The 142,332-nt window shown below is 36.0% G+C and overlaps 1 long non-coding RNA gene across 1 annotated transcript; it reads left to right on the plus strand.

Moving 5' to 3' along the window:
* The first annotated feature begins 33,930 nt into the window (after nucleotides 1-33,930).
* Nucleotides 33,931-120,399, plus strand: LOC308554412. The gene is made up of 6 exons (XR_013998407.1): nucleotides 33,931-34,065; nucleotides 50,395-50,570; nucleotides 76,711-76,799; nucleotides 79,152-79,260; nucleotides 93,276-93,390; nucleotides 116,362-120,399. It is a non-coding gene; the product is annotated as an uncharacterized lncRNA (long non-coding RNA).
* The last annotated feature ends 21,933 nt before the right edge of the window (nucleotides 120,400-142,332 follow it).

The following is a 142,332-nucleotide window of genomic DNA, read 5'->3' on the forward strand; positions in this document are numbered from 1 at the left end:
AGAAAATAGGTGATGGAAACATAGCTACAGATTAAACACTTTATTTAATTACTTCTGACTGATTAATGAGGGATTATCTTTTCAAAATTAGGTAAGGAAATTTCTGACTTCTGCAAAAATTCTGTCACACATGTCACTATACAAGTACTTGTTCAGAATCATAAAAAATTTAACTAAAACTCTAGAAGAGCACCTAATCTATAAAGACCAGAAAACTATTTATCTAACTGATGAATAGAATATAATAAGTACATTTCTTCATAGTCAAATAGCTACATTTTCTACGCAACCACTACTCTGAAAACCATAATTATAAGTAATTTCTCAGCTCCTTTGAAGTCCTATAACATTGCTCACATAGCATTTGTGATTTTTTCTTTGTGTTATAGTTATTTCACATGTTAGTTTTAGACTATGAGCTTCCTGGGAACAGAAGTAACACATAATAGTTGCTCAATAAAAATAATCTTTCACCAAACATTTACTGAGTATTTGATATGCTTAAAAATACAGTATTATCACCACCTTTGACAAAATGGCATGTTAGTGAGTAAATAAGTTTAGACTGTGACTTTTTTTAATAATCATGATCCTCTTTGGAAGGAGATCACACTAAGTAAAGATTAAATCAGATTCTCATTCTCTAAAATTAAGAAAGGAAATTATCATATGATTATGATTCATCAGAGAAAGCAGACATTTTTGCTTTAACAATAATGACATATTTTTTTGACAAAACTCAAATAGAAGCATATAATAGGTCACTAAAAATATATAGAACAATTTTTTAAAAACTTGAGTGTCTTGCTATTGGAGCACACAAAATCTAGTCAAAAGAGAAGTCTCAGAAATCTTCAGAATCATATACTAACATATATACATTTTTTGTTAGGAATATACTTACCCTTAAAGTTCTAGTTTTTTTTGGTACCGTAATAAGAACTTATAAATCTAATATTACTTCATATTCATCAAAGAGAATGAACTCCTTTTTACATTAAGCTATACGCCTCTTTACACATTGGCTCTTTAAGGTTTCACTGATATTCATTCTCAATTATGCATCAGCAGGTTCACCTCTGCTCTGTGCAATTCACAGACTGAATGGAAACCATAAACTAAGCATATACTGTATCAGTTAAAGGTTTACCAAATGAGTTCCCATGGTTTCCTTTTCTCACTAAATGCATTCCCTCACGCTGGAAAAGATCTCTAAAGTGGAATGCACCCCAGTCTTTAGGCCTGAGGGTACATTATTTCAAGCATATCAGGCTGCCCGGTCTAGTGCCGTTTACATGGGAAACATTTAAAGAGCCTGTTCCCTAACAAAGATTTCAGTAAAAATCCAAATGAAATTGATTCTCCTCTGGCTTTGTTTTGATTTGGAGATAGAAGCTCTAGCATGTTCATTCACTTACATTGTTTTAGCTCCCACAGCCAAACATAAGGGAGAGGAAGGGACCACAAATAGTTTGTTTACACAAATTGACACTGGCTTTTAAAAATCATGTACTGTATTTCATTTTTATTAAAATAAATTTTATTATGAATCCATTAGTAGGAGCTATTTGTAAGACCTTTTAATTACTAAAAATAAAACAAAAAATAATGCTCTTTGGTAAACACTTAAAGTATCATAACTTCACAAGACTAACTTAAGTGAGTCTAAATGGAGAGTGCTCCATAAATCAGATTAATGCCATATGCCAATTTCTAATGAGAATTTTTTTAATCCCCATTTTCTTACTATCCTCCCTTAATTTGTGAATAAAGCTGTGTATCATACCTTAAACTTTAAAGGTGGATTTGTTGGTTTATTAATTCAAGTGTGATATCAGATCATAGAGGTGATTTGCCTCATTTAGGAATGTCATGTGGCGATGTTCTGATTAATGCATTGCCATGAACAAAGGCAACAGATTAACCATAGAATGCACAGGACCATGCTAAATTCTTCATCAGAACTCTCAACTGTTGAGTCACATGCAGTTTCCATTATTTTGCATGTTTGGCAACCTTTCTTTCCCAATGGAATAATAAACATTAACTCACTATTTTGAAAGAAGCTTAGGAAAACATGGTTGACATAAATTACTCTATATTAAATTTTTTTTTACTATATGCCAGTTTTCCCTTTTGAAACATGATAAAGTTGTATTTTATTTTTAAAAGAACATGGTCAAACTTCTCCACAAATATTTCAGTTTGTCACGCACCACTAAAATGTCAGATCTCTGATAGTTCTGTTCATTCATTCATTTTCAAGATGATAATATGAAACACATTGGAGAGGAGGTACATTATAATCTGGCATTTAGTAATTGAACAGAGACTTTTTAAGGGTACTAAGATGACTTTTAAACAATCACAATGCTATTTTGTTCCAAATTTGTTTCCAATATCAAACATTCCTAGAAACACAAATTATAAACTGGGTGCCCTTGTATTTACAACCAGAATAGTTTTAATATGGGAAGTTTGTGGTACATTTTTCCCTTCTTACTGAAAACACAGATGAGATCAGTGGACTCTGCAGGCTTTAAGAGGCAAAGCTGACGTCTGGGAAGGCTTTGGTGGGCGGCCTCCACCTTCCAGGCTCCCTTGTGAAGGAACCTTCTGTCCTGCAGTGGGATTGCAGCTTCTTGGAAAGGAGAGCCATTTATCACAGTCCTAAATGAAAGCATTCTTTAAACACAAATGTCTTTTTCTCTCTTTGTCTAATTACTGAGAGGAAAAGTGAGAAGGAAATGTCAAAACAGAGAAACAGTGGTGTATAGAGAGAGCAGCCACTCTGGAGCTCAACTGGCTTTTGTGAAGGTCTGGGCGATTTGTCAAATGGTTGTGGCATAAGTCAAGCTCTGAGGTTGAAAGGTCTTGACCTAAGGAGTCCTGGAATCAGACAGTGTAAGCAAGGGGTCTGCTAGAATTTTCAGCTATAGTGGAGATGAACAATGATGGGAGCTGGACATAACAAAACCTCATTTGCATAATTCAGGTAAGTAATTTTATTGAAACTGACAAGGATGTGACAGGCTAAGAAAGAGAAGAGAACACATTCTTACTGGGAACCACTAAAGCTCCTCAGTTAGGTATGTGAAAATAAATGACAGCTAATCTCTTCACTAAAAAATCTGTAAACAATGCTATTTTACCCAGGACTCACCCGTGACCTTTTGCAGAACTGGCTATAGATTCTTTAGTCTAGTTTTCCAGAATATAGCAAACAGAATGGGCTAAATTCAAATTATGTCTTAGGCTTTAACTGATAATAGTTACTACCATGAATAAGCACTCCTTCCAAGGCAGGTCTACATTAAAAAAGAAAGAGTGGAAACTTTTTAAAGTGTATGGTGATCAAAGATTTGAGATTGATGTGACATAAAACCTTATTTTTACTTAAGAGTGGATTTTTGTGGGGGGAATTTTAACTTTAGCAGCTTGTGCTAAGAATCTAAAAAGTGAAATGGCTTGAGCACTTGAGCTTGCTAGTGTACAGGGTGGAGCAAGAAGTAAGTTTACAGTTGTTTATATGGAAAATAATATAATAGTTAATAAATAATAGTATAAGAATAAACTCTGTTTTTCATACTCACTACTATAGCCTACTCTTGCCCCACCCTGTATGTTTAAGAGATTATATTAATCATCATCAGTTGATCTTTGCAGTTTTTTCTTTAATTTCAGAAGGTATGGATTTAAACAAGGCATGAATTTAATATTGATGCACACATTTAAAAAATTAAAACACTTAATGCCTAACTAATAAAGACTGTTTTTGAATTTTGATAAAATCTTATAACATCAGCAAAATCTACAAATTACATTGTCTGTGGCCTGGATATACCTATCCATAAAAAAAAGCAACAAAAATGATAAGATTATCAGTAAAAGGATTTCCTTATTTTAGATAAGAGAAGCTACGTTTTTAAAAGCACTCTCCTTGTCCTTTGTACGTGGCTTTGTTTTTATGTGTGGATCACCATAAGATAGCTACGTATCCTTGGTAATCCATGCTGCTCACCAGTCAAGGGTGACTTTTATAGGCAAAAGCAGTAATAGATGGAAATGGTAGTAATCAGGCTAGAGAAGAGTGCTGCCCAAACGTAGTTTGCCAGAGGAAAACCATGTCTGCTGTGCCCTTCAAACATAAAAAAATACAAAACCCGCTTAGACATGAGTTGCATTTCTGGGTAGCAAATACACAAGTACTCCTTCTGCAGTGTATGGAACACATATATACTTTGACCAAAATGTGGATCATTCCATTGAATGGGAAGCAGTTGAGAGTTCTGGCTAGATCAAATGTGGATCTCAGTATTATAAGCAGCCTAATGCATAATTCATGAGACTTAATGAATATTCCAATTCATGACAGCCAACTGGCTCCATAGGTCACACCTCCTAGTCTCATATAAATAAAGAATGAGATACTGGAAAGCATACCAGCTGAACCAAACTGAGTGCCAAAAACATGCATATTAATGAGCCACTATAATAGATACTTGACTCTTTGGAAGTGCGTATATTGGTTTCCAGCTACAGAGGGAAACAAAGTTCACAATGTACCTTTAAACGCACCATACTGTGTACCATAAAATACGGCTCTTTCTATGAAATATGAAATCAAATTATACTGATGTGATTTCAGATTCAGTCATTAACTCCATAACAGCCTCTGACACTTCCATCAACATTGAAACATTCTGGAAAGGACCCCACCCCCTGCTCCCATGTTCCTTTGCAAGTTTCAACTTGGTAACTAGGGAGAGGAAGTCCTTCAACAGTGCTGTTCTTTTATGTGTTCTGTTTAGACCTTGGATCAGGATGAATGGTAGCTCAGATGAATGCATTTGTGCCATTTTTCTTGGCCCCAGACTATGTTTCCTCACTACCATGACATCTGAACAGAAGGAGAAAACATCTCCCTTTTGTAGCAGGCTAATTTAATTTGTACCTTCCACCTAGGGGTAAATATGTTTGTCTGTCTGTCTGAGCTTTTTGCCTACTTTCTTTTCTCATGGGAAACCCTACTGAGTCAAAAGCAGGAAATTGCTTAGTGTTCTAACTTTATTTTAAAGTAATTTAATTTCCAGCCTTCTCACACCCACCCTAAAGTGAAGCAACTGTTGGAACCCCCTCGGGATACCCTTAATGACTTCTGCATGTCTCCCATGTCACAGATGTCAAAGGCTTGTTGTTTCAGAGATATTTTATCTTTTGGAATAGATGGTTTAAAAGACACTGCTTTGGGCTGTTTTACCCACAGAAGATGTGCATTTATTTTAAAATAATGAGGAATAAATCTTGCAGCTTTTATAATGACCTACAATCTTTCAAATCCATATTATAACTCATTGATCTTTACTTGATCTTAAGTTGATCTTGGGCATTATTTGTGGCTTAACCTTGTTTGATGTAGAGTTTGTCAAAGATTTAAAGTAGACTACCAACAAATACATTTTTTTCCCCCCTAAGTAAAGTCTCAGTAATTTATTACTAAAAGAACTTAGAAATATCTAGGTATTTGATCTAGATATTGTTAGTGAGTCTTGGGGCATCCCAGATATCAGAGTGAACAACTTAAATTAAAATTATAGCAAATAGCCCACTTAAAAAAAAAAGACTTACATAGGGGGGGAATTTCTTACATGTATGACATAGACTTATCAAAATGAAATTTAGTTTCTTTTAATTGTTGTAATAGTTTCCAAAGGCGCCTTATGCAAAAAATACTTTTTTCTTATGTTTGTAAGAACACATTCTAATTAAATTCTTTCATAGTACTTATATTTCTCTATACCATTTTTCATAATTAGGGACATAACCACAATGAATAATTCCTCATTACAAGAATTATGACATCTTTTACATTGTATTATAAGTATGAGTTGTTTAAAATAGAAAGATAATTTTGTTAAAATTATTTTATTAATTCCTATTTGGTGTAAAAGACCATTCTTTAATATATTTTTAGCTTGTAATATAAGAATTGTTAACTACTCATGACCAGACCAATCTAATTTTTAGTGCATTATGATAATATTTAGATTTCCATGATTCTAATTTAAAAAGAATATCAGTTATAGTAATTTAATGATAAAGTTATATTAATTGAGCTTGCATTCTGAATCCTCAAGAAAATTAAACATACTTAAAAGGTTTTATGCTATTGGATAAATACACTTGAAAACTTCTTAGATTAGAATGCCTAAGTATTTTTATGTGAAACTGCATATTCAAAAACAACTGAGAGATTTGGCTTTTTCTGAAGAAGAATTCATAGGAAATAATATTACAGTTGGGTATAAGAATTTTTCAGTGTTTTCAAAAAGTCTGTGTTTTGGATCTCAGATCTATTTTTCTTCAAAATGTCTTAAAAAATTGCTCAATTTAAAAAGTATTATTGGACAACTTTATTCCTAAAGCATTATGTTTGATAAGGAAGCCAATTCTAGTTAGTGTGATTTAAATTAACAAGACATTTGATTTGTTGCTAGGGAAATTTTTCATCTCTTCAGGTTCTAAAATGGCACAAATTAACTGCTGCAGAAAAGTGTCTTTGATGTAGTAATGTGGTATTTCCAACTGAATCCAAAATTGTACATTAAGGCTGGTCACTAGTACATTAAAATCTAAAGTATTTCTGACAAAATATTTCTATAAATGGCCAGATAATAAATATTTTAGGCTGTGGGAGCTACATATGGTCTTCGTCATATATTTCTCTTTGTTTTGTTTTGCTTTACAACTGCTTAAAATTTTAAAACCATCTTTAGCTTGAGGACAAAAAAAAAGCCACAGACTGGATTTGAATCACCAACCCTGGTTTATTAACCCCTAATCCAAGCTTTTAAGGCCTTGTTTAATGTAGCAAAACATCTGCTTATTCTCAGACATGTTGTTATACAGATATCATTTCAAGCTCAGGATTTCTTTCTTTTTTATTTTATATTGTGCTATGATTCATGAAGGATTATCTGATATATAAGGCAATATACATATCTGTATTCTAAATGGTGGACTTAAAAAGCTTAATTTCCAGTACTTATCCCCAACAGCCCAAGAACTGCTATCATATATCCTACTATATATGATAATTTTTTATTGGAAAGTTGAATTGTTGTGGTGGTGGGGGCTGGACACCTTTCCACAATCATTAGCTTTTCCACATTGCTGCAAAGTGAATGACACTATGTAAATATTTCTCCAATTAACTTTAAAGTAAAATACTGCAACATGTAATAGTGTATGTATTGAATTGTTGGCATTTTTCTTTAACGCACATTTAAAACCAAAGTTTTTTAATTCTAAATAATTAAGATTTCAAAGACTTCAGGGTGTTTTTTCAGTAATTACTTCAAATATATTAGTAAAATATAGTTTCTCTCATCTGTAGACTAATAATTATGTAGATTCCCTGTGACATACTCAAAATAATATGTCTGAAAAGGCAAAAGATTCTTCTTGGTAAGAATGACTGTCTTGAAGTAAAAACATTTGGCTAAAGAGAAGATTAACTTTAATATATGAAAATGTATTATTCAGTCCACCTTTCCTACCTTTATCATCAACAGTGTATATTTAATGGTTGTGCTTTTGGGCCAAATTTTCTTTAAACCAAAACATACACTCTGTCCCTGCGCTGTCTGTCTTTCCTAGCTTCTGCACTCATTACCTTCTTATAGTTCTCTCTCACAGTGTCTGGGGATGGGACTGCTCACAGAACAAGTGCAGACTGTGAAATAGAAATTACATTGTGATGGGGGAAGAGAATTTTGCCTTTAGGCAGGTTGTTATTTTAAATGCAGTGCCAAAGATATTATTTCATTTTACAGCAATACTTAAGCTCTAACATTTTGTCTTAAAACAAAGGAGATCATGGTCTAATGGCCACAAGGTTGATCCCTAACCACAGTAGAAATGCAAAGGCTACTCAGACCCTGCTAGAGGCAATGGGGATGCAAGGGGGTGAATCTAATGGGGAGTCTTTACCTTAGAAGTATTATAAGAACAATTTGGTATCAGGCAAAAAACTGTAAGAATGAATATTTTGTTGTTGGCTTATCCATGACCTTTGCTTTTCTCAACAAAGGTAATTTTGCACCTACCATATATATGCCAGAGATTGCTTTTGGCTCCAGGGATATTACATGAAAAAGACTGTCTTTGCCCTTCAGTATCTCAAAATCTTTCCTTCCTTCTTGATTGGCTTTTTTAAAAGAAACACATTTTCAAATTATAGCTCTACAGTCATCACAAAGTGGTCCCAGATAATAAAATATGCACAATTTACTTCAAGTCCTGTAAATATCATGGTCTTGAAAGTAATGGCATTTATTATAATAATTTGTGAACATGATTGTTTCCTCCACTAACTAGAATAGGAGTTTTTAAAAATCCCCTAATCTATATAAAAATATTTTGCTTTGCCGGCATGGCTCAGTGGTTGTGTTGATCCATGGACCAGGAGGTCGCCAGTTCGATTCCTGGTCAGGGTACATGCCCAGGTTTCAGGCTCGATCCCCAGTGTTTCAGGGGGAGTGGTATACAGGAGGCAGCAGATCGATGGTCCTCTTTCATCAATGTTTCTATCTCTCCCTCTCCCTTTCTCTCTCTCTAACACTCAATAAAAATACATATTTTGTGTGTAGATCCATATGTGCACTATTCTGTAGAAGGGCCCATAATTTTTTTCTGTGTCTCAGAAATCCATAATCCAAAAGGGCATAAGAAACACTGAATTAGACTCTACATTTCTTTTTTTTTTTTTTTTTAAATATATCTTTATTGATTTCAGAGAGAGGAAAGGAGAGGGAAAGAGAGAGACAGAAACATCAATGATGAGAGAGTCATCAATCGAGCCCACAACCCAGGCATATGCCCTGACCGGGAATCGAACCCCGATCGCCTGGGTCCCAGGTCCACGCCCAACCGCTGAGCCACGCCCGGCCGGGCTAGACTCTACATTTCTTAAAGGCAAGGATCCCTTTAAAAAATTGGAATGCCAATTTACTTATTTACCATGAGAAATATAATTATAAGAAAGATTAGGTTCTTGAGTACATAGTTTACTGCATTGTATATCAACCTTTAACTGTACGTATATCAACCAAAAAAGTCTAATTAAAATCATCCTCTCTATAAACTTTTATGTCCTCAACAATTTTATTTTTAAGCCTTTTCTTAATGATTTAGATGAGGATTCTGATGTCTTGCAGGTTCATCTCAAATTGTATTTTACTAACAGAAGGAAAAAAATAGTGTAAAATTCAAATTATCTTTGAAAGGTAATAATTTTTTAAGGCCCAAGAAATATTTGTCAGTAATGATGAGAATGGAATTAAATAAAAACCTTTATTATCTACCATAAACTTTTAACATAAGGCAGAAGATAGTTTTAGACATTAATGCTTTTTAGGAAGTGCTGTTTATGAGCTCAATATACATTAGAAAGCAAGACAAGCCCTCTCACTGAAGCATAAGCTCTCTGAGGGGAAGGGCAGTATTTTACTCATTTTTGTGAGCTCAGTGTCTGTCTAGCACTGTATTTGGAAGTTCTTTTGAGTTAATGAGTGAAAGAATAAATGAAGATATTTTGAATAAAATAAAGTAGGGCTGGAGAGTTGAGTGAACTTTTAAGTTTCTACACTGAAATTTGGATATTCATTTGAAGGGGAATAACTTCTCTGGTGTGTTTTTATTTTCTTTAAACTCTACTCATACATTAATATAAAACAAGCAAAATGAGATAAATCAAACCAAAATTTAGAAAGCTCAAATCACCCTCTTAGATGAAAACCTGATTATCTCCAACAGGAAGTGATATTCTCTTTTAATATCATATAATATTATAATCCCTCTGACAGTATTTTTGTTACTAACCATGTGTTATATTTAACTGTGCTTGTAGCTGGGCCAGCTGAAGCCTCCCGGTCTATCGGTCACCTTGGCAAATTTGACCAAAGTCCGAAATTTCAGAGCCTTTGATTGGTCAAATCAATCCAACTTGTATGGATTTCTTAGGGTTTTCTTCCACATCTTCTGTCATAAAATAAGAAATATTCCCTCTTCTGAATTCCCTATGTAGTGTCATTCACCTTGAGCCAAACTGGGCCTGAAATTTAGTGCTTTCACTGGTTTCCACAAAAATCCACATGCATGAGGCTTTTGGTGACTTGAAAAGATTTTGCAGAAAAATTGAAAATTACAGAAAGGTGGCCTTATGCCATTATTTTATTTTTAAAATCTGAACTTTACCTTGAATCTCAGCTCTTCCTTCCCTTACTCAAGGATTTTCTCCACCCAGAGTTTTAGATTCTTTTTTATCTATTATACAGGACAGCTTCCTCTTCCTCCCAGGCCTTTTTCCTGCTACCCCTCAAACCTAGAACACAGTGCATTTTCCCAGAAAAATGCCGCTTTATCCTTCAAAAGTATTGCAGTGTCAGTTGTTCAAGTTATTATACTTTGTGCACCTTGACCGTAAACTTACCCCTTATTTGCATTTCTTATCTGCAACATCCTCAGAGTTATAGGAATCTCTCAACAATACCTCACAAGGATGTAGCATGGTTCATCTAGAATTTTTTCATTTATTGATTCATTTGATCCTTTTAAAAAACCTAGGTAATTGACAAGAAAGATTAAAGCAACAATAAGTGCTTTAAACAAGTTAAATGTTGTTGTTTTTTTAAAATAAGTTCATATGGTTTAACAGCAGAGAGAAGATTGGAAACCAGGTCTTTGAAAGTCAAGTGCTTTCTCTTACATCAGCCAAAATAAATAGCTGGATAAATAGATATCAAAATACAGTGACCAAAATATATCTACAGTTAAGTGAATGTGGAATTGAAAGCAAGGATTTGATGACACTTCTATGAAATGGAGTGGAGTGGTAGTGGGGGAGAGGCAAGACCAAATATTACACAGACAATATAACATCCCCCTCTAAAAGTCAAAAGTATCTTCTTACATTGTCAAAATAGCATTATCACATCTAACAAACGTAATAATTATTATTGAGTATTAGCTCATGCCGGATCCATTTTCAATTCCAAAATATACCCAAACTATGCTTTGCAACATCTAAGCTGTCCCCAAGTACCTTTTTGGTGATGCTCTGAATTGCTGGTCTTATATGAGTAGGGGTTTCCCACATTGGTGGGGACTATTCTGCTCCCCTGAGTCCTTGTGTTAAAGTTTGTTTGGAGCTAATGAAATGATCTTTTTTTTTTCTTCTAAATATATGTTTTATTGATTTCAGAGAGAGAGAGGAAGAGAGAGGGAGAGAGAGATAGAAACATCAATGAGAGAGTCATTGATTGGCTGCCTCCTGCGCATCCCACACTGGAGATCAAGCTCATAACCAGGGCATGTGCCCTGACTGGGAATCGATCCTCAATCTGTTGGATCCTTGGTCGATGCTCAACCACTGAGCCACTCCAGCTGGCCTGAAATGACCTTTTAATAGCAGGGTCAACCAACCTTTCTGTCAGATAAGGCTGCAAATTCACCTGTGACAGAAGTGGGGCACTGGACGAAACAGAACTTGGAATTACAATGCCACCCATCCTGAATTCTTACATTTTCTTCCTGCAGGAGGCAGAGGGTGGAGTTTGGAGACTTCCTTGAGATTATAAAAACAGGGAGTAGGACTGTGTTTTCGTTCTTCTTTTCTAATACTTATTTCATATTTTACAGATATTTGCTTATACTTGCTGTCACTACAGTATTCACTTGGTAGAGAGGCTATGAAGAAAGAAAAAGATGTGATTCATTCATTCTCTTTCTATCTTCTTTTAGTGTAGATAATAAATAATTGACTATATCAATACCCAAATACACGCACACGCACACACAAACCCTGCAAATAAATGAATAAAAAATTACTTTCAAATTTGTTTATTTTCACTGCCAATCAGTACCAGAATATTTTTGGTACAGTTAAACTAATCAAGCCTCTACAAACAGTGTGTAGAGATTGATAGACTTTTAGATATTGGCACATGTACATTTATAGCTATTGACAAAGCTTAACTCTCTTCAAGAACATTCCAACTAATATTGGCATTCTGTTTTATCCATTGACACTCAACATGATGTACTGTGGAAGACTTTAAGACTTTCAGTGTTTGACTAAGCTTTACAGTCATTAATGTTTAATCACTTACACTTCAGTAAGCATTGTGCTTTCATTTTTTATATTGCATGTTTATCTATGTAAAGTAAATCAACAGTGCCTTTCTGATAATCTCCCAGTATTTATATAATCAGTCTCATTTGGTGATCAGCGATAAATATGAATACAACTGCTATTTGGAATTACTTTACCACTTTATACAGATTCTGACTTCAATTTTGCTTCACAACAATTATATTAAAAGCAAGTACCAGCCAGATTCTCTAAAGCTGTGAGCATATTGGAAGGTAGGGGGGTGGAAGCAAAGATAATATTATCTTTGTTTTCTAATGTGGCATTTAAAACATGTTGTATGTCCATGAACTAGTTCTATACTATAAATAAGGAAAATGGTTACATTAAAAATTTTTTTGGATGAAAGAGGTTTTTAGCCACTGAGTCAAAATTCTGTAGTGGCCATCCTTAAAGACAAGTAGAGCTCACTCATAGAATGGTTGCCCGAGGAAACAATAAAGGGACCTTGAACCATAGTTTTGCACATGCCACTGCAATGAATGCATGTCATTGTATCAACATCATCAGGGCACTAGTGAGAGACAAAACACACTTGGCTGAGACTGGGAGACATGGGGACACAAAGAACCCAATTCAAGCAAAGCATAGTGGGTAAGGATACATTTGTCGAATTTTAACAGAATCCTGGCATTTGTATTTACTTTTTGTTTACATTTGGGATTTTACAGAAATACTAAAATGATTTTGCAAAGTCCTCTTTATACACTGACAAACTGAAAATGTAGATAAAAGCACAATTTTTTTTTACTTAAGAACATTTATGAACGTTCCCAGAAATATTTTTAAAAACTGGTTTCAAGGAAACTTAGAAACAATTGAAAACTATTCATATAACAAATAAAAATGTCATTTCCTTTTTATAGCTCTACAAATGGAAAAATACACTTCTATATTTCCCTCTCATGAAACTGGCCCGAAGTGTGAACAAATAAGCCACAGGCCGGCTGGCCGATACTCAGTTATACTTTATTGCCATCAGAGTCCCACCATTGTGTCAGGTATCATATTTTCCATTCACCTGTCTCTATTTGCAAGAAAAAGGATTCTGGTATGTAACTTTTTAAAAAAAGTCTGAATTCATTCTTTATTCTGTACTGTAGAGTTTGAATGCATACTTATCTTTTATTGACATGCAATTCATAGTCAGAGGGTGATAGGAAGATGTGGCAATAAACAGAGGTTCAGAAAATTGGATCCATTGTAGCATCAAGAGAGTAAGGCAAAAGTCTAAAGCCGAAGTATCTGTGCTCTGACCTAAAGGGTGCCCGTAACTGAAATGCGTATAGGGGAAATGTATACAGTTGGTCTCCTGCTGTCCTTTCCAGGTGCGGCTGGTGGCTAGTTCTACCCCTGGGGTTACCCTATTGCATCCACTTCAGCCTCCGTGCATAGGAGTGCATGGGAAGTCAGCTGCCAAGGTCGCTCCTAAGATCCATGTATGGAAGCCATTCTCTGTGCCGGTATGGATTAATTTTTCTGATTGTTTGCTCTGTGTCAGTTAGTTTCAAACTTCTTTGCATCAGCAACTTCTGGGAGTCTGTCACAAATTCAGATTCCTAGGCTCATATATGTCTGGATGGGATCCAAGCCATCACTGGGCCTCATTTTGAGAAATGTTTAGCAAGTGTGTTAAAGAAAGATTCCTTTTAGAGTTCTCTTTTCAAATGAGTTTACAAAAAGTAGCATCAGTTGTTTGAAGTATTGGAAAATAACCCAAATAATAATTAAAACTTTACCCACAGTAGACTAAAACACTGATAGAGGACACAATAAATTAACTTTGCTCTGTGTAATGATAAAGGTGGGGAGCACTTCTCTTTATTATGCAGGGAACCCTGATTTCCTGAGAGTCATATGTTTATGAGAGATCTGAAGCTCTCTAAGGAAATACTTTATATGTTACCAATTCATGGCTATTTCATTAACCATTCACTAGCAATGATGATGAGTGATATTTTTTCCTATTTGTTTCTTTACCTGCTGGCTAATATAGGATTTCATGGTTGATTTAATTTTTAATTTATTTTATTACTAAAGAAATTCAATATTTCTTGTGCTAATTGGCCATTTATATTCCTGCTTCTTTCGATTTTATTGTATATCATTTGCCCATTTCTTTCTTTCTCATGAAAGTATTAAGAGTTTTGATTATTCGTTTGGAAGTGGTCTCAATATATTAAGGATATTATCCCTTTATTGTGCTCGTTAAAAAATTTGTTACTCTTAGATTTTCAAATGGCATAGCAGAAATTGCTAACTAAACCAGGATGAAATTTTGGAATAATTTTCAGCACATCGACCAGGCTGCAACTATCAAGAGATCAACTTTTTGCACAAACTGAAACAACCTTTTAATATTCCTGTCATATCATTTTAATTTTTGTGTGATATTTGATTTGCACTTGTAATTAAGTAGCATTTAAAAATGTGTTTTAGCCCTAGCTGGTTTTGCTCAGTGGTTAGAGCTGCAGACTGAAGGGTTGCAAGTTTGATTCTAGTCAAGGGCATGCACCATGGGTTGTAGGCTCGATTTCCCCTGGTCGGGGCTCATGCGGGAGGCAACCAATCGATGTTTCTCTCTCCTTCCTTCTCTCTCTCTCTCTCTCTCTGTCCCTCCCTCCTTCCCACTCTCTCTCGAAAAAATATCCTCGGGGGAGGATTAAAAAGAAAAGGTGTTTTAATAATTTTTTCTAGTATGGGAATTATCTCTTTCTAAGTTTAAAGAACTCTCTGGGAAATCATTCTGGCCCTGGAGTCTTTTGTGGAATATATATATTCTGTATCCAATCATTCCAAGTAGCTTAAGACATTGCAGGTTTACTTCTGTAGTTTGCTATGTCTGTTGACTGTTTACTTTTGCTCTTAACAGAGCCAGAATCCTTGGCCTACCATGATGGAACTGATTTAAATTAATTTTGACCTTTTTTCTTCTGTGTTCTAACATAACACAAGTAGTGGCGGTGTTTGGATACATAAAAATCTAGTTAACAATTCTTATATAATATGTAATTGATAATTTATTATATGCATTGACTTATATTTTATATATTATATGCACAGTGGTGTCCCCAGCTCTGAAAACATTTGGTGAAATAATAAATGTGTAAATAAATCTAAAGTAATAAAATTAATTTTTCTCTATATATGTTTTTAAATAGTTTTTGCTTTTAAGTCTCACCAATATGAGATAATAACAGCAAAATAGAGGACTGGGCAATAAGTATGAACATTCTGAGTATAAATTTATCTTGCTACCCTGAAACTCAACCAAATCATATATAATAATCATAAATAATAATTAATATATTCTTAATAATTCATTAAAGCCTATTTGATATGATCACCAAGATGATTATTAGCCAATGACTCTTTCATTCATTGTATACATAAAACCTTCAGTCCAATGCTCTGGGCACTTGTCCAGACACCAGCTAACAGAGGCTATTGATTATATAATTATAGACCAATTGTTACTTTTGTTTAGAAAGAGCTCCATTTCCCTCATTTCTTATTGATATCTGGCCCAATTAATTTCTCAGAAGCAACCTGAAATGTAATACTTGACATTGGGCTTCTGAGGTACTCAAATTCTTGCTTGTACTAACTCTTTTTTTATGATTGGTTTTTTTCAGATCATAAAAATAGAAAGATTTCCCAGAATTAATTAATATTTACATAATGGTGAAATGGCTTTTATTTTCACCAATTTACTATTTATTTTAAGTGTGGGTTGAGAAGTTGTGGATAGAAATATTGAAGAAATCTCTCTTTTTAAATGTATGTATATATACATATGTATATCCTAGTTCTGCATCTTTACCAAATAATGAATGCTATTACTGTTCCATTCTATGAACTCTATCTTCTCTAAACTCCCTATTTGATTGTCTTTATTATTCATTTGATATTTAATTGTCTTACATTAAATATATTTTCCATATACCATTTAACTAGGTAGTTTTTAGGACAGACATCCTATCATATTTTTCTTAATTGGGTCCCCCAATGCCTAGTACAGTGCCCAAGACAGTGCTTAACGTGCTGGGCAATAAACATTTTTCTTAAGAGTTTTGATTTGCTTGAGATTGATCTATAGTCTTATGTCCCCATGACTCTACCATTAACGCTACTGATATGTTCCTGTTCGTAATATTAATGCTTATTTTTGAGTGCTTACTATGTTCCATAGTTGTGCTAAATGCCTTCAAAACATTTGTTTTTCAACCTCACTCTTACACTGACTTTAAGATGTGGTTTCATTTTTTTTTTTAATTTTTTCTTTTTTTATATATCTTTAATGATTTCAGACAGAGGAAGGGAGAAGGAGAGAGATAGAAACATCAATGATGAGAGAGTCATTGATTGGCTGCCTCCTGCATGCCCCTGACTGGGGATCGAGCCCGCAACCCGGGCATGTGTCCTGACCGGGAATTGAACCCCCATCACCTGGATCCTAGGTTGACACTCAACTGCTGAGCCATACCCGGCCTGGCATGGTTTCGTTTTACAGGTTAAGAAACTGAGTCGTAGACCAGCCTCATCACTTAGCCTGCAAGCCTTGGTTGAACTCTGATTTGTATTCGAAGGCTAACTGGCTTTGCTGGACTAAACATCCAGGTCGTCTTCCTGAACACTTGAACCCTGTGTCATTTTATTTTATTTTATTATTTTATTTTATTTTATTTTATTTTATTTATTTTATTTTATTTTATTTTATTTATTTTATATTTTATTTTATTTTATTATTTTATTTTATTGTTTTGTTTTATTTTATATTTTATTTTATTATTTTATTTTTGAACCCTGTGTCTTTAAAGGATAGTAGACTAATAAATATGGATCTTGACATTCCTTCTTTTTTATGGTGACCACCAACTGTTTCTCTATCTTCTTTCTTCTTGTCTTTCAGTTGAAACAGAAAAATACTGTTTCACATCTTGAGAATGCTATGATACATAAAAAAAGAAGTAAAAAGTCAAGATACAAATAATAGTATGATAATGAACATTAATTAAAGATCATTTGAAAATTAAGCATTTTCCCCAAACCCTGAGGGGGCGAAAAAAAGAGTAAGGTTAGCTTATGATGAGCAGGTTAAAATTGCTTTAAAGGGGTTTTGATTAAAGTTATACTATTTTGGCCTTTTTGTGAAAATACCCACAAAATAAAACAAAACCAACATCAAACATGAACAAAACAAGTAGGCTTGTATCAGCAAACTTATTTAAAATGTTCCTTTTATTGTTGAATGCAGTGAAGTATCTTTGTATCATTCCGACTGTGTTTTTCCTCCCCCAAGGGAAAGTCACTTTGAAGAATGCAGCAAATTATTTTGTATACTATATCCAAGGCTACTGAACCACAAAAATAAGGACAGACTGCTTGGGAGTTCAGCTGGATCAATAGCTTAGTCCTGGGATTTGCTCGTCTGCTGGATACTGAATGAAAAGCACTAAGCTGCCATTTTGTACCATTGATATTTAAGACCCTAGTACAGCCAAGAGACATTTTTCATAAGACAGAAGGCAAGTTACCTGTAAAAATGTTTAGGTATATGGGCACACAACACACAGAGACTATGAAATGTACTTGGCAAGTCATGTAGGAAATTCTCCCTTTCTGTCCTATTACCCAAGAGAAATCACACACACACACACACACACACACACACACACACAGAGTACATAGAAATATATATTTGTAGAATGCCTCTATTCCAAAGGTCTCAAAGCACTCAATAGGCATGATCAAAACTATTCTTTTATCTCTGTGAATAAAAAGTGAGTAGTTGTGATTACCTACTTTTTTCTGCTGGAGAGCATTCCTCAGCTACCCAAGCAGGCCCAGGAGCCAGTTCTCTCCATCTCTCACTGTCTCAATTGCACGCTTCACCGTGTAGGCTGCCTGTTTGCATAATGTATGTGCAGTTTGATCAGTCACCAATTCAGAGTTCTGGCCAGGATTTCTCCTATCTGCTTTCCTGCCACTCCTAGCTTTTTCTCAGTAAGCACCCTCTAGGCCTGGCTATCATAGCAGCAAGACATGCAAGAGGTCTGTTAGACAGGAGGAAAGCAGCAAGAAGGCGCTAGATCCAGGCGCTCATGCTTAGCGTGAGAGCTCTGTGATACTGTCAGTGTTCTGAACACAAAAGATTCTCCAAAGTGGTATTTAGAAACTTTCCTGAGAAAAGCGACCATATAAACAAAGCAATTAAAAATGGAAAAATAAGTCATCAAGCTGAAAAACAGGTATGCACTGAGGTGACAAAAAGTTTCTGACAGTTGGCTGTACTTGCTATTCTTTCCCTCTTGTCCATACTCAGAGTAGAAACGTGCAGTCCAGGGTGATAGGATACGTGAAAGCTCTCAACAGCTCAGTCAAGCTCAGTGCACTCCTGGGGATCTAGGAGTGCTTTCCTGGCATGGGGCCCAGCCAGGATCTGCAAGAGGAGTTACCACTTGAATCTCTTTGTCCTTGAAAAGTGGCCCTTGCCTTTGGCATGTCCCCTGACTTCACCTTCTGCTTCAAGCGTGGTGTAATCACGAAGCTGATGAAAATAATGAACAAGAGAAGTGTGAAAATGTTTGGTAAGACAACTTTCACTGCAGTAAAAAGGAAAATTCTGCTTTGATTTCACAATTTACCTGCTCATTTGACTCAGGACTTTGAATCTGATCTTCATGCAAGGAAGTGAGAAGGGGCTTCCTTTCTGGTCCTTTCACTTTCCCTTCTCTTCCTTTCTTTCTCCCTTCCATCCTTTCTTCCCAGAATATTGTAAGTGTGGTGGGCTAAGGCTCAGGTGAAGAAACTGAGTAGGTTCTAGGAAACCAGATAAAGAGGTACGTCCTCTGCCTTTGAAGAGCTGACAGTTTACTGAACAGACAAGACCTGATTTCAGATGAAGCCCTAGGGTAGGGAGCAGTGGCAGGAGGAGCTTTTCAAGAATATGGTTTGAAATGAGTTTATTAGTGTATGTCTGGAACTTAAAGCATGAAGGGGAAAGGATCAGAAATGAATCTGGATGTTGAGCAAGGCCCTTTGGTGATTGTTAGTTGTCCTAGAACCTGTTGTTATTGGAAGCCACTGATGCCTTTGAGGCAGATCAGATTTGCATAATGGGAAGATCACCCTAACAATAGAGTGAAAGATAATTAAATGTGGAGGTTGGAGTTGGGTGGGAGAATTAGATTTAGGGAGATCAGGAAAGGAAACTACTGTGTAGTTCAGTTGGATGCTGATGGTTGTCAAACGCAGAGTAGATGTGAATATTTTGGGAAGTGGAATCAATATACTTGGGGGTTGATTAAATGTAGAGGCTAGTCAGGTGTGAGGACTGAGGCTGACTTTTGGATTTCTGGTGCAGACAACTGAGTAAATGGTTTGTTTTACCACAAAGATTCAGAATAAGAGGAGCTTTAAGGGCGGTTTCGGTGGGAGAATGAGAGCCAATGAGTTTCGCTTTGGATCTGCAGAAGTTGAAGTCTCTGTGGAAGGACCTGGTGGAAGTGTCTTAAGTAGTCAGTTAAATATGTAAAGCTGAAACTTTATGCACTAAACATGCTTAAAAGTTGTGTACAGTGGCCTATAGAGGATGAACTGTGGGAGCAGTCCACCCTGGATAGAGGCAATAAAAGAGGTATCGTTTGTATAATTAAAAGTGAAAACACAACTAATTAAAAGTCAATCTGCATTGACAATTCAGAAAAATGCCAATGAAAAAGTGTTCCTCCCGAAAACATCTTTTGTTTGTCTAAACTCTACGCAATTGTTGTGTTTACTCTCCCCCTTATAAAATCATGGTGCACATGCACCAATAAGTCTACAATATTGCCTTCAGTTTTGGTTGTGGAAATCCAAAACAGAAAAAAAAATTTCTCATATTGGCAATTAAAATCATTAAAGGTGTTAGGACAATTTAACAGCATTAGGACAGGAATTTGGGAAGATGAATGCTGAATTGAGATATAATGAAAATAATTTATCTTCATGGTTAAAAGTATTACAGATGTCCCTCTTTTTTCCCCCCATTGACCCCCTTCACCCTGATCCTCGCTCCCCACCCCCAAGGCCTTCACTTCACTATTGTCTGTGTACATGGGTTATGCATATATGCATATAAGTTCTTTGGGGAAAAAATAAGAGAACTAGTGAAAATATACAAAAATCTTATTTCTATAGATAAGGTAAATTTGATCTTATTCAGTAAATTTCAGTATGACATAAAGGTTTACAGGCCTAATATTGGGTTATCCCTCCAACTTCACTTTTCCCCTTGATTACTTCACTCACATGGGCTTTTTAAATGTTTCTTATACACTGCTGCCTTGGGGTTTCCGCACTTGGTCTTCCCTTTGCCTGGAATGATTTTCCCTCTATACTCAAGGCTTGATCTTCACTTTCTTCAGGTCTCTTATAAAATATCCTTTTCTAAGGGAACTTTCTTGCTTATCTTGTCTAAAATTCTCCCCCACCATTCATTTGCTATACTCTTGTATGCCTTTTTCTTTTCTTTACCACTTACCACTGTATAGACTTTACTTGTTTTTCATTTGTTTCCTTTTTTACCAGTTTCTCTTAAGTTTAGAAACAAGGATACTCTTTAAAAAAAGAGTATATTCATTGTTATATCCCAGTTTTTATAGGCTCACAGGCACAGAGTGGTTACATAGTAAATATCTGTTGATTAAACAAATGAAGTATATTATATGGGTTATGAAAGTAGTTTAATAATAAAGAAAATATAGACTAATATAATAATAATAGAATCTCTCTTTTTGGAAGGACTCAGGTCTTAATTACTTTCACAGTGCCTACCTCATTTTGTGCACAAAAAAAATTCTAAATAAATAAGGTGACTATATGTCCTAGTTTACTTCTGTGGTCTCAGTATTAATTATGAATGATACATCCTCTAATGTTATTAGGGTCTTAGGACAATAAAATAATCCTCTGATGAATAAATGTTTGATGAATGAAATATTAAAAACTACCATGAAAGAGTAGAGCTATTTGAGATACATCCTACTTTCAATCTCCTTTCCTCAGCTAATTAAGCATTTAATTGAATAAAATTTCCAAAGACAGTAGCTTCCCCCCCCCCCGATTTTACCTCCTGTAGCTGTCTTAGTTCTGTATTTTCACTGAATTTCATAATAAACATATCTTTTGGATTGAATGATTCAATTCATTCACAAATTATTTACTGAGTCCCTGTAAAGGGAGTCCCTTTAAGGGGCTCCCTATCGGGTGTGGGTACTAATGGAATTTTAGAGCCAATGTCACAAGTATAAATCATTATTAATTATTTTTAGAAACATTTTGAGAAAAGGTAAAAATGCTTTTAATACAAATAAGAAAAATAAGATTAACAAAAACTAGAGTCTTCTAAAATGATAATGCTCTTAGAAGTTTTTCCAACTCTGCCCTTCCATAAACCTCCCATAATCCTATCACCCTAAAAACATCACTCACTCTCAGATTTTGGCATTCAGTCAGCTTTATTGTTATGAATATTTTTAAATTTTACATTTTATATAAAAATGTATCCTATTTTTACTCATTATTATATCAAAAGTACTTTCAGACCACTGTAAGTCACATTATATCATAAGCACATATTATAATTATAAATATGGCTATAATTTATGTAAAGTGCTTAATCAATCCTTTATTGTATACATTTGATTTATTATTACTTTGTTAATTATAGAAATAGTCTGTAATAAACTTTTCTATGCCTCTGGGTTACTTTATATTTTGATTTTCTTTGAGTAAAAAAGTAGAATGACTCAGTCTCAGGATTTGACCTAAACTTTTAATAGCTCCTAATATGATCTTCTAAAAAATTTGTACAAATTTATAGAATTGACAATGATTTTAGATACTATACTTTATTTTCTAAGTTTAACCTTCATCTTTTCTAAATTGGGTATTATTATTGTTTTCTCTTCTGTTATAAGAAAGGAAATTAAAAAAATGTGCTGAGCAGATAGAAGGTCAATAGTTACCATGATACATATACTTATTTTTAGTATCAATTGGCCTGGTAATGTAATTTAGTGGCTTGGTAGTATAATTTAGATTTCAGATAAAATTAGAGCCAAATCTCACTTCTGTTTAGTATCTGCTAGAATTTTAATTTTATATAAATAATATAACTTTTCTGAGCCTTAGTTTGCTAAAACGGATATAATTCCTACTTCATAAGATTGCCACAGGCTAATTATTGTAAAATTCTTAGCAGAGTGCCTGTACTTAGTAGACATACAAAATATTATAGTTATTATTAAGAAAAAGGAAATTAGGGTAGGAGGGGGAAAAGGAATATCTTTGTTGTTTTTACCTGATGCTTTAAATATTTAAAAGTTAAAATTTTTTTTCTATATGTTGATTCACTATAATTACACATTCCTATGATATCATTCAGGACTCTTCAATTATATGTAACAGAAAGCATTGCAAAGTAATTTTAGGAAAATTATAACCATTGGCTTATGTAATGAGTTAACTCATGGATGGATTTGGTTTTGGTTTTCATGTAGATTCGAAGATTCACATGATGTTGTCAGATCTCTCTCACCCTCTGGCTCTAGCTCTTGCTCATGCTGGTTCTGCTCCCCTCCTTGTAAAAGTGGTCTCACTCTCCCCTATGCAGGCTGAGGAACACACTCACTAGTGCTTCCTGGGCTCCTCATTCCAACCCAAAACAGTGGAAAGAGCCTCTGTCTCCCAACATCCATGGTCGGATCTTCTGGGATCTGCCCTCTAACCCCAGTTACAATCCAGCCAACTATTTTCAGGAGGAGCACTAAACCCTAAAGCATTTATGGTGTGTAATGAATAAACCTCTCTTTTGCTTCTAGAAAGGTGTTAATTTTATAGCTTGAATTATTTTCTGAGTTTTGTGGCTCTGATGGGGAACTTTGGTTGAGAAAGTCTGAAGGCAAATGTGAATGCCCTGGCCAAGGTCAGAGAGGTAGCAGAAATAAGGGTTTGTTGGATCTTGGATATCCCAAAACTATTGCTACCATCTAGGCTTAGCTGATGACAATGCAGGGAATATTGTTTGCATGTCTCCAAGATTATTCATGTGCTGTTTTCTCTGGTGAAGATTCATTTCCCAAGGTGTTCTCCTCAGGTGCTGAAGTGAAGCCGTCATCGTTGCCACCTTCTGAGGCCCAGAAGATGCAGTGATGTGCCGAGTGTATTCTTCTGGCTGGTTTCCCATATCCTCTTCTTGAGATCTTTATTGAAGTGCCTCAAAAAGTTGGAGAACTTTCTGAGGTGATAAAGAAGTAATATTCTTTCGGTTGCTAGAGTAACATTCATGCTCTGCCACAAAATGTCCCTTGATGCTACTGTCAGAGTCATAATAAAGCTTGTTTGTCAGCTCCAATGTGACATTTCCTGTTTCTATATAGTGCTTCTTAGATTACAATCCTTAGACAATAATCATTGTCAGTGGGATCTTCTTGGAAATCAAAGGAAAATATGAGCATCCAATGCCCCAAATCTGAACTGTTCCATTGCTGTAAGCACCTTGTACCTGCTGAGGTGTGAGCCCTCTGCCATCAGTGTCATTTCAATGAGTAACCTGACTGACTTTCCTTCTGCCATGAACAAGACCCACATTTTCATTCCACTTCTAGGGCTGTTTGACTGGCTTATGTTTTCTTTCATGTGTGTGCACATGTGTGTGGCAAGTTCTTGCTTAGAAAGCTAGTACCCCTTTGATTTTGTTTGGAAGGTTACAAGTTGCGTTAGGCCAGAGCTGTGAATATTTTGCTGAAACCTTCATAAAAAGCAATAATTGCTCCTAAATTTCCTTCATTGATACTTATATACATTTTGACAAATAGTATACTTTAGCCCAAATTAGGTTGTTTTGTTTACACCTTCATCTTACTCCAAAAGTCTCTACTTTAAGGGTATGGAAATTCAAGTGCAAGATGAGGTCCTCGGTGTCAGTTAGCAGGTGGTAGTTCTTTTTAGCCTGTTTTAATTCTAAATAACCTACTAAAGATTAAAGAGGGTAAATCACTGGTAACCTGTCTGTGTAGAATGAGAAAAGAAAAAAAAGAATCTAATAATGGATTATTTCATTTATAATAGAGCCTCTTCTTGTGTAAAATTTCCAGCTAATTTGGACCAAAGCTATTGTGTGGATATTTAATTATTCAGATAATTAGCTTAATTTGCCAATGGAAATGCAGCTACACCTAAATGGAGTTAAAATTGGGAATGTAGCCCAGTGCTTTTGATTTTGTTTTATTACTTTACTCAGAATATTGGTTTCTTCAGTCTTCTATTGTTCTCTGTACAAGCTACTTTTATTACAAGCTAATTTATTTTTACAGCCTCAAATTGCACCTCTGTGTGAATAAAGTGTAAACTATGAATAACTTCAATTCTGTCTCCTCAGACTATCTACCCCTCTCTTTCTAGATGCCTGCTGGACATTTCCATTTGACTCATCGCAATCTCAAACTCCATGTACCTAAAATCAGGCTGTTATCTAAAATCACATTTTGGATTAATCATCTAGCTTTCCTGCCTCTCTCTATGGTATCAACCTCTACTTTCTTTTCCAGCTACATTCTCTTTCATTTCTTAGAGCTAAATTCTCCTAAGAGTTGTTTATGCTTGTAGTTTCTAAGCCCTCTCCTTTCTTTCTCTCTTGAATCCAATCAAATCAGGCTTTTATCCCCACCTCTCTCCATGGAAACAGCTCTTATATCACTAATAACCTCCATGTTGTTAAATTCAATGCTCAAATCCAAACACTTGATTTACTTGATTTATCATTAGCATTTTCGTGACATGTTTTCTTTCTTTGATTTCTAGTACAATGAAGTCTTCTGAATATCCTGTTGTGTTTCTGGCTGATCCTGCTCAGTCACCTTTGCTGGTGCCTCAGTACCTGTCATCTGCAGGTTGGACTGCCTTGTGGCTCAGTGCTTAGGCTTCTCTTTTATATTTATATTCTTATGCAGATGTTCTCTTTCAGTTTTATGGCTTTAAATACCACCCAAATGTTGACTCCAGACTTATATATCCACCCTTAAAAAATACTGTGAACTTCAGACATCTCTACTTGGTGCTTAATAAAAATCCCAAATTTTATGTGTCCAAAACTGAGCTTGTGATCCCTTCTTTATAATTCTATGCCTTCCGGTCATTTTTATTTCACTAAATTCATTCTTTCAAATATTGAGGCCTAACACCTCAGAGTATGTGGGGCTATTTATTGAGAAAATTATTAAGAATTTTAAGACTGTAACAGCAGAATGTTAAACCAAGGGCAGAGTCTTGTGTGACTGCCTAAGACACCTGCCTAAGAAGCCTGTTCACAATATTGATTCTAACTACTTCTCACCTCTTCTTCAGTCACAAGATTCAAGCCACCATCATTTTTTCCAGAACTATTTAAATGGGGTCCTACCAGGTCTACCTGTTCTTCCTCTTGACCCTCTCAATGTATTCTCAACTGAGCAGAGAGACCTATTAAAAAATAAGTCAGACAATATCACTCTCTGCTCAAAACCCTCCAGTGACTGCCATTTCACTCAGAATAAAACCTCCGTTTCTCTTTCTTCAACCTAAGTTAGGACATCATCATGTCACACCTACATAACTGCAATATCCTCCAAACCTTATACTACCCTTTCCTGATTTTGATCTGCCCGCATACCTTAACAAGGCCAGTCTTTATGAAACACTGCTTTTATCACCTCACTTTATAACACACAATCCTTATCTCATAATATTTCAAGTGAAAACTCCTCAGGCTCCACAGTCTACTCAAACTCTACAAAACAATCCCATTTCCAATTTTTTCTCCTAAAAGCTCCATTTGCTTTAGACAAGCAAGTCTCAGAGATACTCCATATTCATCCATAATCCTGCTAACATCATTTCCTTTAGTAGAAAGCACATTTTTTTCCTCTATTTCTCTTAATTATACACACCTTCCAAGGCATTATTTTCTACTTCCTTCAAAGCCTTCTCCAACTACCTCAGTTTTTACTGATTTACCCTGCATTTTAACATCTGTTGAACTTAGATCTTTAACCCACTTTAAGACAAAAGATCTGAACCCACTTTAAGACAAAGATATACTCTCTGGAACTGGTCACAGATTGTTTCACTGAATAAGCACATTTTGGGCAGGGTCCATATCTTTTCCATTCAATTTTTTCATTGCAATGCTGAGTCTAGAAAAAATACCTAATACAGGTTACCTAATAACTACTTTTTTACTAAAAATATTACATGTGTTAACAACAGGCACTAAAGATGAAAGAAACCAAAGCAGACCATTTTGGAATATATCATAGAGGGCATGCATGATACACAGAATGGTGAGAGAGATTTACTGAGCACTTGGCAAGCACTCTACTAAGGGTTTTATATAGGTTAGCTCATTTAATCTTCACCCTAACCCTGTTAGTTAGGCTCCATTATTATTCTCATTTTAGTTATGAGGAACCTGAAGTTCAGAGGAGTTAAGGAACTTCACCAAGGACACAAAACTAGGAAGCAGCAGAATGGGCTTCAAATATAGGTAGTCTGCTAGCTGAGCCCATTCCCTGAGCTGAACTGCCTCTCATAGTCTACATTTGTTTACTGTAAAATGTTAAGGCCCTGGGCCACTACCATAATTTTAACATAAAGTTTCTTATATACTTTGCTAAGATATAAATTATATTTTTCTTTTTGCTGTATCAGAGGACTATGGAGGTTTTATACATTGTTTCAGTCAGAAATCAGAGAAAAATAGGCAGTTATTCACCCATTTTCTCAGTTATGCCTACTTTATAAATAGCCCTTAGCAACCATGGGGCCCACCTGGTGAGTGAATAGTACTATCTTTCAGTCATTCTACCACGAGACAAGAACATCAAGGATCTGCGAGTGTTACAAAGTGGTTTCGGAAAGACTTGTTTTCAATAGTTGAGTTTAAAAACATTCTAAATTTCATTTATTACAGTTTGTTTAAAGCTTTTTTTCTGGCCTTTCTGAGTTGCAGCTTAATTTTTCACTGTCTTATTTTAATTTATCGCTCTCTTTCTAGATCTCATCCTCCTATTTATTATTCTTTGTCTTCTCTCTGTTTCTGGCTTTTCTTCCTGCAGCTGGGCTTCGGTTAGAAGGGATGGACGCAGCTGCCCAACCGTTTTCACATTCTTTACTGATGTGATTTTCTTGAGGTAAAACATCATTTAAGAGTATTACTCAACAATTAAGTGTTTCTGCCTCCTCAGATTTGGTGTCTGAAAGCCTGCCAATAAGACCCTTTGCTGTTGTTTGTATTGGTTTGGATCCCTTCCTGTTATGCATTATTTTATTTGTTCTGTGCTGGTTTGCCTTTCATGTAATATTTTGTTATAGTTTTAATTTCCTCTTTCTATCTAATCTCAACCACTGACTTGGTTCTACTGTTATCTTTCTTTCTTTTTTTTTTTTTTTTTTTTTAAGGGCTCATTGACTACTTTTCACTACGAATTTGACTGCTTTTTAAAAATTATTTTATTTTTCTAAATTTATCTTTATTGTTGAGAGTATTACAGGTGTCCCATTTTCCCCCCTGAAATGACCCCCTCCACTTTACTCCCACCCCCTCCCCAGGCCTTCACCCCATTATTAACTATGTCCATGGTTTATGCAAATATGCACATAATTTCTTTGGTTAATCTCTTCCCACCCTCCACCCCCCTTCCCTCTTTTCTCTGAAATATGATCATCTGTTGCATGAGTCAATGTCTCTGGATCTATTTAGTTCATCAGATTCATTTGTTCATTAACTTCTTCTTCAAGAAGACCCTTCAGCTTTTCCTATAGTGCCGGTCTGGTGGTGATGAACTCCTTTAGCTTTTTCTTATCTGTGCAGCTCTTTATTTGACCTTCAGTTCTAAATGATAGCTTTGCTGGGTAGAGCAATCTTGGTTGTAGTTCCATGTTTTTCATCACTTTGAATATTTCTTGCCACTCTCTTTTGGCCTGCAAGGTTTCTGTTGAGAAATCAGCTGACAGTCATATGGGTGCTTCCTTGGAGGTAACGAACTGCTTTTCTCTTGCTGTTTTTAAGATTCTCTCTTTGTCTTTAAACTTTGGCATTTTAATTATGATGTGTCTTGCTGTGGGCCTCTTTGGGTTCCTCTTGTTTGGGACCCTCTGTGCTTCCTGGACTTGTAAGTCTATTTCTTTCCCCAGGTAGGGGAAGTTTCTGTAATTATTTTTTCAAATAGGTTTTCAATTTCTTGGTCTCTTTCTTCTCCTTCTGGCACCCCAATAACATAATGTTGGGCCTCTTGAAGTTGTCCCAGAGGCTCCTTATACTATCTTCATATTTCTGGATTCTTTTTCTTTTTGCTCTTCTGGTTGGGTGTTTTTTGTTTCCTCACGTTCCAAATTGCTGATTTGATTCTCAGAGTCCTCTACCTACTGTTGATTTCATGTAAATTATTCTTCATTTCATTTCGTGTATCCTTCATTTCAAATTTGTTCTTTATTATGTTATCGATTTTCTCAGTTATTTCCCTAATAGTCTGCTTAAACATCCTTATAAACAAAATTCTGAACTCTGTATCTGTTAGCTTGCTTGGATCTATTTTATTTAGTTCCTCTTCTAGAGATTTCTTCTGTTCTTTCCTTTGTGACATGTTTCTTTGCCTTCACATTATGGATTAGGTAGAGCTACTATGTCTCCTGGAGTTTGTACAGTGGCTTTGTGTAGTAGGTGTCCTGTAGGGTCCAGTGGCTCAGCCTCCCCAGCCACCTGAGCTGGGCCTTCTAGGTGCTCCCCTGTGTGGGCTGTGTGCACTGTCCTGTTGTAGTTGAGCCTTGGTTGCTGTTGGCGTCCCTGGGAGGAATTGACCCCCTGGTCAATCAGCTGTGAGGACCAGCTGCAACTACAGCCAAAGAGCGGCTGTGCTGGAGACACCCCTATGGAGCAGGATTTACTTCAGTGGAGCTTTGGTGTTCACCAAGTGCGCCCCTGGAGTGTCACTGGTGGATGTGGTAGGGTTGTAATCCAGCGTGGTTGAGTCTGACCACCAGGTGCACTGTCTCTGGGGCCTCCCGGGAGGTGCAAAGTCAGCCTGTGCCAGTGCCTTGCCCAGGGCCCCCCAGCATGAGCTACTCAGCAAACAGTAGTTGGCTGCTACTTGTGCTGGGCTTGGAGGTGCCCAGGAGAAGCCAAGCTATGAGCCAATGCAGCTGCCGCTAGTGCCAGGCCTGGGGCCACTTATCAAGCCTTATGGGGCCCGCTGCTGCTTGTTTGAGAGACTTTAGGAAAGTGCTAAGCGTGAGGCTCAAGAGGCCACTTGCACAGAAAAGCCCCTGGCAATGGCCTGGATGGGCTGCAGGTGGGGAGGGGCGGGGCCTCCGGGAATCACGGGGCGGGGCCAAAGGTGTGAGTCAGGTGCTGGCGATTCAAACATGGCGCCTGCCTGCCGGCTGTGTGCGGGGAGGACTTGCCACAGGAGCCATGGCCTCCGCCAGCCCTTCCGCCTGGGAGGAAGCCACCCCTCCAGCTCTCGCCTGGATCTCAGGCAGGTTAGTTCCTCCCCGAGTGTCCCGGGTCCTTTCAGGCTGCTCCCGGCGCTGGGCTCAGAGGGAGCGTCCGAGTGAGTCCGTGCCGGGCCCTTTAGAGGAGCTGCTGGGGCTCCCGCAGCCTCCGCGACCCTCAGGGACAGTCCCCGCTGGTTTCACAGCCTGAAGGTGTAGGGACGTCTCTTCCCGGCCGTGGAGCCCTGGGCTGGGGGCCTGCTGTGGGGCTGGGACCCCTCCCTCCTCTGGGAAACCTCCTTGGCTGAGATTCCCTCCCGGGTTTAAACTGTGGCACCAGGTGTGGGCCCGCGGCCGCGTCTCCGGGATTCAGCCCCGATCCGCCCGCGTCTCCGCCCCTCCTCCGGTCTCGGTGCTTCTTCAGGTCCCTGGCTGTGGGGCTTCTGTGCAGCTGGATCTCAGGAGGCTCTGAGTGACGGTGGTTCTGTATTTTAGTTGTGATTTTGATGTGGTTGTGGGAGGCGGTGGCTGCAGCTGTTACCTGAGCTGCCATCTTATTTCTCTCCCATTACTATTCTTGACTGCTTTTTAAACTAAATGTTTCATCTATTTGATGGGCCAGATTTTCACAGGATTACGGGGCAATTTTGCAGGTAGGAGTAGGGCTCTTGTTCAGCCTTTGAAGATTCTTACTTGTTTGGATTAGAGCAGGGACAATTTATATTGATATCACTACTTAAGGGCACACAGTTGTACCAGATTGGTGGTTGAAACCTTAAACTATCTGGTTTGAGTGTTATTTCTGAATGAAAGTGTCTTTTAGTATTTCCACAGTTATTCTAGACTTTCTCAGAGTAGTACTTCAGCTGACTTTTTAGTGGAACCATTATATACTTAGATAGACATTTAGTTCTTATTAATTCATTGAATAACTCATTCATTATGCTTACCTTATATTTAGACAAATAGGGATATATTAGGGTACCTGAAGCAAATGCTGCTATTTAGCATTTATAGGAGAGAAACGAAGGAGGTGGATCCAGGGATAATATGAAGATATTTAACAACCACATATAACAATGCTCATAGTGGAAGTCAGCCTTAGACTTTGGTCTTGGACTCCCATTATACTTACTTGACACTTTGGTTGATCAATTATTGGGAGGTTGGGGTTCTGGGGGGGGGGGGTAGGCACATGGGAAACTTGCATTAGTATAGAATAATATTTTAATAAGTGGATAGATGTTAGTCTTAAGTGAGAGTGTGCTCACAGTTCCTTTATTTTATTCAGATGCAGTCATCCTTTCCAATTAATACAATGTGACCCACAGATAGTATTGGAAGGGCATATGATTTCCTATGTTGGATCCTAGCGAAGTATGTCCAGGAAAAGTTTAGATCTTTCAAAATTGAGGTTCTCAACTTTTTGGAAATCAAAGTTTACTTTTGTCCAGAGAAGGAAGTTTTTTAGTGTTTCAAAAGGAACTGAATTTCCGATTGAGTTTTGGTTGTAGTACCAGTTATTAACTGTAATTTTTGGGGAAATCACTTAATAACTTTAATTTTCACAATCCTTCCTTATCAGTAAAAAGGAAGAAATTAAATCAGATGATCTCTAAGTTCCCTTTTAGATCTAATATTCTTTAATTCTATTTAAATACCAACTGGAAACTTCTTTTGCCAGATACTTAATAAAATCAACTCATGTTTTAGGACATATAAACCACCCCTGATAATTAGTTATACATTTCTTTCCACAGGGTTCCAACACTCCACTTAAAGATTATCTGATTAAAATATTTTTCTTTTGATTTCAATACAAAAGCAAACAATGACTATATAAAATAAATAGTCTTTTCTCTATATATTTAGCATTCATTATCACTATAGCCTAACTGTAATGAGAGTGCAGTCACATCGTATTCTTCTGTCTTCTATAGAAGACATAATTTTTAGTGTATATTTCTTTTGTAAATGGGTTGAATGATGTAAAAGTTCATTGCTGAGTTAACATTTGTCACTTTCGGGAGCATGTAGAATGAGCTGTTTTTCACATTAATGACATCTATGTAGTAAGTCTGAACTATTAATATATGAAATAAATAGTCTTTACCTTGATTAAAAGGAGGAAACAGGAAATGATAATTTCTTGTTAACCTTAAAAACTGTTCCACAATTAATTTGGATCACAAACCAGAATTCTCTGTCTTTGGCATTTTCACAGTCTCTGAAGCACAACAGCTCACTTGTTTAGGTTACTTGGTTCTCCAACTTCACACTGATAACCTGTTTTACAGACAGCAGCTTTAGACTCTAATGATCACATTTTGATAATGCTCTTATTTTATAAGCTAAATCATGATCTTTCACACGAAACTAAATATATTCCCCTTAAGGTGAAGACCAGTATTTTACATGTTCTATTTGTAGTGTCTGTTGTCATGTTATAGGTCCTCTGTGATAAACATACCATTAATGAGGGAAATAGCCCTATGACAATCATTGCCTTGTTTATGGTTGGCACAATATATTTTCATTGACTTTAGGTATTAACCTTGTAGATTTCAACTTAACGGGAGTGTGTATGTTTATTGAAGACTGTACAACTAATTAAAGAGTGAGACTTGGAACTAGAATTAGAAACCAGAAAGAGTAACTATAACAGAAAAGATTCAACCTAATGATTTGGTCAAAAATACATTCATTTGTCCTTCCATCTCCTTACCTGTCCACCAGTTAGGAAATATTTTTTTAGGGTCTAATATTTTCTAGGCAATCATTAATTTTTATGATACAGAAATGAAGGAAAATAGACCTAGATCCCAAGGAATTCATCTTTAGGGGATGCATCAAAGATATAAATTATTATAATATATTTTGGTTTGTGAAACTAGGGAAGAATATTGCAAAGTACAGTGGTGACAACAGTAACCTGGCCCTTCTTGTGCAAATTTGAGCTCTAAGTTGTCTGCACCATTTACCTATTTTTTTGGCTAATGTCTTCCCTAAGGTCTTTAATAAGGATTGTTATAGTTTTTGTTTTTTTACTTGACTTAACTAGTCTACACTATTATCATTTTTACATAGGAGAAAGGAGCTCAAAATAGTAAAGGACAGTGCTTTGGCATTGGCATTAGTTTCCTTTCAGTATATTTTAGATCAAAAGTCATTATATGGCAGTATGCAGGCTGAGGCTGGGCCATGGTGTTGGAATTAGCTCCCATAGTATCCTCTAACATTTAAAAAGCATAAGGTTTTTTTCACATAAAAATCCAGATATGGGGATTCTTTGGAAAAACATAATTCTCACAATGCAGAGTTTGAGTTTCGCATGAAAGTGACTACCTGGAGACACGTAGCCAATGCCCTTTATAAACGAGCATACTTTATTTGATGCTTGGTTCAAAAACATTGTGTAAGTTTATAGTCATTAATTTTCTAGTCTTTTTTTGGATCATTCTGGATTTTATTATATTTAAGGATAAGAAAGAACTGAGTATATATGAAAGAATTGAGTATTCCCTTTACTGTCTTAAGTAACATCATCTAAATGTCAACTGAGACTGTAATTTCAGGGTATGTTTTCTTATTTATCCAAAAAGATAAGGGGGGGGGGGGGAGAGAGAGAGGGAGAGACAGGGAAAGAAACTATTTTACAATTACAAAGGCACTTACCAGAGGTACACTTATAATGTCCATAAAACTGGTATTCTGCTTTTTCTCTTTTACAATTCTATCAGTGCCCGTGCAAATGTACTTTATTTGTATTTGAACAGTTCAATATGTATTTAGTTCGTGCTTTAAAGTACATAATTGAGCCTTTTTTTCAACTGCCTCAGGATATAGGAGCAGAAAAATAATAAAATATTAAAAAGAAACTAGTTTTGCAAATTTATTGAAGTTAAAAACAGAGAAACAGACTCGCTGGTAGTGCTACAAGGGGCAGTGATGCTCTGGCCAGTTAGGACTTTGAAGCATTAACCAGTATGCAATTAAAAAATAAAACCTGTGAGGAGGCCATGTAGAAGAATAAAAGCCTATTAAAGCGCTTCTAAGAGTTAAGGCTCTTGCCAGCAGAGCCATCTGTCAAGAGACTGTGGAGAAGGAAATTTCTGCAGGCATTTTCCCTTGGGACCAAATGAAGTGCCAAGAAAAGGTGTGTGGCATCAGGAGTGAGGACAAACTCTGTGTCTTCTGCTGTGTTCATCACAGACAGAGAGGGAACCATCAACCCACTGGGTCTCAGAGAAGAGGAAGAGAAGAGAGCGAAGTCTCTGTATTGCTTTTGACCAGAGAACTAAGATCATAATATGAAGAATTTATGAAAACTAATCTCTTTTAAGGTAAGTTAAACTTTGTTGCATCGAATTCTTAAAATGTTCCACAATTCAAAGACAATAATTTATTAAACTTTGCATACTAAGGGTAGTAATACAAAATGAATCTTAAGTTTCTGAGTCAAATTACAGAAGGTGATCAAAAATACTTGAGCAAAAGTGAGACTGTCATCTTTTTTGAAAACTTGAATCTTTGGAGTTTTTGAAAATACCCAAGACATCTATTTATATGAAGTGTTATATTAATATGCTATTTTCACTGATTTCTTCTGAGTAAATGCTGGGTAAAAAGTAATCAAGATGGACTCATGAGTATTTGCCTCTAGAGAATTAGGTTCATGCCATGCTGTGAAATAATTAAAAATCATACAACCATGAAAGCTACAAGGGTTTATAATAAGGACAAATATTTCATGAGGTTTCTAGAATTATGTCAGGAATTGATACTTGAACTTTTAAGACTATAAATAGATCTTAGTTCATTTCCTGACCTATGTGCCTGGATAGCACTATTTTGTGCTTTTAAACAGTATTTATTCCCCATTTCCTTTGTGACTGGTTTTATTTTTGTTTCTTTAGATACAAAAAAGTGTTGATTATAAAGCCAGGGTAAAAATATCACAGATTTATTATCTATGCTACAAGATAAACATTATGCATTGCTTTCAAATTTTTTAAATGAGGAGAGAGAGTTGTCTCTTTAAAGTCAAGAAAATAAAAATATAAGTTAGCAAATTTTTAAAAACCTATAATACTGACAAGAAATTGTTAATCACAAATCAGGACTAAACAATTTCATTCAATTTTATTTTGTTCTGATCAAAATAGAGGCATTTTGTTTAATACATTGGTTATTTAGAGAAATGGAGATGAGCAGACATAAATACAAACAGAGGTAAGAAATAATCTTATCTGCTGGGAAAGAATACAAAGTCGAATAAAACTAAGCTAATTCTGAGTGATCACAGTGATCCAGTGTTCAATGCTGGCACTGTGCCCATATCAGATTATTGTGTCTGTAACTGGAGAAAAATTATCTAGTGAATTTAAGTCAAGTTATTTTATGAATTCAATTATAGTGGACAATTAATTTTAATAACCCAGTCTTTTGAATTTTCCTTTCTATCTTACAAAAGGACAGTTGTGCCTGGATTATCAGGATGTTTAAATTCTTGTTATTTTATTTTTTCATTCATTCTTCCACTCACTTGTTCATTTAACCAATATTTGGTGACCAGTGTTCGTATAAAGGGTATTATTGGGCTAGGCATGAGAAAATGAATGGACATGGTCCCTGCTCTCAAAGAGCTTACGGTTCATTACATGGCACATAAATTTTCCCTTCAGCTCCAAAATAATTTGAAAAACAAAACTTGAATATTATTTCACCAGTATGAATTTAAGGCTAACAGAAGTTAAGTGATAAACATAGGAAGTATGTGCATTACTAATATAATTAAAGATTTTGCAGTATGTTGATTTTATTGGTACTTTAGCATTTAAAAAGTTTGTTTAAAATATCAATGACTAAAATGAGCATTATTTCTTTGCCCTTGGTTTTTCATTAAGTATGGTTTGTGGTTCAAAAAATGTGGAACAGATTAATTTTGTATGTAGAAAAGGGCAAAAGAAGTCCTGCTCCATAAGAAGTAGACAAATTCTACTGAAGGTTTACCAATACTGCATCTCGTTTGTGGTCAAACCCTGATTTGTGAATATATGGATGAATATCTGAATATTAAGTCTATTTGAAATTGGAAATTAGATACTTACCTGCTATAACCATTGTTGCTAAGATTGATTTGGGGATATGTGCATTGCTAGCATTTTTGGCAGTGTCACAATGGTTGGTTCTGAACCAAAGTAATATGTAAGTTTTTGAGTTATGGAGATCCTCTCTGGGATCCTTGCCAGAAATAATGAAGTTCTTGCTTGGATGAAGGGGTCTGGAAACTGTCACCTCAAATTAAATGCATTTATAATAGCATACTATCATCATATCTTTTTAAAATAATGAAATGCATATTTTGAATAAGCAAATGGAGAAGACTATACAATCCCTGTCTCTTTCCCACCAATAGTGGGCTGCTTCTAGAAGCTGCAATCTTTCATATTCTGCACTTTGAAAAACACTGTTTTCAAATTATAGCAAGAGACTATATCCCTAGGTTATTTCCTGCCTTTTGCCCTAGCACTTAGGGGGTTTTGCTCTTGCTGTTATAACTAGAACAGCAGAAGAGGGAAAACATCTCAGTACAGGCCTGTACTCACTGCTGCATTGCTTTCTGCTGCTGGCTTCAGCTCACTGGCCCCTGCTTTCTCTTCTAGCCATATGGGCATGACCCTGCTTGGGGCCTCACTGTTGTGGTTTTATATCCTCAGCACACTGCAGTGAAACAAGACTGATCACTAGTTAGTTGCATAGGTCTTGTTCTAGTACTAAACTTGTCAGTCAGCTGTGCTATCTCCAGGGAAATTTTTTGTTGGTCCTTTACTTAATATGAAAAACAATTAAGGCACAAGTTGATTTAGGATGAAAATATCACAACCTCATGCTATGCCAGTGAGTTATACCAGAGTAATAATGAGTTAGAATAAAGCTATACTACCTTCTGATATATGGATATTTAGTTTTCCTTCCATTCTTTATTCTTTATGATCTCAGACATGTGTCAAGGACTATTTTTAATTGTTTTTCTTTCAACAATATTGACTAATGGTCTACTATGTATCAGTATTTAAAATTCAAATTATATTTATTGGATAAAAGAATCTACATGTTGAATTCTCTAATTGCTTCTTTGTGGTTCTGGGACCTGGCATAATGCTTGGCACAGAGCAGATACTTAATCGTCATGAATACTGAATGTACTAAACAGAGTTGGACTACCTGGTATGTGGAGGCAACTGGGAGAAACTGGGTAGATACTACTTTGTTTTTAGGAAGAAAAATGAGCTAACATCAGAAAATAACTGAGAGCCCAGCCGTAGACAGTTGGGTTCTCTGAGACATTTTCACAGGACAGTCACAGGAAGGAACCTTTAAGCTCCACTCTGGGACCTCCCAAACTGGCACTTTTAGAGCCTGCCTCTAAGGTTATACAGAACAAAACTGTAAGAGATGAACATAACATTCCATTTAAGTCCATGGAATGCAAGTCAACAATGTCTAGGGAAAATATCTCAATATTTAATAAAATAAAGCACCGATTTTGAAACTGTTTTATGAAGTTGAGAATTGAGGTGAAGAGAATAACAATTAATTAAAGTGGGAAACTGAGTCTTTTGACAAATTTCCTCTATGTATATAATTAAATCTCTATTTCCATTTTTGTTTCAATAGCAGTTTCCTTGCTGTCCTTTTCACAAAATTGCTGAGATAAGCACTTTATCATTATCTGAGCTACACAAATTTAGATACAACATAATTTTTGGTGCATGTATGCATGGAATTACTTTATTATTAGTATTACTAACAATGAGAACAATAGAAGTTTACATTCATATACCAGCTTACATTATATTAGTCACAAATGTGAGCAAGGTAAGGGGCCTTAGAAGCACTCTAAATAAATCCCCTCATTTCGCAGATGACAGAACTGAGTAGTATTGAGGTTAACTTTTTTTCTTTAGGGAAAAGTTAACCAAAATTGCCATTCAAAGTTATGTTTTCTATTATATGAAAAGTGGTTGTCCATGAGACACTCAAGGTCAGGGTTGATATCTGGCTTTATCTTTTTTTAAAAAAGAATTTAATGACTTCATTAAAATCTAGGGATATATAAAAGGCAGCAATACTATCACACAGTTAACAGAGATTTACTTATCAGAATTTCAAACAAGGAATTCATTAGGCTACAAATTCTTTTCAAGGAACAGAAATGCCCTATAGTCAAAGAGCATGAGGGCCATATCTCTCGTCATGCCCTTGATGAAAATTCTGATGATGTATTCTAGTATGTGGCTGAAAGAGGGCTGCTTTCTGTCTCAGCTAGCTCGGGGTATGGAAGTCGACCAAGAGAAAAACAGAGTTAAGGATTTCTTCTTTAGAGAGACAATATGCTCTGAGCAGCCTGACATGTCTATTCTCAATCATGTTTCCATATTCCCAAGTTAACCTATCTAGATGTCCTTAAGGCTGTTTATCCTTCTAGGTGTCCTTAAGGCTGAGAAGTGGCCTTTAGAGTAGAGTCAGCTCCCACAGTGGCTCAAGACCCAAGGCAATTCAAGAAAAAGAGCAGAAACAAGAACATGACAGTGACTAAGACATTGACAGATAGCCACTGAAGGAAAACACACACACACACACACACATACACACACACACACACATATTATGGAGACACAGATACATATCATGGCAGTGATTTCTTTATCTATAATAAAGAACTAAGTTCTTTAAAGAATAACAGCATAATTATAGTAAAACTATCTTGACTCAGAGAATAACAGTGTTTGAAAATATTTTCTTCTCTGAAAACAGTTTAAGAAAGCATTTCTGAATATGTGTTGTGTTCTGTGGGAGCACCAGCTCCATGGAATGTTCTCCCACCATGTTCCCCAAACCCCATTCTAAGGATCTAGTGATTGTTTAACTTTGGGAAATATTGGATTGAACAAAGTCAAATATCCATCTTTATCACAGAGCTTTCGAAAGCATTGTAAATCTCTAAAGGATGTATTAAGATGCAGTTTTCATAAATTTATCTTACTACTAAAACTTTTTTGGTTGGGAGCTTCTCATATCACTATTCTGTTCAACACACATGGGAAGTGGTGACTTCCATCATTCAACACTGCATTGGGCCTTGTGGGTAACCAAGACATTTTTTTTTTCCATCTTGTGTGGAGCTCACAGTTAAGTTCCATGAAAGGGAGTCCTAATTTGATAAATTTTTTGACTGGGTAAGTGGTATGATGGCAGAATTGACCATCATTTTTTCAGAATGCACTACCAGAGGTCTGATGAGTTTTTCAGAACTGAGATGACTCAGATTACTAGTTTTCCAACTATTTAAAGATTCAGCAGACCTTTGTTTAAGCACATTCTTCCATAGACATCCACTATATATAACAGGTAAAAGTCAGGCTGTCTTGGTTGACTTTGGGTAGGGTTATAAAATCTTTTCTCTTTGGCCGCCTGACTTCTATAGTAGGCTGTGATTTCTTGGCAGCAATTAGAAGAAAAATTACATAAAGTCATCCTTAAGTATCAGCTCCTGGTGCTGCAATATTCTGGGTATTGTTTATTTTGTTCAATAAAGCACCAGAAAACAAGGATTTATCTTCATAAAACATTTTATTTTGAAAAACTAAGCCTCTTACGTTATAGCAAGAATTCAAGGATTATAAAGTCATTATTCTTGTCAAGTTTCTTGAATTTTTGAAGATCTCAACTAAAAGGAGATTTTAAAAATATTTCCTTGGTTTTTTTTTTAGTTTTTTTTTTTAAGGAAGAATATTTAAAGTGCATAGACAAAAGGAGAAAGACCTTAATACCATCAATTTTGTACTTGTATTTGTTTTCTATTGCTATTGCAGTTTAAAACAACACAAATTTATTGTTGTGTAGTTCTATATACCAGAAATCTGACATGAATCTCACTGTCCTAATTTTAAGGTTTTTCAAGGCTGCTTTCCTTTTGGAGGCTCTGGGAAATAATTTATTTCCCTGTTTTCTCCAGCTTTTTGAGGTTACCTGTGCTACTTCACTTGTGTACGCCTTCCTCCATGTTCAAAGCCAACAATTTAGCATCTCTTTGACCTTGCTTCCATCATTACATCTCTCTCTCTGACCACAACCATGAAAGGATCTCCAATTTTAAAAACTCATGTAATTACGTTGGGTCTACAAGTATAATCCAGAGTAATCTCATTCCAAGGTCCATATTCTTAATTATACCTGCAAAGTTCCCTTTACATGTTTAAAGACTCTTGGGATCCATTATGCTGCCTATCGGAGTATTTTAAGGCCCTCCCTCAAATGCTAAATCACTAAATATATTAGTTTCATTAAACTAAATAAATTACTAGTAACTTTTCCTCTTTGCATGTGGGTCCCTTTCCAAATTATCAGGAGAATACTACTCATCCTTCAGGGTCTTGGGCTAATGACCCCTATGATGTGATGCCTTCCTCTGCTGCCTCTGATTGCTGCTTTCTCTTCTCTGTTTACAAGTAGTGGCTTCTGTGTCCATTTCCATCCGTGTCCTCTTGGGCTCCTGCCAATAATGTGAGCTCCTAAAAGCAAGGACTCAATCCAATTTTTTTTTTTTTTTAAATCAGCCTATTCTTTCTAGGTGATATTTCTGTGGACACTTCCTAGGCGACACTCCCACATTTTAGTCTGTCATCCATGTGCCAGTGACTCATATCATTATTGCCAGTTTTGATTCCTACTATAATTTTCAACTTACTTAGCCAACAGCCTATAAGACATCTTCTTGATGCCCAGTCAATATACATCTGAATCAGAGTCCCCAAGACTACTCTCAGCTTCAATGATTTGCTAGGACTGTCAGAACTCAGAAAGCTCTTATACTCATGGTGACACTTTAATACAGTGAAAGGACACAGATTAAAATCAGCAAGTTAAAGAAGGAGCACAGGCTTAAGTAGGAGAAATCAGGCACTAGCCTCCATTTGTCCTCTGCCAATGGAGTTCTAAGGACAACACTTAATTCCCCCGGCAACAATGTGAGATAAAATATATGATGTACTGCCAACCAGGGAAGCTCATCTGAGCCTCGGTGTTCAGGGTTTTGATTGGGGTTTAGTCACATAAACATGGAGTGCCTATGTGACTATATTTAGCTTCTCAGTCCACAGCTCCACCAGAAGTCAAAGCGATACATTGCGGCCCAGGGCTCCAGTGAGCAAAAACAGGTGTTCACCATAAATCACATTGTTAGCATAAACTAGCTTTGCCCAAGGCTACAGGTACACAAAGACACTCTTAACAGACAGGATGTTCCAAGAGCTTACAGGTTATCTCCCAAGAGGTGCTCAAGAGTCCTTTCTAAGGGTTGTACAGAATTTGACCTTTCCAAGTTTTTTAGGTAATCCTTTACTGCACAGCATCTCAAGTTTAACATGGTTAAATCAAAACACTTTGTTTTCCCCAAAACTTACTCTTCCTATCAACCCAGTGGCTCAAAGAAACAAAGAAACAACTAAATCTATGAATAATTCTTCATTTCTTCTCCTTACCCATGAGTTTTATGGGCAAGTGCTAGCAACCCTGCTTTCTGAACATTTCTAAAATTATCCTGAGTTTTCCCACTGCTCAGTATCTCTGCTACTGTGACCATAGCCCAAGCCACCTGGATTTGGGCAATAGTCTCCTAAATAATTTTCCTCCTGCCTCCCTTCAATCTGTTCCAGAATGAGTTTTTAAAAATAATTCAGGTTATGTTATAACCCTGCTGAAATCCTCCAGTGGCTTTTCATCATCAGATTCAACTCTTTCCTGAATTAAAAAGTTTTAGATACTCTAACCCCTGCCTATCTCTATAACCACATCTCAGTCATGCTTTCTCTCCCCATGTGATCTGTCAAAGTGCCCTTTTTTATGTTCCTTAAATTTGCCAAACTTGTCGTTGCCTCAAGACCTTTGTACCAATGATTCTGGTACTTGAAATGCTCTTCCTCTATTTTCATATGACTGCCTTGTCATCATTTGTAATTTCAAACTTAAATATCAGCCTCCTCAGAGAGACTCTTTCTGACCATTCTGCAAAAAGGCAGCTTATTCCTCACTTGACATTCCTCTATTTTAATGCTTTGTATTGCACTCTACTCATCAGTACCTAGTATTTTTTATTGTTTACCTTTAAAAAATGTATGTTCTTTTCCCCCTTAGCTTGGCATAATATAAGACCCTATGAGTACAGGATCTTATTTGTTCCCTTTATAGAACTTGGCTGACAATAGAAAATATCCAAATAATATTTACTCAGTGGATAACTTTTTAATCACCAGAGTTTAAAAAGTTGCTTGGATTATAATTGATGGTTAAGAAAAAGCTGTTTAACTAAATTTGAGGACAAATTTTCATCGGGGAATTCCAGTGAAGTTATCACTTTTTATCTCTCAGTTTTCTTTAACATTTTCTTTCTATTTACTAATTTGCTGTAAAGTGGCCTTGATTTTTTAAATCTTAGCTATGTAAAAAAATTAAAATGATTCATATAAGTTTGGTGAGTTTTAACATTATGTTAAAATTTTATTTTAAAGCTGATGTGGTTTCTATGTAATTCACAATTGATTAATCAACCAACAAGAAATATATTGGAAGGTCAGGCTTATGGAATTCCTCTACTTTTTATTTACTATGCCTAGGCTTTTAGATGAGGGCTATCATGTTTAGACTAAAACTGTCATGTTGTCTTTCTAATTTTGTTGTGTTGCATATTTCCCTTGCTTTTCTTGTTAGTTTTGTTACTTTTGTTATTTACCTCTATTGAATAACAGAGACAGAGGAATGCCACTAAAGCTTAATACAGAGTTTGGCTATCATGGTTTTGTGATGATAAGCACAATCAATCTAACTTATTTTCCTGATAAAGTGAATTATAAACTGCATTTATAATTATAAACTGAATTATATTTTGGCAAATCTAGTAATTTTCTAAGACAACTTCAGTTTGACAATCTTCTATTAGCATCAAGAACACATTGTAACAACTGGATTCCAAAACGTATTGAGTAGTTTACTTTAATATGTGACATCAATTTATGAAACATTGGATGCAGATGAAAGCCCAAGAAACAAAAGCAGCATATTTGGGTAACAATAACACCGTCATTATCAAACCTGAAATTGAGATCGGCACATACTAACCCGTGCTGCTAAATCTTAATCTACCACACATCAGCATGTTTGAAAAAATTCCATAACTAACCACCAGCTCCTGAAAAATATATTTCTAGGCCCTCTCCTTTTCTGTTATAGCCTCTCTGTAACTTGCTTCTGATGCTATGGCTCTTGCTTGAGCATAACAAAAATCCACGTGAGTTGTTCCTGTCCCCCACTGCATTCTGGACCCTGCTGTTGTGCTGGATTTTGCTGACATTAAACAAAGTCTTTAGGGTTCAGGAAGCCTGGGCAGGTGCACTAGACACATCAGAGGGAAATGTGTAGCAGTGTGGAGCATTTTGCTTGGGCTATTGGGTTTGACATGCCAAAATAGCCCAGAAGGAATAGCAGTGTCTTTTGAAGTAGCCGAGATGCTTTCCTAATGTCACTTCTCTGAGTTTTAGATCAATGCCTGGGAGATGAATCGAAACATGTGAGGAGAGTCACCAAGGGGAAATGTGTTGGAAAGGTTGCAGGAGTGAAGCACCCAAACCCAGGGAAAAGGTGGGGTGAGATGTGCAAGCAGGAAAAAACAAAGGGCTGAGTCATTGGAGGCCTAATTGACAATGGCACAGCTGTGACAACAATTTGCTGGCGGTCTGACCTATTTGATGAAAGGACCTCTGCTTTCTTTGGAACCTCAGAGTTGCAGTGGTTCATAGGAACGCACCACTCTTGTTTCCAGCTGGCTCAGCCTCATAAATACCTAAACTCACAAGCTGACATTTTTAATGCTCTGCAATTGCTATTCTGCATTTATATTTATTGCAATTCAACATATCCATTAGTGCATCTATCATTGATGTTTGTCACTGCTTCAGGAATACAGTCCATCATGCTGCATCAATTTCACTTTACAAGCTATTAATGTACTGTAATGGGCTTACAATATCATGTGAATATATTTGATTAGAGAGGTGTCAGAGTCAGTCAGATTGAACTGAGAATTGCAAGAGGACCCAAAAATCTTAATTTATTTGTTGTAAAGATGAGCAGCTTTGATGTACAGTGAATGTATTAATAACACAGGTATATCCTTTTTACTTTCTCAAACAGGCACTGAAAAAGAACAAATTTAAGCAATCTATTTTGACTCAGTTTGAAACAGAGCAGACTTACAATATTTTGTTGACACTTGACATGTTTATTCTCTTAACAGCATCATAATCATGTTTTAATATTTTCTGCATGAAATTAGCAGCTTTATTCAAGAGAGAGTGATGGCATTTGAGTCCAGGAGATAGACTCAACTATGGCTTTTTGAAATAGGGTAAATAAAAATATTAAAACTTCATAAATAAAACAGATTTTTAGTACATGATATGAGACATTTCTGGTTGCTGTAATAATTTCAGTTAAAAATAAACAAAAACCAAAGGCTCCTATACAGCAAAAATTTGAAATTGCATAGAAGTTAACAGTGTTCATGAACATGGATTATTTTATTTCATTCTGCAATTAGAATCTTGGAAATTACTGTTGATGTGTATGGACTCCAGAGGCTGAACTAGGTCACAAGAATCTGAGCTATTTTATCATTTCTGGTCATAATAAAATGCTAGAACCACATTTAAAATTTTATTGTACCAACTGCAAAATATAAAGGGAGACCCATTATGCACTTTAAAAAATCTGTTTGTGAAGTGTTATAAAATCCACCCCCAAAAATTGTTTTTCTAGAGGGCTTAGTAATAGTTTGCGTGGATAAGCACTAGAGTTAGGAAGGTATGCACTTGAACCATTTCAGAGCTACTGTTCAAATGTATGGCACTGGGCAAGGTAATGATTTCTTTAAACCTCACTTTTCTGTATGTTTAATAAAGACAATAAGACCTGATGCATAGGATTGCCATTAGAATTAAAGGAGATGTAATTTGTGGCACATTCACACAATAAAACACATGTAGCTGTTAGAAAGATTCAAATCGCTCTGTGTGTGATGTTACAAAATGATTTTCAAGAACCAGTTAGATTAAAAATATCTAAGATCAGAGTGTTATACATGTTATGTAAAAGCATGATATATAATATATATGCACAGAAAAAATTTGGTGGGATATACAAACCACAAAAATATGTGATAAGTTTAAGGTAAGGGTAAGATTTACTTTTCATATTATGTCCTTTTATACTATTTGATGTCTTGTTATTTGTTCATATTATTTTTACAATAAAACTCAGTTTAATTTTTAAAAGGATGTCATTCATGAAAAAGATGAACATTATCCAGCATCTACAAGAGCTCAGTAGATGCTGACAATTTTTATAATGCCAATAATAAATGCTCCTTTTCCCCATGAAATGTGATAAACATCTTTGCTCCTGTTCTAATCAGTAACATAATTGGACTCTGAAGTTAAATAAGAAGGAGTTGCACAGGAATAGATGGAGTTACAAAGCCTATGTGGTAACTGTCTGCAAGTGTGGGTGCACTGTAAACTCAGGAGGAACCTGTAGTAAGAGAGGCTGTTTATAAAGACTGCTGTCTTCACAAGCGGAATGCAGGGTGAGGAAGCAGCAGTTCCTGCCTATTCTTACCAGTCACGGTGCTCTGACAACCTGTGTCCTGGGCATGTTCCCTATCTTAGGAAAGATGTGACAAATTAGAGTATGTGCAGAGGAAGATGACCAGGACGACATAGGGGGCAGAGTCCATGTCCACGTGGATAGCTCAAGTTGCTGAGGACCTGAGGTCCTGAAGGAAGGGGGGCCCTCATAATGACAGTTCAAGGGCTGCTGCACAGAAGAGGGATGCAACTTAATCTGTGTTAGTTCCTGAGGGCAGAACTGGGACCACTGAGTAGAAGTTAAAAGGAGACATATTTCAGTTTACAGCCACAGCTAAAACCCAGCATGTCATGATTTATAGCAACAAATGCCACCCTAGGCAAGGATAGACTTTTCTGTTAAATTCAGAAGACAGAATGTACCAAAGCATCTGGATTCTCATAAGGATAATGTCCCAAACCTAAACTAAATAAATAATCCCTGCACATACAGCTTTACAAAGGTTAGATGCATCTAGTGGGTGAACTGTGCGGCTGCTAAAGCCCATGCCATCTCTGGCTCCATCTCTTCGCTGCCCCCACCTCTACTCAGCAGAGCACTTCATCTTCTGGATTCTGCTGCTTTCATGCTTTTCGCCTTAATCACTTCATTCTGTTATCAAAGCTGGCAGAGTTCAGATACTGGCCCCAGTGTCCAATGATCTGATGCTGGACTTGTCTCTCTGCCTCCAAGTTGCCCCCTCCCCCCTTTTTATCCTTCGTGCTCTCATGACTATGCATTTTTATACTTTTGCTTTTGTATTTAGCTTCTGCCTTGAATCATGTTACTAGAATAATATTTGTTTTTTTCTCATTGAAATGTAAACTCCTTGAGGGTTTAAGAGAAATATATTTCTAGCATCCCAGAAAAGGGTAAACCTCAGTGGATTGACTCATACCCTTTTATGAGGAGTAAATAGTGGCAATTACAGATTTAAATGTTTATTAGCAAACCTTCTGCCACCTTTTTCTGACCCTTAGTTTTGTCAGAGATCATCTATCTCTGATGGTCATAAGCAATAAGGAAAGACAAAGCACAGAGTTGGAAGACAATTTTTAGATAATGATGCATGAGTAAACCTGTGCCCTTTATTAAGGAAACCTCTAATAAGGATGTATATTATTCTTCAACTTTTCTAGGATTGGGTTTATAGATACTTTTAGATTTGTCCATGGGTGATACTCCAAATAATTTGCAATCATTTTTGCGTAAGACTGAGGCATACTGTCTTTAGGACTGGGGCAGAGTTTGGGGTCCCCTGCTGTGCTAGGCATTAACTCTGACTATAGGAATTCATTATCAACCCTGGAAGTACCAAGGAACAGAAGCAAACATCAAGAAGGCATAGGGATACAATATTCAGCTTACATTTGGTTGTCCAGCTATTTCCCAAGAGTAGCAGAGTCTTATATGCATCACTCACTCTTTCAGGATAACTGGATCTATGGATATCAGGGCTTGTCAACAGGCAGCTCATTTTTCTCTTTGCCCTCCTATACTCTGTTCAAAAATATGTTTGAGAGTTTTAAATAACTGATGCAAGTTTGATAAGCACCTCACCCAAAATAAGTAAAGGATTTTAGCCTATGCATCAAAAAGAGTCGGACCTCTGAGTCAAGGTCAAATGTTACAGTGAACTACAGCAAAAGTTTGCCCTAGATTTCCAAAAATATAGCTCATATCTGAAAATCTAGCACATTAAAAATAGTCTGTGTCTCTTAGAAATATATATATTTGAAAACATTGAAATACTACTTAAGGAATGTAAAGCAAATATAATGATGGGAAGGAGAAGACATTACTTCTAAAATTTCACAAATCAAATTTTCTTACCATCTTACAAGAAATTTTTCTTATACTCATTAGCTCAATTTAATAAACTCTTTTTAAAATTAAGCATATGCTCTGTGCCGGGCATCATTTGCTACTGGACATAGACTTGATAAGTCAGTCTAGACAAGGGGACTACAGTCTAGGCAACTGGCCTTTCTTCATATCTATTACTTACCTAAATTGTAATTTTTACAATAATTTGTTTAATGTTTTGAATGTCTATCATCCTGAGCTGTGACTCATGAAAGCAGCAACCTTTGTCTTGTTCATTGACAAGACAATACCTAGCACAGTGATTAGCACATGATAGGTGTTCAAAATGTTTGCTGAATGGATGAATTAGTAGATCAAATTACTATATTTCAAAGTAAAGTAATATAAGCATTATGAGAGAAGTGCCCACAAAGCACTGAGATTCAGAAATAGGCATCTTATGTATTAGGGTAGGAATTAATGAATGTATCATTGGAGATATCCACTAAATATTTGTTACATGTATAAAGACTTGATCAGATTGAGATACCACTTTCATTTGCCTCATCTCAATACCTTCTAAAATGAAAGTTTCACATTTCGGTCCCAAAAATGTCTCATGGAGTGAAGGAAGGATATGTAAAAGATGATGCTGAATTACTGCCCCAACTCTTACCTACCTATGCAATGAATGCAGAGCCTATGCATTCATTGTCACCATCGTTCCTAGCAACAAGGAGAGGGAGCAATCTTTGCTTACATTTACCGATGACAGAGCTGCAGGTATTTCAAGCCACATGCATGAGTGCAGACCACAGGATCAGTGGAGCCCTGCAGAGAGTTCCACAGACACAGTTGGAATGGCTTAGTCCTTCCCCTAGCCTAGGAGCTGCTGGTGGGGAGCCCTTTTGCTCTTAGCAGTCCCACTTGTGTGTTCACTCTCGGGCAGTGCGATATTATTTCTCCAGCATGAGCCACCCCGTTCTGATTGCTGCCTGCCAGCATGTACTCCTGTTGCTACCCAGAAAATGACAGCTTTTCCACATTGCCTCTGGTGGTGCCTCACAGCATTCCCATCACTTATTATCACCAGCTTTAGCTTCCCTTTCCACTGTTTCTTTAGCATCTGTCTCTGTTGGTCTTCTTCGCACTCCTAGCTCAAAGTCCTTGGTGGCAGTAGACTTGGCTTTGATGCCAGTTGGATTGTAGAGGAGGAACTCAGTACTGATGACAACTTTCATTTGAAGTTGTACACAGTTGTTACTGAGAAAATGAACACAAGGGATCCTGAACTGGGGTGTAACTTGGAAGTTCCATTCTCTGCCAAACTGGTTCAATCAAGAAATTTGGGGTGATTCCGTTTGCTAAGAGTTAGGAGTATCAATTCATCTTCTAAAAGGATCTCATTAGCTCTGAATTGCCTTTAGGTATTCTGAATATATGCTACTCCTCTGAGGCAGGTAGAGATTTATATAAATCTCCTTTGGACTTATGATGAACAACATTGTGTAGACTTAATAAATAATCCATAATTACTGGCTGATTCTTCTCTTTATGGAGATTAATCAATACATATTGATGGCCATAGAACTTTAGAAATTCACAGCCTAATGACGTGAAAGATCATCTGATGAATTTTCAAGTGGCAGGTCCATGTTCTTTATTATATCCAGCACAGTCAACTACAGTCATACTTCACTTTCTAGTAGCATTTTCCTATCAAGCTTCAAGGCCACACTAAATCTAAGTCAGCAACACAATAAAACTAATCGCCAGAGTGTCCAGTAATTTGCTGTAGTGTTATATACATATATTTTTAAATTAAAATTCTCATTTTGTAATTCATAATGGCCACTTATTGATTAAAGCTATTTTCAGCCATAATAAGAAACAGATAATAATTATTGTTGAAAAGTGTAGTCTTTCATTATAAAGATCATCACGACACATTTTTTCAGAGAATCTAAAAGATTTCTTAAAATTCTTTTACTACCTGAATTTGATGACGTAGATGAAGTATGTAGTTGTTTGGTGGCTGACAAATGTAGTTGTTTTGTTTGTTAAGATATGTTCAGCTTGGGTAAGTGTAACTGTTAACCCCAAATGCCAGCTTATGATTTATTTCAATGAGCCATGCTATCTCTTTAGTATTAAACTATTAACATATGTAAAATTGTGAAAAGTTAAATTTGAAAGATTTTTATCCACTTAAAGTTTTTCCTTTCACCTGTACTGAATGTCCTACTTATATTAGCCAGGTCTCTTTGGGTTTTAACTCCAGTGGATACTCATTTAATCTACCTCAATTTAACTAGTTCTCTAGATTGATAGATGCTCTCTCCCCTGTAAAATGCACTAATACCACAGCATCAAAACACAAGTGTTAGATGGTTATTCTCAAATTTGTGCATGTTTTCTCCTACCAATGAGCTGAATGCTCAATAAGAGTAAGCTATATTTCTTTCCAAACCTGTTTATGTCTGTTGTTGTATTTTAATTATGTAATTTAATTTAATATGTTTCCTGATGAATTAGTGTAAAAATAAAAAGAGGTGTGGGTATTAAAACCAAATAAGCTCTGCACAGCAAAAGGAACCACCAACAAAATAAAAAGTCAACCAGCTCAATGAGAGATGATATTTGCAAACAACAGCTCTGACAAGGGGTTACTATCCAAAATATATAAAGAATTCATACAACTCAACATCAAACAAACAAACAATCCAATTAAAATTTGGAGAGAGGACCTAAACAGACATTTGTCCCAAGAAGATATATAAATGGACAACAGATATATGAAAACATGTTCAACTTATTTTGATTCACATCAAAGCTACGATAATATACCACCTCACACCTGTTAGAATGGCTATTATCAACAAGATGGGTAATAACATGTTTGGAGAGGTTGTGGAGGAAAAGGGACCCTCATTCACCGCTGGTGGGAATGTAAACTGGTACAGCCACTATGGAAAACAGTCTGGCGGTTTCTCAAAAAATTAAGTATAGAGTTACCATATGACTCACCAATCCCTCTTCTGGGTATCTACACAAAAAATTCAAAAATATTTATTTATTTCGCAAAGATATATGCACCCCTATGTTCATTGCAGCATTATTCACAGTGACCAAGACATGGAGACAACCAAAGTCCTTTGATAGAAGACTGGATAAAGAAGATGTGGTACATATATACAATGGACTACTACTCAGCCAGAAGAAAAGATGAAATCCTGCATTTTCAACAACATGGATGGATCTTGAGAATATTATGCCAAGAGCAATAAGTCAGTCAGAAAAGGTAAGAATCGTATGATTTCACTCATAAGTGGAATATAAAATTGAAACTCATAGACACAGACAACAGCATGGCGAATACCAGAGGGAAGGGGGTGAAGGGTAAAGGGGGCACATATATGGTGACAGAAGATGATTTGACTTTGGATGGTGGTACACAATGCAATGTACAGATCATGTATCATAGAAATGTGTGCTTGAAACTTCTATGATCTTATTAACCAATGTCCAATATCACCCCACTAAATTTAATAAACAATAAAGAATAAAATAAAGGATGAGCCTTCAAACTAAAACACAGACAGATGCACACATGCACAGACTAAATGAAGTACTTGAGAAACTAGATAAGGGCAAATGATTAAAACAATATCTGTAAGAAATTATGTGTGGGTAAAACAACTATGAATCAGGAAAACATCCTTAAAATTTGGAAGGATTCTATACCCGGATTGCTTTACAATTAGCTATAAAGCACCCATTTCATTTTGAAGAAGGTTTAATTAGAAATCATAGTTATTGTATGTTGGCATGTTGGCTGTGGTTTGTACAAGAATAAGAGTGAAAACTTCAATTAGCAGGTATAAAAATAATTGGTAAATATGTGTATCTTTTTATATTTTAAGTTAAAAATAAAGAGTTCAAATTGTTCATCATCTTTATGATTTCCCACTTGAAGAGGTTTTTCAATTAACCAGCCATCTTCTGGTCTTGATCCTTTTGGAAAGTAGTTTTATCCAGTAACAAAAACTGACTCCTGTTAGGGATTTCCTTAAATAGTACAGGATATCTCATTGAATCCCAGGATGAGGTGAACCAAGACCCTGGAACGGAAGGAAGTGGGGAAGCTCTGGGGAGCTCAGAAGCAGGAGTTCAGTTTGCGACTCTTCCCATTTCATCTCTGTTCATGTGAGCCCTGGCATCTCTCAGTCTGTGACTCTAGTTTTTAAGTTTCAAGTTTCTAGGAAAGAGAGCTGATTCTACTAGCTTGGATCAGCTACGCTTAAATCAATCACCTATCCTGAATCAATAATCCATATTCCAGAGGAAGAGCTTCATTTGACAGTCATGAATAAAGAAACCATCTTTGGAAAAGAAGAGCCATTGTGAATTATGTGCCTACCCCCAAGAAGGAATATTTGAGAATTAGTAAAAATGAAATTAAGTTTATTGATAAATATATAAAAGTATGGGGAATTTTATCCACCAGCATTCTGGGGAGCTGTTCCCTGAGGTAAGAGAGATTAGAGTGGAGGATCTGGGTATAATTTTTGAAGATATGAGAGGCACAGAGGGTCATACATACAAAAAGTGGGGCTTTTGAAGGGGTAGGGTATGAGGAGCAAAGGTATAGAAGTAGGAAACCAAGAAGAGAACAATATAGTACTGAGTGACTAGGAGAGGGACAGAGAGAGAGAGACAGAGAGAGAGAGGTATCTTGACATCTGTCTTGTGTTTGGGACCCTGGGGAGAGAGATTTAAAGGAGCTTTTAAAACATTTGCAGGGGGGAACACTGCATAAATACCTGTCCCTCTACTTCAAGAAAACCAAAATGAAATCGATATTACTTTTTAAGGAATTAGTTGTTGGATTAGATGAGCCAAAGTAAGTCTCAACAAGGCAGCCAATAATTATTCATGCCAAAATATACATAATGTAATACACATTGACCACAATATTTTAGATTCAGCATTGCTTTCGGAAACTGTTCTTGTTCTTCTTTACTCAAAGGAAAAAATATATTAAAGTGCATTTATTTCATTTAAAGAAAATAGAGAAATAGAAACTCAGGTTCTAGTTTATTTCTCCAACTAATAGGTCTATTAACTAGTGTTTCTAAGTCTCATCTTTCTGACTTATAAAATGTGGTTGATGGATATGACTATCAACTAAGCTGATGTATAAATGTGTGCAGGACAGAAGCAAAATATTCCAGTATGAACTTATTAATGGCATGTTGTCCATATACTTATGTATTATGAAACCTAGGCTCTTAGAAAGGTAGAGATAGAATAAAATAAATGTTAATAAATATAATTTATTAAGGTATATTATTTTATTTGTGACCTTTTACTCTCCTCCCCTTTATTATTTCTTTTGGAAAATCACAAAAATCACTCAGTTTTCTTCCTTCCCATTTCAACACATTGAAATCTTCTGGAGCTCCGCCCCACACATCCCCAGAATGTGACACACACACCCTGGTCCTCCTCCTACATTGCCTTGAAACAAATGTGCAGGGCCCATTTGTTTTTAGGATGAAGTTACCAATACTTAATACACATCGATACATTTTCAGCACATTTGGCTCTGGACATATTGAAGTGTATGTGTGGCTAGCCCTTCATGATATTTCCCATTATCTTCTCCCTAACTTTATAATGTCTAGGGTATGTTATTATAATCTTAGTATTTTATTCCTTTATCTCTAAGTAGGACCTCCTAATATCTCAGTAAAGTTCTCCAGTTCTTCAAGAGGAGAACTTGGTTTGAATAACCTCCTGCTTGCTGTCCTCTCCCCACCCCCACATATTTTTCATCTATATTGTAGAAACCCTCTTTGTATGGAAGATGATCTGAAAAGCCTATTAAAGAGAGACTAAGACATCCCAGTGCACTCAGCCTCAAGCACATCATTTGTAAATTTAGGAAACTCCTGACAAGTACCTGCAATTTTAATATCCCCTTGTTTCACACAGAAAAAAAAAATCACCTTAGGTTATTTTTACAGATATAATTTGAGTCTCCCGTGTACCCTGGATGAAAAGGGACATGTAAGAATTAGTTTTTACTGCACTCTATATTGCAAAAAGATTATAGTTGTTCATAAACTTAATTCATAAAATGACATCCAATATAAGTTAGTTCTTTCCAGAGAGATTCCCATGGAATGCCTGTAGTTTTGAAATAGTACTCATTGTTTATGGAACTACTTAAAAGAAATCAAAAGTGATTATGCTTATGTTTTCTTAAAGAAGAAAAGTTAGATTTTAATCTATTCATGTTCCCTCTATGAGAGTATGTTCCAACTGAGAAATGGGACAAAACAGGAAATACTTTATGATTTTCTATGTGAGAGGGGGACTATAACCATCACTTCTGTTTAGTTTATAATTTTTCAAGTTTTGCCAGCCTTTCATCCCCTCCTGATGGGGCACTTCTTAACTTTCATCATACATAGTTATACAAATGGGTATCAACAGAGGAAAAAATTACATGAATTATGTAGGAAAGCCAAGTGCTTTAAGCATTACTGTGAAAAGTAATATTTTAAAATTATTCCTATCATCTTTTGTATGTAAAAAGCCAACATTTACTTACTCTGGGTAAAATGAAATGTATTCTTATGCCAAAGTTATTTTAAAAATTTTTCTATATATAATAATAAATGTAATCTATAATCTATATTATATATAATATACCATATATAGCAAATAAAGTAATTTTTCTGAAAATGTTATGTCTCTAAATATATGTATGAGAGGCATTTAAAGACCATTTATTTAATTCCTCTATAGTCATTCTAATTTCTATAATATAAATCATTTGAACCACAATCATTAAAGTGCTTTTAAACAGTGAAGTTTTATACCAGTAGGCAGTATTGTTACTACTTCTAGGGTTTATTTATACCTCTACATACTGCTTTTGCATTTTATGTATTCTTTTGTTTGTGAAAATCATTGACAACACAATGAACTTTCCAAATACCACAAACTATGCTGTTCACAAGCACTTTGAGAGAATCATTTAGAATTTTTGAATAATTAAAAAATGAAATCAATCCCTATTTGTGCAAGTTCCTAGTGTGTTATGAATGCAATGTGATCTTGGTATTTGCTTATCAAAGGAATGCACTAAAATATTGCAGAAAAGGCCATGGGGCATGACGACCTCCATTTTATTGCTTCACTTTTCTTTGACTATTTATTCCACATTCCTCTCTCTTCTGTTGGTTGTATTAATGGATTTTTAACAATGTGATAAAAATCTTCAGTCTGGTGTTTAGCAAAAAATGGTAGAATTTCAACATGAGTAAGGCTTCATTTTATAGATGTTATGATTAGTAAATAGTATGCATTTTGATGTTTTTTGATCTTATTGGGTAAGTGTAATCAATGAGTAGTTTTCTTACTTGATGATTATTTTCTTATGCACTCTTCTCATGGAAAATTAATTCAGCAGATATTGATTGAATTCCTGTGTATGCTTCTGAGTTGTTCCTTCAAAATGACTCTGTCTATCTAGTCTTTTTTTTTTCTGTTTTGTATTCTGCTCTTGTATTACTCTGCTCAAGATTCAAAGTCCCAGTAAAGAGGACCCAGTTGGCCAAACTTAAATGAAGATGTAATGTGATGGTAAGAGGAAAGTTTTGACAGAAGGAGCTAAACTCTTCTCTCTTAGAGGTCATATAGGCACCTGAATTTAGCTCCCTAAGACTGCACTCATTAGGGAAAAAGTAATGCCCAAAGAAATGGGGTGTGGTAGTCAAAGCTAGATAGATAATGATCTCTATAGTCAGGCAGCCTACATGGAGTTGGTGGAAATTTAGCACAGCTTTCAACAACGTGTGGGTTTTAGATGGGCATAGAAAGGAAGCCAAAATCATTTCAAGAAATGAATCAGTTTGAATTACTAATATTCGTTTGTTCATTTTCTTAACAATCTATTGAGAGAGATAGCCATGAATTAATCAATCACAGAGACAATAGCACTGCAAACTGAGGAGTGTTTTAGTCCTATAAGTGAAGCCACTTTGTAACATGACTCTTGGTTGAGCTTCTGAGTTTGCTTTATCTGTACCTCAATTTCATTTGGTGATTACCAGCCTTATTGTGAAATACTAACATATGTATAACTTTTCACTTGCCTCACAGGGGAATGGAGACTATTGTGAGTTTTATTAATGACTCTGATGCCCTCAGAGGGAGGTTCAAAGTATTGCAAATAAACCCATGTAAGGAAATTATTTTCCTCAATCATTTCTCAATTCAAATTTTGCTTATGTCCTTGTTATGTGACCTTGAGCAAATGTTTTAAATGCTCTGATTCTTCAATTCCTCATATGAATATATAATATTTATATCATTGATTGATATATATTGACTATAATAGATTTAAAAACTTACTTATAGAATCAAGTATATTGACAATTACATCCCTTACATTAAAATAAATGAATGCATTCTGAAATTTAAAAACCCCAACAAATTGAAAATTCTATGCCATTTTCTAGGGAAAAAATAACCAAGCAATTCAATATGAAATATACATGCACAGTACAAGAATGAGGTTGAAGGTAAAAATAGCTTTCTGTAGTCTTCTTTTAAAACTAAAATTATATTCTTAGAAATTCGTATAAATGCTGCCTCTACTTTTCTCAGTGTTTTGTAAGCCAATAAAAGACAACTCATTTTCTATCATCAATTATATCAGATTTCTAGTTTAAAAAAATAGCAAGAAAAACATATATAGTTCTAGTTTTCTGCACCAAGGAAGCAATGACGTGAATACTCTAAAATAGCAGATAATGTAATCAATGCTTATGTCATTGGCTTGGCAAGCCTTGGGGAATTATTAGTCAGCACCAGCTTTACATAAACTGGATCAGTAACTGACAGCTTGGTTATGTGATATGATTTGAGAGAGTAAATCCAAAAGTATCTTTTTAGTGTCCAAAGTACCTGAAAATCTCACCAAACTTATTGAAAGGCCTGTTTAAGAATTAAAGCCTTACCTGGGAAGAGCAGAAAATTAATTCACTAATGCCCAGAATCATGTATATCCTTCCCTTTTCTGGTTCCAACTCCATCTTCCTTTGCTCCTCTCTCAAAAAAAAACACCACCACAACAAACCTTCCTGGGTTCTTTTCAAATGCTGCCTGACTTCCATTTCTTCATATTCTGGAATCGGCACCCCATTTCTCTCTACTTGTCCTAATTCTATATTAGCTTTTAAGGTCCACCTTAATTCCTGTCTCCCATAAACCTCATTACTAACAGAAATTGAAAGGCATTATCCTTTCTCTGAACACTTATAAGTTTTGTGGTCTGTATGACTCATTTAGTACTTAATCATTTGGTTTTGTCTTGTGACGTCTCATCTATTGAATGCTTAGTTAAAAAAATTTTTTTTTCTTTGGCCTTTTAAAATTGCCCCCCACTTTCCTTGTTCAAGTCATTCTTCACACAGCGTCCAGAAGGATCCTTCCAAATGCCATTCTCTTATTTAAAACCCATTGCACAATTAGCTAGGTCTAAATTCCTTACCTTGACTTATGAAGCCACATAGGTTTTCTTTCAAATCTCATAACCCAAAGGGATATTTCCTGCCCTAGAACCATTGCCAATACTATTTTTTGTACTTAGCATTCATGCTACCTCTTTGTGTGGTTGGCTTTCTCATTCTTTAGAGCTCCATCTATGTGTTACCTCCTCCATAGCCTTGCTCTGATTATATTATCAAAATATGATTAGCTCTGGATTGTCTATTTTAGGGCTTTACCTTTCTTTCATACCTATATTGATATTTTCTCTTACAATCTCTTCTCTACCATTCTTCACCCTGCTTCTGCCCTGGAGGCTTGCCCTATGATCTACATCAGTGGGCTCCCTACACTCTTGATTCAGGTTGGGTTTAGCCAATGAGAGGAAGATTCAGAAAGTGAGGAGTGAAGGCTACAATATTATTCTTGTCACTGTCTCCCTTTCAGGTCATCCGGGGTTGGCTGTTTTTATAAAGTAGATATTGTGTATTTCTATTTTATAGATGATGAAACAATTAAGAATGGTTAAGAGATTCACACATAGGTACCAATGGTAGTGTCAGGGTTTAAATGTAAGCATTTTCTCCATGTCACCCTGCCTCATTTAACAATGGAAACAACCACACGTTTCTCAACCTTGATTTCTTAGACCAGTTGAAAGCACTAGTCTGAGCTTTATTTCTCTATCTCTTTGCTTCTAAAATCACTGTCTCTTTGACTTAAGCTCACAACACAGGGTTGGAGGAACAGTTACCTTAGTATTTATACCATGTGTGTTGACCTTCAGAATTTATCAAATGTGTTAGAAATCATCTAGATCTATGACAAATGAGTAAATTTTTAAAAATTAGACTAATAACCATCTTGAAATATATCCTGAAGAAAAGTGTAATAAGACATTATAATAGCAATAATTTACTTTTAAGATGGCTTGAATTAATTTTTAGGTTAATTAAAAAAAACACTAATCTTAATATTGAGCAATATATGCTGTCTTCCACAACAATATTGACCAAACTCTCAATGAGAGATTCTTTTTGAAATCATCATGTGACAAACCTTTTAACAGTAGTATTTCTATATTATATTTTAATAACTGGGAAAAATTGTTCCCTGGACTTTATTAATTGAGAGAACAAATGCAAAACCTACACTATAAATTCAGGCAGAATGTAAAATCCTTCCAGGCTTCAAATCTTAGAAAGAGTCCTGTGGGGGGGAATAATTGTCGAGGCCTTGAAAGTTGGAATGTTTCATTGAAACCTTGTAGGTCCAATACCTCCAGTCTTCTGTCAAACATGATGAGCTGTATAAAAAGGCTTTCATCTCGCAAGGAGATCCATTAATCTCTTCAAACATAGAAAAGGCAAAAAACATGAAGGATGAGAATGAACCCTAATGTAAATACAGATAAATATGGCGACAGCTGTAGCTGAACAGTTATAGAATCGGCTTGAGAAATGAAACCTCTGTAGTACACACACGTACACACACACACTTTGGATTTATTTATGAAACAGCGTCTTCTAAACACAGAACCTTGCATTGCAGAAAAGGCAATTAAATAGAACAGCATGAGGTTGTCAATCACTTCAACAACTAACAAAAGCATCTACTATCAAAGCAAATAATGTAAATGTGCAAAAAGGTACCTTGCTATCAAAGCAAATAATGTAAACATGCAAAGGCAAAGAATTCTCTGTATCAGATGTCACCATTTTAATGTTCATCATTTTTGTGTGCTTTTGCATATGCTTGACACTATATCAGTTATTCTGAAATTCTATATAGAATTGACCATTATTATTTCTTGGAGAATTTGGTCTTATGAAGCTTTCGAAAGAGGTTCAGACTTTCTTTTTCCTTCTTTTCTTTCTTTTTTTTGTTGCTTGTGTTGTACAAACAAATGGACAGTCACAGCTTATCATCACTTAAAGATGCATGTGCATGCTGCAGTTTACTGAAACATGATTGGCTGCTACATAAATCAATCTGATAGAGATCGGTTCCATGAAGAAGAGATAAATCATTAGCCAGAGCTTTTGGAATGTAATTCATTTTAGATAGTGATTATTGATGATTTAATTTTAGCAGTACATGTACATGTCTAGACCATGATTTTATATAAGATGTTAATGCAGAAGAATATGTTCATTTTAAAAGTGAGAATAAAGAAACCAATTAGAAGTTTACATGCAAAGTGTGTTAATGAAATGGCAGGATTGAGATGTCCAAAATTTTATTTCCTGAGTTAAGAAGTAGTATATTTATCAGGAATAGTTCTTAAATATTTCCTTGAGACATAGCAACAAAAAGAGGTGGCCCCAAACCTCATTTGACTTATCACACCAGATGACTGAGGCTCAGGACCATTTTGGATATACATTTTCTGTATCTACTGTTCTTTGTGCCCTAGACCCACCACTTTTATTCATTTCAAATCAAGAGCTTTTAGTTGGGTCCTTATGAGAATAGATCTGTGCTCCAAAATGCACTGTTTGTTCTCTATCATGTAGATAAGTAGGGAGTGAGACCCGTTTAAAGGTGCTGACACCAGCAACTCCAGGTGGTTCTGGCATGAGACTGGCAAAGTCATGTTGGAAGGTGACCAGCTAGATAATGCCAGGGCACCTGTCTCTAAGGAATAGTGGGATATCATTGAGAAATTAACAGGATGGAAGAATTAAATTCATTACAAATTTCCAAGGAAAGTTATATACCCTATTGGGAAAAATACTTTGAAAGGCTACTTGAAGTGGGAATGAGCTGGTCTGATAACAATAGCTGGTCACCAGAATGTCTTCTCAGAAATGTCTTTGATTTACTGGATGAAGTATTCAAATTTGGATCAGCAGTAAAAGCTGCCACCAACAGGAATCTTCCTTCTTAACCTCTCCCTCATAAGGTCCAGCTTTGAATAAATGTGAACAAATATTTTAACTCCACTGGTTTGCTGGGACACCAAATGATTGCCCTCCCTAAGTGTCTGATTGAAGTTCCTGGGCAATAGGACACATGAAGGCACAATGTCAGACCTCAGAGAAATTGTCAGAGAAATTTTATTTCATGTCTCTGGTCTTTGTCCCTGGCTAAACCAGAGTTAGTCATCATGATTTTGTCTAATCAAGGAAATCCATTTCACTGAGATACAGTATATTAAAAATCCTAGTTTGAGATCAGTTTTGCAGTTTTCTTTTCCATCTCCTGCCTCTCCATACACAATCCCTTTAGTCTTTGCTTTTCCCCCAGAAGTGTCACCATCTTTCTAATTCCTAACAGTTCTTCAGGCTACACTGTCTAGGGTCTGAACTGACTAAGCTGCCAGCCTCCACAATCTAGTTCTTGCCTGCCTTAGCCTTTTAAACTCATGTCTCTGCCTATCACTTACTTCTTTTCATTCTGTGTGATCTCAGGACACCCTAGGTGCTTCATTTTAGTCATTAACTTTCCAGTGGAACAGGGTACCCAGGCGGATGTTAATATTTGTTTAAAAATGAATGACTGGAATACAGAAACAGCCTGCTTTTTAAATCACAGCTTATCCCCTCTCTCATCTTGATTAAAATAAGAAAAATCAAAGATTTTATTCTAAATGAGAAAGTGTGAGGCATTGGAGAGAGAAGTGGGCAAATATGATAATATAAAGGGCTATATTCTTTGCATCTCATATCGGGTTTCCTATTAGGAAAACAAATTTTCCCCTCTGTAGAAGTCACAAAGGATTTGTGGGTCTTGATTTCAGATGAGAGAGAACTAAGCTAGCCAGTGGGACATAAAGTAAGAAGGGTGGTGTGTGTGTGTGTGTGTGTGTGTGTGTGTGTGTGTGTGTGTGTGTAAAGAGAGACATTTAGTAGGGAATGCCTATGAAAGTGTACACATTCGGCAGGGGGGGGAGGAGTCAGGCAAATCAAGTATCCTGTCCTATATTTCTATTTTTTCTTTCTATTTTTTCCTTGTGCTTTCTTTCCCTCTGCTATCCCTAAGCCTTCAGTAAAGTTTTGTTAACTGTGTCATCCTGTTATTGACTGTGCTGTAGGGAAAACAAGATAAACCCGCGTCTACATTTAGCACTAAATGGCAAGAGGGGGGCAGAAATGGCTTTAGGGAAGTCAGACTCCGGCAACAAGAGGTTGCTGGCAGAGGGTGTGGCAGCAGTCAGAGACAGATGGCTGTCTGAGGCAGAAAGTGACAACCAGCACACATTCTTGAACATAAAAGCAATCTCTGAGATTCTCGGAGTTACTAGGGCACAAGAAATTGCTAAAAGACCAGAGTCCTTCAGGGTGGGGTCTCAGACTATTGTTGTAGTCATTAAAGGGAAGGGTGACCCCTGGAGGCCAGAGCAGCCTACAGCGAGAGCTTCCTTCACCAGTTCCAAGATGCATTCCTTGGTAAATAATAAAAATGCCCACCCCTCCCGAAATGCCAGCTAAGCATTTTGAAAAATGCATTATTTTATTAGACCATCTTATTGAATTAATGTACAGTTAGAGCTAAAGAAATAAATGCAGACTTAGCAGTGTTTACCCTCCCAGGCATCACCTGCTGCTTGATTCTCCTGAGCCAGAGATTCAAGAATCCCTACTCTTCTTGAAGAAACCACAAAACATTCCCAATGACATGGGTGTCCTCCCCCACCCCCCAACGCTCATCTACCACCAAAAAGACATCTGTTTGTTAGTGCACTGCTTTCTGAACAAGCAGTGGATTTGCTAGAGTTAAATGTTTTCTTCTCACAGTCCAGTGAATACAATTCTTCTTATTGAGATTTGAAGGTGTTCCGTGCTTTGGCTTCACCCTCAGGCTCATTGGAGGGGAAGTCTGCGTGTCATGGAGACATGCTCTGTACTGAAACTTCACAGCCAGAAAGTTTTGCTTTCAGCCTGGTCCCAAGGGCTGTTAGGATCTGATGTGTTCCTACTGAAGCAGAAGCATTTGCAGTAGCTCCAGTGAACATAAAACTGTACCCAGGCCTGGTGGATTGTCTTTGAACCATTGACAAATTCGTTAGTCTCTTTTCAAATAACATTCTCAATTTCCCCAGTTCAGAAACAGCTTCTGTCCCCTTAAGCACAAGTTACGATCCCCAACTACCTCACAATATATGTTCTGATCAAAATTAGATTTTTTTCTATGGTTTGACTACGAAAATGCATTAAGCAATTTCTAATGAAAATATTTTCTGAAGGGCAAAACATAAGAATTATTCGATTAGTTTTTGATTCAAGTTAGCAGGGTATCCGATGGATGTGAAATTAATTATTTTTAAATCATTTAGACTATTTTAAATGTATAACTTTATTATAAAATTTTTGGTTACTGCAGCTGCTTAGGCACACCAAATACTCAGGTAGTGATGATTGTCCCAGAGTTCAAAAATCAGAGCAAGAAGTTGTCATTTATTGTGACCTAACTTTATGGAAGACTCTGTGAATGCTACAAACTTTTTCCAAGTGATGTTTTACAGAATTGCTTTAAAAAACCCCAGAGGGTAAGTAGTATTCTCAGAATAAACAGAAAAGTGCTGACCTTGTCAGATTTAGCTGCTGAAAGCCAAGCTGTTTTAAGACTTGGAATATCAAGGGTCATGGTTATAAACAACGCAGATTAAGAGAGAGAGAGAGGAGAAAAAAAGTAAAGCTGCACTATGAATATAAGTAATAAACATGTTGACCTTGACAAGAAGGTAATGAGATACTTATGTAAAAATACCAAATAAAAATAAGGCAAAAAAACAACCAAGAACAAAACAAAATAAAACCCTAAGGCTGAAAAGGACTTGAAAATTTTTTCTTCGAGCATATTTAAAGCCGGAAATGAGTCACTTTAACTTCATCTGTTTTTGGTTTCAGAAGGGGAGAAAGGTCAAAGCTTCTTTGTTTTAAAGTAAGCTGGTCACTACTTCTGAAGTGTAACATGATAGGGTTCAGGGGCCTTAATGAAACAGTCATTTCCCAGACACTCAGAGCTGTATGAGAGTCTTCGGCTGTGGCAGGCCAAGAACTGGGCTTCAAGAAGGTGTCTCAAACAAAGGCAAGGCGGAGCATGACCCTTTCTTGACTTCCATACCTGGGTGGGCATTTCTAGAGTCAGCTCTGTAGAGAATACAATACAGGAGTCAGCCACTCCTTTCTATATTTCTATACATTATCACACATTATAGCCCCACAAGTAAATCGTTTCAGTTCCATTCATATCTAGGCACTAGATACAGAACTGTGCATTTTATATGTTGCCTGGATACAAGTGCTATTTTTCGTTAAGCCAAGACAAAGAAATTAAGTTAGGAAACAATTCTCATTGCTGAGAACACAGGTACTAACTTCTAAAAAAATTCTACAGTCCTTAAACCCACCAGATTCAGCATCCTTCTACTGGGAATGTTAAAGTACAACATGCCTAAAGAAGCAGTGGGGCTGGGGCTGACTGAGCAGGTGGATTTCAAGAACTGAGCCTAGTCTCTTCTCTGAGTTGGGGAAGCAAAAGCAAACTGCCCTTTTTCAGCAGGAAAGAGAAAATATATCTTTTACCATGTCTTCCCCAAGTTTGCCAAGGCAAGGAGGCCTAGGCTGAGAGGAAGAAGGAGTTTTGAAGCACAGAAACAAAATTTGTAAAGGCTGTCAGGGAGGATTTCCATTGCAGTGCCTGCTTGTTGGTGGCTGGCCTCTCCCAGGCTGTCCTCCTTCACTCCATCTGGAACGTGCTGTTTCACATGCATCTCTGAACCACGGGCTGGTTGTTCCTGACTCTGACTCGGCAACCTTTTTCAGGCCTGCTGTATTCCTGACCTCGTTTCCCATGAGCAATATATTCACTCTGGGTCATCACTACCGTGGCTGTCACCATTTTGCTTAATGGTTGGGGTTTGATGTTTTTGACCTTGGGTTGAACTCAGTAATGAATAACTTCTCTATACTGGCTCAGTGGCTGAATTATCATGTTTTCAATGATTAGAAATGCAGCCTCCAAGGAAAGTGGGTGATATTTAGTTGCAGGTTCTGGAGCTGGAGATATTCCAGCCTAGGTGTCTGTTCACAGAAATGCCCCAAACTTGTGCTTAATATAATGACAGATCCTATCTAAAACCCTATATGACCTTCCATTCTACCCCCTAACGAAGACAGAGAAATGTTTTCTCAAGTATTATATACAACTCTTTATAGTTTCTGAAGGTTTTGCATATATATTATCTCATTGGGTTTACCACAACATCAAGAACTATTTATTATCCTCAAAGTTACACTGCTAGAAGGTGGCAGATCTGGAACAAAAATCCATGTTCCATTTGTGTTTGATACCAGCATTCTTTCTACCACTCCATGCCTCTCTGCCTCTCTCCTGTTATTATTATAAGAATAGTTAACCCACAGTTGCAGAATTTTAGAGACTTATTAAACTTTAAATATTGTCTAATGTAACATTATTATTAAAAAGAAAAAAAATTGTCTCTGAAGTAAAGAAGTGCCTTACATAGAATTATTGGAAAAAAACATCGTATCTTCTGACTTTAAATCACACACACATGCATGTGAAAATTAAAAAAAGAAAATAAATTGAGACAGAAACTAACAAGGCTTAGGAGTCAGTAATAAGAGAATGTTTAATATGGCCACTGGTTTCATGGTACTAAAATTCAGTAAAGGTTAGACTCTTGTATTAAAAAAAAACTTCCAAATAATTAGTTTTATTTTTCCTAGTTACAGAGAATATGAACAAAGGCTAAGTTTATAATCATTTTTTTAAAAAGTTTATGCCTTATGGTTCTTTTAAAAATTTACTTTTTAAAATATGTCTTTATCTGCAAAACATTGTTGGTGAAATAAATATGACCAAAACATAGTCTCTACTCTCAAAGGACCTTTGTATCATAGGAGATTGTGACAATTTTAAACCATGGCTGTAAATTCTTTGACATTCCTTCCACCAAAAGGTGGGATCTGTGTCCCCTTCCCCATGAATATGAGTGGGCTTGTGACTGCTTCAATGAATAATGATGGTGCTACAAGACTTCTTAGTCATATAAGGCTATGTACTTAGTGACCTGAGCTGACATATAAGAAGCTCAACAATTACCAGGAGGCCACCACGCTAGGGAGACAGCATGCATACTCCGTTTGTAGGCATTAGCACTCCTGTTTAGGTTTAGTCCCAGCTAAACCTAATCTTCGCACCATCCCTGCCAAGGCAACAGAATGTGAGTAAAGTCATCTTTATCTCCCACACTCAGCCCATCTACCACTAAGTGAGTCTGTCAGTACCCCATAATATAGAAGAATCACATGCCCAAGCCCTGTCCAAATTCCTTACCCATAAAAATCATGAGACATAAGGTGGTGCTTGTTTTAAACTACAAAATTTTGTGATTTATTATATAAAATAGATAGCAAGAATAGGGATATAATAAATAAACTTTTAGGAATTCAGAAATAATAAAAGGCATTATCCTGATTTCTAGGAACTCACAATTCATTTGGGTTGAGGGATAAGAATCATTCACTAAGCAATTAGAGATCAACACAAATCAGAAAAGTCATTTGGAGAATGTTGAAATGGAAGTGAACTTTGAAGGGCAGCAGAGCCGAGGGAGGGGACGATTCAGAGACCAATGTGATATTTAGTGAGTGTTAAAACGAGTATTATTAGTAGTAATGACAACTACCGCTTATTTAGTGTTTATTATGAGCCAAGAACTCTACAAAGTGCTTTATATAATATTTCATTTATCTTTTAATGAACTTTCAAGATATGCATTATTATGCCTTTTGTACCCAGCAGGAAATAGAAGTTTGCCCAAAGAAACACAGGTAGTGGGTGGCAGGACCACAGCTCAGATGGGTTATGAGTGACTCTGCAGTCCATGATTTTAACAGCTGTCTACACTGCTCTTCTGAAATTACCTTATGACAAAGTGAGAAATATAACTGTATTACACTTATAGTTTAGATAGAACATTATTCATATTAACAAAATTTTTAAAAAATTCTTTAATTTTCTAGAGCTTTATGCTAAGTCAAACATGGAATGTATTTTACTTCCTCTTTAGTTGACAATATAGACCTGATGATTAACATTATTTTATCAATATTTTTGAAAAGCCATATAAAGATGTGATTTTTAATTGAACTTTAAAAAATCTCCAATTTTCCAGTATCATCTTTTTCTCAATAACCACTTTTTAACTTAAAAAATCCTTTTGTTCCAATTGAGACATTACCATCATTCCTAAAAGGTCCCCTTTTGGGTATTTGCTTCTCAAGTACTGAGAAAATATCCTCTGTTATATAGTTGGATGTAGGCTTGGTTATTTCATTGAAGATATTTTAACCCCTATAAACTGTTAAACAAAACTGAAATATGACGAAGGAGCTCAAGCTTTAACACACTAAAATAAACGAATAATCAAAATCATATTCGTAGCTTTAACTAAAGGAAAACACATGTGAGAGGGTGCAAAGATCTGCAGAAAGATAGGTTTTAAGCGGTCATCTGGTATAGAAAAGATATCAGTTGATTGGGCAGCGCTGTTCTCTGTGATTTACATTGTCATTAAAAACAGTCACAGTCTTGGAGTGATAATCACAAGCTTTAAATCACCTACTCTGAATGTCTCCGAAAGTAGAAACCTCTTTTCTCAGGATAAAAAAGTAAAGCAGTACAATGTGCCCACCAGAGAAGGCAGCTCTGTGGGGGCGGCATCGGAGGTTCCTGCCCCCACTCTAAGGTGGATTAAAGTCTATGGCATCTTGAGGAAACTTCCAGGACCAGAAGTTACACTGTATCCAGAAATAAGAGAGAGTGCAGCATAGCCAGCATGGGAGCTTTTCAAAAGTAGAAATTTATAGGACACACACACACACACACACACACACACACACACACACACGTCTGTTCCTTGTTAAATGATTGAATTAAGAATATTTGAAAATAGATTAGTCTGTCTGTCTAAAGAAGTAAAATGGTTGTAGTTGTGCTATTGTTTGAAAACCTGTATATTAGCAACTTTTCCTGTCATTAATTATTCTATTATATGGAAATAACCAAAGTTTACTAATTTAATCCTCTATAGTTGGACATCAGATTATTTTCTTCTCTTTCACTAGGACAAAGAGCTTACTTGGATATAAATCTTTCTACACATTTATAATAATTTTCTTAAAATGCATCCTTATGAATTAACTTACTAGGTCAAAAAGTATAACATGTTTTTCAGTCATTTCTTACATATCACCACCGATTTGCCCTAGAGGAAAGTCCTGACAGTTTATACTCCCATAGCCTAGGAGGGTGTTTTTTTATACTTTCACTGAGTATAAGAATTTAAGCTGTTTTTTACTTAAAAAAATATGTGGATTTGTTAAACCTCTCTATTCCATTTGGTTTCTTTTAATATTCTAAGTGCATTTTTTCTGATATATTATTTTTTTAACCATCGATTATATCATTATGTTCTTTAAAGGTTCTCACTTTGTTATGATGTCAGCTACTCACCTGTAATTTCTTCTAAAATTTTATAATTTAACTTAAAAAGAACATTTTTAATTCATCTAGAATTCATTTTGATGGGAATAAAAACTTTTTCTACTTTTTAAAAGAAGTATATTAAAAGCTATACACCCAAATTTAATTTTTCTTCAAAATCATTATCTTAGGAAGCTAATCAAATATTCTAATGATACTCAGAACATATTTTTAACTTTTATCTAAAACTGTCTTCAATGCCAGGAGAAATGTATAAAGCCACATAAACACACCATCCTAGGATTTGTAAGCATGCTTTGATTTTGATCAGAAGTGAAATGACTCAGCTTGATCACTTATCTCATTCAGCAGCCTTGGCTTTAATTGGCTTTTTGCTCTCTCTAAAAATAAAATCTGACCTCAACTGATGAAGATTTACCATCACTTCAGATATTGCAAAGGATTTGTACCAAAGGTAACCAAAATTTCCAAAAGAAGACTTCCAAAAATATTCTGAGCAGTGAAATAAATGTGTCTTCCTAAAGTGACTAATTTGAAATTGGCAACACTAATTTCATGGTATTTATTCTTTTTTGGTTGTTTAAATTTTGGGTTTATTATTTAATAATTGTATTCTTCATTTTTTCTCTAAGAATCAACTTGTTGTTTTTTTTAATATATCTTTATTGATTTCAGAGAGAGGAAAGGAGAGAGAGAGATGGAGTCATCAATGATGAGAGAGTCAATGATCAGCTGCCTCCTGCACGCCCTGACCGGGAATTGAACCTCGATTGCCTGGATCCTAGGTTGATGCTCAACTGCTGAGCCACGCCTGGCAGGGCTCTAAGAATCAACTTGTTAAGTGACCAATCTTATATATTAAGCATCTCTTGTGTAATTTTAAAATGTTTATGTACTTGTGGAAAAACCCACTTATATCAAAGCAAGGATGTGTGTGTGTGTTTGTGTGTTTTAACCAGACAAATTCTAGGACATATATAATGTAGTATCTCACAGATTGATATAAGATTATGAACAACATTAATATTAAACATATATCTTCTACTATGTTTAGTAATGAGAAGCAAAGCAAACTACAAACACAAATACTACATTAGGCAAATTAATAAAAATATATGTTCTAATAACACTTTTTTTTGGACAGAAACTTCATTTCCAGAAATACCAAAGAAAGCATAGGGATATATTCTAAGAAGTCAAGAAGGGAAGAAAGTTTTATTTAAAGATGGCAAACTAGTGGGCCTAAGTTCTTCCAATTCACTTAAAAAGTTTTTTCTTCAATGTAAATGCCATTGGGTGATTCCTGTACCCTGAAGTTACCACAGACTCTTCCCCAGGGTATATACTCCTGGGCCCCAGGGTATTTGCTTTTGCAATCCCCAAACTGGAGATTTTCAAAAATATGAAGCACTAATTAAACAAGTAAAACCCTGTATATTAGAAAATTCTGGTAATTCTTTTGAGAAAGGGCTATGTTTAGAAGAGGAGTAGGAGATTGATGCTGGAGGTATGAAAGGAAGAGTAAGCACATGATTTATTGATTCTTTACCTTTGGAGTCCACTAACCTTGTGTTCTGTAACATCTTAATTCTTACCTGGATGTTCAAGAAGATCTGAAGCTTTTGGGTCACTTTTTTCCTTTGGTCAGAGACGTTTAAGGAACACCAGGCCCAAGAACACAAATGAAATCCCCTTGGCCATTCACCCTTCACTTCCCAGTTCCAGCTTCATTCTGAACCTTGAGGAACCTTCTGTGCATGTGAGTAGATATTAGAACTACTTGTCCAAATTATAGCTCTATCTTTCCACTTTCCCCAACAGTCACTTCATAGCCTCAGCTCAGCACTAATGGTGCCCACACATGTGGTGCTGTCAACAGGGAAAGGTCCTGTTTAGGCCCCAGAAACAAGCTCAGGGTCATTTGAGTGGAGTCTAGAAGGATGGGCACAAGCTCCAGATGGACGAGCCTCCTTAGGATAGATACTCCTTGTTCCCTGTGAAGAAACATGGCTGGAGGAGGACCCCCAAAGAATTCTCTAAAGCACAGAGTACAGAACCTTCCTGCCTCAGCCCAAGGTGTCAGCTGTTGCCATGGAGTACAATCTCAATGATTCATCTAGTCTTGGTTTCCAAATCAACACTTTTATTCTGTGTTCTCAAATACCACAACTTTGCCTGGGACCCGTATCTTGAAGATTATGTCTTCACTTTCTCTTGCTGATGACCTGGATTTCTTCCTGATGTCTGCTCCAGGCTCCTTGAGCATCTTATTAATTCAGAGAGCTGGCATCTCCACTTAGCATCTTTGAGCACAGTCATGAATCTGACTGCTGGTCTTAACTCACACCATAGTCTCCCTCCAGCTCCTTCATTTGACCACCTACTCTAGTTTAGTGGGCTTGCCTTTCAGTCCCATTGTCTGACCTGATCTGGAATCAAGTGAAGCTTCTGTAAAGAGACCCCAACAAGCACAGTTGTCCTGGGTGGCACGGCACCAGGCCAGCGCAGAGGTCAGGAAGCAGTAGCAACCAGGCACTGAGGAATGGGTCTCTAACAGCCCAGTATGAACCCATTCTCCTTAAGTGATTAAGAGGCTATTTCAAGGAGAGGCCTTTTGTCCCTTCTAAACATGCTTACAATTATCCAAAAAGGAGTCAAGCAGATTTACCTTTAGTGTGAGCCTTACCTCTCAGAACCATTCTTGCCTTTCTTCTCTCAGATGCCTGAAATTGCTTTAACAGGGATACAGTTTTTCATTCTATAATTAGAGACAAAAGGCTCAAAATACACAGGCCTGACTATAGTTAGGCATTTACAGAAACTCATTCACACTCAAGTGCCATCAGTCAATCAATCAGTTAACATCTATAAATGGCAGATATTAGATCTCTTTCTTTTTTGATGAGTGTGTGGGGGCTGGGGGTGGGGGGAGATAGTAGAAAGTAACTTAAAAAATCAATGCTCCTGCATATGTGGGTGGAATTACCATTGAGATGAGGAAAGAGGAACATAAATGGAAGGTTGGGAATCTAGAAGACAATGAAAAAACTTTATGGATTCATTCACCTTCTCATCACCAGATTGCATGTGAAATTCAGTTCCAATTCATTTCCACTCTTAGGACATGGGATTCAAAGGACATATCTATAGATGACTAGCCAGTGATGTGATTATGTTTGAAGAACAAAATATCACCCACAAATTCTGTAGAAAAGGGACAATAGACATCTTCAGTTTGCATTTAAAACCTGAATGCAGAGATGTGAAGGGGAGTCCTGTGTTGTGTGAAGTCTGAGGGTGCCTGTGGTTACCATGTCTGAGGATCTTGCAGCTGCTCTTGGAATAGATACCTTTACACATTATTATTTGATTTTCTATTTACTTAATCTTAGGGCAAACAAATTCTATAGTAATAAAAATAATAATAGCTAACATTTTTTGAACAAAGTATTGTGCTAAAAAAAGCTACTTGGATTACATTATTTAATCTTCCCAGTAGCCATAGGAGACAAATTTGAGGATCAAGGGGTAGAAAGTTTACTAAATTCCAAAAGTCTAGAGACAGAGCCTGACAGCACCAGGATTCTAAACTAGGCAATTTGATCCCATGAATGCTCTTGGAAACCATTGTTGTCCTGTGTTAAGTATAACAGGAAGAACTACACTTTATAGTTTCTTCTGTAAGTTTTTGCGTTCATGTCACTGTTTGCCTCAGGACTTTGGTTTGGAGGGAGTATTTTGCAGCAGAAAATGGATGACCAGATAGATATTATTATCTCTGTTTTAAAAGTTCCCAGCATGACATGTTTTCAGATGATGTAAATGTTCAATAAGCAGGGTAAAAATGAGTGGTACAAAGCTGTCCTCAAAGATGGCTAGAAATAAAGTAATATATCAAGAAACGGAAAATGGCTTTCCTGTAGGAAACTAGCAGAGACACAGGCTTGAAATGCCTACTTTGCAACCTGCAAACAAGTTTGATGTCAATCTGCTTTTCAGAATTTCTCTGCTTAAATAATTTTGTTCTTGAAGTAAGCCAGCTAGGAGGCTCTGATTAAAGTAGGTTAGACTCATGATAGAATGTTTGGGGGAAGCAACATTGTTTGCCACAAGGTGCCTTGTTCCTAGAAGCTAACACTAGCATTACGCTTGGGATTATAGGATTATTGAAAATAGGTAGTAGTTAATTCATCAATTAATTAATTGCATAAGCACTTATTGTTAATGAGAGATAATGTATTAAGGTACCATGGCTTGTTCTGTGGAAGACAAAAATATTAGCCATATTTAATGTGCCTAAACTCTTATTTCATCTAAGGACAGCTAAATCCACATGGTGTCCATGTAGGAAGGGTATTCCACTCCAGTGCCCCTGGTGATATTAGGTATACTAATCAGTTGTGTCAGAGTATGTACAGTGGTCTGTGAGATGCATGGAGACATCAATCAGTGGAGTGAATGGGAAGCATGGGAAATTATAAGTTAGGTGTACAGGGCAGGACATAAAAGCTAATCAGCCCTACTATGGAAGACATAAAGAGCAATGTAAATACTCTCGCTAGAATGATTTTGGTATTTATTATATGTTGCAAATTTATAACTATTAAATTGTTTTGTTTTTGGTAGTACTTCTAAATTTTGCAACATATTCCTTCTTAAGCAAAAACAAAATCGAAAAAACTAAAGTATATGTTTGTTGAACAAATAACTGTTGGCTTTCTATATCTCAAGATATTTTGATGTAAACTGTATAAGTTGCATAAAAGATCTGCTGACATTTACCACCCACCACCATCAAGAGACATAACTCTACATGTAAATAGAATATAACAAATTTGCTAAAACAACATAAGTATATACTACAAAAGTTGAGAAATACCTTTTGGAAGCTGGGTCCAAAGTAAACCATTTACCACTTAGATTTGTAGACAGTGTATTTATATATTATTCTTTCAAACATGAGTTTTTATTTATATTAGATGATTGCTCATCTCAGTTAATTTTATTTATTTTGATTCTAAGATTTTTTTGCATATAAAATGAAGTGATCTCTGACCCATTAGTACAAGAAAATACTTTCATGATGTCAATTTTATGTCAATGTTATCAGATATTTCACATAGAAATTTAATTCCAAAAGTGGTTCAGTTTTTTTTTATCCAATTTACAGAATTCAAGTAATGCTTTTGTAGGTTCATTTTATCATGACAAAATGCATGACATTATTGGAAATGCAATTGCAAATTCATTTAAAAGGGGAACATTGAAGATAAAATATGGTTTTGAAATGATCATAAGAAAACAAATTGTGGAGTAATGCAGCATCATAGTCAAAACATTGTTCTTAACAAATTAAGGAAGTTATGGAGCAGGTATATATGTAGAATTGGTAATGGTACACATATAAGTCGTAACTATGTGCAAACAAGCTGATATATTCTAGTCATCAAAATAGAAGTGGTAGTTTTTTAGAAATCGTTTTATTTTTGAAATTCATTATTGAGTAGAGCTATTATATAGTTCCACCAATGATATGAAAACAATTTATTAGTCAATGCAAAATAATTTTAAAATTCTATGATTTCCATTATTTTTAGCATCCTCTTTAGCTCCCAAATCTGTCCTGGTTTGTATGATCAATTATATAAGTATGCTAGCTATTTAAAAGGCATTACCACCCACCCATTGAACCGAAACATAAACCTGGAGGTCATTTGACCCTTCTCACTTAAACATCCAGTCACTAATTATGATTTTAGCTAAGTTTCTACTTTTCTATCTCTACCTGAGTTCAAAGCTTTAGCATTTCTCTCCAAAATTGCTTTGAAAGACTTTTGTGTGGTCTTATTCCCAAACTTTCCTCCCTTTAATCCATTGTCCACAGTGCTGTCAAAGTGATAGTTGCGTAAAATCCTTTGAAAGTTATCAACTTCCTACAAAATGAAGTTCAAGCTTTTGCCGTAGAAGGATTTTTCCTTGCCTCCATGCCTCATTTCTTTCCCCTGTGTGCTCTTTCCTCCATGTACTCTTCGCTCTGGCTATATCTATGCATCAAACATACCATCTTCCTTCAGGACATGAGGCAGGACATGGAATTTGCTCAGTCTCTTATGGTTTTTCCCCCTCTTTCTCTGTTTGGCTTTCTTGACATAAAGAACATTCCTTTACCATAGCCCTTTACATACTCTGCTACAATCATGGATTTGCTGCCTTTCTCTCTTAACTGTGTTTCATTAGAACAGAAAGTCTGAGTTTCCTTCACTATTCTCAGTGCAGATGACTCCCAAATTCATATGACAGTCAAAAACGGAACTCTCATTTCCCAGAAATGTTTTCTACCTCTGTTTCATGTTTCCCCGAACTATATATATCAATACCCTCAGAACTTCACACATCTCTGAGTCACTACTTATCCCCTCACATTTAATTAGTTTTCATTGTATTATCACCTTCAAATATTTTTTGACAGTATCCCTTCCTCCCCATTTCCACTGCTGAGGTGATGCTGCCAGCAGTGTGTAATATGACAACCCCACACCCCAAAATGTGTATGTATATATGCACACACAAAAATATACATGTGTTTATTATACATTTTATCAATATAAAGCATATGTAGCACCAATTTTAAAATTATAATAAAATGCATTATGCTCTTTATTGTAAATTCCATAGATCCAATTGATCTCACAGAATGCTTTTGTTGATATTTGCTAAACTTTTGAACCTATAGCCAACCAACTTATGGTTGCAACTGATGACAACTAAAGTTCTGATATAAACCTTCTGAGAAAGTAAAGACATATGTTGGAACTTCACTTATTCAATAATGACATGAACAACTTCTGGATAACTTTTATTAGAATTATAGTCTATGAATTTTTGTGCTATTAAAAATGGAATAACTAAAGACATGATACACTTTTAAGATTAATTTACATTATTATAATTTTCTCCATTATTTTCTTAAATGTAGACAATCAAAACAATAAATCATCACGATTGTAGCATTTATTAATTGCTATAGTGTAAATACCCCGATCATAACTAATTTCAAGCTACCATCATGTCCCTAAACACTGAGTTGAGAAGAGACATGCAGTAGTACATCATTTCATATTATTTGCACCATATAGATACATGTAACCTCAAAGGCAAAGGTAATAGTAAAATAAGTATGACGTGAGTAGTTTTGAGTATTTATTACCTTTATTTTTAATATAAATCATTTAACTATAAACATACATAATTTAATTTTTAATAATGATTGTATGTAAAAGCTGACTCACAAAGATCTTGAAAACCTAGCAATTGGCTCTCACAAGCCAGTGAAGGCTGACTCAAGGATAGCACGGCCTATCATTCACCTCGCCTGGGCGATGATTTCCTAAGCAGTCCTTTTTTTTCATTCTATGAAGCCATCTCACGTACAGTTTCAGACTACGTGTGGATGCAGGACTCCTACTCAAACACTCGGAATATTTCCCATTATTAAGAGCACAAAGTCTGAACTTTACAGGGATTGTCTGTAAGGAATCTAGATCTGGACCTTCCAAATATTTCTCTCCACTCAACTTCATGTTATAATTTGCCCCACTCACACCTAAATTCTTACTGTTTACAGGATACTTTCTATATTCTTATGCTGTATCTTTGTCTGGGATTTCTTTCTCCCCATCCCTGCATTCCCAAATTCTCTATAAAACACAAGATCAATTAAAAATTTAAATTCTGTCTGATTTTTTTTTCTCTTTTTCTCTAGCTGGAAATAACTTTTCCCTTTGTTCCCTCTCATTTAACACTTCATGTGTTCCTCACAGCCCTCATTTTCTATCTTGTATTTAATACATTTTTATTGTATGTCTATGATGTGTAAGGGACTATTTTCGAAGTCATTGTAAAAAGTATAAAAGAGAAAAAACATCCTAGAAAGAACTTTGAGAGGAAACCTAATATTAGGGTAAGGAGAAAAGGAAAATGCAGTAATAGAATCAGAGAAGTAGGAAAAGAGTTGGGAACTATAGGGGTCCAGGAAACCTGGTAAAGAGAAAATGCCAAATAGGATTCTTGTAAATAGAGATGGAGAATTTGCAATCAAATTCTTTGAGTATTTTGTTTGACACCAGCAAACTAGAGGGAGACAATGATATTTAGATTGGGGTAAGTCACAACAGATCACAGTAAAAGATAGAGCATATGATATAAATGTTCTCACAAAAAAAAATCACGTGTTTAATTTATCTTCCAGAACATCTGTAGGTTTGGTCAGAACTACCAATCCCCAATCAAATTTTAGAGGTTTACACTTAGAATGTCTTGAAAAATCACAAATGTAGGCTGTAAATTCTGAGAATGGAAGAATCCTTGAAAGAATGCGTATGCCAAATACCTCAAAATCAAGTCCAGGAATGGTTATAGTAGTTGGCAACTTCTGGAATTAGGGGATCTCAATTATTCACATGATAACAAAATCCAGAAGTTAATCCAAGTGTTTACAAGGAGAAAGACATGTGGACCGCATACCTAACACAGACAAACACTTGTGACTAAAGCATAAGCTTTATTTGATAAGCGCTGTGACAGAAAGTGCACTGGGAAGGAAACTGGGCAGTAGGCTCTGCCAGCTCTCTCATCATTCAGGGAGAACAGTGAGAATCAACACTGCAGCAATATTAATCTGCTCTTGCCTTTGATTTCTCTCTAGATATAACTGAAAAATAACAAGGCAAAGTTGTATCTGGAAATCTGTTACACATAAAGAACCAGAGTTTTCTGGAGACTGGGAAACTGGGCTAAGCTGCAATTTTGGAATTTGTGTTTTATGTATTTTGTAGATATTACATTGATAATCTACTCTGAAGAGATTTTTCCCTTGCAAAGTTAGGAGATCTCTAGATTGACTTGCATTTTATTAATGTATTTGCTAATATTATTTTATGCTTTCTCCTCTTCATTTATCAAGGCTACTTCATATGTAAAATAATGTATTTAATATGTATCTTTGACCAAACTTGAAGTGGAATTACTATAAGAATGTATAAACTCTACATAATAATGTATTTTTTAAATCCATAAAAATATATCTCCATGTGAGTTCAAAGGCAGGAAGAGTGTTATCTAAGGTGATGGGGGAAATCAGATACTATTGTGTTTTTGGTTATATATATATATATGCTCTGTTTCCAACTAAGGTCACCTTCTGAGGTTCTGGGTGGACATGAATTTTAGGGAGATACTGTTCAACTCATAACAGCTCATAAATGAGTTCATAATTTCAGAAAACATTAAAATCTAAAAATTACAGAGATGAGCTTTCTAAGTAGTAAAGATTATATTCTGATTTATTTAGTTCACATCCTCACTTATTTTTTTATTTGGTTTAATTTCTCTGTCCCTAGTTTGTCCTGTTTCAGAAGGTTGCAACTTACCCACAAGAAAGGAGGAGCTCTCCCCTGCGGTTGAGCTTTATGGGAATGCAAGGTGACAGGTAAGCTAATGCACTCTTTCTATATATTTGACCCACAAAAGTAGCCAGACACTTAAAAATAAAATCTGTGTTTCCTAGCTGTGTGGTTATATTAATATCAGACAAAGTAGACCTCAAGATAAGGAGGATTGCCAGAAACTAAGTGGGCATTTCATAATGATAAAAGGGTCAATTCATCAGGAAGACATATCTTAAATGTGTATTTACCTAATAAAGGAGGCTCAAAATCCATGAAACAGAGGAGATAAAGTCAAGTCCACAATGGTAATTGGGTATTTTTAAATACTCCATGCTTAATAATTGATAGAATAGGTGGACAAAAATATCAGTGAGGATATAGAAAATTTGAACAGCACGATCAACACTATTGGCCTAAATTTTAGAACACTCTACCAAAAACTGCAGAATACACATTCTTTTCAAGTATATATACAGGAAGTTCACAAAGGTGGACAATAGGATAGACAAAAAGTCTCAACAAAAAACAACAGAAGGGTATCTTATAGAGCAAGCCCTTTAACCACAAAAGAATTATATGAGAAATCAATGATATATAAAAAAGTCTCCAAATATTTCCGATTGCATCTCTTAAAAGAATGTCAGTAAAACAACTTATTCAACTTTTTCAACTCTATGAATCCCAGGTAGGGAAAGAAAAATTTCTACTGACTTGGTCAAGAAAATTAATACTGAAAACCAAATAAGCCTTTTGAAATTTATGGCTAATCAGGCTCTTTAAAGTTATATATTGCCGTTAGACACTGGCTGGCTGCATCAATAAAGGTGTATTCAGCAATATCAATAATTCTTTCTGATATCCTAAAATTCTTTACATAGATACCCTGTATTACGTTTCATGGTTCTATCTTTTAAAAACTTCTACAATTTCAAAGCCTTCCTGGAACAGGAGAGGGACTTGCCAAGCCTTGAAAATGTAAAACAAACACTTTTTCTACGTATGTTAATGACATTGTTTATTGACTCAGCTCCAATGTAATTGGGGTCATTAGCAAAGCAGAAGTAGCTCATATACTCTCAATACCTTACCTTTGAAATAGTGGGTACCTTCTGTGTTACTGGATGTCAAACCACCTATCACCTACAAGCTATTAGAGCTGTGCAAGTAGAATATATCTTGTGTTGAAAATTTTTTGGGGGGGGGAAATCCTCTGCTGTAGACATAGTTTCAAAAATCAGACAAAATATATTTCATGAAAAATCTATTTTGAGATCGACACTCATTTGAAAAGCTAAATGTAGCATTTGGATAAAAAAAGGAAGGGATGAAACATCAAACTGAAAATATCTTCCTATATTGTGAAATTTTCTCAAATGTAAATGAGACCACCTTTAAGTCTGTCACAAGCAAAGAAATCCAACTGGGTCTTGATGACTGAAGGGATGTTAAAGAATCTCTCATCAGCAGACCATAAAGAATAAAGCGAGAGCTATCAGTAATGTGCAGATGTTATCAGGATGTGACTTCAGCACAACCCCACATCCCAATGGAGAGACAAAACTGCAGATGTTTAATATATTACAGGAACTAACTGCAAATTCTGTTTTGCTTCTCCTACTTTATAATGTTTAATTTTTTTAAAAGACACAAATTGCACGTTTGAAGAACTTCCTCCAACTTTAATCACTTTGGAAGTCTAAGTGCTTACTACTAGGATGCAGGAGTTGTGGGTAAAGTGGCAGATCACATACTACCTGGGGGTGGGGCAGTGTGAAAAATGCAGGGAGGGATATGTTTAAGCATTTACGTAAGCTGGTGGAAAGAGAGTTCTCATTGTTGTGTGATAATGGAACCCTAGGTGTGAGATAGAGACCTGCACAATGATTTGACAACAAATCTTTAAATCTGTTCCAGTCCTGGCAACCCAAAAGAAACTCAGATTTGTTAAACAAAGTAGAAAACTTTAGGAGATGAGAAACAAGTAGTTCTGCCCAGATGATTTTTTTCCTTTTTTTAAGTTAAAAATGATAGAGTAATGATTTAATAGGTTATATAGTTTCAAAAGGAATTACTTGCCTTGGTGAGAATTCTTTCTTTCAGGAATTACTGTGTTTTGATTTTTGTGTTATTGAAACCAGCTGATTGTAAAGTCATAAACCTATATTTCTTTCATGTTGAGTAGTTTAAATGTAGTCATTTTCCAAGACATTTTTGTTTTTCAAATAAAAGCAGCCTGTCTACTCTGTTCGGTTGCTGTTTTGATTTCATCCGTAAGTGGGTGTCAGGAGCTGGGGTGGAGAAGGTCAGTTGGCCGGTGCCCTCTTCTGCTCGGCCCAGGTCTTTACTGCCCTGCTCCTCTGCTCTTTACCCACAGTTTTTCTTCTCTTTCTCAGGGACTCAGCAGGACCTTACCCTTCAGGGCCTTTGCATCAAAGAAGACCATGCTGTTGAATCACATGCACTGAAGATTACAAAACAAATCATAGGAAAAGGAGTTAAACGGTAATTATTTGAAAAAACAAGATCTCTTCTTTGAAATTAAAAACATAAACCACACTAATTATCGAATGGGCTGTACTTCAGAAAAATATAATTTACATTCAAAATAGTAAATATTAAGAAGCATATCAAAGAATTAGATTCATCTTTAGTGAAAATGATTACATCTGGTGTTTATAAAGACGAAAAATAAGAGTCATGTCACCTGGAATTAGGACTGGCTTAGTATATGTCCTTAAAATAATTTCTTTGAGATTCAGGAAGGAATAAAGCTAAAACATGGGGTTTAAAATATTGCACTTGATTCCAAAGGGAAGGCACAAGAAGGAAAGCGAAGCAAGAAGGATAGCCCAGCTTTATCCTAGAAGCCTAGAGCAAGCAAAGTGGTTCTAATCTGATGATTAGAAACAAACCAAACCCAAGGCAAAGCAATTCCTGGTTTTAAACCGAAGACAAAGCAACCCCTGGGTTTAAAGCACATTTACCTATTTATGTCCACATGGACGGGATGTAGTAGAAAGTGAACACAGATCATTCATCTTCAAAGGCTGGCTTGTTGTAGGCCTGTGTTCTCTTCATAGTTCTAATCCTAGTGCCCAGCACAGTGCCTGATACATACCCATGACTGATAATGTTGGTTTAATTGAGTCATTAAACAAGAGCAAATAACCCTATTCTAAATATTGGACAAAGTCAAAGTTCAAATACTTGAAGACTTCAATACTCTTTCTCTAAAGGACCATCTAAATATCTAAGGAAATTTCATGTAATTTTTTATGCCAGGATAGGCAACTACAGAGAGAACGAAAGAAATTCTTTAGTGTAAGGTGGTTCTACCTTTTGCCAAGATGTGACTAACCGAAAAACTAAAAATATTTTGAGGAGATGCTATCTGCCAAAAGGATTACCACAATATGCGTAGGATCAAAGAAAATTCCACATTTTACCCTGGTGATTAGCTGTAATTAAATAAAGTAAGTCTTTTTAAACTTCATTAGCAGCAAGACGTTTGCTACAGCAGAGTGGGCACAAATCATCCATTGTTAATTAAAAGATAATCCACAGGATGGCCATAATCTTCTTCTAAAAATACACCATTTCCCCTTGAAAGATTTTTCTCATCGAGTAAGGATAAATAACAGTTTCTATGAGTTTAAGCCATGAAGGAAAGGATGCTCCTCCCGTTTGCTTGAGTGAGTGCTGACTGTGGCTGATAACATCACTTTGGCATGCTATTATCTAAAATGGTAGAATACCTCACTTCAGCAAAGTCTGACATAAATCTTTGAAAACAAAGACATTGCATATGTATGAGCTGAAATAGATATGACAGTGTTGGCACATTAATATTCCTGTCACTAGGGGGTTTCAAACTTTTAAGTTGAGGATGGGAATGAATTCAGGCTGTAGCTGGTAAAATAGGGTGACATACAGTAGGACAATTAGGCATTGCCTACCATAATAAAATATGTACAGAGAAAGGGTTCCCTGCTCCCTGCCTTTGGTAAAAAATGACTGTAGGATTATCTCCTGGGAATGCCAAGAATAATTAATTTGGCTTAGAGATTTGCATGGTTGTTCTAAGCATACTAATAAGAATGTTCCGCGAGGACCAGTCTCAGTCAATGGAAGAGAGAACTGTTTTTTCTTGTGTAGCCACTGTGGTGGTTCATGGGTAACAGATGTTTCTACTTATTCCACAACAACCCTCATTAAAAGTAACTGTGAGGCCTAATTGAATAGTTCTCCACATAGCTGGATCTTTGCAGGAACTAGTTCTATTATTGTATGTTTTACAATTATTTCTCTTCCTGTTTTTGGTGGCTGATATGAAAAGCTTTAGCATAACCCTTTTACTTAGCTTCTCAGGAAGGAGTAAATGGATGAAAAACAAAAACTTCTTTTTGCTTCACCTTACTCTGTGTGGACTGTCAGGAAGCCTCTACTTAGAAATGCCAACTATTTTTAGAAAAGCTTTATAAATCATGAAATTCTAGAAAATCACCACTTACCAGGAAAGATGACATAACAGTTGCATTGGATTTTATTCTGTATGGGAGTGGGCAAGAGTTCAACACTAGGCCTTAATGAAAAATTGTCACTAAGTTACGGTTATGGTGTTTGAAGCTGATGTTGAAATGTAAGAACATATGTGTTGACCTGGTGAGTGGAAATGAGGGACTGCTCCAAATGCTTTTTTGCCAAAAGTGTTTTAGACATGTTGCTTTAGCCCTGGGAGGCTTGGTCTGAGCCCTGACAGCAGTCACCCAGATGCAGAAAAAGGCTTCAAACCCTCTCCTTTGACAAAGAGAAGTGAAATAATATCTGACAAAGGCATTGCAAGCAAACATGATGGCAAATCAGCCGTTATACAGGCTACAGAGGAGAACACATCTCACTTCCAAATGTCTCTTTTCTTCTTCTTTTGATTTTACTAATAGCATCTCATAGAGGTGCTTAGGTCAGTATTTTTAAAAACAATTTAATATATGACTGTGCTTTGGGTTTGGCTTAACTCCTTTATTACACTAATGCTGTTTGTCATTTCGTGCATGTGTCAGCATTGTTTTTCAATGGCAAAAAAGAGTGGGAATAGACCAAGCACAAAGAAAGACTTGCAGCTTGCTGTGTGTGACTTTGTTTTAGAAGGGAATAGATATTCCATGAAGAAAGGTTATGCTCCACTTGCAAAATATTACTACCTCTTAAATGAAGTAATATGTTGAAAGAAAATGGCCTATGATAAATTAAATAATACTGGTGAAAACAATGGCAGCAAATTTGAGCAGATCCAAGTTGCCTAGCTACTCTCTTTAAATGTATTATTCTTGAATTTTGGAAAATAAGTAAAAGAAAGGCTTTTCAAAAGGAGTTACAAAGTTATTATATATTTCTTTCTTTATTGATTTTAGCGAGGAAGGGAGAGATCTATCTATATATCTATATCTATATCATCTATATCTATATCATCTATCATCTATACCTATATCTATATCTATATCATCTATCATCTATACCTATATCTATATCTATATCTATCTATATCTATATATCATCTAGATCTATATCATCTATCTATCATCTATCTATATATTTATCATCTATATCATCTATATCTATATCATCTATCTACCATCTATATCTATACCCTATATTTATATCTATATCTTATCTATAGCTATATCATCTATATCTATATCTATATCACCTATCTATCTATCTATCTATCTATCTATCTATCTATCTATCTATCATCTATCTATCTATCTATCTATATCTATCTATATCTATATCATCTATCTATATCTATATGCCTATGTCTATGCCTATATCTATATCTATATCTAATCTATATCTATATCTATATCTATATCTAATCTATATCTATATCTATATCTATATCATCATCTATATATCTATATCTATATCATCTATATCTATCTATATCTATATATCTATATCTATCTATATCATCTATATCTATATCATCATCTATATCATCTATATCATCTATATCTATATCATCATCTATAACTATACCTATATATCTATAATCTATATCTATACCTATACCTAGAGAAAGGGAGAGAGGCATTGATGGCTTGTCTCCCACATGCTCCCGGACCGAGGATCGAACTCTCAACCTGGTTATGTGCCTTGACTGGGAATAGAACCTGCCACCTTTTGGTGTATGGGACGATGCTCCAACCAACTGAGCCACATCGACCAGGGCTCAAAATTAAATTTAATGTGAAAATATTTACTTTGTTTTTTATCAAATAATATACCATGAAATAATAACATGAAAAATTTACATGTACAATATGAATTTTGATCCCATCTTATAAATAAATCATAATTCAAGGCATATATGCCCAATGAATTGAAGGCCAAGTTTCAACCTGGATAAATATAAAGGAAAACAATAGCAGCAACAACAATAATAAAGATGGGACACATACTTTGCAAATAACTGCAACATAAACTTTCTCAAAATCTTTGCCTTTTTATTTCATAATCATCAATTCGTTACTGGTCAAAGATATGCTATATATCAAATAAGGAAAATGCTCATGGTATGAGATTATTGATAGGAACTGTAAATGAAAACAAAGCTACTTGGGCCTTTAAAATGTTCTCTTTCATGTTGGTTCATTGCAGAAAAATAATGAATTGCAGCCTCTTCTTCTTCCCCTGACATATTTGGGATAGTTTACATGACTTTGAAATGGCTTAAATATTTTACCACCCACTACAGAATGTTTGGAAGAGGGTGAAAAACAACAACGTGCATTTGTTTAGTTAGTGGTCATTTCTTACCATCTCATTCAGTATTTAAGAATACCAAAAGTATACAGTTTAAGGGGAAGGAAAAAGCAAACTTAGTCAAATGTATTGAAATGCAAGAATATATTTTAAAGGTTATATTAGAAGACACTTGATAATTAGCAATCAGTCCATTCATCACGTGGTCTGTAGTATGAAGACAGTGCAAGATCTCTGTCTCTGAGATCTCTGATAACCACATGCGCTAATCAAGTTACCTATAAAGTGGCTGTAGATAAAGATGCTCCTAAATTATGTCTATAAACACTTTACCATTTTAAAAAGCATTTAAGAAGATGTAGTACTTTCCCAACCACATTAACACAAATAATTTCTTTATACCTTCACAATTTCTCTCTCAGGATAATCTCTTTTGTTCTATCAGATCATATAGGTTAAACTTATTGTGATATTTATGATTTCTTATAGCTACGAGAGTCAGAATTTCAGCATATCACTTATAAAACTATCACATCCCTTTATTTACTGTGTAATGCTCCTGTTGTATTTTAGACCTTCACAAAAACTAGTGTTTTATTAAAGCATTTCAGACATATAATTTATTTGGTTTCAAAGATACAATATGCTGTATCTTGTTTATTTGAATTAAACATGTCTCTCACATTTTAGTACACCACACAAACTTCCTTGCTTGAATTGAACAAAAATGCTCATGAGTTTGATTATATTTGGAGTTGAAACATTTAGTATAATAAGCACTTCATATGAAATGTAGAAAGCAAATGTCTACAAACAAGTGTGAACTTGGTATTACCAATGAAGACTATACCTTAAGTCAGTGGTATTGTTTAATCTTACATGCTGTGGCATTTCATTAGCTAGCAAAACAAATCTTTCATCTTTTGCTACCATTTTATATAAAATAAAAGACCAACTTTTTGTCTTATCCTTGCATTGCTCACTCCTTGAAAAAAACAGATATGTTTTATAAAAGAAGTTGTTATATTAAGATGTATGTCTGCTCTCCTTCGGAAGACAGATTAGAGTGCTTTAGCTGCCATTAAAGTTGTCGCTCTTTGTAACAAAATGTAATGCTGCATATATAAAAATGCAAAGTGTAATGTAGAGTCAAATGTCTCTGCACAAGAGTTGTTCATTTTAGCACCCATTTTGTTGGTATTTATCAACTTACTAATTATAGACAAATTGCTTCCAACATGAAAACTGTGATGATTAGCAGTTTTTTCTGCTAACTCTAGTCTACTGTAGTTCCGGTAAAGAATGTCAATACTCCAGATTCCTTTCTTTTTTCCTGGCTTAGAATATGTAAAAATAAATTCATCAGGCCAGCATCTCTCCACTTTTAGGAAACATGGTTTGGAAGGATGGGGGTGGAAAGAGTAAAAGGGATGGATTAAATATGTCAAATCAAGAAGGTCTGCCTGCTACGTCCCATCAACTGGACAGTCTTGAAGGCTCACTGGAGATTGGTCTATGACAAAACAGAATTAGATAATACCAGTTTAATAGAGTAACTGCTTCTAAGCATTTGCACAGGAAATGTGTCAGTTGCTAAAACCCAGCATAAAATCTCAATATTAAAGGGAGGAAGAAGAGTCTTAAGAATTACCTCACAGGCCATCATTAATACCCTGGAAATGGCTGGCATATGCTGTTTAAACATCTCATATAACTACACAGCAGAGCTACATGATATTGCTTGGTCAAACATGAAACAGTTTGTAACCTTCAGCCCTCCATTACAATCCTTTAAAGTGAGCTCAGATGAAAATGGGAGTAATATGACAATCTAGAAAATGTTTTCATAACATGCAATACAATAAAAGGTTGAATTTTCTATCACCATTACTAATTTCACCCATTTGCTTCTCATTACAATAAGTAAACAAGATTAATGGAAAATCTTACAGTTCACAGAGTACATTACACAGCAGAAATGTCTATAGCAAATACTGACTTAGTGTCTTAACCAACTTATATGCCTCTAAGTGACTATTTCTCCCTGCTATGAAATTTCTACAATTCTAAAGTTACATTGGCAGGTTCCAGTCAACAGCGATGTCTGTGATGGCCTTCTTTCTCCAATACATTGCTTTTAGTCTAATTGCTTATTTGCAGTCTCAGCAAGCAGAGAGAATGTTATCCTCTTTGCCTTGTCTCTGAATACTAACTAGCTGGCCCAGCCGAGGCTCTCTAAAGACAGAAACTGCATGAGAGACACACTGCATTTGACACAGTCAAGAGGTAAAAGAAAGAGCAAAACAAAAGTCTATTCAGGACTGAGTCCTCTGATATTCTTCCCCATCCCCCAGCGCCTTTAAAAATAAAGCATAAGGGGGAAACCCATAAATCCATGCCCAAATGCCTGAGGTTGTCAGAATAAAGGACAATGAATGACAGGTGACTGTCAGTATGATTTTCAGTCTTCAAGTTATCAGTTTTTGGCATTGTTAAACAAAAAAAAGTGTACACATAACAAGGAAATATGTTATAAGTTCTCTATGAATGAATAGACAAGTTCAATATAGGAGAACCAACTAAGTCTTTCCACATGGGCACATAGATTTCCTTTTAGTCCCATGCATTTTTGCTGGAAAATGCTCTCAAGTTATTAACTGTTTTTCTAGTGACAACAGTGCTAAATAACTGGGTTAAACTGCTGAAGGGTTATGAACCTGCTTTTCTCTTACTTCCTTTTAAAAAATGTATTTGAAGAATGGAAAATTTGACTTGATAAATAAAACCCGTTGCACATGTTGCTGAAATATTTTAAAAGAAGTAAAAGCCAACTGATGGGAGTTTTTCTGTTGGATTTTTAAAAGACTCCTCTCAAGTTATTTTCCCCCAAGATCTCTTTACACTTTCATCTTCACAGACTGCCTTAATCCTCTCATCTTTGTTGTTCCAATGCTCGATCTGTTTGTTTTAAAGTCACATCTATTCCACATTTGCTAGAACTAAAACTTGACTTCAGGCACTTGCAGTTGTGAATCCCTACAAAGATACAGGCTTTCCAGGGAAAGGTGGAAAGTGCTGAAGCAGGAGAGGTTTTGATGATTATTTAAATAATGTATATTAAGTTGTCTGTTGCATGAACTACAGGTACAGAGAGATAACACACGTGAAGTGATGGAGCAATTTGTAATTAAAATTAGTTTGGCCTCTTCTCAGATTACTGGCACACTCCAGCCTGTTGGCCATCTGTAGTGGGAGGGCAAAGATTCTATTCTCAGTTTGGCTGGACTGAAGAAGGGACACAACTGCCTGGAGCCTCGAGTTTCTAGGTCTTGCCATGGTGGGCATGAAGACGGTACATTGTGGCCAACCTTCTCACGCCAGGCGTAACTAGGTGATGAACAGCAGAAGGAGCATAGAGACCAGGATCTGTGTCACTCTAGGCACTCACAGGGCATTTTTAAGGCAAAGCTCAACTGCTGTTGCCACCCCAGCAGGTGTTACTATACATTCTAAATCTTTTGAGAGAAATGAAGAAAGAAGGGAGAGAGCACAAGTGAAATAAACAAGAAAAACAGGAGAAAGTTAATTTCCTGATTATACCTTTTTTTGGCCTCTTATAAAGAACAAAAAGTCTTAAAAGGGTGGACACGAAAGAATGCTGTGTATTTCACTATTAAATATGGATAATATTTTTTTTTAAGTTTGGAAGTTGAATGTACCTGACAGGAAACAGTCATGCAGACTCCAGCTTAGTCTTCAAGAAATTGATTTGTAGAATATTTAACAAACTGATATGAAAATCATCCTTGATTGCATATGAAATATATATTTGCACAAATAAGTGAGCAATATTGCTGAATTATGTTTTTATTTTTCATTACAGTGACTATAACTTCAACTATAACATTCGTGTATTTATTTCAGAAGCCCGAACAAAAATGATTACATTCAATATTTGAAATGTTTTCATATAAAGAGAGTCCTTATTTGTATAGTTATGTTTCTGCTACTTTTTCATCATAGAAAAAACTCTTAAAGAAAATAATAAGTTGAAAAATCTTCTTATTATAATAGATATTGACAGGTTTATAGATATTAAGCTTGAAAGTCACAGATAAAATTATTTTAATATTCAGGATTAATCTACTATTGGTTTTGGCTATTAGAAATATATAGGTATAGCCTGGCCGGGCGTGGCTCAGTGGTTGAGCATCGACCTAGGATCCAGGCGATCAGGGTTCGATTCCCGGTCAGGGCACATGCCCGGGTTGCAGGCTGGCCGATCAATGACTCTCTCATCATTGATGTTTCTATCTCTTTCTCCCTCTCCTTTCCTCTCTTGGAAATCAATAAAGATATATTTTAAAAAAGAAGAAAAAAAGAAATATATAGGTATAGAAGTTATATTGGACAAAGATTTAACTTGAGAGGAAATAGGAGGTCAACTTTCAACTTTTAACAAACAAAATTAAATGTATGCACATTTAAAAACCAATTTCTATTTTTTGGGAGAAGGAGGGCTCAAGTGACTGCAAATTAAAGATTACTATTCAGGTGTTGCATGAAAATATTTTCTTAGTACTAATAGAATAATTATTATTTTAAACCAAAAGTTTATTTGTGGATTGTGTGTGAGTGTGTATGTGTGTGTATAATGATAGTGAGAAAGTAGAAACAATTCTGTTTGAATAGTAACTGCTTTATACTAGAGCCTTTTAAAATGAAGATATTAAATTCTTCATTTCATTTATATTTAACAAGATATTCACTATACAGTTGAGAAATTCCAATTATTTCAGAAAAAAAAATGACCTATGGGGTCAGTCATATCTTGACAATTCTTGGTGAGAGTTCAAGAAAAAAACTCAGGGTCTTAAAACGGTAGAAATCTATGTTGATCATCATTATCATGAAATAATAGAAAGATTAATATATTTTATGAATAAGATGATTATTTTCTGAGCTATTTATTTCTAAGAATACTTTTATTTTTTCCCCCCAATGACAAAAAGCAAAGTAGTCAAGAGAAGGGATGAAATTCTCAGCCAACAGTCATTTTTAAATAATAGGTGATAAATGCTTTCCTTCTGAAATCTATTCAGCCAAAATGCAGCAGTAACTGTACTTTAGTCAGTATTGATCCTCTAGGTTATAATGATACAGTGTCGGGGGTGAGGAGTGGGACAAATGATAACTGTGAGCCAGGTAGTCAGGGAGGTGGCTGGTAGAGTGGGGTATATACCCTAGATTGAAGAAAGGGTTTTGAATAGCTCTGGGAGGGGAGAAAGAGCCTTACTCTAAAAGGAACAAAATGAGCAAAGATGCTGCTGTGACGATGAATATAGGTGGAGAATGTCCAAACCTTCACTTTCCCTTTGCATACATAGATACATACCTACATACATATATACATATGATAATCAGATAGAAGATAGATAGATGATAGATATAGATGATATAGATAGATGATAGATAGATAGATGATAGATAGATAGATAGATAGATAGATAGATAGATAGATGATCGATGATGATAGAGGATAGATATAGATGATAAATAGATAGATGATAGATAGATGATATAGATAGATGATAGATAGATAGGTAGATGATAGATAGATAGATGATAAATGATACTGAGTGGAGAACCTCATGTTGGGAAGTAAAATTCTTTGATAGATATTTTAGGAAAATTTATTACTTTCTATTTATATTATTTAAAATTTATAAAGGGGAATTTTTAATCTTAATAATATAACAAAACTAAGAAAGAGAGAGAGGGACTTGAAAACCTGGCAATGTAAACTTTATTTTACTACTTTTCTAACTGTGAATAGAATTTTGATTAGACATTCATGCAGTAACTGTCATGACCCACCCATGTCCTTCCTCCCCCTGGCTCCAGAACTTAAATTCAAAAGGCATTGTAGTAGTGACTTGTGCAGTGCTGTTTCAATATAATTTTGTATAATTTTTCTGAAGAAAAAAGCAAACAAATGTTTTATGAGTCAAAAAGCTTGAAATTGTGTATATACTAATGATTCTACTGCTTGGAATTTATCCAAAATAAATAATCAGATAATCCAGATAATTAAAATGGAATCAACCTAAATGTGAACTGTAGAAGACTGATAAAATAAATTAGGTTATATCCACATGGCTATTATTGCTTAATTCCAACCACGAAAAATCATCACTATTTACAAGTGTTCTAAGTTTAAGGTCAAGTGGAGCATCATTCTTGATTCACACCCTGGGATTGGGCACGGGTATTCTATGTGGGTGGTCTACACTTCGTACTTGACAAAATGCTTAAACACGTGCATCTCCTCACCTATGTTGGGGAAGCTGTCCCACTAAGCTACATATGACTGTTTGCCACCCATGTGCCTTCCTCTTTGGTTACCAAGTAGGAAGTTACTCTTCACACATAACAGAGTTTTAAATACCATAGTATAGCAAAATGTAAAAAGAAGATATAAATTGTGTTTACCATAAGATGGCCCATAGAAATCATCTTCAATTTACGTGTATCCTAAAGAAAAAAAAATTGATTAAAAAACTAGTAAACACCTGGCCGAAAGAAGCAGAGGTTTGAGAACTCAGAGAATTATATAAAGCAACCACAATTATAAAATTAAAATTTCTCCACATATAGGTTATATATTTTTATGAACACTTTTACACTTAACTCAAGTGTTAAAGTGAGAATCAATAGAAGCTAGAAATCCTCACAATTTTTATGGAGTTCTACCTTTGAAGGTTTCAAACTTCTGCTCATTCCAGTTTTAAATGCACTTTTTAAAATCTAGCATTTATTTCCCTTTTTCTACCTGTAAATAATGCATTGTTAACATCGTAAATTTACTTCACAGAATAGCTTTGGAGCAGTAGTCAAAAATATTTTATTTACCCACTCGAAGAGTATCCCTCTCTACTTGAGATGACTGTTCCTGGTGCTCCCAGTGGCAGGCACCTGCCCTTAACAGTGTGTTCCAGTGGTGCTCAACAGTAGAAGAGACTAAGCCAATGATTGTGGCAGGAAGGACACTATGAGGCAATCCCACTCCATCTAAGTTCATCTATTCATTTTGTCCCTTCTCTCTGCCTATTAGTTGTCATCCATCCTATTACATTTATTAAAATACTGCTCTTCCCTAAGTGTCACTATTTGTATCCTCTACTGGTTAGCCAAGGCAGCACCAATTCCCCTCTTTTTAAACACATTGAGGGTTTTGTTCCAATCCCAATATCATATATGTTATCTTGCATTATAAATGTTCATAATTACATGCATTACATATCAGTAACAGTTCCTTCATATAAACAATAGACATCAACTCTGGTTAACAAAATGAAAGAAAACTTAATGGAAGAATATCAAGGTGGGGCTGGAGTCTCACACAATTAACAGGATGCTGGTACACCAGGCTACAGATCATTATCCAAGAAAATTCAAGAAGTGTAGGCTTTATGAAGCAGGGACCACAGTAACTTTCCAAAAGCTGGAACAGAGAGGTCAGAATATAATTATAGTGATAGTTGTTCTCAAGTCATCCCAGACCCTCCCAATGTCTTAGAAGTGAAGATCCAATTGACAGATTTAGGCCATAGATAGTACCTCCTATATACTAATGTTCCAGAAAAAAAAGGTGACTTGACTCCCTTCAACTTTCTAGAAGGGAGGGAACAGGAAATTATATTGAATTTACACACACAAAGAGGGAGATTTCCAAAAAGGAAACTGATCAGTAGGAAGAAGCATGAATGTTGAACAGCCATCTATTTACTAAACTCTAAGTGGATGATTAGTTTCTGAAGCACAGAGAATAGCCCTTACACTGCTTCATCTGTTAAAAGGATGCTTGGGTGATAGATGGTCCTACATGTGCTAACAGAAAAAAGATATTAATATTTTTGAGATGATGTTAATATTTATTGAAATTGTATAACTAGGCATGCAGTCGTTATTCTGATGACCACTTGAATCAAAACCAGGTATGCAGACCCATCTAGAAGGCTGTTATATAAGACCCGTGATCCATGTACACTGACATTGTGCACAAACTGGAAAGTCCACACATGAGCAGAGAATGTATATAATAATGCTTTTAGTGCAGTATCTATAAAAGGTGCTTAGTCAGTTAGTAGTGGTTTATCATCAGAGTTAAGGCATCTCCACTAGTGCAGAGGGGAGTTTACATTTGCCTTTTTAATTTGCCCTTTACTGATCATCCACCTTTGTCCAAAAACTTCACAGAGGAAAGGTGAAGCCCTATGTTTCAATATCTTTCCATTGTTAAGGTAAGAATCTTTGGTGATTCTTAGGTGATCTAAGTGTTTGGCATTCACTCCAGCCAAAGAATTGGCATATGGCACTATTTTCTTTTTTTATTTATTGACTTGAGAGAGAGAAAGGGAGAGAGGGAGACATCGATTTGTTGTCCACTTATTTATTTATGCATTGGTTGATTCTTGTATGTGCCCTGACTGGGGATGGAACCCCAACCTTGGAGTATCAGGATGGCACTCTAACCAACTGAGCTACCAGGCCAGGGCCTGGGACTATTTTCTTTAGGTTGAAATCTTTATGATGAAGAGTTTAAACAGGGTAAATTAAATGTTAGTAACCACTTAAAAAAATTATACAGTGAGTAATCCTTACCAGCTGCTAAATTAAAGAAAAAAAGTAACAAAAGGAGTTAACAGCAACAAAAACCCAGTCTTTCCTAAATCTAGAAAATTTGATGGAAAGTAAATGCATTCACCAGACTCATTTTGTGTAAGGAATATTTTCAGTGTTCTGTGGCTTTACTTAGTTATGTCCTCATTTCAGAGTTAAATCATACAAATAAAGGGGAAATGACAGTGCCAGGAAACTTGTATCCATCCCCCTTTCCTATGGCTATGCCAGCTGCCAAAGTGCTGACCAAAGTTGAAAGGTCAGCAGTCATCTGTGGCAGATGTGCTTTATTATGATAAACACTTGGATGCTGGAAATGGTTCTGTTAGAAGGTAGTTTATAATTTAGGTGAGAAATAGACATGTGAGGGAGCTTCGCTGCTGGGAACCTTATTTCATATTTGAGTGCAATTAACCAGCTGATAAACAGCCTTTTGTTTTCCATCTGAATGGCCAATGTCCATTCATTTGGGATACTATCTTGTCAAATGGGCAACAATAACAGTAAAGTTTATGTATCTTGGCTCTGTGCTACTCTAAAACCTGTAGTAACCTCTTGCTTTGGAATCAGGAACCTGAACTGAACATGCAAAATAATTACCTTCCAGAATCCACCTGATGGCAAGGCTTATGGAAGATTATCTTGTTTTGAACTGGAAATAAAGACTAAAACTGTCTTTTTATTTCAATGATTCTTTGTTTTAGTATAATCGGAATATACTTGCAAGCCCTAGTAACCTATATTCCACACGCTCTTGTAGCTTAAACCGAAAGATATACATTATCGCATTTGAAAAGACAATCTAAATTTTAAAAAGCATATGACAATCTCTTATTTTCTGAACTGTAGCCATTTTCTAAGCACTTACTGACAATGCTGAGGACTATTGTCTTCACTTGATATTTTACCACAAACTGTACATTTTGCGTCTTCACTTTATTTTTTTCTCACCCATACATTTTCCAGTGTGCCATATTTACCTTTTTCCCCTAAATAATGCCACTTTTTCCTGTTTTTGCTTACTGTAATATTTTCATAAATGGAGATGACAAATGATGTTTTTCTTACAGGGATGATTGAAAAGAAAAGCTGCCTGTATCCTCCTGAGAAGAATGAACGAAGTGACCTGGGCAGCCTTGTAGCCAAGGAACAGATTTCCTGTGTGGTGTCCACAACTCCGGCAAGGTAATTGTTATTGCCACAGAGCCTCTGGTAAAATCTGTGGAAGAATGGAAATTACATGATTAGTTTTTGAGTGTTGACTCAGATATGACTAGATCAGTTTAAGAAGGGAAATCTATGTAGATTTTTATTTATTCCCCCGATAAATATGTATTGAGCACTACTGTGGGCTATTTACTTAAGGATAGAGCTATGAATAATGTATGGAGTCAGTTCCCAAGGACTTAATAATCTAGTATGTTTGGTTGTACTGGTAGTAGTAGTGTAAATAATGTGATGATTGTCAATCATTTTGGTTTTGTTGGGAAAGAATTGTTGGGAAACAAATATATGACCTGGGACCTATACATAGATCACCTGAAAAATCCACACTAGTTCAGTTTCTTAACCTATTTTATCTATGACCACACATTGGCTTAAATGTGATGTAATAATCATTTATGCCTATCACACTTAACCTCACTCACATTTTAATGACCACCAAAGTTCTCAAATGATCTCAAAGGCAAGACATAGAATGGTGAGATCAAACTTTAACCAAATGCAGGAAACTTTTCTCAGCGCCTACTCTGTCTGGGAAAATGCTTCATGCTCTATTAGAATTACGCTCATTAGCATAAAGGACAATTTTCTTGTGGAACATGGGATATGCATATATATATATCTAAATAACATACAATATATGCATATATACACACAGTGCTCTTGCACATTTATACACATACAGATGTCAATCATTGTGGTATATCATATATCAAAAGTGATACTTCGGTACTTCAGTTCTAAATAATAGATCATTGTGGGGTGGGGTTAGTCATAGAGAAAGATCATTATTAAATTCAACATATAAATGAAGTATCTAACTTGTTTTAGTAAAAAAAGATATGTGTGTTTTCAATGAAAATAGAGAAAGGGAAAAGAAACAATATGAGGAATTGATTTGGTGACTAATTTTAGGAAGTGTAATACCCATGCAGCACTTTCATTCCAGCCAAATAATTGGTTTATGGCACAATTTTCTTTAGGTTGAAATCTTTATGACGAAGAATGACTACTTTTGCTATGAATTTATTTTCCAGTAACAATTGCTTTTACAGTATCAATGATTCTTACCTTCTCTTATTTAGCAGTTATACAGCTTACTGTTAACTGTATTTGATAAGTAGTTATTATGAACCATGAAGCGTTTGTTAACTTTTATGTGACTAACCCTGGTCTGGGTTTTACAGAGCAGAGCAGAAATATAAGACATGATCTTTTCCTGCAAGGCTACTCTAATATTATCGGGTAGCTTACTGTCTGGCAGTAGATTTGAAAATACAATTACTGGTAACATGGGAAGGGACATGTGTTGTTGCTATAGGAAAACAGCTTATTTCTAAGGGGGTTGTAGAAACACGAGGAAAATACAGTACCTGGAAGCAGACCCTTGCTTCTGGCCTGTATCTTAGGAAGCTCTGCGCTTTGGAATGCCTTCTACCAAATTTTTAAAGATCCTCTCTGGGGGCTTGGGCTTATGAGGCCCAGGAGTATCATCCAGGCTGTGCCCCCTGAATGTAGATCACGGTATTCTTTCATGGGATTCCGTGAGACTGAGCTTTCAGAACAGTGTGCTGACATGTTGATTTTGGGTGAATCTCATTCACTTTGGACACAGAATGAATTCAGGGCTCTGGGCGACAGAGAGTTAGTTTACTTCTGACCCATGGGCTTGAGTCTTATGTGGGCCATAGGGTCTGGTCTCACCTCTCTGTGTTCAGATCATGTGTTTCTTCTGATCTACAGCATCAGGTGGTGGCAGGGGCAGCAGCAGACACACTTTACTTTATGTCATGCCCCCAAAACTGCTTCTTCCACAGGCTTTGCACTATTGCATGTCAGGCAGATCTCTGGGCATAGCTGCACCTGTTTCCTCTGAGGGCTTTCCAGACTTTGTTCTTGATACTAATAGACGCTTCTGATGAAAGTTCTCTCTTGCCTATGACTGATGTGGCAGTGTACCCTCCTGATTAGTCTTAAGCCTTGCTGGAAATGGAATGGACATTCCTCATATGAATAGAACAATTCTTCCTCCTAGTTTATGGGGAACCTCACATATTCTCCCTACTGGTAGCAGTATGTGGAAGGCAGAGATGTGGTCAACATCGAAAGGTATTATATTCTAGGAATGCAATGATTTTGGCTAAAAATTTTGTGGGAAGGCATGTTTGGAAAGTATGTTATTCTACAGGGTGGAGCAAAAGTAGGTTTACAATTATGAGTGTACAAAATAGTTTATTCTTATATTCTTATTAATTATTATATTATTTTCCATATGAATAACTGTAAAACTGTTCTTGCCCCACTCTGTATAATATTGTTAACCATTGTCACTCAATAAATTTAATTGAAAAAATAAATAAGAAAAGTGAAGATAGATAAAAAAGATTAATTTCTTATGATAATCAATTTTTTTATTTGCTTGATAAATTTTTTAAAGTCTTTATTTTTTTTCACTTCATTTTTTTACTTTCCTCTTTTGAAAGAAAACATAAGGTGTTTGTGATAATTTTAGTTGGACAAATTTCAGGTCTTAATGGTAAAGTAAATAATTTAAAATAAAACTATGGGTAAAATAAGTGGTTTAGTCTAATGTTTCTTCCATTATAAAGTAAATAATTTTTTAGGCACCCAGCTGCCCCACTGATTATTAATAATTTTTGAAGAACCATTTTATTTATTTTAATGTTTGTGTCATAGGTCACATAGACTAGTAAAATGACCAAAAAAAACCCCAAAAAACTTTCTCTGATCTTACTTGATTTTTGTAGTCATCAAAGGGTGTTTGCTTTCAATAGGATTATTATACTACCAGCTTGCTTGCCTTGGGGAATGTCAAATCCAAATTATTTTATGACAGAGATTTTGCCATTTTTAGAGACAGAGTAAGTGAATTAGAAATGACAAAAATCAAATGAGAAATGAAAAAATAATGTTTGTTATTTACTTGTAAATTTCTTATTTTTCAATTAAACATTGGTTTACCCTTGCTGAATGTTCCCATTTGCAGACTTTATTAAAAAAATAGGATGTTTTTATTTCCTGTTAAACATAATTTAGTTTCTTTTAATGCATGTTTGTGCCCAGTGCTTTCTGAAGAGCTTTGTGTTATCTCTGGTATCTAGTATGTACTTATACAGAGTCACTTTCAGTGTGTGTGGCCTGGTTCCTAACAATCTATCGATTCATTGAATTTCCTGAATTTCAGAAAGACACCAATTGATTCTTTATGCTGCCTGGCAGAGCAATTCTTAATTTTTGTCTGCTTCTTTCTAACATCAGTCTTAAGAAGAAAAGGTTTTCCTTACGTTGCCTTGAAGGGTTTACTGAATCATACATCACCAAGAACATTTTAAAGCTTTATTTTGTCTGTTATTTAAAGTGGAAAATGCTGTTCCTTAAGACACTGGCACTCTGTCATTTGCCTCCAGAATATTTCATGGTTCACTGTCAGGGATGCTGCTTTTTCTAGAAGAACATATGGGCCATTTTGGAGATGTTTTCTGTAACATTCAGATGCTGAACATGTAGCCTTTACCTTTTGTCTCTAACAAATAATTTTTCTGGAATTTTAATACCTTATGGATTCTTTGGACTCACTGAAAAGTATATTGGAGCATGATGATGTAAAAGGAGGCTTGCCAGCTGGAAGTAGAAGGGACTAAATTTAATTGAAGCAGAGTTTAGCATCATTAGAATGTATTCCTGTGATTTTATTTTTCTTCCCTGGAATTTTTCTCTCTCCTCCTCTTCTTTCTTCTTGCAATTTCAAATAGTCGCCATAAAAAATTTAAAGTGAGGGAAAACCTCCTCTTGCCCTCTGTGATGTTGATAAATAAGTCATCGGAATGTAGTAGGAGTTAGCACACACCTGAGGATGATTGTGTCATTAAAATTGCATCCAGGCAATCTGGGAATACCTCACCTGAACAGCTCTGTAAACACTCTTCTCACTAAAACACCTGTTTGGTCTGATTGTGCATATTTCAAAGGAATCAAACAAAATGCATTTAAAACAAGCAATTAAAATTAAAGTATGACTACATTCTGAATGGAAGCGCTAATTGCAACTCTAAAAAAGAATAGTTACCCCCTTTTGTACAATATATTGTATTGATGACTAGAACTGGGCAGATTCTAAGGGAAAGAGACTGATTTCTTATCCTACTCTCTATTCGATTATCTCTGTGCTGCTCATTTGGTGAACGACTCATTGATTCACTAAGTTATGAAACTAGCTGGCTCTTAAATGAGAGCTAATCTGAAAATGGTACTATGGTGATAAAGGAAGAATGGGGCAGTAAAAGAAAAAAAATTAATAGCCATGTTCTAAATCTGGAAACCATTAGTGACTCCATAGTCAAGGACCTCAGCATAGAAAGTCTTTGCCCAAGCAAACCTGGGGTCTTTGCAGATCTTGAGGGGTCGAAGAGTTGGGCAGAACAGAGATAGTGAAGGTTGGAGCAAGATAAAAAAAGGAAAATAAAAATAAATGAAAGAACCTGTGTGTCACCATAAGAGGCATGAAATCAGAGATAGATTTTAGAGAATGTGTCCTTTGGGGAAATCCAATGTGAGTATAGTTGTGAGTCTTAACCACTTCAATTAGTTGATTCTCCCTCATGTTGCAAATAAATATATCATCTGTTTGTCATCTTGTTCTTATGCTATGTGTCTCATTTTGCCATTTGGCCATGACAACTAGCATGAGAGGAAGAAGGCACCATCCTCTCTGAACTCAGTTGATGGTTAGTGGCATCCATTGGCTCCCTGAAGATTCCTTTAAAGGAGAGGGAAAAGGAAGCTTGGGAAGAATCCTTACAGGGAAAAGTCTGAAAAGTTAGCAGAATCCCTAATCACCCAGGCCACATGGAATGCTGCAAACGATCACATAGACTCATTCACTCGCATATCAGCGTAGCAGACAGGAGAGACAAAGGAGAAAATGACTAGCTCCCCTCACTTTCTGGAGGCAAAGTCAAGAGAACAAAAGCCAATTTGTTGAGAAAGGTTCAAAGTAGTTGTTTAGTTGTCTGATTGATGATTGGTTAGTATATTTCTTTTTCCCATAGACCACAATGTGATTTTTTTATATTATGACCCACATTATATTAAAATAGCATCTTAGTGTGTTCTCATTAAAGTTGGGTGAGTGAAATACATGTCTTTATGAAATCCCAAATAGATATATCTTAAAAAGAAACTTTGTATGTACTGTAGCCATCTACCTTCCTAACAATTACCTTCCCAGTCTTGATTTCTTTGAGCCATTTGATGATTTCATTTTTATTTACACTGAGACATTGTAACTTTGAGTTAGAATTTACAGTGCAACACATGACAGTGTCTCACTAGAGTGCTTACTAGATATATATAATTATTTATGTATTTTTTATTCTGGAGACACGCTGAATATGTATTATAAGCAACATGTTCCACATTTATCCAAAGGTTCCCAAATCCTGAAATGTATGATATAATAGAACTGAACCAATTTTAAATCCTACTACTCCAGGAAACCCAAGATATTCAGAAAATCAATGCTGTGACATACATACATATCTGCGCCCCCTCTTCCAGAGGCAGAAGGATCCTCAAAATGTGTATTTTGAGAGAGAAAGAATTAGAGGAGTGGAGAGGGCAGACTCTTCTGTATTCAAGTCAGAAAAGCATATCATTATTTAGATTTTTCTCAAAGGGAGTTCAATTTCCAAAAATACAGAGAAATCTTTGATACGATGAAGTCTCATCTAAGACATAATCCTTTGGTATTTCTTATGGTTTTATCTTTCACACTCAAAAGTAGTGCTTTGATGGTGTCAGTGTATTTGCCATATCTCCATCTATCAACAGGCCTCATGCTTGGCTTGTTTATACAAGCCCTGACTTGCAGGAAACATTGGGAGAAAGCCATGACAATTGCAGAGTGAATGTCACCGTGCCTTCTATCATTCCCAGGAGATATGCCCTAAGTCCCCACAGACAGAGGCATCCAATGAGGAAAATAGCATTTACAAAATCTTTTACAAGACATTAAGCCCATACAGTCTTTAAAAAATTCAGTGAATTGTAAGTTTTTATTCTTAAAAGAGTACAAATGATGAATCTTGTTTTTATCTCTAGTAGATACAGACATTTGATCCTTGACAGTCAACTTTTCTTTTTACACACTTTATGGTGATAGTCATCTGCTTTCTCACCTTCACTTCATGCTAGAAAGGTACAACTAATGCTCCTCCGTTCACCTGTAACTTGTGGAAGAAAACTTGAATCCCACCCTGACGCAGGTTTGAGACTTTTTCTTTCTGGGACATGCACAGTCTCTGTGGTACTGGGCCACAGGAGAGCATGACATGTAGTATTGTATCATCATGAAGCTAGTTTTCATATGCATTGTCAAGATATCATGTGCTCTAGGCCATTAGCAAAAATAAACAAAGACCAATCATATAGGTTCTATGTTACTCTACTTAGATGTCACCATCAGAATAATTCTTCTGTCTTCAAAAACATCTTTCCCAGTCTTGTTGTATTGTGTTGTAACATTTTAATAGAGCTCCAGGTACTTTGGTATGAATGCTGACCACAATATAGCCACACTTTATGCTAATACTGTAGCTTACCCCAGAAACCTTCAATCTAAAAGCTATGCAGTAGAACTTGGTTGGATTAAAGTATATGATTCAAGTGTTATATACAAAAGTGCCACTTTTCTCTTTTTATCCACATTTTCCTGTTATTCTGTTATTGTTTATCTACCAAAAAATATATTTTTATTTTGTTTAATTAGTGGTAATTAAAAATCTTAGTTCCATCTTCAGGATCCCATAGGCATATGCTTTTTATATATCCACTCAGACATTTCAACATCCACTAGAATATTTTTCAAATGGCTAAACCAGCTTCCTTTTTGACATGCTTAGAAGAGGCCCTGAGTTTGACTTTTTATGCTTTCAAATGCACTATGAATCATCCTGCCAAACACCTGCCCTTCATGGGAATGATATATTTTATTTACACTCTTAGAAAAAAATCTATGCATGGCCATTATTAATCACTCACACCTTTAAGAATGATCTTACCTTTTAGCTATTCATCAAGATCGGTATCCTTCCTGTTAGAAAGAGACACATCATAACTGATGCACAATCGAACTGTAGATGGGTCCAGGTACATGGCTATTACCAGAATAGATGTCTCTTCATTTTAGGATTATATACAAGTGTGGATGCACGTGCATACACACACACACACACATACACACACACACACACACACACCCTCTGTATGCTGTATCTATTCTGGCAACTCTCTTTAAAATTCTAAAGTGCTAAAACTATGTCAGTTTTCAAATAATACATCACCATGGTATTGAAGAGCAGCATACTATTTCCAAAAGCTGCTCCAACCCTCAGCAAGGCCAGTAAGACATTGGACAACTGGAATTAGCAAAGATTCAAAGACCATAGTCTATGATTTTCATCAAAATCAAGAAAGGGAATAATTGGTAAATAAGTTCTTTCTGACTATGTACCATACTCAAGACTACTTTATAATTGAATCATATCTCCATTTCAAAATTAAGAAAATATTTTTTCTGCCTTTGACAATAACTGTAATGCATACTTTTCATTAGTGAAATATTAAATACATTTACAAAATATGTTTCAAAGCATCTCAGTTTTTGGTGGACATGCTCAAGCATCTCTAAAATGTTGCTTGGACATTACAAAGATGATGCTTAAATCAGCCACAGGAGAAAACAAAACAAGTCCGGGCTTGACATATCTTTGATTTTCCTTTCTTCTTTAGCTACCACAATAAATTTTGCATTGGGATAAGAATGAGAAAAGGTCAAAAGTTTGGATACTTCTAAAAATGTATTAGTTAATATAGCAAAAGGAGGTGGAAAGTGCTGCAGAGTAAGATTCTTATTACAGGACATCTGTCCTCAAATATGCATAACCTTAGAAATATCACCAAACTAAATATATCATGAGAGAGACATTAACTAGACTGGTAGTTCTTTAAAATTACAAGACCAAAAAAACCCAAATACCATTATAGTAAGGCTTTGAATCTTAGAGTTCATAAACTCTGTTTTCAACAGAATGTTTAACTGTCTGGGCATTAAGGAATTACTTAATAGAAAAGAAAATAACTCATGGGGGAAAATGTAGCTGGCAGTAAAGCTGCTTAGGCCCTACTATAGTATAGCAGAAAGGCAAATCATTCTATGCTCACTACAAAACTCTATTCTGAAGGGTTTCTCATTCATTAATTTTCCTCTGCTGGCATGAAAAGCTTCCAAAGAGAAAGGATGGGATAGTGAGAGAGTTGTGAATATCCTTCTCACTGATCTCCTCACTTCGTGGAAGGAAGAGCTGCAAGACACAGGATCTCATCCCAGTTTAGGCTTCTATAGTTAACGCCAAATGCAAAGGAAGGCAGACACATGGAAGAAGTGACTGCTGGTAACAGGGACATATCACCCACCACTAAGTGTCTCAAACACAGAGCAGCAGTCAATCTTTCTCAAGGTGTACATATTTAGTGAATGCTTACAATGTGCCTGGAGTTGTGTGGAATTCCGGTGGGAACATAAAAATGGCAAGTAAAGGTTCCCCTTTTCAAGGAGTTCATAGTCTAGTATATGAGATGCAAGTGAAAATAATATAATGTGACATGAGACATACAGTAGAGAAGAATCCAATTCCACAGAAATACTCTTCAGAAATAAACTTGATGTGGATTTCGCACACATTGTAAAAAAGCTATCCCATATCTTTAAGAAATATTTTCCTGAGAACTCAGTTTTGCCATCTTTTACATTACGCTGCTTTAAAAAGAGGAACCCACTTTTTCTCATACCAAACTAAGAGTCTCATTCATCAGAGCAGCCATGTTCATTATCTCCATGTTTCAGGGAGACAAAGGCAAGACAAAGGGGTGTGTGCCCCTTTAGGATCTGGGTCACTTTAGCTGCTACATCTCAACCATCACCTGCACAAGATGAGCCCAGATTAGTGAGCAAGCAGATGATTAGAGATAAAACCTCTCATCTTGGGATAAATTTAATCCAGGCTGCATGTGCTCTTGGGTCATTTTATAAATATAGTGTTTTAGAGCAGCATTCTCAGAGATCCAGCCGTGCATATCCAGCATCGGAGCTAAAATATTCAAATAGAAATAAAAATAACTCCCCAGAACATCATTGGCATTCATGTTTCCATTGGAGAATAATTACAGAAGTTGGTTTAAAAGCTGAAATAAGAGACATAGAAACATCACCTCTCACCCCACATAGAAATGCTAATGACTCCTTGTATTATAGCCTTAAAGCAAAGGTTCCCAAACCTTCTCTTTCCCAGACTTCTGGTGTCACAATTACTGGCCAGGACCAAACTCTGGAAGGAAACAGAGATTCTGTGGACAGTGAGGAGACCCAACCACATATCTCCGGAGGCAGCAGAATTTAGCCCTGAGGGTTTAATATCTCTAATCCTGTTATTTTCTAATTCTATTACTATAATGTTGAGTTGAATGTATTTCTTTCTTTATCTCTGTGAAATCTCACATATTTCCTGCAATGATGACCTTTGGTGACCTTACAAGTAGTTTTGCTTGTTTAATTCTTAATAAGAATATATACAAAATCCACATGAAATCTCTCTATAGTAACACGCAGTGCATGTCTCCTTATGATGCCTCTTGACAGAGCTGATGAGGCAGTGACTACACATCCAGCTCATGATTTCTTGCCTTTTATTAACCCAACTTATTATTACATCAAAAATCATGGTTTCCACTGTCGACAGATTCAGCACACACATATTCACACTAATGCGTATGTTTATGTGTGTGTGAAATAGCTACACAATGAGTTATTGAGTTGTATATAGAAAAAGTGCTAGGCAACTGCAAATTACAAGGATATAATGCCATCAAGGGGTTTAATGGTGACATCATAAATCACAAGAGCAAAGTATAAATGGACTGTGCTACCCCACAACCCTAAGATGCCATTAGAGCTGTGATTTTAAGTCATCTACTCTCCCCAACCACCATTCCCTCATACATGGATAATGTGTGTGATAATTTCCATCTTCTCTAATTCTAATTTTCCTCATCAACTTCCAACCTTCTCTTCTAAACCCAGAAAGAATCTGTTTCCCCCCCGTGCTACTAGAGCAGCTATATTTAAATGTAACAATGATTGTCCCAAGTTGAAATATAACAATTCTAAAAACCTTGCCGTTCTGGGCTAGGTGTCACACTCATGCAATATGACAGACAGGTGACAACACACCCAAGAATGAAGAGATTTTTCTCCTCTTGGATAACAGTGTGCTCCATGCACCTATTCTCTTTTCCTTGAAGATTAGATCTAATTACATATAGTGCCCACGTTATAAATGCAAACATAGAAATGATTTTATAGTTTTGCTTTTTATCCACATCTGAAATTCCAAGAATCTAAGTAATATTCTAATTTATTTCTTATGTTCTAAATGATTTCCTTTTCTCTCTGATGCTGTCTTAGAAAAGAATATATTAACATAAAATAATAACTGGCCCAAAATTTTGTCCAAATTTAAATATGTCCTAGCAAAGCCAGCCCCGTTCTAATTGCTTTTATGTGTCACTTTAAAGCTAGGAGACCCAACCTCCTGGCAGCTTTGCTTTGGGTCTTAATTAGCCACTTAACTGCAAATTGGTTGGCACCCTAGTCCTTTCATCAGTTATTACCCAAATAGCATCACCAACTTAGGATAAAGAAAAGAAAGATCCCACATGGAGCAGGTCTTTCCATCATCATTGCCCTTTAATACAAAGAGGGGGGTTCCCAACTCTAATTAAGGCTACGTTTTTAATAGGCAATTGGCTTCTTATTTAATTCACTCTCAGTGCAGTGTCTTAAAGGAAAAACAATCACAAGAATGTGTGTACAGTGCTATAGAACTTGCAAAATATTTTCATCTACGTTATTACTCTTACATAGTGTCTGTCTTAGCCATGCATTAATCAATACATTTTTATTGGTTGCCATGATTTAAGATGAAGATTTTGTCTTTATTTGATTTGCCTGCATATCCACTAAAGCTACCTAATAAAATTAACCACGTCAGTCTCCAGTATGTAAAAGGGACTTGGCATCTTTATTTTTTGTTGTTGTTGCAATTCTAGGAAATGAGCAGACTGGTAAGCATCCTATAAGGATAGGTACTTCTTTGCAAAGCAAGGCTAAATGGCTTGTGGGCAGAAGAGTCACCACCTTCAAAAAAGACTTGAGTTAGTTACAAGAGAAAAGGAAAGAATGAAGAAAGAGGGGAGGCTTGGTTCTGTTAATACAGAAATAAGCACACGAGGGAGAAAGGGGCTGTGGATCTAGATCAGACCCCAAAACAAAGGAAGGTGAGGATTCAAAACCAGACCCCAAAACAAAGGAAGGTGAGGATTCAAAACCAATGTAATTTAATAGGTTTAGCATTTTAGGAGAATACCCTCAATTGATGATTTGTATGCAATATAATATATCCTTCATTTTGGCTAGAAAATAAAATAAATAATTACGGTGCCTTTTTAACAATCAAACCTATTTTTAGCCTATCCTTTCAAACTGTTTTCCTTCATTTATGTTGTAACACTTTTTATAAATTTTAAATTTAGGTACTCTATCCTGTTATTTTAAATTAGAAGGAGTTATATTTGGTTATGTAAACTCGAACGTGCCCTGCTTTTTGAAAGCAGAGTACTTGAGACTTTGCAAAGCCCGAAAGTCCTCTGCCCATCACAGCCCAGTGGAGCTGAGAGCCAAGTCTACATACTGACCAAGAGTGAGATTCTTTCAGGCTCTGTGTTCTCGAAAACTGGAAAATAGTGAATTATGTTTATGAGATTCATTTCTAAACTGCACTAGAGCTTATAAAATATTAGTATTTACAATATCCCAGAACAACAAACACAGCGTGGAGGCAGCTGCCTCATCAGAGACAGCCTCGGTGACCTCAGACATTTGTCTATTTATCATGGATTGGGTTTCCTTGGCAAACGGTGCCGTAAGGACGACCAGCACGCCAGTCCAACCCTCCGCTTGACATTGCCACAGACTTTACCCCTCAGGGCCACCTCAGACACTTGGTACTTCTACTTGGTAAGACTGTTCCTTTAAGTTAAACTGTGAATCCCAATGTGGAACAGAGATCAAATGAAGTCAGCTCTTTGATTAAATGCAAAATGAGAGGTGTTTTGAAGAGAACGCTTTTTTTTTCTTTCTATTTTTGCCAATGTAGGCAGTATCTACAATCAAACCAGGAAAGATTTGAAAGGAAAATCATTAGGGACTATTATGCTTTAGCTACCCCCAAACAAACTTGTTCCTGTGAAATATATGAGTTATTAACTCTGGCAACACTAGAGTTCTTTCCCTCCAATATGGGATAATAGAGTATCCTGTTTTTAAATATATTATGCATTTGAATTTGTCCAACCAATTTCCTTTCCCAAAATAAAAATTCAGAAATCTACTGGAATAAGCTGATGATAACATAATTGCTGTGAATTACTCAGTTAGCAAAGAATTTAATTTTTACCTCAAACAAACAAATGAAACACTTTACCTAGTGCCTTTCACATAGTAGACACTGAATAATATGTTTGAATAAACAAAATAGATGAGAACAAATAACTAGTTCTAATGAGAATATTTTTAGCTAATGCTACATGGTTCCGTCTTTGATATCTGAAGAATCTTATGTTAACCACTTCAAAAGGAATAACATTTTATTTTTGTTTAACTACCAGAATAATTCCACAATGCAGCTGCTTACCCACGAAGAACCTTGGATAAAGGAATGTCCACCTGAAATTAATGTGCAGCCAAAATGTAAAAAAATAAAATCTTGGTGTGTCTGAGTGTTTACTAGGGCTTCAGTGTAATAGATATTACCCTAAAAAATAAAATGGACAGTCTCTTCCCCTCTATCTAGGTTGAGTTTATTCTGGCCAAAAACCACATTCCAGAGTTTTTCTAATTTCTTTAGAAAATTGGGTTCGTTTGTGAGCAGCCACAACAGTTGGCCGAGGTCAGCAAGTCAGGATTATAGTGCTTTGAATCTCTTGGGAGTTATAATTTTTATATAAAAATGGAGGTTATTCAGGGTAGTTTTTCTCCCCCAGCTGTTTTTAAGTAGATAGTATGCTGACCACCCAGTGGATAAGACCAGGGTGGGTGGAAGTGGAAGAAACTATTTGACATGACTCAAAATAAAAAAATGCAACGTTCTTAGGGAAAATTCTGTCATGGCAAGAGGCCATGGAATAGTTGTCTTAAACAACTTTTTTTTGTATTCTGGATTATAAACCTACCTCCTATGGTCAGCTCTTAAAAATTAACTAAAAAACAGAAGACAACACTGAGAGGTATGTATTAAGGCATGCCAAGTTCATAGAAGAAAATAGATGAATCCTATCTCTTAAATATTTTTAATTTTTTAACATTCTGTTTTGAATGGTATTGAAATTTCAAAGAATAATTTAATATTGGTTGAGTAAACCTTATGTAAGTTATTCTATCCTCATGGTTTTATAAAGCTGAATTTATAAAATCAAGTTGTATAAATAGACTATTGAGTAGAATTACTATTTCTAAATATTAGAAGTTATAAAAGATTGGAAGATATTATGATTTTATGATTTTGTTTTGCTCATAGGTGAGGCAGTATTTTTTCTTTAAATGACCAATTGAAACCTTAATTAACCCTTGGCTAATATGGTAAATAAAATTTACTTTATCAGAATATCATTAAGAGTAGCTACAGGCTTATTTTTATTACGTTACTTAGAATGTAGGTTTTATGAGATTAAGAAAACAAGCTTATTTGCCACTATATCCTTAGCACCTAAACAGTCCCTGACAAATATTTAACATTAGATAAACTATTTGCTGAATAAATGCACCTAAATCAGTGATTTCTCTAACCAAAGAGATAGACAAACTATGAAACCAAGACAAACGAAAACACACTATACAAACACTGTAAGGCAGAACCACAAGATGTTAATGTTTTAGAAGATTTCCCAGTGATTTTGGTGTTCATCTAATTTTGGTAAACACCATCTATATCCAGCTTGATTCTATGTATTGGAAGCCACAGATGAGCTCACAGATATGGAACTCAATTAAAAATTTTTTTTGAATGTCTTTATAAGAGACACACTCTCTGGTTAACTGAGAGGTCTGTACCATACTCTACCATTGTACACTAATTTCATTTCACCCATAATCTTTACCTGCCTGCTACCTAAAAACATTTGGGTTTGCAAAATATGAATTATAGATGCTGTTAACTCAGTTTTGGGAGAATCTCAATTTATATGAAAACTTTAGCTTGCTATTTGTTTGTATTTTATTTTATAATTCTTACTAAAAATGTAGTGCATTTTTGAGATTAAAAAATAGGAAAACTAAGAAGATTAAACCAGATGCCCTTTAAAATGCCTTCCAACTATGAAATTCTATGAGGCTACTCATAATAAAAATCTCTCATCTCCAATATTGATTTTATGGAGGGAGGTATGCAGAAGACACAAGCAAATGAAGAAGTTTATGCTTTGAAGGCTGGAAAGAGATCTGCTTCAAATGCAGGAATATCATTAGTTATCTCAAAATTTATTATTATTTTTTTAAAAAGGCACTTTGAAAACTGAAATTTACCTCTCTTTCAGGTTACCGGTGTGATAATAGATTAACAAATCTTTTATGGATTGAAGGAATCTTTAAAACTTTTTGATTTGGCCTTTGTTCTTCTCTTCAGCCTCATTCTTAACCATCTCTCCAAACTTTGCTCAAAATACTATCAGGTCTAAAGGTAAGAGAGCTAATGGTCTGTTCACCAAAAAACCAAAAGCTCTCTGAATCCCATCATTTTGGTTGTTTATGGAGACTTCATTACATAGGTGGGGTTAATTAAGTCATTGGCCATTGGCCATCAATTGAACCCCCCCCCCCAGAGGTAAGGGGGTATGGGGATTGAAAATTCTAACCCTCTAATCACAACTGGTTCCTCTGACATATCCTTAGGTGCTTTCTGAAGGTCACCATATTCATATAACAAAAAACATCTTTATCACTCTTATCACTTAGGAAGTTACAAGTGTTTTTATATAAGTAATGTATTTTCTTATTATAACTCACAATATCTCAATATCTCTACTCAAAACTTCCTTATCTCCAATCCTTCAACTTTGTTCCTCTGCTTATGAACAGCTGTTAGAGTGTGCCTGCATGAAGTTGGTCAGAACCCATTCAGAGACAGTTGTGTAATGGACACTGGGACAAGAGACAGGTGAGTCCAAGAGTACTTGAATTGGTGCATGGTCATACATATTTTCAGTGTTTTCACAAAGATGGACTCCTCAGAAGTATCAGTATTTGTGGTTTTTATCATCAGAAGTATGATACTATCAACACTGATAAAGGAGGTTACCTATTCTGAGAAGTTAAAGGAAGCGAATCTTTAGGAACCTTTTAAATAGAGGCAGTTAAAATTTAAATGGCTGTAGTGGTTTGGAAGAGAATGCTTATGGAATGGCTTTTAGGCAAAAAAGGAGACCCAAGAGATGTAGTAAAAGTGAGTAAGTGGCCTGAGAAAATAATGGAGTAAAGACTGAGGCAGGGGAATGACAAATTTTGAAGCACAGTGTGCCATCTACATGGCTTGGGATCTGCTGGAAGACCTTAGCAATTGTGATGGTTAATCATATGTTTCAACTTGACTGGGATACCCAGTTGGTATTATTTCTGTGTGTCTCCGTGAGAATGTCTCTGGAAGAGATTAGCATTTAAATCAGTAGAACGGGGAAAAAAGATCCCCTTACCAATGTGGATTTGCATCAACCAATTGGTTGAGGGACCAAATAGAACAAAAAGGTAGAAAAAAGGGGAATTCTCTCTTTGTTATTGAACTGGACTGTCCATTTTCTCCTGATCTTAAACACTGAATCTCCTGGTTCTCAGGCCTTCCAACTCTAGGACTTACACCCTTCAGACCGGGAATTACATGATCAGCTCCCGTGGTTCTCAGGCCTTCAGACTCAGACCAAATTATACCCCTGACTTTCCTGATTCTCCAGTTTGCAGATAGCAGATCTTGAGACTTCTCAGCCTCTGTAATCATGTGAGCTGATTCCTATAATAATTCTCCTCTTATAGATATCTGTATTTTGCCTATTGATTCTGATTCTCTGGAGAACCCTAATATAAGAGAGTAGAGAGTAGTGACATTTTTAATACTGATATTTTGCAGAGGACTAATTTGCAGCAGTTTTTCTGGGTTGTAAATGCATGCTTTGCTGTAAGAGTTATGAACTTGAAATCTATTGATTGGTGTTTTGATCCTGTCTTTGCCACCTAGAGGATTTTCCCTTAACTGCAAGTGTAAGAGATGGAATAGAAGGTCTTTGAGCCTCTTTCAGGATTGATCATTATACAATTATGATAGTAAATTCAAACCCAACGTTTCTGTGAATATCTAATAGAGGTATTCTTAAAGATGTGGAAGTGTGGGCAGTACTATATAAAACATGAAATAAAATTATTAGGTGTGCAATGTGATAAGATAGCTAAAGGATCAGGCAGCGTATATGTGATGGGGAAGATGATCTTGCAGGTATAAGGGAGAGCTATAAGGAGTTGCATTTTAATATTGTCTAGATAAGGATGTCAGTGAGGAAATGAATGAGAGAGTGAAGAACAGCAGGTAGGCTTGGGTGATATCTGCATGGTGATGTATCTGGTAGCTAGGTTCATGGGAGTAGACAAAGCTGTTAAAAATGTTAATCTAATACTTTTATATTGGAGTCACATGAAGCTTCCTTTACAAGTGAGTTGTATGTTATGAAGCTAAAAGAAAATCTGAAAGAGTGGTTGCATACTAGAATGTAAATGACAACCAAAAAACTGAGTCACTGGGTGAGTGAGGGAATTATGGTATGTAACTGAAGAGAGAAAGAATATACAAGAGTAAGGGTTTAGTCTTGCTAATGTTGAAGTGACATGGCAAAACCAGTGTTTTGTACAGAGATTTATATTAGTGACATATAATATGGCATAGGAGAAAACATAGGCAGGGTTGGACAACATTTTAATATGCAAATTAAAAATAATAAAACTAGAACGTTGTTTTTACTCTTTCTAAAACTGGTATTACTTTGATACAGGAGTAATTCTAACTCTTCTATCAAGGAACTTACTTAATTGTGACCAGAACTGGTCTTCACTTTATGTCTAATAGAATGACTAGCTGTCCTCTGACACCATCTAGTTACTTGCTCCTTCTTTTTATATTTTTGGTGTAATACTATGTGAAAAATATTGCATTTGTGTATGAATTTAGGTTAGGCAGGATTAATCAGAGGAGAATTCAAGCAATGTTTTTGTTCAGAAGATAAGTGTCAATGACGGGATGGCCGATGACTTCAGTATGCAAATATTTTGGCTTTCAGGGAGATAAGATGGATTCCAGCACAAACCACTTCCACCTGCAGAATTTTCTGAATAAAAATATGGTCATGTTGTCTTTGGTCCACTTTCTTTATAAAGACACTCAATTTTCTTTACTTCGCTATAATGGCTCTGAGATGCATTCTTCATGGCTAAGGTTAAGGTGGGGGATGCAGACATAACACCATACTATAAAACTGTAGTTTCCTCCATCTGGATCAACTTCCATGCTACTAGTATCCATATGGGAAATAGCAAAGAAAGAAGAAATATGGCTTTCATTAGATTTGTAAAATATACTGAAATAAAACAGAATAGATTGTCTATCCATTTGTTTATCATTCTGGACAAAGGAATGTGCCAATCACCCAACTATATATCTATATTTCCATATACAATTGAATACTCCTAGATATTTACATCTGGATATGTTGTCCTATGGAAAAGTCTTTAAAAGTGATCTATTGTTTTTATCTGGCTCTTTTCTTCCACAACTATGGCATATTGTAAATTGTCTGGAAGAGTCTTGTTACAATGTTTAGTTCTTTAATCTGATGTCAACCTGGAGGTTAGTTTGACCCATATTAAGTAAGGGTAGAAAAATAGAAAAGAAGACATTGGTGATAAACAGTGTTTAATTCCTTTTTGGAGAAAACAATCAACTCTCTTTCTGTAGGATAAAGCTGAAAATGGCAAAAGCTCACACAAATATACAGTGCTGTAACATTCTCGGGTTAATAAAAACAATTTATATGCAGGGTAGTGAACAAGAGGAAAGTTATGGAAAACATTTCTCATCCAAGGACAGTATACCAGATGTGCTAAGACTTATGGGAGCAATCAGAGGTGACCAGTCTCTGCAGCAGGCCTTATTAAGTTAGACTGTGACCCAGCACCTTCAACTTATTAAGCTGTCTAGAACTTCAGTGATTAAAACCAAAGAAAGGTCAGATACAAACCTTCGGAATGTCCCTGCACTGATATTTCCTTATAGGCAATAGAACATCATGGAGATACTTCTGATGATGCATGGACTTTTAAAAAGTAGACATTTGAACTGCATTTACCCAGAGCTTGAGGGAAACTTTGGTAGATGATACCTCCTCAAGATTTCTCACAAGTTTCAAAACTTTAACCAACATCTAAACAAGTTTCTTTACAAGATAGTTTTGCATGTCATTAGGACTGAGACCAGAGGAACAGATTCATGAGGATCTTAATGTGCTCAGTTAGATCCTAAAGATAAGTGAGAGTTGTAGCTACAGACAGAGGTACTAGGAATAAACTTTTAAAAATGTTACAATTAATTTATGTAAAAGTTAAAATTAAGTTAGCTTAATTAAAGATGTTAAAGATGTAATGCTGCTCTAAGTCATATTTCAGGATTTAAATAATGTATGGGTTTATATAACTCTTTTCTGTCCCTCTCCTTATCCAAATTTATCTATCTCTATGTTATGATACCTGGATATACCACACTCTGAATGCATTATATGTAATGTAGAAGTACAGGAGTATCATGTATATATAAATAAATACTATACATGCATCTAAAATAATGTTAAACGTTGCCCTTCCTGTTGTTTTGGAGTTCAAGCAGAAGTGTTAATTTGATTTGTGCCCAATCCGTTCACATCCAGAAGCAAGTTGCTATATTATCTTTATAGCACATGCAGAGTATGAAGACATTTCTGCAACCTTAGTCTGTTGCTCATCTGTAGGTTATGAAAGAGAAAAAGTGGAAAGGACCGTTTAACTCCCACAATCCTCCCTTCATTATGGTCTTTTCCCTTACCTCTTATCAAGTGAAGAGGGTTGCCTTCAGAAGAAGCATTTGAAGAGTTTTACAATTGCTTGAATCTGAGGGCCATAAGATCTGGCCCCTGCCCCCATAGGGAGAATTCTGAAAGCAGCAGAGTGATGGGGAGAGGGCCTAGCAGAGAGTAAACTGTGACTGCATGTTGTGCAAAGGGCCAATGGGAACTCTGAGGAAGGGAACCTTCCCTGAGTCTTCACATTAGTGACTCCACCATTTCACTGAACCACTTGGTGAAGGGTCACCGCAGGGGCAGAAGTACCATTAACAGAGGTGATGAGGGGAGCTAACTGAAAAAAACTTGTAAAAAACCACAAACCTCCCCACGAGAGGGAGGGCCAGGCATTGTTCATGTTCACTTCTCCTTCCTATTCTAGGATTTCAGGGGGCTGGGGAGAAACTTAAATTTGTATAAATTTGGAGTTAGGTCAGGAACAGAGAGTTACCTCAACCTGGTCCAGAGAAAAATGACTGTCTTAAAATTCATTATGTTTAAGATTATTTAGAACAGCACAGTTGCATCAGGAGTGTGGTTTCCGACTTAGTGGGTGATCTTGCATATGTTGTCTGAGGCTCAGTGGACACAACCCAAGCCCTTTGTGATAAGAAGCGGGTTTAGTCTGGAGTCTGCAAGATCAGCCTATGTATGAAAATCTTGTCATTTTCTCAGCAGCTGCCATGGATGGACTTGAGAAGAATATGGTGACTCAAGTCTGGCTACATGGAGGGAAGTGAATGTGGCAAGAACTTTGCCTTTTATACTGAATTAAGGATGAAAATGAACATTGACAATGAGATTTATTTATTTATTTTTTTATATCTTTATTTCAGAGAGAGGAAAGGAGAGGGAGAGAGAGACAGACAGAAACATCAATGATGAGTCATTGGGAATTAAGCCCGCAGCCCGGGCACGTGCCTTGACTGGGAATCAAACCTCGATCTCCTGGATCTTAGGTCGATGCTCAACCGCTGAGCCATGTCCGGCCGGGCGACAATGAGATTTAAAGCAAGAATTTGGGCCAATAGCATCAGAACACACAAATAAAATGCTTGCATTTTAACCTGTGAAAAAATTAGATCAACTACCATAATATGCCAAAACTTAAAGAAAACATAAAAATAAAAACTACATGGTTCAATGTGAAACTAAGTAGAAATATATATGAGAGTAAGTTTTCTCCAATGAAACAGACTATACTCATCAGACAACATTCCCTTTTATATGCCCTCTGTAGTTTCAAGAGCTAAATTTCTGAGTTATTTTTTAAAAATAAAGCAACTGGCAATTAAAAATAATAACTTTAATTGACCTTAAAATTATGAAATTAATGCAAGTTTCACTGTAGACCTTATGAAATATAAAGGAAGGCATATTAAGGGAAATAAAATTTGCAACACCCAGGGAGAGTCATTATTAATTTTGGTGTGTTTGTGTATACACACGCGCACACACACACACACACACACAGATGCATCTGAACTATACAGGCAGTAGTGCATTCTGTTTGGCTCTTTGTGCCATCAATTTTCTGTATATTTCCCCAAATCTTTTCTTATTCATTGAAACACAATGTTTAATGTCTTCATATTATTACTTCACCTGGCTGTCCCGTACCTAATATACTCATTAGTACACTAGTGGATATTTAGGCTTTTCCATTTTTCTATTAGAGGGAACTCTGTACTGAGGATCCACGTGCATACTCTTTTTTGGTGAATATCCTATTCCTTCATAAAAAGTAGAAGTACTGGATCAAAGGGCATACACAATTTACATTTTTGATACATATTGCCAAATTATTTACAAAAACTAACGGGCAAAGTGCTATCTCATGTATTTTCTTTTTCCCCTTATTTACTTATTTATCTTTATTGTTGAAAGCATTACATATATCCCCCTTTTTTTCCTATTAAACCCCTCCTGCCCCCCCACCAGGCCTTCACCACACTATTATCTATGTCCATGGATTATGTGTACATGAATATAAATTCTTTGGTTAATCTCTCCCCACCCACCCACCCCCACCTTCTCTCTGAGATTCCTCAGTCTGTTATTTTGTTCATTAGATTCCACATATGAGTGAGACCATGTGATACTTGTCTTTCTCTGCCTGGCTTATTTCGCTTAGCACAATATTCTCTAGATCATTCCATGCTGTCCCAAAGGGTAAGAGATCCTTCCCTTCCCTTTCCTTTCCCTTCCTTTCCCTTCCTTTCCTTTCCTTTCCTTTCCTTTCCTTTCCTTTCCTTTCCTTTCCTTTCCTTTCCTTTCCTTTCCTTTCCTTTCCTTTCCTTTCCTTTCCTTTCCTTTCCTTTCCTTTCCTTTCCTTTCCTTCCCTTCCCTTCCCTTCCCTTCCCTTCCCTTCCCTTCCCTTCCCTTCCCTTCCCTTCCCTTCCCTTCCCTTCCCTTCCCTTCCCTTCCCTTCCCTTCCCTTCCCTTCCCTTCCCTTTTCTTTTTTTCTTGTCTTTTCGTCTTTTTCCTTCTTTTAAAATCCTCATCTGAGGATATTTTTTCCATTGCTTTTCAGAGAGAGTGGATGGGAGGGAGGGGAAGGGAGAGAGAGAGAAACATGATGTGAGAGAGACATATCGACTTGTTGCCTCCCCAATGCACCCTTACCAAAGGGCAAGGAGCGAATCTGCAACCCAGGTACCATGTCCTTGACCAGAAATCAAACCCATGACCCTCGGTGTGAGGGTTCAGTGTTCTAACCACTGAGTAACACTGACCAGGGCTGCTTTTATTATTTATGCATTTAAAGTTTTATTTTTCTGCAGCAAGAACTTATGTATTGGGTTATAATATCTCTTTACATATTAAGAATTCTCAGAATGAGTGTGCCAGGTGTGAGTAACATGAAAGAAAAAATACTTGCATTCACAGCTTATTTTAGCATTCCAAGACAGAACATAAATAAACAAACAAGGAGACAAGACATTTGTTTGTTGCAGGCCAAAGCTACTTTTTGCATCTGACCTTTTAGATAGCAATAGGGCTAGTAGAATAGAAAAGAGTGATGCCTTAGCTAATCTGGCCAGAGAATGATAAGGTGTTCCAGTTTCTCAAAGCTTTTTTTCTTTAATATATGCATCATACATAATTTTACAATTTTACTTATTTAGGTCTTGCCCACTTCTTGTCAAATGTCTTCCTTTGTATTTTGTATTTTTGTTGTTATTATGCATGGGACCTCTCTTTGCATTAGGTTTCCTAATTGGCTATAGCAGGTGACTGACTCTTTTAATTATGTCTATATAATTGGAGCAATGGTGCCAATGTTAGCATCAGAGTGAACCAATTACCACAGGGCACTACTCAAATTTCCTGTGATTGAGCCCCCAAGATTTTATCTTCCTAAATTCCTAAGCTCCCACTCAGTGTGGAGTGTCAGAGTTAGAACCTCATGATGATCAAAAAGCTTAGCCGTTTAAAAAGTCTTTATGTCTATTGGTAGTTTATGTTTTGACATTATACTGTGAAACCTGTCAAATACTTTAATTTGTGTGTCATGCATCTAGTGAAGTTTAAGAAACTTTAAAAAGGTATTTAAAAGTTCAAAAACCCACTTAATATTACCCAAGATGTATTTCCATTTTTGAACTTATTTTCTTACAGATTTTTCTTTAAAGAAGAAGAAAAGTTTGATTCATTTTGGCTGCATAATGTTGAACGAGATCAAGAAGCTACCTGTGCTTTGGGACTTCACACTTGACCAGGGAAGATCTGGATGGCTGTATGAAGGAGCTTGAGTGGCTGTTACTATGGGAACAATGTCCAGGAAAGATCTGTCTTCCTATCTTGCTGAGCGTCTACCTGTGTACTTCCATGGTGCTAATTGTTATGTGAGGGACCTGATCAATCACATTATCCCAGGGACGACATAGGAATCAAGAAGAAACGTTCTCAGATATTTCTCCTAAAGTTCTGTCTATGGTTTGCAGTAAGCTTTGGCATTTTTTTTCTCTCCCAGGCATTCAAATATCAATTACAATGTTGCATTAATATAATGCATTAATATTTTTGGTCTAATTATTTTTTTCCTACTAAATTTGAAGACTGAATGCTTTGTGTTTTGGGATCAAGCCTATATGTTATTCTTATATTTTTCACAGACTTAGCTGAAAAAAGTTTAATGTAACAACGAGAGAATATTGATGCCATGAGTTTCTATTCTCTGTACACTAGAGATTTAACTTAAGGATAGGGATCCATGCTTGCTTTCCAATGGCCAGTCCCAAACCATCACCACCAAGTACTCCCACACATACAAATAGCTTCCTTCTGAATGTTCCCTTATCATTTCACACTTGACTATCATTGTGCTCAGGATCATGATTTAAAATTATTTACCTGAGTTTTCTTTACTGTATTAAACTCCAAACTTCAGGATAGGGCAAGCATATGTTAATTGCTTATTGAGCGAAATGATAATTCATTGAATAATCCTTTTATTTTGTTCTCACATTATTTCTGAACTTGATCAACATTAGAGTCTGCCAAATGCTTTTATAAACTATTTAGCTCTATATTAAGTTACTAAAACATAAACTATTTTCTGTTAAAAAATGGTTGTTTTCACTGTGCTTCTCTTCAACTTATGGGGTAAATTCATGTTTGGTTTGATGAGTAAGTGTATTTAGACATTTATCTGGCATGCTTGAATAAATTCCTCTAAGATGATAGATCAGTTTACTGTTTTAAGTAATAATATAGCATGTGGAATTTACTCTGACAGCTTCTAGCAGCAGCAATAGCTAACACTCATATAGCATTTACTAGGTGCCAGGCTAGTAGCTAACTTAAAACTACTTGCCAGGCATGATTTGAGGACTTTACATATATTAATTTGTTTAATATTCTCATTAGCACTGGGAGATTACCATTACTATTCTCATTTTATATGTAAGAAAACTGAAGCTAGAAGAAGTTAAGTGAATACCCAAGGTCATATAGCTGGTAAGGGGTAGAATTAGCTTTAGAAACTGGGCCATCTGGCTTCACAGCCTACAAACCTGACTATTATGCTGAAGACTCTTCAAAGACTTTGCTCTTTTAGGTCACATTTAAAACATGACCCTGAGGAGAAAAAAATATTAAGTGGTAAAGATAGAATTACAGAAATGTAACCTACCTTGAAATCAACATTAGCCCAAGAGAATTTTATTGATGGCCATAAACTGCGAGAATATGAATCATATGCTCACACCCTAAGCAAAAATTTTGAGATGAAAAGTAGCACACAGAGTGCCCATTGCAGTCTGTTATGGCAAAACCTAATCCAAAATCTTTAAACATACAACACTGTAGGATCTGCAGTGATTTTTACATAAAAGTGTGTGTGTTGTTTTTTTCTTTCTTTCAGGCAAGACTAATTAATTAGTTAAGAAAGACTGTCCACCTGGGTTTTCACTCCTCTTCACACTTCCAAATCGCCCTGAATCTTGGCTATGAGAAAGGGGTACCTGCGCCTGCCAGCCCATCCTTTGTGCCTCTCAGTTTATCCCCTGCCATCTGTCTGACAACATTGCCACCTCTCACCTAAAACTCGGGCCCTTCATCCTCGCCCTCAGTTTTTAGTCAACCTCACTAGCATGCTCATACTTTCAAAGTCACTTCAACTCCTGATTCCATCTGGTAGAAAAAAATGACATTTTAAAGCATTTTAGTAAATAAATTAGAACATAAAAATAATTTTACCCATATTGACATAAAGATAATATAGAGAATAAAGCAAAGTAGGAATTGCTTAAAAGGGTGGTAGGAAGAATCTTCTTAAATGCCAGCTATGTTTATCAGAAATGTACCTTCCCTCAGGTATTGTCTGCAAGACCATATTGCTATTCCTGAAGGGATACCACCAAATAGTACCTGATATTGTATTACATTAATGTAAATTGGTATCAACTTAGAAGGAGCTAATGTTTCTTGAGTGTTTACTTTGTATGATATGTGCCTTACATGTATTATTTCACTTAATCTTCACAAGTCATGCTCAGGTAGGTGTTACCAACCCTTTTCACAGATCTGAAGAAACCTAGAAATATTACAAAATATTTCTCCAAAGTCTCAAAGGCAGTAGTTTGCAGAGGTGGGATATGATATTAGTCTTTTCTGAATCCAAATTTCAAACCCCTTCAACAATACCATGATTAAAAAAAAGAAGACAAATTTGAAAGAGGGACTAGAGAAGCAGCTAGGGACAATGCCTAGAGAAGACAGGCACTCAGCTGGGAGATCCGGTGAAGCCAGAGGGTAAAATGAAATCTAAGACAGTCTCTGAATATTGACAAAAGAGTGATGCCCTGGTTGGGTAGCTCAGTTGATTAGAGCAATGTCCTGATACACCAAGGTCTCGGGTTCAATCCCTGGTCAGGGCACATACAAGAATCAATCAATGAATGTATAAATAAGTGGAACAACAAATCAATGTTTCTCTTTTCCTCCTTCTAAAACAAAGTAATTAAATTTTTTTTTTTTTTTTTTTTCAGAATGAAAAGGTTCTGGGAATCTCAAGAATGTTCTCTCTTTTGCAGTATTTCTGGAAGCTTGCTGTTAATGGCAGATGAGAGTGAGAGACTAGAAAATACTTTAAAGAAGATGTTGGAGGGAGGAAACCCCAGCTTTCAAGACTTTTTTGCCATGTTTATATGTATTAGGTTCCAACTTCTTAAATTCATGCTCCAATTTTTAAAGGTAGTCTTTTAAAAGCATTGTTTACTACCAAATGAAAGATAGTGAAGAGGGTGCTGATAGAAACAGAGGAGAGATTGTCTGAGATACTAGAAAGGGGGAATGCACAGGATTTAATATCTCTTTGAGTTTGAGGAAAAGGGGACACTGCAATCAGAAAGGCCCAAAGTTATGACACTGGATGATCTGAGAAGGGTGTTGGGCTTAGTGTATGGTGCTTGTAAGGCATCTTTGTAGCGATGATCAGAAGGAAATGTTGAGATGAGAGAAAGCTTGTGATGTAACTGATGGTCAACATGCAGATTTGTTTAGAAATGATAGTTAAAGCTAGTCTATTACAGGTGGTTTTACATGGAAGGAACATACAGGGATAGAAACTGGAAACTTCTGTTTGGGGGAGCAGAATGAGAAATAACAGTCTTAAAAAAAATCCTAAAATGAACAATTTGAGAAAACAGCATCATGGAAGGCACTGGAGAAGAGCTATGATGTAAAGGATCAGAGCAGTTCAAGATAGGATGGAAGATTGTGCATATATGCATATAAATTCTTTGGTTACTCTCTCCCCCTCTACCCACCCACCCTCCTCCATCCCTCTGACATTTGTCAGTCTGATCTATGCTTCCATGTCATTGATTCTATTCTGTTCATCAGTTTATTAAGTTCTTTAGATTCCACATATAAGTGAGATCATGTGATGTTTGTCTTTCTCTGCCTGGCTTATTTCACTTAGCATAATATTCTCCAGGTCCATCCATACTGTCCCAAAGGGTACAAGGTCCTTCTTTACAGCTGCATAGTATTCCATGGTGTATATGTTCCACACCTTTTTTACCCACTCATCTACTGATCATATATGCACAACCCAAGGACATGGACAATGGTGGGGAGAGGGACTGGGGAGGGGGATGGGACGGGGTGGAATTAGTCATTGGGGAGAAAAAGGGACATCTGTAATATTTTAAACAAAAATAAACAAAACAAAATAAAACAAAAAAAGAAGTAGGCTTAGACACTTTGTAAAGTATATGATTGTCTAACCACTATGCTGTACATCTGAAACTAATACAAAATAATATTGAATATAAACTGTAATTGAAAAATAAAATTTAAAAAGAAGTAAGCTTAGATAAAAAAAATAAATTAATTTTAAAAAAGATAGGATGGAAGAAAAACATCTTAGATTTGGCAGATCATTACATCTCTGAGAGAGCAAGGTACTTGACCAATGGAGCAAGTGCAAAGAGAAAAAATTAGGAAATGGAGGCTCCTTTTCTGAGAATGATATTTTGAGGAATCTACTAGTAAAAGGGAACATCGGCAGGGCAGTGGTGTGATGGGAGCAGGCACATTAGCATATTTTCAGTCTTAGATTTGAGGGAAAGGATCTAGGAGAGGGAAGGAGAAAGAGAGAGAGAGAAAGAGAGAGAGAGAGGAGAAAAGATACATGACTATGGGACAAGCTCTCAAAGGATGAAGAAGAGATGAAATGGGGTCACAATTAAGTAAACCCTAAAATTACTTTATCTGCAATAGGAGGGAGAGAGGAGAAGGTGGGTGAAAAAGCTAAGAGTTCTGGAGAGAAATGGAGAGATGTTGAAGAAGTTCATTTCTACTGGTCTTGATGGCACTTAAATAGAAGGTGAGATTATTTGTATATAAGTATGAGTTGGGGTTCTGTTCTTAAGGGCATGAAACAACCTTATGCAAATGTAGCCACTTTAAAGACAAATTAAATCATTGACTAGCAGCAGTGAGCTGCTTTCTGCTGAGTTTATGATGGAGCCAGTTATTTTGTTACAGAGCTCTGTCCGGTATAACTTGAGAATTCAAGAGCAGTAACATGCCTTCAAGGTTTAGTTGGGGTAGGGAATTAGCAAACCTCTTGCTTCCTACTGCTGCTCCAAAACTGTTTTCAGTACCTTCAAAAACTCAGCAAACTATTTTCTTTGTTGTTCTTGTCTACCAAGTTTCATGACCCTTATCTGCTTCTGTGATTTTAATACATGAATCATACTCTTTCTTTCCTTACACCTTGACATCATCTCCCCATTATTTCATGATGCACATCAATAAGGTCATTGTTTCAAAGTCCCTTGACTTCCTTAGCTCTTTTAACTACATCTCATTTCACCTAAGCAACCTACAAACACACCTACATTTCACAAGCCATTGTCGTTTTTCAGAGCTCCTTCTCTACCATGAACTTGAGCTGTAGTTTCAGATTTAAGAATCTTAATTAGTAAGTAAAAATATACTTTAATTTGAAGGCAAAATGGCATATATTTTAAGCTGAAAAATAAAAATTATTCTGTAAGATGGATCCTCCTACATTCAGAATTCAAATGCATTCTTTTTCTCCAAAGGACAATATGTAAGTATGCTGATTAGTGAATATAACTGAATGTGTCTACTTTCTAAAATGTCCCCTTGAATTTTAGTATGGAGAGTGCATTATCCATTAAATAATGGTCACCATTAAATGAGTATCTACACTACCATATGTATTCAATGCACATTCTACCAACTCCTCATAGCAATATTTCAGAAATACCAAAGTCATCTAGCTAACCATTACCATAATTATTATTAGTACAGTGGTCTGACTCCAAAATCTAGGATTCTACACCACAGTTCTCATATATGGAACATTCCACATATTACTTTGAAAGTGTTTTTAAAACACAGTGTAAATATTTCTAGAAGTATACTGATCTTTGAGAACTTAAAGTTGATATAAATTGAATGGTATAGAATGACTATTTTTACTGAAAACAGGGCCTGCAGTTGTTCAGTTAGAATTCCAGCTATGTCACTTACTAGCTAAGGGATCTTGAGAATTTAAGCCAAACTTTTGGTCTCAGTTTCTCTATCTATAAAATAGAAAAAAAATAAGATCACACATATAACATCAAGTTGTTAAAACAATTATATCGGGTAATATATACAAAGTGCTTAGTATACCCACTATATTTAAAATTATTATTATTTATTGTCTAGATGGCAAAAGGGAAAAAGAAAAGATTCTGATATTCTGGTGTCAACATCACACAGCTCCAGTTCCCATCCTGGATATTTCTTCAGTGTATTGGATTTCAGAGCCATGGTTGGGAGGCTGGCTGCTTCAGCTCCCACGCATGTGGCCACCAGAGGAGCTTCCATGCCTGTCTCCCGCCCTCATAATGAGTCCCCGGTGGCGCTCTCTTAGGAACTGGGCTGTCATCCTCAAGTTGCCACTCGCTGATTTTGGCAGCACTGTTTCTGGTGATGTGTTTGTTAGGGGGGTTATTTGCTAATACCTAATGTAGTATCACCAGTAAGATTCTGGAAAATGAGCTTGCTTTGCTAATGTAAAGGCTGTGGAACCTGTGGGATTGGGGTGCATAGTAATGACTAAGTCCCGTTCCGGACCACCTGTCTGTGACAAAGGGCTGGGGAGCTGAGACATCCCTGAGATACACTCTGCATGGGAAAAGAAGAAGGAAATAAACATGCCTCTCTGACGCAGATTTCCTTCTGATTCAGTGACAGTTTACCCCCCAGGGGCTCACAGCCTGGCAATATTTTTGGAATGAGTGTTTTTCTTGTCTCACGTTATCACCAGATTAGAACTAACACCTTAACTAAGGTGTACAGTTTATCATGAAGGTTAAAACCAGTGTAAAGTGGTGAATTGGGGGAAATTGCCTACAGCTTTATGAAGTTTATAACTAAAAATCTTCATATCAGTGGTTTTCAAAAAAGAAAAAGATAAAAAGAGATTCATCAGAATCACATATGTAATTTGTTAATAACTCAAATACTTGTCCCTATCCCTCGAGATCCTGATTCACTCGGCCTGAGGAGGTGCCTAGAAATCTGTGTTTTAATATGTAAACTAGTCAGTGCTAAAGCAGGTGGTCTTAAGGAAAAACCTTATGAAGCTCTGACAGACTTTCTAGAGATTTATAGTTTCATCTTTAGCTGCTACCTTGGCTCTGTTGTAGTCAGACAATAAGATGCCCATGAAAAGTCCTTCCAAGTTTTCTATTCTCTTTCCATGTATGGATTCTCGTTCACATTTCCATCTGTTGATTCAATCACTCATTTGGTTTTTACATTGAACTGCTGGAGGCTTTGCATTTCCCCTCTAGATCTACTCTCCACCTGTTCGACTTGCCTTGTGTCCCTGAGGTCAGACTCTAAGGACTGCATCAGTCAGCGTCCCTTGCCTTCGGGAGGCCAGTGGAGAGTAAAGTCAGGGCATGTATTTTTCTGTGCTCCCTTCTCAGAGAAGTGAGGCAGTGGCTGAATTCTTCTCAAGCATTTAATAGGGGGCATCGCAGCTCTGACTCATGCCAGATTCTGGCCACTGCCCTCTTTTCTTGCCCCATCAGACTCGGAAGACTAACAGCTTCTTAAGACTGTCTAACTCAGGGTGCTTCACTCTCCCTTGTTGATTTCATGTAACTCTATTCATACCTTGTAAGAACCCTGTGGTTAACCTCTCTTCAGTTACTCCTTTTGAGTGTGCCATGCTTTTCCAAGGGCACCTGACCAACATATTAAGTAGCTTTGTATCAGCTTCTGAGAAAGTCTTGGAAAATAAAGCATAGTAAAAAGTATTTATTCTGATTTGGGATAGGTACTATGGTAGAAGTATATACAGAGTGATAAGGGATCTAGTGGAGGGAAAAAGGAATCTGTCCTGGCATTGGGAAAAACTTATTAATGAGACTGTAGGTGCCTGCATATTGCTTAGAAAAGCAGGAGGAGCAATTGCAAAGAGTTCCCTGAGCACTGATCGCCACCACACTACTGCAAGCCACTGTCATCTCTCACCAGGGTTAATGCTATGGTTTCCCTTCCTTCTTTCTCACTCTCCTCCAGTTCATTCCCCCCACAGCAGATGAGTGATCTTTATAAAATACAAAGAGAATAATGTCAATGCATATGTATTTATAAATAAAAAATATTGATAAGTTCTTTGTAGCCAAAACCTAGAATGCATAAGAGGTAGTGTTAGTGGTGGTGGAAAATAATGATAGACATATGTTCTAAATAAGGACCTGCAAATACTGCAAAATTATGGAAGACTTTACAATAGAGGAGTGACATAATCAAATCTTTATTTCAGAAACTCTGGAAGCAGTATGAAAAATGAACTATAAGAAGAAATGACTAGAGGAAGGAAATCTTATAGGAGTCTCCTTTTACAGGATTCTCATTGATCTTGTAAAAGTGATTGTTAGCCATTGGCAATATTCTTTTTTTTTTTTTTTTAAACATATCTTTATTGATTTCAGAGAGAGGAAAGGGGGGGGGAGAGATAGAAACATCAATGATGAGAGAGTCATTGATCGGCTGCCTAGCCCGCAACCCGGGCATGTGCTCTGACAGGGAATCGAACCCCGATCGCCTGGATCCTAGGTCGATGCTCAACCGCTGAGCCACGGCCGGGTGGCAACATTCTATGAAACAGATTTTTTTCCACAAATGATCACACAGTAAAAAAATTAAAATCCCTAGTGATAATTCACACCAAAGATTTCACAATTACCTAGGCCTTTTGTCCTGAGATAACATAAAATTCTAAATTGCTTTAATGTTCAATTACAGAGAAATATTTGCCATAAAAGAATATTCAAACTCAAAATTTTCTTAGCAATTTCATAATTATACCTTAAATCTATTTTTGGTGGGTTTTTTAAGGAATTTTTCTTATACTTTTTCTCAAACATACATTATTAAATTAATTTTCTTATTTCCTAATAAATTCTGGCATGTTGTGACCTGAACATAAAATATTGAGCATGAGTTATTCCTGAACACATTTGATTATTTACTTAAAAAATAAACAGGGAGGAAGTGTCTATAAATTTACTTTTAATATAATGGAAAATATATTCTCTGTCAAAATTTTTTCTTGAGTAAATCTGATTTTATATAATTAAGAACTCAAGTGCAAAGTTAGAGGAAGCGATAAAGGGTGAAACAAAATTGAAGTGGTCTGATCATGTGCTAAAAAATCATATTATAAAAAATCTTTTCTCATGTGAAACTTTCATTTTTTATTTGTATGTGGTTTTTAAAAGTAGCTTTATTAACATATACTTGACATAATATAAACTGAATATATTTAAGGTAAAAAGCTTGAAAAGTTTTCACCCCTGTATATACTCATTAAACTATCATTATAATCAAAATTATAAACATATCCATCACCCCTAAAAGTCTCCTCATGTCCCCTTATAATTCCTTGCCTTATATTGACCCCACAAAAACACTAATCTGGGCTGTGTCACAGTAGATTAGTTTACATATTATATAATTTAATATAAATAGAATCATACAGTATTTTTTGTTCACTTCTTTTATTAGCATATTATTTTCAGATTCACTTATGGTGCGAAGGAGTATTTCACTACTTTTTGTGGGAAAGTAGTATTTCTTATTGATATACTAGGGTTTCTTTATCCTTTCATATGTTGATGAAAATTTAAGCTGTTTCCATTTTTGGATCATTACAAATAAAACTTATGCAGATGTGTATACAAGTCTCTGTGTGAACATATACTTTATTTCTCTCAGATGAACACTAGGATTGGAATGGCCGGATCATATGGTAGGTTGTTTGTTTTTTAACTTTTTGTTGCATTACAAATTGTTTTTCAGAGTGATCGTATTGTTTAAATTCCTACCAACAGTGTGGGAGAGTCTCAGTTCCTACACATTACTGCCAACACTTGTAGTCAATCCCCTGCCTCTTCTTTGGGAACGCCAATTAGATGCATATCAGGTGATTTAAAGTTGTCCCATTGCTTACTGATACTCTGTTCAGTTTTTAAAATATTTTTCTCATCTCTGTAAGTTTGATTCAGTTATTTTTAGACCTTTATATCTCCACTTAACTTTTTGAGTACATTATACTAAACTGTTTTAATGTCCTGTTAATTTTAACATGCTTTAATTTTAACATGTATTGTTTATTTTCCTGTTTATGGGTCTTATTTTCTTTCTTCTTTGCATGATTGGTATTATTATTTTAGCATATAATTGTTTGTAGTATTTTTTATCCACTCATCTACTGATGGGCACTTGGGCTGTTTCCAGATTTTGCTATTGTAAACTGTGCTGCTATGAACATAGGAGTGCATATATTCTTTCTGGTTAGTATTTCAGGATTCTGCAAATTAAAACCACAATGAGGTATCAATTCACACCTGTCAGAACAACTACCATCAACAAATGACCGGTGCTGGGGAGGCTGTGGAGAAAGGGGAACCTTGGTACACTGCTGGTGGGAATGGAGACTGGTGCAGCCACTATGGGAAACAGTATGGAGTTTCCTCAAAAAATGGAGCTGCCTTTTGACCCAGTGATCCCACATGTTTGTAGTATTTTTTTAAAAAAAATATCTTTATTGATTTCAGAGAGAGGAAGAGAGAGAGAGAAACATCAATGATGAGAGTCATTGAACGGCTGCCTCTTGCACACTCCCTGCTGGGGATGGAGCCCACACGGGGCATGTGCCCTGACCGGGAATCAAACCGTGATCTCTTGGATTGTAGGAAAAGGCCAGCAAACAACAAACAAACTGAAGGAGTTGGGTAGCAAGCCTCCCCAGAATCGCAGAAATCCCCTTGAAAACGAGGGAGACATTCCTGCCAGGAACTGAAAACAGATCCTTATCTTTCTGGGAAGCTTGCCCCCAGGAGAGTCATGGCCTTAAGAACAAATGTGAAGCATTAGCACCAAACACAGCCATTCTTCTTGCGCATTTTATGGTTTCTACTGATCATTATCTTTCACACCTGCCTTTCTGTAGCTCACAATAAAAATCGGATGGTGAGGAGGGTTGTTGCAGCTCCTCCAGAGCCTCAGCCCTCTGCATCTCCACCTAAATTCTACCTTCTCCATGTCTCGAGTTTTCTTCGCGTCCCGCGAGCACAACACTGGATCCTAGGTCACCGCTGAGCCAAGCCAGGTGGGCCGTGTGTTTTTTAAATGATTCTTTGTATTTCTGTGGTGTCAGTTGTAACTTCTCTTTCATTTATGATTTTATTTATTTGGGTTCTCTCCTTTTTTGGATGAGTTTAGTTCAAGGTTTGAAGAAGTGGCCTTACGTAGATGTGACCTCTGGGTAGACTGTGTGCCCTGAGATTTTGGCAGGAGCCCACCAGGTGCCTAAGCATCTGAGACACCGACCATCAAGCAGGCGGGAGTGGCTCCAGGTGGGGACGCCAGGTACATATAGTAATGTCCTGTGATCCTCCTGCTCCCTCTGTTTGGGGCTGAAATGGGCTCAGGCAACGTGTCCAGGAACATGCTGCCACCTTGCACGTTGGCCAGAGCCCTCACCGACCCTGTGGAAATGGAGGGGGACATGAAGAATAGTGCTTCCCAGCCCCTGCGAGAATTTCTACAGTCCCGGAGAGGCCCCTGGCCCCCGGCCTTCTCCATGCAGCCTCCTTCAGCTGTGTTGTCCTAAAGCGGTCTTGTGTGGAGGCGACCTTGGTGCAGGCTCTAGGCACCTGGTAGTTTGGAAGAGCCGCTGGGAACAGAGCAGGTGCCTACTGCGTCCGGGGCACTAGCTGGCCAGGCTGGAGCAGCCTCGGCAGGGAGGCCCAGGGGCTGCTTTCTCCCCTTGCTGGGAGGCAGTGGGCTCCAGCACAGTAGCTGGGAGTGCACTGTGGTGCTCTTGCAGGTAGGCCACAGCGCCCAAAGAGAGCCCCAGCCTGTAAAGCAAGGGGAGTGTAAACGGTGCTCCCTGGCTCCTCCCGCCCCAGAGAGGTCCTGCAGCTCCTGGAAAGTTCCCGCGGCTTCCCAGCTTCTCCATCTGGTTTCCTTCTCTTGTCGGTTGTTTCAGTGATGTTCATTCCCCTCTCAGTGGTTTCAGCTGGGTAATTGCTTATATATGTGTCTTCGAGTTTGCTTATGGGAGGGGCGAGTCCAGCATTCTATGGCGCTGCCACCTTGGACCTTCCCCTGGTATTTTTATTAGATGCCAGATACTGTTAATTTTACTTTGTTGGGTGCTGGATATTTTACGTATTTCTATAAGCATTCTTGTGACTTGTTTTGTGATGCAGTTAGGTTATTTAGAAACAGTTTGATTCTTTGGGGTCTTTCTTTTAAGATTTACTAGCCCAAACAATGATCAGTCTAAGAAACACCAGGACTGAGGCAGGATCCTTCTTATTCTGCCCAATGCCCTGCGAATCGTGGTTTTTCCAGTCTGGTCCCGTGGGAGTGCAGAGCACCGTTACCTCTACACCTTCGCACACTTTCCTCATCGCACGAATTGCTAGGCCCACGAGAATACCTGAAGCAGACCACCTCCAGATTACGAAGGTTCTGTTACTTTCCTCCTTTCTAGTGCCCTGCCCTGTCCTGTGAACTTTACCTGTTTTCCTCTCCCTGGACTCTCAGCTCCATCTCCTGAACTCAGAGAGTCTGCTGAGTTTCCCCAGCCTTTCCATTCCCGCACCACAGGCCAGAAACTCTCTCATGGCCATGATGGGGGTAATCACAAAGCTTGTCTCATTTGTTTCCTGTCGCTCAGAGATCACTGTATTTTATTTATTTTTTTAATTTTTTGCCTGATGTCCAATGTCTCGAGACCATTGTTCATTCTTTTGGTTATCTCATGTGGGAAGGTAAAATGGCCCTGTGACTTAATCTTGCCCAGAAGACAAACTTATCTGTTATAATGGATGATTTTTCTTATTTAAGTATATTACAAGTATTTAAGTTTTCTGGAAAAATTACTTCATGAGTCAGGAAAAGAAATTTAATTGTGAGGCGTATATACTACTCTAAGCTTAATTTCACAAAATGTTAGAGATTTTGAAACATGGATTTTTCTAAGATATTGACGATAAATATTTTAATGATAATTTCAGATATATTCTCTAAAATATTCTCACTACTTTTTTTCAAAAACTCTGCCAATATTGTGAGTAAAATATATTTAAGTAAGAACCAGGTATTCTGTAATCACCTATATGACTGTGTTGAATTTCAATATAAAAAATTTATTATTGGAATACACATTTTGCCTTAATACTGTTATATTTTAGAATATGATATAATAGATTTAACATTTCCCACTCTAAAAAGAGCCATCTGTATCTCTTGACATATACATAGAACCATGCCCATAAGGACAGGGTTTTAAGGACATCAAATAGTCCAGACAGGCATAATGCACTAGTCTATGTGAGGCGCTTTATGTCTCTGAGACCATTTAAGTAAATTTTATAGATGGCATCTTGTTAAGGCCTTCATTACCCTGGTGTGGTTAATATATTTCCTGTGACTCTCTCCTATGATCCATCATTATTAACTGCCAAAGTTCAAATTCTAGCTCTGCTGCTTACTAGTTGTGAGATTCTGGGCAGGTTGCTTAGCCTCTCTTTGGCTCATATCCTCATTTGTAAAATAAAGTTAATAATGGTAGTTAGAACAATGCCTGCCAAATAATAAGGTTTATAGACTTTTGTTAAAATAACGCAATTGATACTGAACAAAGCTAGCTGGAAGAGGTGCACCTGATAATTGTAGCATTTGGTGAGTTTGCTGGTGTTCCACAGCAGAGGGAACTCACAATTTTCTTCTAAGAGGAAGTCTAGGATGGCAAGAAGCCTGATGTAGAGGTTCTCTAAACCACCGTGGGGTGTGTCTCAGAGAAGAGGGCCCAAGAAGGTAAGGAACCCGCGATAGATGTCAAGCCTCCTGCAGCCCTGGGCAGCATGAGAAAATACTCTGTAATTATTTTGCTTCTACAAATTCCACAGAAGTGGCTGAAAGTTGGTTGGGACCAAAGGGACACAGTGGGTACAGGATGGACTGTGTGGCCATAAAAGAACTCAGGAATACACAGTGGCTGCAGTGGAGACAAAGATCAGTGTCTAAAGCCCAGGCTGGTGAACACTGCATCTCCCTTCTGCTTGTGTAGGCGGGCACCAATGACCCTGGGCCAACCACCTTCACCTCATGCCATGAGAGCACGTAGGCCACTGGGCCAAGGAGGAAAAGTAAAAGAAGGAGAGGCCCAGAGCACAAGAGGAACAGTCAGAGGGTGTTTACTCCTAAAATGTTGTTTGAGTGATCAGGAATTTGACTATATTTTTCTGCATGTGGCTAGGTTGTTTCTACTCTCATGCAGAAATAAGATTTGAAGAAAAAAAATAAGTCCAGTTATGACAAAATAAAGTTGGAGTTTTGAGCCTCTGAATTTCTTGACTGTGAAATTTGTACTCATAACTTTTAAACTATAATTATAGGTGCACATAATACTGTGTGACTGTAAGCTTTGGAATTCTGGAAGTGCAGTAAGGACATGCAGTCTGGTCCTGATTTTGTTGTTTATAATTGTGATAACATAAGTAATTCTTTAACCTGAGGATTTGTTTATTTTCATGGTAAAATGTGTGTTTTCTTTTTGTTTTGTTTTAAATTTATTGTTGACACTATTACAGATGTCCCTCATTTCTCCCCCCTCCCCATTTATAGACCTTCACCCAGCCCCCACCAGCCCCTCCCTCTGGCCATCACCACACTATTGTGTGTGTCCATGGACTATTAATAAGCCAGACAGAGAAAGACAAATACCATATGATCTCACTTATATGTGGTATCTAATGAACAAAATAAACTGATGAACAAAATAGAACCAGAGACATGGATACATGGAACAGGCTGACAGAGGTCAGAGGAGAGTGGATGGGGAGGACTTGATGAAAGAAGGTGAAGAGATTAGCAAAAATGTGTGTTTTAACACCTGTCCAGCATTCCTCAGGTTTCCCATGATCATCAAATGGCATTATTTATGTAAAAGTGCTCTAAAAATCTATAAAACATAATGTGATCACAGAAAAGTAAAACATGAGTAATGATGAGTGTTGGAGGCATCTTGGGATCAAAATGTATATAAGAATGAGCTCCCCCAAAAGGGTTTATGGAAGTCAATATATAATGAAGGAAGTCAATATACTGAGCTGTGAGGAAATCTGTTACAGTCTTCAGATTCAGAATGGCCTGATGAAGAATTTAAGAATCCTTAGCTTAGGTCTTTACTATCTTTATAGCATGAGTAAATTTTATCTTTTAGAGACTCAACTCTTTCATCTGCAAAAAAAAAGTTTGTGGTATGGAATGGAAATCATGTGTGGTAAGGGCCTTAAGCATAGTAGGCCTTTACCAATAAATGATAGCTACTTTTATTTGTTCTCAAAGAATGTGAACAGGTTTACTGTAACAAGACAGGGCTGGGGTAGATGAGAATGTGGTAGGAGTCAGGAACATGAGCAGAGGTAAGTCATGTACAAGATTGGAATGTTCGTTGATTAAACACATAGATTAAACATGTAATCTATGCAGTTGCCTTTTGAGGACATGGAAGGTTGTGAGAATCATACTGGGGAAGGAGAGGATTGAATTAGCTTCTCTCCATGTACCTTGGGAGAGCAGATAAGAAATATGAAGTGACATTTAAATTGGTGGTAAAGACAAAGACTGCACATACTCTCTCGTGACAAGGTGAGGATTGGTTTATTGTGGCATCTGTGGGACCAAGCTCAGAACCTCAACAGGAAACGCTCATCCCCTTTTAAGCTTACAATCTAGTGGGACAGGACAAAAGTACTTTTAAAATCCATAAACGATTCTGAACTTTATTAGGAAAACTAACTACTGGTTTCAGTATTATGAAATAAAAGGTTGAAGGCAAGCAAAAAATGTAATTTGGGACAAAATGGAGATTATGCTGTTGCTATTAATGATGATAAAAAATAATATATATATTTAAAAGCAATGACAGAGTGTTTGTTCAAAGTTAAGAATATGGGATTTCCCTCTTTACTTGAGCTATTGTGAAGGGTGTCAGGCTATTTACATGGTAATGAAACCTATGGAGGGTGAGGTATGGAGCAAAACACTCAGGGGGCAGGACTTGATTTGGGGAATCATCTAATTAAAGATGATTTTGGCACCTTGTCAGAAATGTGTTTCTGGAAAATTTGGAGCAGAGTAAAAGGTGAAAGTAATCTAGGAAGCCATGCTTGGCCTAAAGGTTAGCAAGAGGAATTTTATTTCTCTTAGGCAGATTAAGGTTTAGGTAGCAAATTGATAATCATAGGGTGCACTATTTCTCTCTCTCTCTCTCTCTGTTACCTTCACAATTGCTCAATAACTTTCATACGAATTAGGTCATTTAGTCTTAGAACAATCCCAATAAATAGTCAAAGAATATGTTATTAGCCTCATTTTGCAGATTAAAAATAAAAATTTCCAAGAGAGAGAGTGACTTGCTCAAAGGTATACCATAAATAATGGAGTTGGGGCTAGAACTTATGTCTTTTGATAAACAATAAAAGCCTAACTACAACATACACTATAGTATGTTCTGCATCTACTCAGATACAAAACACCATTTTAAATGTGAGACCTAAAACCTGTGACTAAAAACAAACAAAAAACACATCAGGCCATACAGACACTAAAACTGCATCTCACATTTAGATGTCGAACTGTATCCCAGTTTCAGATCTATTGATGCTACTTTCATCTACGGGTGTGATATAGTCAAGATTTACTTTGCCTGCTTCTCAGGTTCCCTATAATGAGATTTCCTGAAGTCTTAAGACATGTTCCTATGAACAATTTCAATTTTCACAATTTCTCCCCCTTTTAAATAGAAAATAGAGCTGTTTGCGTTGGTATTGCAAGTCAGGAGGTATTTAATTAAGCAGGTTTCTACTTTGGTGAAGCACATTCTTGGCATAGGTCTGTGGGGGCAAACATAGCATATCAATAGGTCAAGAATATCTCTTATCCCTGCAATGTTAGGTTGATTCACTGGGACATTAGAGAAATTTCCTCTTTCCAAATTTCATTTATAAGATAACCTTATAATGAGATACATTACGAAATTGAGAAATCATGGCATTTTTAAGCTCATTTTGTCCTCTGGCAACCTACATAGACAAGAAAAAAACAACTAGTTTATCAGTTAATTCTATTGATGTATATATTTACTTTGCTATTCTGGGAATTAAAGGCCCCAAGTTAGTTTATTTTTTGTTACAGGCTTTATTTTTTAAATTTTTTGTTCCTAAACTATTAGATGAATTATCTTAAGCTTATAGGTACAGCCAGGAGATATGACAAAGATGTAGGGTTTCTAGATCTACATAGGTTGAATCAGTAGTCATTACTGGTTCTGAAAATTAAAAGGAGGGCACACTATCTTAGTTCAGTGATACATTGCTGGAGACATAGAACCGTATGGCATTCTGGCCAGCGTTTTCCCCAGATCTGTGTGGTTTTGACCAGGCCTGACTACGTTTGGCTGGATGTGGATGATGCCATTTCTCCAGGAGGGAGGGTCATCCCCCCTTTTATTCATGTTCCATTTCATTTAGTATGCATACTGGGCATGGTGCCACTTTGACTTTTAACCCTAATGGAGAGAGCGTACAAGTTGACCGGGAACCTCTAGGGAAAATCAAGCTTTAATGACAATTTGAGTGTAAAATCTGGTCTCTGGAGGAAAGGTCACCACATCTGCATAGCTCCTGGAGTCAGGCTTAAAGCCTGTCTGCCTTCAAATAAAGAAGCATTTTCCTGGGTCTTAAGGCTGCTTTAGTTTGAGGTACAAGGAGCACATGACAGAATCAGGGGAACTGAGTGATGTTTGTGCATGTTTGACTGCACTCTGCATCCTAAGAGAAGACTTTGGAGAAACCCAATCAATACTACAAGCATGTCCTGGACAGCAGCAACACTGTTTTCATTCTGTTACAATAATGAATTGAAGTCTCCCAACAGCAGGTATAATAAGCACTATGCAACCCGTGATATTCAATCACCTTTAACTGGTTATATCTATCTAAAATTCACTGGTAACTGTGGTTTTACAATACCCCATTGGCAACCTTTTATGGCTCTCTCTGCACAAAAATGCAAAAACATCAAAAATGCCTCTCAGTGCCATATACTCAGTGCTTCCTTCTATTTGCTAAAATGTTATCCATTTTTTATTTAAAATCTAGTGGAAGGCATTCAGACATTGTGCACAAAATGAAGTGGTTTTGCCTTCAGTTTGAAATTATTTTTACCATTACTGTTAGCTTAGAGTTCATATATTCATTGTTTCTGGTTGTGAAGTGATTTTGTGTTATCTAGATCCCCTAAAGCAAGCTAATCTTTTACAAATAAAAATGAAAAGAAGCCATTTTTTTTACACAAGGCTCACTTGTGTTTTTTTGGTATGTGATTACTTTTTATTTATTTAAAGCATTATTATTATTATTATTTTGCTATAGAGTGAGAAGCAGAATAACAAAATGCAGTTTCTGAACAGTAGAAATGAGCAACTGTTTCTACCTTATTTTATTAATGCAAATGAGACAAGAAATTAAGGGCTCATGAAAAATCCTGGTAAAATCCATATGCTGAAGAGAATCCAGGTTTAGTATCCATAGTCTGAATATGAATAACTATACTTTGACATATTTTACTAGCACTTCATTTTATTTTCCAATTTAATTTTAAATATCAAGAATCTATTGTTTTAGGGTTAAGTCAACATTTGAACAAAAATATCTGCTCAATTCAAGCTATGTTACAAGGTCATATCAAATTATATTGTTAGATTTTAAGATTCCCATTTCATCAGTTCAGAGTGCTTCAGGTAAATGCGATGAATTTCACCAAAATCAGATATTGAACAGGCAAGCTAACAGCCTATATAAGTACCTTTGGTTTACTAACCAAATAGTCATTTTGCTTTTATTTCCAATTTGATTTTTAGGGTTTATAAGACGATTTCAGTGAATTCTTTGAAACACTTATTTTACTCTGAAAAATGAAAAACAAGGCAACAATAACAGAAGCCCATATTAGTTACCATAATAAAACAAATATGCTTAAAAAATGTTTTATTATGCTGAGTCAGCAAAGGTATAATCTATTTTGGCTTAAATATCAGAAAAAAATCACAATATTTAAGAAAGGTAATAATGGAAGCTATTCCTGTGATAAAATTTTACAAATTTCATTATTTCTAAATATACTAATATATGGATAATGTAATAATACAGTAATATATATGTATTAGATTTTGTAGATCAGATTTAAAATAACAGGCTTTACATTTCTTTGTGTCTTATATACAGAATAGGTAAACTCCTACTTCCAAACAAATAAAAAGCTAAAAATTTCCATCAAAGCAAGGGTGGTAAACTTAGCTTTTATAATAAAAATAGTGTCAAATTCAATTTCCCTTTCTACTACCCAGTAATTCTGAAATGTTTTGAAGTAGTACCAGGCTGCAGAGTAATGCAATCTGCAAAATATCACCAATATTTTCAAACATGTGGTAATGATTTTCCTTACACTTAAAAGTGGCCCCAATTCTAACAATAAGCACAGTTGCTTCAGTAAAAATGCTAACTTTGACAGGTTTGCTAGCCATTTTTTATTATGTTTAATGAAAGATCGTTAACTTCTTCTGATACTTCAAAAGATCACCACATTTTGGGGCGGGGAGAGGTGCAGTAATCACTATAAATCTTTATTGCTCAAGCAAATAGTAGACACAATAAATGAAAACATTAATGAATTAGGTTACCTGTATTTAAGATACTTATAATTTCAACAATTATTAATTCCAAACTTGTGGAACTCATACATTCTACTTTATGAAACATATTATTAAAAAATTCTATTCTCGCAATGTTGACAATATGAAATAGTTTTATTTTACAGAAAATTAAAAAATTAGGAACATGCATAGTACTGATGAAGAATGAATTATTTCTCTTAAATTCAAGATAAATCTAAATTCCATCAAAATTGGAAATGCATTACAATTTATCTCAAAGTGTTATAAAATATATGAACTTGTGCAATGACATATGCAGTAGTGAAATAAAAAGATTTGGGAGGGAAATAATTCAGGTCCAGTATCATGACCAAATTCTTTAGTTTGTTTTCACAGAAACATAATATATCATTAATGACTCAGCATAAGAAAGTTGTGAAAAATCTTTGTTTTGAAATGACAATTTTTTGTATATGTTTGCATTCAAGATGTGAAATAAAATGAAGTTCAATCACTGAAGAAAAATGTTTCACAGGTAGAACACAGAAATGATTTAATAAGTTCTATGAAAAGTCAATTTGCATGAGATCAGCACCTAGCCTATAACCGGTGGTAATGGATTGTTGGCTTGATTTTATACCACTTGACATCAGATTACAATACACTGAATAAATGTTAACCTATAATCCCTTTAGTAAAAGCGAGCATTGTTTGTCTTCCCTTGTAGAGACCACATTGATTTTCTTTTATTGGATGCTCAACCACTGCACCTTAGATTGATTACTTTGAATTAAATGTGCAGAGAACATTTTTATTATTCTAAAACAGCAATCTTAACATTAAGGAGGTGCACTTCCTCTCAATCCCCTCTGTACTACAGAATGTATACTCAGCCATATCAGTGAGATTTCTTTAGTTTTCCCATTTTGTTTTAGGGCTGCTGTGATGCTGACCTCTACTCTGCTCCTGTGACCCTTGACCCAGACACATCTGACCAGTCAAGGCTCTGGGGGTGGCAAATTAATAGAAGCCCTGCTTGTTAATTGCATAAAGGAAAAGCCAAGGAATTCATCACCTCAGTCATGGCCATTGCTTCCCTTTGACCTCCATCTCCCACAAGGCTTTTGCTGGTGGTCACATCTGTGGTTTTCCTATAGCCTACATATTTGCCATATAATTATTCAGCATCAAACCTTATTAATCAAATCGATGCTGTGTTTTAAATGGAAATTGCAGGATTAATACAAGCATTCATTTCATCCTGAAAATCTTGATGGCTTTAGCACATGAAATCCAATTGGAATATAAAAGAAGAGATGTAGAGGCCTGATTGAATTAGAGGAGGCATGGTGCACATTAAATTACACATGCCAGCAGGGTTCCATGCTTTTATAGTAAAATACTGCTTTGGAGTCCATACGTCATATAACCTCTTGTGATTTTCTGTTATTCACTGGCACTCTCAAGATAAGCAAGAACTTAAAAGGTTTCCATACTTTTAAAGATGTTTTTAAAATATCCAATATGTCTTCAGTAGAAAAAAACAATTTTCTATGACCATCTCATTGAATATAGGAGATTATCACAAGAAGACACAGCTGAAACTAGGTATATTTTCTATTAAGTGGTGCTAAACATCTTTCTATGTTGATGGGAGAGGATAGGTAAATTTATAAAATCAACTTTCAGTAAACCTTTTTTTTTTTTTTACTGAAAATGTCTTTACATAGTAGGTGGTCAGTAAATATTAATTGAATTAATAAAGGAAAAACATTTTATACAGGGCCTGGGCAAATATCCATGTTAATTTTATTGCATTTATTACAGAAAACACTATTGAGAGTGAGTCTTGCAAACTAGAGTCACAGACAGACTGTTATTGACAAGTACCACAAAGATATTAGCAAAGCTCAATAACTTATTCTTTGGGGTTAACCCTGACCTAGTGCAAGATTAGTACTAACACATCAATAACCTAAGAAAATAGGCCAAATTATGTTCTTTAATGCTTCAATTTGAAAATTTTACCACATTCTAAAAATTACCTTCTCTCACAGAGGATTTCCTAGCTCAGTTTTTGTTTTTAATCTGGTGAACATGAGAGAAGTGAGTGTCCTTGTATTTATAGCCCTATTATGGATGTGCATACACTGTGGGGACATCAATGCATGACCATTTGGAAGAAATTTCAATACAATGAAAATATAATAATCATAAAAATACAAATAGTTATGAAACAGTAAAGCAGTTTGATTAAGGGGGTGTAGTAATGGGAAATGGTGGTATCTTATGAGAAATTAGGTATCATAGAAAATACTCCTTCCAAAATTACCTGGTTTTATGTAATTTAAAGGTCAGGTTTGTCTCATTCAAAACAAATTTAAACTTACTTTTGAGATTGGCTGTACAGTGTAAGTCTTTTTATTTAACTAATGGAACAAAGGTCTTTCCACAAAGGTCTCTGGTAATTCATATGTACCATTATGTAAATTAGAAAACGTTACCCCCTCTAGACAAACATGAACTCTTGGGTTTCCAGCATGGTGAGCTTTTGTGTTTCTCCAGAATAGAAAAAGAAACATCTTGCCAGTGTTCGAGGAATGAGAGCTAGATTTTGTGCCCTCTTATGCTCATAGTTACATGCAGTTGTACAGGGCACAACTTGCGTTACCATGTGTGACAGACCTGCTTTCTATGACTATTAAAAGCCATATGAAAATCTTTACTTGCTTTCCATCATTTACCAATAGACAAGATTACTCTTTTAGTTTTAAAGAATAAATTTAAATTCAAATAAAAGTTTGCGATAAACATGATAGGCAGAAAAAATTCTGATTAAGGATTTTTCTGTGGAATACATCTAAATGGCAATTATCTGTTAGATTCTACTTTGTTTCTCTTAAGAAGGGACGAGAGTTTTATATACCTGGTTTTCTTGGGTAATGGTAGAAGAATGCCTATTAAGGACTCCTACCCATAGTAGTTCCTCTTAACTTGCACTGTCATTCTGGAGCAATAGCTCAAAGAATGGGGTTCTTCCCACCTCCCTAAACACATTTAAATTTTTTTGAATAATGCATTTCTTTATAAATCTTATCTTAGCACCTAGCTGACCAGCTATTTCAAGCCAGAACTTGCCCATGAGGCTGGCTACTTTGGTCAGCAAGGTATTCAGAATTACTTAAATTAATGTAAGTGCAGACACACACGTTATCTTGTGACTGGTCAGCAATGTTAGGAAACACATGTATACTTGTGACCAGTCAGCATAGTTACTCAGAAGATCTTTATGGCAATAAATTTATGAAATTGCGTTTGACATTCATGAAAAGAAACTTCTCCAGTATATTTTATGACACAAATTATTTCATTTCATTTTAATATGTCCCTTGCCAAATTGGATGATTTTACTTACCAAAGTTTATACATCCTTCATGATTAGTTGCAAAAGACAATTAGTTGTTAAATAAATCGGCTTAGCATCCAAAGGACTTAAATAGCAAGTTGATGCACAAATACTATGAGATACTGTCTGTTAGTTAGAGATAAATAGCACCTCAGATCCTTCACTGTAATTATCATTCACTAGTAATACATGACCTGGAGTTTGGTTCAGCTTGGAATAGACTCAGAGCTTATAGTTTTTCACCAGGGTTCCAATAGGAGTGTAAATTAAAATGAAAATCTTTGGGATGAATAAAACTGTTAATCCAGCAGAGTGATTTTACCTGATGTAGGTTTAATAATGTGTCTGAATAAACCCGGGCATGTACAAGTGTGTGCATGCATGTGTGTATGCAAGCATGTGCTCTCATTCCAGAGAGGGGCAGTGGTTCAAGCAGGTAGATTCCCCAAGGAGTTCTGCCAACTTTTTCTTTTATTTCTCTTAATCCTCACCTGAGGATATGTTTTTATTGATTGTAGAGAAAGAGGAAGGGAGAGAGAGAGAAATATCGACGTAAGAGAAACAATCAGTTGCCTCCCATACGTGCCCCGATGGGGGATCAAACCTATAACCCAGGTACGGGCCCTGACCTGGAATCAAGCCTGCGGCCTTTTGCGGTGAGGGATCATGCTCCAACCAACTAACCACCCAGCTGGGCTGCCAACTTTTTCTTGTTAAAGGTTAGAAAGCAAAATTCTTCAGAATAAATTCTTTAGTAAATAAAAGTAATGAATCAATTTGTTGTTGCTCTTCATGGATTAAAGGGCAAACATTTTCTTTGTTTTACCAAAAAGCCGAAATTGCCCAACTATGAATAATGCCATTATTATTAATATGAAAAAGGAGATCTGCTAAGTATATATTTGATGTGTTAGAAATGTTTTCAAGATAGGTGAATGCAGAACACTGAAAACTGAACACTTGAAGTCTAAGATACCTTTTTCAGAGCCAATCGAGTAAATATTCTCTCTGTATGCCAGGAGATTCAAAGATTTTGCATCTCATGGAGACATGTACTCTCTTTTCTGGAGCAAACTAAAGTGTATTCTTTCTGTTCCTAGGGTAAACATTTATTTGGTGTTTTTAAATTAGGAGAAATAGCAGATACCAAGGAAAATCTAGTACATTTCACTATAGCACATAGTTAGGGTCTGAAGAAAAATAATGCCCTCCTGATTCTATCATATATAGATCAGATGAAAGTGAAGGCTATTAAATACTCAAAGAGAAGGGAAAAATATTTGTAATTTTAGGGGAGACAGATGATCAGAAAGTAGGTAGCAGAACTTTAGGCAGCAAAAGGTATATAAATTACTTCTCCATAAGAACATTCTCCATGTAGTACAGTGAGAGGTGCCATGAAATCACATAATATCTGAACACTTCTTTAAATTATACAATAGTTTAAATGTTCATATTAATATTCCCTTAGGTTTGGCAAGAAACTCAAGACCTGAGGTACACATCACAATGAGCTCTAATTACATTAAGCTCACCTCTAATTTACTTTATTCTTATAATTATTTGCTACCATTTGAGTAATAGAGAAAAGAAGTCCTTTCTAATAACATGGAATAATTCTACTTGAAGGAAGAATCAAGTGTTGTTCAAGTTCATTTCTGTTGTCAATATATTGTTAAAAAGAGGAAAAAAATATTTCAATATTACATCAAGTTAGGTTATTTTTACATTACTTTTTTAAAAATTGTAAAGAAAATGACCTCTTAGCATTCATATAAAAATAGATACTATCTAGGGAGATAGTTTTAAAAATCTGTACTTACATCTATACACAACATGTTTTTTACCCCTCATGTTCATTTTAAAACTAAACGATTAAATTATCCAAGTTGTCAAATGATTGATTTTATTTGATGTTATTCTATTTCATTTTTTTTCTTGGATTTGTGTAGCAATGATCTAATTTTGATCCACTTTGAATATAGGTCAAAAACTGCATTTTCTGTTAAAATCTGGGCATGTGTTTACATATTTTGGCTGAACTATCTCAACACTATGAACAGTGCTCTTTTATAATAAGCAAGGGACATTTCAAGACGAGGTCCTTCTTCATGACTGAAGAAAAAATATTTCTTTTTGCAAGTTGCCTTATAATACAAAGTGAATCTCTATAACTTAATGTATTAACCTGATAAAAAAGTAAATGATTTATTTATTATTCTTATGATATATATAAGTTTATAATATAACACAATACCATTAAATAAATAACAGTTAAAGAATAATCTTGTTTTCCCTAACAGTAGAATACAATGATAAGGAAAAGCATGTTTTAGGAACAGTCACACAGATAACAAGCCATAAAACATAGAATGATCTAGTGAAATCATCCTGAAACAAAAAACTGATAAAAGCTCGACATTTTTCAAAGGATACATTTCCAATGTACAGATGATGCTTTATGCCTAACAAGAGTCCTTTAAAAAATATAAGTGATAGAATTGCTGCAACTGTACACATTGCTCAAGTCTCAATTAACTGTACCCTGTGCAAGCATGAACAGTGCGATGGGCCCTGATCTTTACTTTGAAGGCATTGAAAGACCACAGGAATGGAAAAGTGCAGAGGACATGGCCTTTATTTTAATAGGGGTGTGTGTTGTTGTTTTTTAATTAAGAAACAGAAGTAAAGACAAACCCACCTATACAATCATCTCTTTCTGAAGCCAGATGTTCTTTAATGAAGGCCCATCACACTAATAATGCACTTTATGCTTTTACCTTCCAAATAGTGCCATAAACTAAAGAAAGACTCAGTGCGGGGTGATATCCAAGCTTGCACCAGCCCCTCAAATAGTCCAGGACATCTCCACAAACACTTGAAATGCTACCAAACCCAAGCC

Source organism: Miniopterus schreibersii (genome assembly GCF_964146895.1).
Source record: "Miniopterus schreibersii genome assembly, chromosome: 3".
In the NCBI taxonomy this organism is placed as follows: Eukaryota; Metazoa; Chordata; class Mammalia; order Chiroptera; family Miniopteridae; genus Miniopterus; species Miniopterus schreibersii.